General features: G+C 33.9%; 4 protein-coding genes and 3 non-coding genes across 20 annotated transcripts; 6 read left to right on the top strand and 1 right to left on the bottom strand.

The window, feature by feature from the left end:
- The first annotated feature begins 8,348 nt into the window (after nucleotides 1-8,348).
- LOC129249637 (U2 spliceosomal RNA) lies at nucleotides 8,349-8,542 on the top strand. The gene has a single exon (XR_008582687.1). It is a non-coding gene; the product is annotated as a U2 spliceosomal RNA (small nuclear RNA).
- Nucleotides 8,543-20,492: 11,950 nt separating this feature from the next.
- LOC129247482 (annulin) lies at nucleotides 20,493-42,609 on the top strand. Its single transcript, XM_054886618.1, has 4 exons — nucleotides 20,493-20,905; nucleotides 34,151-35,877; nucleotides 36,407-36,640; nucleotides 41,262-42,609. The coding sequence occupies exons 1-4, from the start codon at nucleotides 20,803-20,805 to the stop codon at nucleotides 41,481-41,483; spliced, it is 2,286 nt and encodes a 761-aa protein (XP_054742593.1). The 5' UTR covers nucleotides 20,493-20,802; the 3' UTR covers nucleotides 41,484-42,609.
- A 4,534-nt stretch (nucleotides 42,610-47,143) lies between these two features.
- On the bottom strand, nucleotides 47,144-49,775 carry LOC129248868 (pancreatic triacylglycerol lipase). The gene is made up of 5 exons (XM_054888481.1): nucleotides 49,733-49,775; nucleotides 49,506-49,671; nucleotides 48,993-49,438; nucleotides 47,729-47,929; nucleotides 47,144-47,364 (listed from the first exon to the last, which is right to left on the bottom strand). The coding sequence occupies exons 1-5, from the start codon at nucleotides 49,773-49,775 to the stop codon at nucleotides 47,144-47,146; spliced, it is 1,077 nt and encodes a 358-aa protein (XP_054744456.1).
- Nucleotides 49,776-55,165: 5,390 nt separating this feature from the next.
- On the top strand, nucleotides 55,166-56,046 carry LOC129247611 (barrier-to-autointegration factor). The gene is made up of 2 exons (XM_054886797.1): nucleotides 55,166-55,451; nucleotides 55,571-56,046. Exons 1-2 carry the CDS (start codon nucleotides 55,326-55,328, stop codon nucleotides 55,715-55,717), a joined length of 273 nt encoding a protein of 90 aa, XP_054742772.1. The 5' UTR covers nucleotides 55,166-55,325; the 3' UTR covers nucleotides 55,718-56,046.
- Nucleotides 56,047-57,188: 1,142 nt separating this feature from the next.
- Nucleotides 57,189-114,171, top strand: LOC129246970 (striatin-3). 14 transcript variants are annotated; one of them, XM_054885746.1, is made up of 6 exons: nucleotides 57,189-57,242; nucleotides 60,580-61,165; nucleotides 103,194-103,623; nucleotides 103,690-103,905; nucleotides 108,422-108,478; nucleotides 112,347-114,171. In XM_054885746.1, the coding sequence occupies exons 2-6, from the start codon at nucleotides 60,764-60,766 to the stop codon at nucleotides 113,510-113,512; spliced, it is 2,271 nt and encodes a 756-aa protein (XP_054741721.1). In that variant the 5' UTR covers nucleotides 57,189-57,242; nucleotides 60,580-60,763; the 3' UTR covers nucleotides 113,513-114,171. The 14 variants fall into 14 exon arrangements, with proteins under 14 accessions (XP_054741721.1, XP_054741713.1, XP_054741720.1 ...); XM_054885738.1 differs by having other exon boundaries at nucleotides 57,204-57,242; nucleotides 60,286-61,165; XM_054885745.1 differs by having other exon boundaries at nucleotides 57,225-57,242; nucleotides 60,406-61,165.
- LOC129249650 (U2 spliceosomal RNA) lies at nucleotides 61,733-61,928 on the top strand. The gene has a single exon (XR_008582693.1). It is a non-coding gene; the product is annotated as a U2 spliceosomal RNA (small nuclear RNA).
- LOC129249666 (U2 spliceosomal RNA) lies at nucleotides 62,157-62,352 on the top strand. The gene has a single exon (XR_008582704.1). It is a non-coding gene; the product is annotated as a U2 spliceosomal RNA (small nuclear RNA).
- Nucleotides 114,172-130,143: the final 15,972 nt, after the last annotated feature.

Below are 130,143 nucleotides of genomic sequence, written 5' to 3'. Positions count from 1 at the left end.
TCATTGGTTATTTTTTTTGTGTATCACCAGCACAACTTCAGTTTTTTTCGTAAACAAACCAGTACCATGACCCCGGTGACTTCAGCCAATCAGCTAATTCTTTCGAATTCGATTAGAGCCGGTTAACGGACCGATATTGAATTTTTTCAAGAGAATCGCTGCAAGCGTGCTCGCGATAATTATATGAGCAATTTCGAATTCCATGCTTAAATATTTCAATTATATTTTCATTAAGATACCTTGCAATTTGTGCATAATTTAAATAATTTGATTATAAATTTTAACATGCAACGTAAAGTGAATACGCAACCCCTTGGTGAATATTGAGATTTATCTGCTCCGGTAGTTCTGTAAATTACAGACTTTGTCATACGTACAAACATAGTGAGTGTATTATGTGCCTCAAGTAAATTCATTTTAAATTTATTAACATATTATATAACGAGCCCCATAAGACGGACGAGGCTCATTAAAACGAAGAGGTTGCAGAGCAAATCCGACCAAGTTGCGTTGAGCTCTTTCGACTCTATAAGAATAAACAGTATAAATTTAATTTCAAATTATTGAGGTGCACTCCAACTTTGATCTTGCTAGAGAATTACCTATAAAGCGTTGTCCTAATATAGGTTAGGTTAAGTATATCTACCAGATCGGAATAGATCTCACATATACCACAAGGGTCCGTAGTGTTACCAGTGTTGTTGGAGTCGTATTAAATATAGTTCGTGAAACATGTCTTGGCAAGTTTTAATAATCAGTTTAAATTTTTGTCACCAATGCCCTTCAGATATGAAAAGTATAGTGACCCCAGGCAGTTGTAACGAGTTCTGCTTAGAGCAGAATAGTGGCAAAGGAGGTGTTCTAATGTACTACTCTCTTCTTCGCCTGAGTTACATGCGTCTTTCTGCTCCAATCCCATTTTAGCTGCGTGATATGGAGTAAGACAATTTCCCGTCAATAATCCAACTAATATTTTAGATTCCTTCCTTGGTGATAAAATAAAGTTGGCTGTTTTCGTGTTGCAAGTTCGTAACATAAAATTTGCGATTCTGCGGGAGGTCGAGGCTTCCCAAATAGACGGTACTTCCAGAGTTAGTTCCTCGTTTAGTTCCGGCTTCAAAACTGAGAGTGAGGTTCGCATCTGAACTCAGAATACCACCAGCATATTTTATAAACTGCTTAAGAAAAGAAATAAAGACATCTTTAGAACCTACGTTTCAGTTTTTTTTTTTTTTACTTTTTGGCTCATGACACTTTACTAGAATTGACGAATCTTACAAATCACAAATATGAATCATATATTTTCTACACCCACACATAATAATTACTCTAGTTTAAGATGACAAACGTTAGAGTATTGGTTTTAGATGTAAACAACAACAATAACAACAAAATTAAAGTTAAATAACGAAATACTTAATGGATTTGATATTTATGCGTTAAATTACTCTTATAACGGGTTCCTCATTAGAATCATCCATTTTTTATTTAAAAACAAACGTACCCTTCATTTTTATTATTATTTTTTTGATCTGGATATAACGAAAATTTGTATAGGACTCTCGTCCAATCAGTCGTTGCTCAGACGGCAACGAAGTGTCATTAGTTGTTTTTTGTGTATATCACCAACACAATTTCAGTTTTTTTCGTAAACAAACCAGTACCATGACCCCGGTGACTTCAGCCAATCAGCTAATTCTTTCGAATTCGATGAGAGCCGGTTAACGGTCCGATATTGAATTTTTTCAAGAGAATCGCTGCAAGCGTGCTCGCGATAATTATATGAGCAATTTCGAATTCCATGCTTAAATATTTCAATTATAAAAGGTGGCGCAAAATTAATAATCTAATTTTGTTTTGAATAACTTTTTTATTCAATAAAAAACAAAAATTATTTTGAGAGACCGAAATCTTTATTTTGACTTTTACGCGCGCCTTTGCTTGTCGATTTGTATACTGCAGCTGTCCGGGTTACAAGTACTAAATGACGTACGACGCCATTTGCAAAAAATATAAGTCTTCCGATAAGATGATTAATATTGTGCCACCTGTATGTGTCGAGTGTTTTCTTAAAAAATTGAGAACTTAAAATGATAATACAAAACAGAAATATTGTTGGAATGCATTTTTTTATTATAATCCAGGACGCATGGAGATCCACGGCAGTCATAACTGGTTTTTGGTCTGTCAGAGAATAAACAGTTAGAATGGGCATCCTTCACAACACACACTGCCATAGTTGTAAACAATCAGAGAAAAAGGAAATGATTTCCCATTTCCTCTATGAATGTTCTACTTTATCGAAGCAGCCATTGTCAACCTTGGGCAAACAATTGTTCAAGAAACTCGAAGAACTTGCTGGCTTAGACGTCAACATTATTAGGTTGTTCTTAAACAGCGCAGACTGGATATATTCATGTTGTAAATAACATTAAACAAGGCAATGGTAACGAGGATGTGGCAACAAAATAGTGCGGATTCTAGAAGAATCACCACTTCAATCAACCAACCATGATCCGACATATATCAGCCGTGGCTACGAGTTACATGGTCTATTCAAATAGTCCAACTTTTTACTACTTTTTTCAATAAATATGGCCGTATGGCGTCAATGGTGACTTGAATATTGCAAGAAATCGAATCACGAACCGATTAATTTTTCTCAAAGTAAATTTCCACGATTTTGGCTGCGTTGTTCTGGGCTCAAATCATTCATGATGACTTGTCAAACCTTACTGAACAGAAATATCAAAATACCTAGTATTATTGCTTTTTTTTCAAGTATAAAATGGTGTGTCCCTATTGAAAACCCCACTGCGTACCTGCATGCATTTAAGTAATTATGTAAATGTGTAAAAAGTAAAGCGCTATTTACAGCTCAGACAAATATGAAAATTTATTGGGTCGATTTAGCTTGATTATAACGCCTCCACAAAATTTTTAAAGCAAAAAATTGTATCAAATGCAGTCACTTTTGCATTAAAATTCAACAAAAACTATTTGCATCGAAATGCATGCAGTGACCGTGTACATACATATATTTATCTAAGTAAGTATGTATGCATATATTGTACAAATTTTTCCTTCAAATTTACAATGTTTGCCGATTGACTCAATCTCAAAGTTTTGGCACGTTAATTTTTTTTTTATTTATGGGAATGAAGTAACTTTTATGCGGATGCAAGGCTTGTCACACTCATACCACACACAATTATGTACAAACACATATACCTATGTAACTACATACACTTCCACGTAAGGTTGCGGAATATCCCGCGGCGAATCGTGAACAGCTGTGCACACACACACATACAGGCATGTTTCATCCAAAATATGCAATTCACATATGGTATTAATTGTTTACTCATCAAAATTTCGTTGAACGAGAAGGCAAAGAAGAAAGCAGCAATTACGAGTTGTCAAATTATTCCAACAGTTGTTGCTATCTTAATGAATGAGGTGTTAGAAAATTACATGTGCTCGTATATCTTAGTTTTAGAAAATTCAATGGTGATGCAAGTGTTTTTTTTTTTTTTTTTGGAAAATAATACACATTAACGCTCATAATACAGAAATGCATAGACCGAAGTAAATTATTTCAGAATTATGCAACTAAGTAACAGCCCAGTGCAGCAGTTTGCCAAAGCGTGGTATTTTCAAAATTTATCATGCATGAATATATTTCTATTTACAGATTGTAAATATTCACAAAATGGAACATTTGCAATATGCAATTATAACAAAATTAAATTCTAATTTGAAAGCAACGAAAATGCATATTAATAATTGATGATTTCGATTTGTTTACTTAAGCGTAAAATTATTTATTTAATTCGCTTTGAAATACAAATTTGAGTTTCACTGGTAAGCAATTTTGCTGAAAGGGGTGATTTTTTAGCTATTATCTTTTTAAACAGTTGGTTTAAACAGCTGACGCACGTTTCGTGTTTTGTTTCACTGTCACATCTTCAGTTTGGTCTATAATTTAACCATGAATCGTCTTACAAACGAACAACGCTTCCAAATCAGTGAATTTTATTATAAACTAGCAAACCCGGCCCCCTTCGCTGGGCACACTAAAATAGAATAGATATGGTTTAGAACAGAAAATATATGGTTTTCATATTATTTATTTCTTTATTCAAGCGCTTTGGCATAAACAATATTTTTTGTTTTTCTATTTGTTTTTGAATAAATATAAAATATAAAATGAAAATTAGGAAAAAAGAAGATTGTTTTTAAATTTCAAATCAACGCATATGAATAAACAATCGTCTTTTTTCCTGATCATTCATGAATTTTTCGTTTCAATTTATATGTTTTATTAAGCATTGGAGCTTTTTTAACCATTATCCATTTATATTTTTCAAAAAAAAAAACGAAAAAAAATTTTTTTCCACGAACACATAATTTCATTCGGATTTCACATTAAATTCTCAAATTTCGTAAGAAATTATTCACTGTTCCAAAATCCACTCCAAAAAAATTCACAAAATATTTTTACATGTTGCACTTACGTTTTTTCCTTATGGCATCCAAATCAGAAAGAAATATTGACACATTGTAACTCACACTGTCAATTTGACAGTTCAGTTCCGCCCCAAGCGTTAAAAAAGTAAGCGACATTATGGCTGGCTCAAAAGAACGCTGTACGCGTTGCCGGTGTTCCGAATTACAACCAAACTTTACGAAACCCATTTTCAATACTTACTTAACAATGTGCGTAAGTTTGGTTTAATTCGGTGCAAAGACACGGCGGGTCCACGTTTTGGCATATATTTCGAGACCCTAGTCATCAATAGGTATGAAAATTATCCCGTATTAAAGCACTTATCAACAGCTTTCATTTGATATCCATATCGTACAAACACATTCTAGGGTCCACGTTTTGGTCTCTATCTCGAGACCCTAGTCACGGAGCGGATGGAAATACTCTGAACTAAAGCATTCACCAAGAGCTTCCATTTGATACCCATATTGTACATACACATCCGAAGGTTCCACGTTTTGACCTATATCTTGAGCCCTATTTCCAAAATAAAATATAATCCATGTTACTCGTGGATGATGTAGCTTTCGAATAGTGAAAGAATTTTTTAAATCGCTCCAGTAGTTTTTGAGCCTATTCATTACAACCAAACAAACAAAGTTTTCCTCTTTATAATATTAGTGTAGAAATGCGTCTGTTAAGAAAGTTTAAGATCCACTTTTTTATCGAAAAATTGTGTTCAGCGACGAAGCTTATTTTTGGATCAATGGGTACGTAAATAAGCAGAATTGTCGATTTTGGAGTGAAAATCAGCCAGAAGAATTGCAAGAGCTACCAATGTATCCAGAAAAGGTCACAATTTGGTGCGATTTATGGGCTGGAGGTATCATTGGACCGTACTTCTTCAAAGATGCTGCGAATCGTAGCGTAACTGTGAATGGTGAGCGCTACCGTGAAATGATATCCAACTTTTTTTTGCCCAAAATGCAAGAGCTTAACTTGCATGACATGTGGTTTCAGCAAGACGGTGCCACATGCCACACAGCACTCGTAACAATGGACTTGTTGAGAGGCGAGTTCGACGAACATTTTATTTCACGTTCGGGACCTGTCAATTGGCCACCCAGATCGTGCGATATAACGCCTTTAGATTATTGTTTGTGGGGCTATGTTAAAAGCTAATGTCTATTCAGACAAACCTGCTTCAATTAACGCATTGGAAGACAACATTAAAGCATTTATATGTGAGATACCGGTCGAAACATTGGAAAAAGTATGCCAAAAATGTGTACTATCGATTTAAATAAAAATTTCATGAATTTTTCTGAATTTTACGTGTGTTTTTTTGAAAAACTTTCCTATAGCTCTTAAAAAATCATTTAGTACACATATGTACAATAAACAAGTATGATCAGGATTTCAAAATCACGACGATTTAATTTAAAGCAAAAATATTCGTGATCTTTAGAAAATCTTCATAAGACATAATTTGAAGTAATTATTTTGTTATTTTCTGTTAAATTTAGTGTAGAAAGTAAATAGAAATGAAGTAGTATAAGACATCATCTAAAAATCTTCCAGGCAGAAATGCATGCCATCGTCATTTGTGTGAGAGAATGTCTCCGTAGGAAAATGAGAGCAACCCACATTTACATACTCTCAGATAGTCAGACGACTTTGAAAGCCATTCTACCAACAACAATCAGCTCAAAAATGGTAAATGACTGCCCTAACCTTCACGTTAGGAAACATCAACAGTGTATTATTTGGTTGAATTCCTGGACAAAGGAGATATGAGGGGAAATGAAATGGCCGATCATCTAGCTAAAAAAGAAGCAAGCATACCTCTAATTGGTCCTGAGTCTTTCTGTGCACTTACAAAAGGTCACATTAACGAATTTCTCAATAAGTGGGAGAAGAAGAAATTCGTTGCACACTGGCGAAATTTTTTTGATCAGCAATAAAGAGAAACAATTCCTAACGACGGACAGAGGAATTTCTGATAAGCTACAATACTTTCGCTCAGCAGAGTAGACTTAAGACTTCTAGCTGGTTACTTTACAGGCTCCTGTAGCATGAGATATCACTTAAAATTCGTCTCTCTGAGAAGATCAACTGTCGATTCTGTGAAATGGACACTGAAAATACAGAACACATTCGTTGAGAATGCCTTGCACTATGCCGAAAAGGGCTACACCAATTTCGTGGTATTGCCGTGCATTCATATACTAATAAATTATAGAACAATAAACCCAGCTTGGCGGCCGCCGTAGCCGAATGGGTTGGTGCGTGATTACCATTCGGAATTCACAGAGAGATCGTTGGTTCGAATCTCGGTGAAAGCAAAATTAATAAAAACATTTTTCTAATAGCGGTCGCCCCTCGGCAGGCAATGGCAAAACTCCTCATAAAAATATCTGCCGTTCGGAGTCGGCTTGAAACTGTAGGTCCCTCCATTTCTGGAACAACATCAACACGCACACCACAAATAGGAGGAGGAGCTCGGCTAAGCACCTAACAGAAGTGTACGCGCCAATTATTTATTTTATTTTTTTTTTAACCCAGCTTGGCAATTGTAAATAATTTTTACCCTTTGGCATTTTGGATATTCAGAGAAATTAATTCAAATATAAGTAATATTAATAATAATATACAATAGTAGCTTCAGCTAAACATAAATAAACGATCGAAACTGGTTAGCGTAACGGTTTCAAAAACCCAAAAAAAAAAAAACAAAAAACAAAAAAAAAAATAATAATAATAATAATTTGTCACATACGTTTTTTGTTTGTTTGTTATAATTCCTTAACAATATTTCTGTTTGGTGGCTAACCAAATTCTTTAGGAAGCACACAACAATTAGAATGCGCATTTGATAAATTAAAAATTTTTAATACATAAGAAAATCAAAATTGGTACAAACAAGGGACCATAATAAAAATATTTCTGTTAGCCACTGTATGCAAAAAAAAAACAAATTAATCTTTAAAAAAAATTATCGCTTGGTTTAGTCTAAAAACATTCAATAATGCAGCGTCAATAAAATGTGCGAGTCGCTTCTTTTTAGTGAGGCGTGCACCCGCGCACGAAAAGCATAATAGATGTTAATTATTTTCAAAATGTTAAGAGCTCTTTTTGGTACTTTTATGCTTAGTGCAAATTTTGCTGCCGGTTTAAAACTAATAGAATGTTCCGGCATGCACTTTAATTCATGCAATTAAGTTTTAAATTGAGTTTTGGTACTTGGTGTGCACACACAAAATGCCGTTAAGCGTACTCAGTTGCCATGTCGCAGCTGAAAATGTTTTTAAAAGAAAGTTTATAATTTTACTTACACCTATGTACCTCGCCGCGTCCGCATCTGCCGCCTCTCACTCTCTCTAAGAGATTAAGTAAGGAGAGTGACTAACGATATTCTACCCCTCCCTTTTTCAGTTTTAAGAGGTATTCGTGATTGTTTCAAATTTTTAACGAATTTGGCTGTCATTTGTTTTTGAAGTGAAAACTTCTTTAGAATCGTTGGGAGTGATTTGAGAAAAAGTGAAACGAAAAAGCGACCTTCTTGGCTACGAATATTACATATAAACGTAGCGACGAACTAAATAACTTTTAGGCCAGCACCGACAGCATGTCGCGATAGCCGAGCGGCTAGCAATGTGAGCTTCCGATTCAAAATTCTTGGTTCGAATCACAAGAAAATTTTTTTTTTTGAAATTTGCATTGTAGGGCATTTCTGATTATTTATTGAAAACAGTTTTTTGGCTTTTCTATTTTTGGTTTAGATACTGAAAGTCAGTTTAAGTGAATCGGTATAAATATTTCGTACATTAATTTTTGTGAGCGTGTAATTCTCGAAAGGTTTATTAGAAAATCTATTGACTAGGTAGTGTGGTATCTGTTCTTATCAGCTTAACATCTGATAGATCCTCCATCGGAGGACAACAAATGTTAAACTGATTTTTGGAAATGGGCGGTGTGTTTTAAGGGCTTGCTCCACCTCTGCCACGGGTTGGCCCGGTATTGCAGTACCGCCGGGATTTCGGCCCAAATTATTGAATAAATACAAGAAGAAATATACTAATACATTTAGCTTTGGTGGGAAGAGACATAAATTTTTATATGAATACAAGTAGACGAAAATGGAAGAAATTTGTAAGTCTGTTTCTTCGGCCCGTTTGGGTATTTTTTTTTTTGACAACATCGAAACCAAAGCATTTGTATCATATTTTATCTATCATAAGCCACTCGTATCATTTGTTGAAATTGAAAACATTGAGGATGAATAATAATAAAATGAAGAAAATAAAATATGAACTTTATAGCAATATTATAATGAACCTATAATTATCCCGCTCCTAATGCTGCTTTCGTCTTATTCTCTCTCAGTTTGTTTTACGGAAGGTTTCACTTCTATCGCGTCTAACCGTTAGACTGGTATTTTTATTAGATTTCACATTTTCGTTTTTATAACATTACGGGTATCTCATTGCCAAAAATTCAAAGGGTTGCGTAGAGTATTCGATTTAATTTTGTGCTCAATTTAAATACCAGTCAATATCAAGTCAAATTCTTGATCTCCTAGTGTTGATTGTACTTGATTTTTAAGATATTAAATAAAACCACTTTTTTTAATTTTTTTATTTTTCTTTATTTTTCTAAACTATTATTTTTTTGGTATACTTATGTACATATACATAATTACAGAATTTATTAATTGAGTTCTTGTATGTCAATTTGTGCCCGATTATGGCCTTAATTGCTTAGAGTCCGTAATGGAATTATTTGCTTGATCTAATACTAGAGCTCTCTTTCGGAGATTTGGTTAAATTCACAGATTATAATCATTTTCCTGTTGATATTGGTACTGCAATTTGGGGAGTCGCACATAAAAATTTCCACCCTTTCAACCATGAGTCTTGTGACCACCGTTCCCTCTACGACAGTCGGTTCTAGGTTGCCGGAACGACCCGGCTTTACATATGCACAAAAAATTATGGTGCATATCTGAGCATAGTTGAAACTTTCAAATGAGCTAACTTTCCCACAAGAATATATAATAATGATTATTTTTAGTGGATGACCTAGTAAAACACTTATTATTTTTGCACAAATGTATCCTTTTATTTCAGTATTATCAAAAAACGAAAACTAAATAACAATAAAATATCTACAATTATAAGGAGTTCGAAAAATCAGAATATTTCGCATTTTGAACTGGACTTTTTTCAAATACAGAAATTAATTATTTCAAATTAGTAAAGTTTATTTATTAATTTCTTACCTGATTAGTATTTTCTTGAATATCATAAAATTTAAAAATGCTTCGCACCTGTGAAATAAACCTTCAATAAACTGTTGGCATCTTTCCAAAGGAATAGAGTTCCACGCTTCCTGTATTCCTTACCATAATTCACTGGTTTTTTCCCCCAAAATAAACCTTAATAACGTTCCACAGATGTTCTATGAGGTTAATGAGGGACTTTGTGCCGGCCAATCCAGAAATGCATTTTTTTCTTTGAAAGGCAAATTTTTGAATACTTTATGTGTATGTTGTATGTATGATATGCTGTATGTTTCGGGTAGTTATCATCTATTCATTATCCAGCTAAGTAGGATCGACTCGAAAGAATATGGTTCCATCGCATTTGTGAGGCTATCAAGATAAGCAAATCATACTGCTATTTATTCTCACTATTGGTCCAAGTCTACTCCAAAAAAATAATCCGAAAACTTTCAAGTTACCACTAACGTGCTTTAAGGTCTTTGTTGTTTACCAGAAATTGAATTCTCGCCTTTTTCACGATGAACAAAAGTCTTCCCATCAGAATCTTCCAATAATATTAGTTTTAATTTCCTCCAAATGCCTTGATATTTTTTTTGGACAGTAACGTTTTTTTTTCTGCTGGCCCGCCTATACAATTTTCATTGAGGCGTTTTCGCACAAGTCTGCTTGAGATATTTAGGCAATATTCCTCATTCATTTCTTAATTTTTTTTTTTGCCGGGACATACTAGCAAGTACAGCACTCAGATATAATTAAGCCCATCGTACTGCACTTGGGTTCCTCTTTTAATTTTCCTTAGGTGGGTTTGAAAATTTCAAAAAATCGATTTTTTTTTTGTCTTATTAAATAGTATAATATGTTTAAAATATTTTCCTAAAATTTCAAATTGATCCGAGTAAAATTCTACGAGATAGACCCTTCAGAAGTTCCGCCCATCAGGCCATGTCAGTGCAGCGTTTCGTTTTTAAACGCGTTTATCTCAAAACTCGATTTTTTAAGTCGGTGGACACGATTTCTCGAAAAGTTATGAAGCGATTTTGTTCAAATTTTGCACACATCTTTGGAATAACATTATCAAGTTATTGAACGAAGGATTTTTTGTTTTTGTTATTACAACTAATTTTTTCGAGCCAACACATGACGAAAATTTGACCAAAAAATATGTTTTTTTGTTCAAAGTCTGTCAAAAATTCAAATTAAATTTGTTTTTTTTTTCCTTCGTCCAGTAACGAGATTGATCCATGTACTAACGAAATATTTTCGGTTTTTTGATTTTAGATGAACCAATAATGAGTTATGCTGTCCACGGCAAGAGCATTTTTTTGTGAGACGTTAAGGGAGATGAGGTACCAACGGCTGAGTTTTCGGAATTTTTAAATAAAAATTTCATAAAATACTGTTTAAATATGTATCTTTGATATGCTGAATTGTTTAAATAAAATATATGATTGTATATATTAAAAAAAAAATAGTAAAAATACCCTTTTTTTGAACCTCTGTAACCCACCTAACCCCTTAAGTCTACCCGACCTTCAAGGAAATTTGAGCAGATCTTGTGGAGCCAAAGAGTCAAGGTGGCCGCTTCTTAACACATCAGTGCCAAAGACCTCAAGCCTGATTCGAGTGAAGGCGGGGCAGACACACAGAAAGTGGTCCGCCGTCTCATCCTCCTCTCCACATGCTGGGCAGAGTGCACTGTCTGAGATGTCCATATTTTCCATGAGCTTTGCCCATAGAAAGTGCCCCGTCATCAGCCCAACCAGCCTCCTACAGTCCCCTCTGCTTAGTGACAGGAGGAACAGCGACAGTCAGGCGGACATGATTTCTTACTTATTTTAGCATTAAAATAGTTAACGGAACTTATTTTCCGTTATTAAAGAGAAGTGATTCACGTCATAACATTGATATAAAAATATGTACGAATATCAGTTAATCTTCTAAGAATTAACAATTTGTATAGAAGAGGAATAAGTGCACTATTTCTCTGTCCATAACAGAACAATGTATACTATGTACATATATATGTAAGTAGAGTGGTGTGTGAAAAAGTGTGAAAGATTGGCTTGACTTGAACATATATTCGGAAATTTGGAAGTTTTGTGCTTGAAGATCCATTTCACAAATAATTGAATATTCAACTGCTAAAATTTACCACTTAATGATATTCAATTTTAACGCATTTCCATGAAAATACGATCATGAGAATACCTAAACATAGTTCATAGCAAATAGATTTCGGTCGAAGAGCAAGCGAGTGATTATATAATACCCAGAGTGCGTCAAACAAAGAGAGAGAGAAAACAAATAATAAATCAACTTACTGATAACGACCAACTTAAATGATATATAGTAATAAATGGCCATATTTTGTATCCAATAGTTGCGAATACGTTGGAATTACGTATAGTTATTAATAGTCGAAAGAATAAAAATGAAATGGTTATTCCTCTAAATTCCGCAAAACCGCATCTTACTCATGGTGTGATTAGTAATTGTGACAGACGTCTCAACGACATTGAATATGGTCCCATAACATGATTGAATAACTAAAACAGAAAAAACAATCAAATTTAATAAAAAGTGACAAATCATAATGCCTTTGGCGCCAGTATCGTCCACTTCCAACTAGGAAATACAAAGTTCACAAATACACTCGCAAACCAAGTCCGCATTTAAATGGTACGTCAGAATGAATGAATGTCAACATGCATAAATCAAACTTATTCACATAATAATACACGCAAGTACATACATATGTATAAGTCAGATGTTTAACGCATTTCCATGAGAATAGGAACCTTAAACTTTATAATTAGTATTCAGACTGCATACATAAGAAGATGAATCAGTAGTTCCTAACAGAGGCCACATTTGTTACTCTTTGTATTTTTTTTAAAGAGTCAATAAATAATTATAATATTTTCGCTAATATGCTTTCATTCAACAAAAAATTAATACAAAAATAAAAATTAAGTTCAAATTTGACTTTTATATTTTGTATAAGAAGTAAAAATAAAAATTTTACTTTTATTTCTTGGCCAAAAATCATATATTTTGTATATTTAACTGAAAAAATAAAAGTAATATTTTAATTTATATTTAAAATAAGTTGAAATGGGACTTTTGTTTTTTGGTAAAAATATAAGCACTATTTTAACTTTTTTGGTCAATAAAAGTTAAAATTTTACATTTAAATTTTTTCAGCAAAATTACTAAAACTTTTCTGGCGTTACAATCCTTTTTTCGGAAAATTTTGGGACGACTTTACGCATCAATCTTTTAACTTTTATTTTTAATTGATAAATACATATTTAAACATTTTTGCTGAAAAAAAATTGAAAAAAAATAACTGAGTCAGATTTTAACATTTAACATTTTTGCTGAAAAATAAATAAATGTTACAGTCTGCCTCTTATTTTTTCTTTCAAAAATAATTCATCGATTTGTTAAAAATAAAAGTAAAATTTCATTTATATTTCTTTAGTTAAAAAAAAAGTGAAAAGAATGATGCGTAAAGTCATCCCAAAATTGGCCCAAAAAAAGGATTGTAACACCAGAAAAGTTTTTAATAGTTTTTTTTTTACAAATAGGAGGAGGAGCTCGGCCAAATATCTAACTAAAGTGTTCGCGCCAATTATTTATTTATTTATTTTAAGCATCTCACTGAAATTTCGAATTAATTATTTTTGATTTTCAATTCGTTTTTTTTTTTAATTTTTTTTTCTCAAAATAAAAATATTTCTCAAGATAATCAAATTATTCATTTGTCAGGGTGGTCATTTTTGCTTCAAATCAATGTAAAATTAATTCGATAGCTATTCACAATATATGCGAGCCATCGCCTTGGCCTTCCCAAGGCAATCCATGTCGCCATGACCTTGCGGCCCGACAAATTCACTTGAGTTTCTTCGTTTGCGATTCAACTCGATAAGTCTATTAATTCGACTCTCATTTATCTCTGATGAAATCATATCTTGTCCACAGCTGCTAAATGGAGCTTATCTCGATTGTGATACTTTGATTGCGTTTGTTGTTAATTCTAAGCAAACTCGACACTCATCTTGTGGATAGTTTTTTTATATCCCAACATTTATACGAAACTGAAGCCTTTCAAAGCCTTTGTTCAGAGCTGCGTCGCTGGGAGTAGTACTGCACGAAACTTGTTTCAATATTTATTCAAGTTTCAATGCGGAGTATTCCACTAAAATACTTGTTTCTTCCCCATAAGCGACTGATATATTTTATCTGGCGTTGCCCTAGGTAGTGGCGCTTGTCACTCTCTCTCTCTCTCTCTCTCTCTCGATAGCTCGGAGCTACTATTAAATTTTCACAGCTGAGGGCAAGTTTGCTCTGCATTCCTTCAATCGTATCATTGTACTACGGTAGGTCGCGATGTGTAAGAAAATTATTGTTTACATTTAATTTCGGTACCGTTATACTCTAAAAATATGACTTACCATAAATAGCAACGTAATTGGCAGAGTCATAAAAGTTATGTGCCAGAATTTTGTTTGACTATTTTAAGTTTTCCCTGACCTACAGTTAATGCGTGTGGGATCGATGACGTCATGTTTGAACACGCATTTTTGTGGACTTTTGCTTTTAAATACCACACATGTACTTAAACCCGTAGACATAAATCCATACAGACATGTGAGTATGCTGTGAAACACGCTTTCAGAGCAAGTACTGAGCGCATACTCGTACATACATATTAGAGTTTGTGCGTTGTTCTCCCGTTTAAGCAAAGGTATATAGATACATACGTACACACATGTACACTCATTCATCAAACGTGCGGGCGCGTCTGCTTCATTAGGGGAGTTCATGATTTATTGTATTTCTGGTAGTAAAAGAATTCATGTAGAGGTTTGGGCGCGAGTAATAATATTCATATTTATATTTATTTATAATAATTTTTAATATTTATAATAATTAATATTTATATAGAAATAAGTTTTTAATATTATACGTTTGCTGCATAATTCAATCATTAAAGGTTTGCTCACTTATAGTATACATAGAGCTTTGACACTCTCCATTTAAAAAGGGTGAAGAAATCGCAGAAAATTAAGTCCCTTCTGATAAAAATGGTAGCACAATCGAACGATTAAAAAAAAAATTTAAATTAATATTTGAACATAAATAAAAAATTTTATGGATTATGAAGTAGAACAAATAGAAGTTAGTAGCGGAAATTGCCAAGTGCGATATTAAAACAAAAAATTTTTTAACTGTATACAATAATTATTTTTTTATTTTTTACGAATTAATTTTTAAATTTAAAACCGATCGCCATGCTGTGAAGTTTCGTCAATAAGAAGCTATTATTTTATCTAAGCAAAAAATAAATTGTTTCATAAAAAAAGCGAATTCATCATAAATTTAATTGACTAAAAGCAAATTTTGAATAAACTTACACCTTACTTAACACTACTAATTACTTGGCAAACTGCCCGCACTTATTTTAAATAATTGTTGTATTTCAAGGCCTTTACATTTTTTATTTTTTTATTTCGAATTGATTTGCGTAAATTTTTAATTAAATGATATATTCCGGAGCAATAGATGCAGGTTTTTACTCAAAAAAAAAATTATCTGTGTTGTCCTGATTTAAGCAGTCTGTAAGGATAATTTCCATTTCATACCGATACAAACCCCTGAGCGAGTTTAGCTCATGAGCGCACTATTTCGAAAACGAAGTGTTCTTCCTTTTCCCCTACTTTTACTCAACATTTCTAGAGCTAGCAACCCAATGTCTTGCTTAGGGAGCAGATTTGTCAAGAGGAAACGAGAGAGCTGCTTACCGAGCAAACCTTTTATTATTGAATGATGCGTTTGCTGTATGAAAGTTGAATAAATATTTTTTTTTTTTTTTTTTTTGAAGCATACATTTTCTTTTTCAATTTCTACACATATGATTACAAGTTTTTTAACATACCCAAGGAAGTAAACAGTGTAGTTTTTGAGCAGTAGTAATTACCTTCACAAGTATAATAACTAACAATTTAAATAGTAATAAATATTTATTCTAATGTATGCATATATGTATGTATCATATATATGCGCATAACAACAACTAATGGTTGCTTTGGAAGTCCTCTTCCTATGGATTGAAATTATTTATGCTCAAATACCATAGGTGGGCACACTGCATTATAAATTTACTGCATTACAAATAGCAGTAATCAGTAAAATTTTACTGATAATGATGTTTAATTTGCATTACCAGTAAACTTTTACTGATTACTGAAAAAAAATTGCAGTAAAAATATTTTTTTACTGATTACTGAAAAAAATTGCAGTAAAAATATTTTTTTACTGATTACTGAAAAAAATTGCAGTAAAAATATTTTTTTTACTGATTACTGAAAAAAAATTGCAGTAAAAATATTTTTTTTACTGATTACTGAAAAAAATTGCAGTAAAAATATTTTTTTACTGATTACTGAAAAAAATTGCAGTAAAAATATTTTTTTACTGATTACTGAAAAAAAAAATTGCAGTAAAATTACTGATAATATAATTTGATTTGCATTATCAGTATAATATTTACTGTTTATGGGAAGTCAAAATGTATCACACTCTCATCACGAAATTCAATCATTTATGTACTCAATAATTCTTTCTTTTTTTTTTGGTTTCTCTTATTTTCCTAAATAACAAAATAATAACCCCATAACTGTAACTGTCGTACAATCCAAACAAAAGAATTGGATGAAGATGCAAAGAAAAAAACAGGCCAATAAATATTTATTGCACGCTACACATATCTATACAACATAGAAAGATTAGAGGTTATAAGATGTATTATTTTTACATAAATTATCAGCTTCTTTGTCAGAATAATAGCAAATCAAATTATATTAACAGTATTTTTACTGCAATTTTTTTCAGTAATCAGTAAAAAAATATTTTTACTGCAATTTTTTTCAGTAATCAGTAAAAAAATATTTTTACTGCAAATTTGTTTCAGTAATCGGTAAAAGTTTACTGGTAATGAAAATTAAATTGCAATATCAGTAAAATATTATATTTACTGCATTTTTACTGTTACTGCAAAGTGCCCACCTATGTCAAATACTATATACATATCTCGACATTAAGAATGCTAGAATACAAGATTACGCAGGTAGAAGTGGAAAAATCGTTTAACAATAATGTCAACAACAATGTAAGATAATAGAAAATAATATAAAATAATTGTTTGTGCACTGAAACTGTAAACAAACCTCTACAATTATAGGTCTGTTCATGTAGCAAATAATTTGTAAAAATTGTTACAAATTCTCAAGTTTGGTGTCCACGTATCCAGAAACCTGCAAAGTAGGCGAAAATGAGAGAGCAAAATGACATTTCATTTTAAGGGGAAGTTGCAAGTTTTTACTGGATACATTTTTACATGTAAAAACTTACTAGTGAGAAAAATAGCTGATCGCAAAGAAAAAATAAACAGGATATAATAAATTGAAATAAAATACCAAATTAGTAAAAAAAAATAAAATCTTAAAACTCACACAACTCTATTAATTTTAATTCAATTACAGTTAAATATAGCTCATTCGACGCAAAATTAAATTTACTATAACAGTAGTGTACTAAAAAAGATCCTCAATATCGGATAATATCGTAAAAATTATGTCAAAGTTGAAAAAATAGAGAAAAAATAAAAAAAATCCAAATAATTCCGCCTACAGTCTCGTCGGTTGTCATTTCAGAAAAATTGTCAACACACTGTCAAAAATGCTTGTTTTTGCTCTTTCGAACTAAAAAAACAAATTCGAAATCGGATGGAAATTGGCGAAGTTAAGAGTGATTGTTCACATCAACCTACTGAAAAACGGTTTTATGGCCATAAAATGAGATTTTGGGGGTGTATTAGAAATTTCTCCTATACCATGTTTCTTAGTTTTACTATACCTACAAGTTGTGCTAGGTCTCCATAAAAGTATATTTAATTTTTTTTTTTGTCACACCGTGTTATTGTTGACAAAATAAAATCAAGCTCATTATTTTGGATTTATTTACTTTATTTATTTATTTTTTTAATTTAGTACGAAATAGCTTAACTGTAAATTGTAAATATTTGTGATTTTCACGCCAACAATTTAATGAACTGTTCGCAAAACTTACAAATTTTTATTGGCTTTGAGTTCATGTACTTTTTTAACAATTTTCTCTTTGAGAGTGAATTCTCGGAAATTAAGTTACTAGATAATTTTTACATGAACAGACCTTATGCCAGCTTCACAGCTGATTCCGTCAAATTCACTGAAAACTGAGTAGCGGTTTGATGTTTGCAACTTTCTGTATTCTCTTAAATTTTTTTCCTTCTTCACTCCTCTCGGGAGTATGGGGCCTCTACAAGACTCTTCCATCGTACATGGTTTTGCGCTGTTGTTTTTGCACCGTCCCATGAGATGTCGGAATCTGCTAGTTCGCGCAGCATCGACCTTCGCCAAGTGTTTTTTGGTCGGCCGCGACCTTTGCTCCCTTGCGGGTTCCAGTCCAGAGCCATTCTCGTGATGCTATCTGGCGGTTTTTTCAATGTGTGACCTATCCATCGCCACTTTCTGCGTTTGCTTTGCCTAAGAATGGGTTCCTCTTTCGTTCATCTCCACAGTGCGTCGTTACTGATGGTGTTTGGCCAGAATATTCTGCAGATGATGAGGAGGCATTTGTTGATGAAGGATATTTTCTTAAATTGCCTCACTTATAATATCGATAACGAGTTATTTTTCAAATTTTGAATTTGTTTATTAAATTATAATACAAATTGCTAAAGAATCTTACAAATATTTGAATTTTGTCTGGGCGCCAAACTACAAACCAGTGAACAGTTTGAGACAACAATAATTGAATTCAATATTAACGGGTAGCAAGTAAATATTGGGTAATTTTTAAGAGCTTGAAAACATAAAATGATACTACAAAACAGAAATATTGTTGTAATGAATTTTTTTTATTATAATCTTTTAAATAATTCATGGCATTTTTTTTTTTGTTTGGAATTTCATATTCGGCATATGCCCGCTTTGGCTACGAGTTGGTCTAGAATTTTCAAAAAAATCGATTTTTATTTTTTGATATTTCGAAAGAATAGGTTTTTAAGAATATGCTGTCAAATTTTTTGAAAGATATTCACAGTATTTTCGATTCTACAACCGTTTTAGCAGGTAGAGTCAGATTGCGGCCACTCTCAAAACTTTAAACTCAATTATCTCAAAACTACAATACTTTTTTCGGCCTGGTTGCCAAAAAAAGAACTATTAAACTGAATAGGCTGAAATTTTAATATGTTGTTCACAACATCAATGGCTATCGCCTGTGCTAGAATCGTATTATTATTTAAATTTTTTCGTATTATTTTTATTAAAAAAATTGAAAAAAAAACGATTTTTAAAGTGTCAAATTTAAAACCGCGTCAATTGTCTATCTTTTTTTTCTTATTGTAGCAGCGGGATATAGCTACAGTCATGCTGATGAATCATTTTTTTGGTTTTTGTGTTTTAGATAAATAGAAGAGCCGAAATAGACAACACTGTTCAGGTCCAATTTTTTTCGGGAGGGTCAACTTCAGCGCCATTTTTGAAATTATTAAAATTAAAATTTTTTTTTTTAATTTTTGTGTGTAAATGAAGTTTCCTTTACTTTTCCGATGTTTTCGTCGTTTACTGATGTTGCTGGACGACGTTTTCAACCGATGTACGGCCCTCTTTGAACGATTTGTACCACTGGAAAACACGTGCACGCGATAGAGCAGAGTCCCCATAGGTTGTCTGCAACATTTTTAAGGCGTCTGAAGCCGAAATTTTGTTGGAATAACAAAATTTCAAACAAATTCTTTGTTCAACTTGAATTTCCATCGTTAAATTCGAAGAACACACTCGAGCTTGACTTGTTTACAGTAGCACAGAAAACAAACTATGTGACATATCACGCTAAAATTTGTCATGTAAGCTTATAACAGTCCTACCAAAAAACAAAAAATTTATTTTTGCCATATGTCATCCGCGAACCGTTTTATTGATAACGTCTCGTTCATATTTGAGCAGAAGTTATGTAAAAGAAGCTTAAAAAAAGCCTAAACAATTTAAACATCGTTTTTCGTTTTTTTTTTTATTGTAAAAAAATTCCTGAAAATACCCTAAATTTTCGAGCTCAACACCACCGGGATTGGCTGATTAATTTTTCGAAAGAAAAATTTAGCCACCATGACTCGATAGCGCTCGGCATTTACCCTAATGAAAGAAATTAGGGCCGATGATGGCGCCAGTTCTCTATGAATTTCCCGAATATATTTTAAAAAATTTTTTTTTTCAAAGTAAATTTCCACAATTTAGAAGCGTTATTCGGGCGTTAAACGATTTATGATGGCTTGGCAAACCTTACTGAATAGATGTCAACACAATTTGCCATTCTCAGCTGTCTAACCATAGTTTCGATATTGATAGTTCTCAGGCAGCAACAAAAATGCTGTGATACAATTCTGCATAGCCGATTTATAATGCATTTTTTGTAACGTAATTTTATTAAGCACTGTACTTGAAATTGCATATATAATATTTTGTTTTTGTAATTTACAATATAAACAAACTTGACCATATTTATTGTACTTATACAATTTACAAGACCAAATGCAATAAGTCGCGAAGTACCCTATCGCCCCTATTGTATGCTGATCGCGATCGCGAAGTTCGCACTGTTGTATTGATGAATGAGTAGCGTAGCGCCGCGCCGGTGTTCGTCTCAAGCAAAATTATTCTTCAGTTTATTGATGTTTGCCAACGAGTTAACAAGTTGATTTCGAACGTAAGACGAAAGTAAAAGTCTTGGGTGACAAATACAAACGTAATTTTACGGTTCCGGTTTACTTTGCAAGTAATAAGTAACGCTTTTGATTGTGAAAAAAAAGAGTTTGCAAAAATAGTTAAAGCTACTTAGTGCCAAAAAACAATAAAAAAAATTTCAAAAAATATAAAATATAAAATTTTCTTCTGTGAATTCTTCAACAAAAGCCATTTTGAAAATGAGCACTTGGTATTCAAATATTATGCCCGCCTGGATGAATCGCTGGATAAGTCCATCACGCCCAGTGAATCCTTATCGCGCAATACGCCCGGCGAATGAAAGTAATTTAAAACATTAAACAAATCTCCATAAATTTTGTTATTTTTATTTTGCTTAAAACACATGTGCCATTTTATTATTATAATTTGATTGTTTTGCCAACGAAGAAATTTACCAAGTATGATGACTTCATAGCAACGCTTTGACTTTTCGTTGATTAACCAGATTTACTTGTTTTTTGTTCTGTTTTTTTAATACTCATAGTTTTTGTTTTTGTGTTTTTTAGTGTTCTCTATTCATTTTTTGGCAAACAACAAATGTGCTATCTATTCAATTTGAGTGTTCTTCGTTGGTGCTGGTCGCTCGAGAGATCTATTTTGTTTTTATGAGCTAATTAAATGTGTAGAAGTGTGTGGATTGTGTTTGTGGCTATAATTGAGTGGGTGAATTTGAAAGCCGTACAAGTCCGGAATTTGGCATTTTTAAGTGAGATGACGATTTTGTTTAAAATGTGTCTCTTCATCGATTGAGCTTAAAACCGTATTAGATACTCGTTCAATAATGAAGCACAGCTGATTTCAACAGTGAAATGAGCAGAAAAACCATACACGTCCCCTCACTTGTACGGTTTTTGGCAAGGATGATAGATACCAAGTTTGCTCGTTAGGTATGGTGAAAAAAAATTTGTTTGAAATGAAATGAAAAAAAAAAAAAGCAATAAATGAAATGAAATGAAAAAAAAATTGTTTGAAGGGAACTTTGGATTCTAAGTCATTCGTTTTGTGTTTCACTAAGCTAAAGCTAAAGTTTGTGAAACACAAAGCGAATGACGACGGCGTATCTGTCAAATTCGTTCAGAACCGAATAACGGTCTGCTAGGTAGGACACCTGTAGAAATCTTTTCACATAAGATTTTTGGTATCTTCAACAACAAAATAGTAATTTTGGGAATGTACGATTTTCGAACCCACCGATTCAATTTAAAGGCTATGCTTTTTCTTCATCATGCACTCAGCACTTTTAATGTTTGAGGTCACAGTTAGAAGCTTAAAATCTTGTAAAAATGTTTGTTTTTGTACACACTCCGCAGATTGCCGACTGACTGTTTATTAAAAACACAATTTCGAGTAGTTTTTGTTTTTTCATGGCATCTTTCCCGTTCAACAGCCGTGTAATTTTTCTGAAGTAAAGTGAATAACATTTTTTAATTATCGTAATTTTTCTTATTCATATTAAGCAGCAACGCCAATAAACTGTATGTATTATTCATGGTCTGTAAAGAAAAAAGCAAATATAGTTAACAAATATATTGTCCTCTGAATTAAATTACTCGTACCTTCACGAAAACCGGCAAACCGATTTCGAAAAATTTTCCTGCTCGCACTTTCACCGGCTGCTGCAGCATTTCCATGTAGATTATTAGGTATTTACGCACTTTAGGGGAACACTGTACCCATTCGGCATTGTAAATGGCATTGTTCAAGGCTCCAGTACTCAAGATTATTTCGTTGCCACAATAACACGGGATGAATATTTGCAAAATCATCACAATCACTGCCAAAATTAGTGTGCAAAATTGTGAGGGATTCTCGAAAACGCTAACCTGAAGTAATCCAAAGAAAAAGTTAACAGAAAGCATTTCTCTATAAAGGTTGGATATCCTTAACGACAAATTCACATACCGGAATAGGGTGTAATTTCTTTATTGGGTAAATACTAATCATAAATGTTTAAAATCAGAATTTTGCGCTTTCCTGGTGCAAAAATTGTACAAAACTTTCAATACCTACAGTTTCATTTGAGAAAAAATAGCCATAATTAGAGGTTTGAAAGCTTAGTGAGCCTTGCTTGTGTAAAAATTAAATTTAATGAACAATGTATGAAACTGTAAAATGTGTGAAGCCTTCTATAGTTTGCTACGGGGTGACCCATTAAAATCGCAAATTTGGAAATTTGGCAAAAAATAATGCAATGGTTATTTACAAAGTTCAAGCCTTTTTATTATAATAAAGAGCATAGGCAGCGTAGACTTATTGTGTAGTACTCAAATGACCATCTCGTGACGTAAGTAAAAAAATTTACAATAATATGAAGCCCCACTGCAGTCAAAGCCGTAGACGAATGGGTTGGTGCGTGACTACCATTCGGAATTCACAGAGAGAACGTTGGTTCGAATCTCGGTGAAACACCAAAAAAATTAAGAAAAACATTTGATTGCTGCTACAACAACAACAACAGAAAAACATTTTTCTAATAGCAGCCGCCCCTCGGCAGGCAATGGCAAACCTCCGAGTGTATTTCTGCCATGAAAAACTCCTCATAAAAATATCTGCCGTTCGGAGTCGGCTTGAAACTGTAGGTCCCTCCATTTTGTGGAATAACATCAAGACGCACACCACAAATAGGAGGAGGAGCTCGTCCAAACACCCAAAACGGGTGTATGTGCCAATTACATATATATATATATATACACTGCAGCCAAAATTTAATCATTCAGGCAAAAGGTCATTAATAGTTTACTTTTTTCACAAAACCTTAAAAAAATATACGATGGCATCAAAGCTCATAATCATAGTGGCCATTTAACGTGCATAATTTTAGCAGCCAAATTTTTTTCAAATTCTTAACATTTTGGTAATAAAGGCTCACGATTTTGATGGGTTATTCTTCCGTGTAATTCTTCATGACTTAAACTCTACAGTGAATACACAGATATGTAAGCTACTTCACCTACAGAATCGCCCATCACTTGCGGCTAACTCTCAATGCTAAACTCACAGAAGTCTGCCAAGTCAAAATAAGCACAGTCTTAGCGCACTGAATTCCGTTATAATGCGTACCAGAGGATGAGCGTACACAGACATGTCTTCTGCAGAAGCTGTCTAGATGAAGAACAGGAAGAGACGATTTTGCATATTCTGTCTGCTACTGTTCTACTGTATCCACACGAAAATTTACTCTTTTAGATAAACAATTTATCCACGCAAGATCTTAGCTGGGTAGAAATTAGAGACCTTCTAAATTCTAAACGATTCACATTGGTTTTAAAAGAGATAAGGGCAAGTTCCTTACATGGCATTGCAATGGGCCATGAGCCTGAGTCTGTCCTTAGTGGACCACCGCTACAACCTAACCTAACCTGAATGCAGCAAGTCTGGTGCAAAGAAAACTAGCGTTACACTTCTTCTTCAGGTTCTTGACTCACAATTAGCTTCAGTGTTGCTGTTAACGCTTTTGTGAGTCTTTCAATCAATCGCATTCTATTCTATTCTATTCTATTCTATTCAATATTCTAGGAAGAATAATACTTTGTCCATTCATAACTGAAGGTGGGCGTATTTGAAATAAGCTACATATGTAAGCTCTTAAATCATTTCATTTTATATATTCGAATTTACATCCAGAAAGAATAATAATTTAGGAAGAATAATATTCTCTGTCCGTTCATTACCGAAAATATTTATATGCAAAATACAGGGTGGCTGATGAATTTTGCTACATTAAGAAACTCAAATAACTTTTTTTTTAGTGTATGGAATTCATTTATTTTTTTTTTTTCAAGTTGAAGGTCATTAAATTTTATTAAATGTAGCTTAACTAGTTTTAAAAATAATTGAATTTAAATGCCCCCCATGCTCGTTGACACAAGTGCGGCATCTTAGTAAAAAGTTGTTCATTGCTGCTTTGAGAGTTGCGACAGGAATAGCCGCAATTGTTGCCCGAATGGATTGTTTTAGTTCATCCAAATTTGTTGGCTTTGTTTTATAAACTTCTTGTTTACATAAACCCCACAAGAAAAAGTCAGGTGCAGTAAGGTCAGGCGACCTGGGGGGCCAACGAAATTCGGAGTTTCTTGAAATCAGTTTATTGGGAAATTTTCGTCGCAACTCTGTCATAACAGTCTGGGCTATGTGAGACGTTGCCCCATCTTGTTGAAACCACACAGAGTTGAAAGGAATTCTCTTTCGGCGTAGTTCTGGATAGAAAAATTCTTTCAGCATTTTCAAATAACGGTCTCCAGTAACCGTAACGGTGTGACCATTTTCTTCAAAAAAATAAGGCCCGACAATACAGCGTGAAGAAACCGCACACCACACTGTCACACGAAGAGGATGCAATTCCGTCTCGTGGAGTATCTGTGGGTTAGAAGTACTCCATATTCGACAATTTTGTTTGTTCACATTGCCGTTTAAATCGAAATGGGCCTCATCAGACAGGAAAAGGCAGTTTAAAATGTTTTGGTCTTCTTCCACCATTTGCAGGATCTTCTGGCAAAATTCCAAGCGAATCGGCAAGTCTGCTGCATTCAGTTTGTTAACCATTTGAATTTTGTAGGGAAATAAGTCTAAATCTTTGTGCATTATTGTTTGCAAAGACTGTCGGCTGACACCAAGTTGAGCAGATAAGCTTCTTGTTGAAACCCTTGGATTGCTTTGTATAGCTGCAGCTACAGCAGCGATCGTTTCCTCCGTCCGAACTGGTTACTGGTGGGTTTCGATGATAAGGCCTTCTTGCGACTGTTCCTTGCTCAGCAAAATTATTCACCAGTCTCATTATAGTCCATCTGCTCGGGGGATCGCCGCCAAACATCCGCCTGTACTCTCTCTGTACCAAAACTACGGACTCCAGTGCGTGATAGCGGCGGACTATCCAAATTCTTGTTTGCGTGTCCCAGTTATCCATTTTAATAAATTTTAAAGATCAATCTGCAAATTAAAACAAAAATGGAACAGATAACTTAAAAAGAAAAAAAGTTATTCAATTTTTTTTGGTAGGGGCTTTCATCAGCCACCCTGTACTTAAGCTATCCGGCCGCCCTTAAATCAATTCATTTTATTTATTTGCATTTACATGCATTGACATCCGTGTAATTCATTTCATGCATTCATTTAATTTCATATGACTGGTACTCACTAGTACCCAGAAGCATAGAATAACTGCATGTAGTAGCTATATACCTTCTGAGTGATACTTTACACCCATTTTTTGTTTATATTTCTCAAAGAAATTTTTTTATAAGCCAGTTTAAATGAGCTAAATTTTCAAACTGAAATTATCCCTACTATATTTGACATTTAAAACAACTAAGTTTAGGTGGAAGGATCAAATTGAAGATGGCTGGGCTTCTCTTGGTTTAAGCAACTGGAAAAGGCGTGCGAAAAGCAGAGACACCTGGCATGACATTATTCGGAAGGCTGTAACTGAGTAAGGGGTTATTACACCCAATTAAGGAAGGAAGTTTAGCTGCAGCTGGGCATGGTCTAGAAGCAACTTACGATTCAATTTGTGCTTTTTCTTTTGTTGGCTCCTCAAATACCAAATCATCTGCAGAAGAAAACTTGCAATAGTATATCTCCAACTGTGGTGAAGATAGATTCTAAAGTAGGAAACCAAATCAAAACTCTCCAGTAAAAGTCGTTCAGTCTTTATGAACATTATGGTCAATCATGCAATAAATTTATGAGTACTATTTTTTCGTTTTCGTTTTTCTAATAGTGTGGGTATTTCTGCCATGAAAAAGCTCTTTATAAAAAATAGCTGCTGTTCGGAGTGGGCTTAAAACTGTAGGTCCCTCCATTTGTGGTACAACATCAAGACGTACAACAGAAATAGCAAGAGGAGCTTGGCCAAACACCCAAACTACTTTATTTTGCCTCCGTAATTCTCAAAACACTTAGGAAATTTTGTCCGCTTAATGGTATGCTCATGCAGATTTTAAGAGAACTCTCACTACAGCCCAGGATCCATGTTTTGCACCCCAATAAATAAATGAGGCGTTAGAAGTGTCATGGTTTAAAATAATTATCAAGATTCGCAGCCAATTTGCGAGTCATGAAGCTAAAAAAAATACACAAAAAAATACATTTTGGAGCTAACTATCCCCACACTAAATTCAATTGCGATTTGATTTTTTTTTTTGTTTTTTTTTTATGAGTATTTACCTTTTGCAATCGGTAGGCGCTAAAACATAACACAAATGAGGAGCACATTATCTGTATAAGAAACGGGTAGGAGACAAAAGTCTCACAATCTGCTGAAAGCCTTGCAAATGAGAAATAGATCCGTAAAACATTAATAACATTATACAAAACTAAATTTCCAAAAAGTTGTTTTTCAAAGTCTTCCAAACTTACTTCTTCATTTTATCATGTAATTTTGCTATGCCCACAAATTCTTCCAGGAATCTGGTTTCATTGAATTCACTTAATTGATGCAGCGTTTGTTTTTGTTTTCCCATTTCCACCAACCGTCCACCAATCATTTTATAGCACAACGACAAATGCAAAAGCATATAACATTGAATCATGTCCAGTCCACAATTTGAGAAGCAAGTCAACGGCATTGCCAGTAATTCATAAAAGTATGCATACCAATAGCCGTGCGGATTACGCCACTCAAATGGTGGCGCATAAGGAAATGGCAATTCATAATTCTTAGAGAAGAGTACCCCAATGAAGGCGATTGTGACCAGTGTAATACTCATAGCAAAATACATGAAAGCGATCCAACGATAATATCCATGTATGCGGGACCAAAGATGACGTTCCTCATCCGTGCGCAAACGGAATAGTTCATCATTGGCCAGTGTGTGAAAAAAGTTCACAAACAATTTCGAATTGATCCAAACATTGGCCACCTTAGCCAACAGCGCCAATTCCGTTAACGACATATACATTATGTAAGTGAACTTCTCCAAGTCGGATGCCTGTACCACATCCACCCACATCATCACCGTGTACGAAAAGGTGAATGAGAAATGTAAAACATATGAATATGCAGCATAAAACGATTGCCACGGAGAGTTCAAACGCCACAAGCCTATAAATTGTAAAACGGTTATGACGCGTCGTGCGCCTTTTATGTTGTCAAACTCCATTTTTTGTTCGTGCCTGATTTTGTTGTTGCTGATGTAATTGTTTATGTGTACAAATTTTTCTCTTTGCGGGGAATTTATTCTGCTAAGTCTGCGCTCAAGTGTTAAACAGTCGGCTGTGCTGATTGGTTCACTCTGCACGAGGGATTTCCTTTGCGTCTCTTTTATAATTGATTAGGCGGCTTGCGTATATTTTTTAAGGTGCTTTGTGAAATAGCACATAAAATTGCATTGTGTGTATTTGCATTTGTGGGATGGGAATGTGTATAAGTATGTGTATGTAATTAGTTCCAAAATTGTTAACAAAACTTTTCGTAAGAAAGTTTTTAATTTAATTAGCTGCTTAATATTAACGGAACGCCTTCTTAATAAGACTTTGCATGTAAATTGCAACTGCTAGCAAATCCAGGGCGTAATCGATTAACAAATAATAAGAACCCAATAATTTTAAACGCATGTTTGCGTGCAGGTGTCTTTAAATAATATTCAGACTCACTTGAAATAGGTGAGCGCCAAATATTTTTTAATAATTAAAGTAGGCATGCAATCGATAAGAAGGGTATTCAACGCCTCTTTTGCGAATATTATACTGTAAATAAAAGGTGGGACATTAACTGGTTTCCTTCTAAATCAAAAGTTTTTTCTGAAACTAATCGCTATTTTGCGCTCTAAAAGTGGGAGAAAGTAAGTAACATAGAAATATTGAAGGCATAAAATAATATCAAAGCTAAAATCAGTGAATTCAGTAAAATTCTAAAACGTACGTAATAAATACAATGGTACGCTGTATTATAAAATATAAAAAAAAACCCTCTAGCTTTTTTATTGAACTCTTTGCAAATACTAGGTAGCTTGCAGCTAAACGCCAAACCCTTATTTATGTTTGTCAAACTTTTAAATATATTTTATTTTATTTCTAAGCCTAAGTCTAAAAAATTTAAAATTATAGCCTAGGTAAAAGCTATGGCTGCTTTGACCTAAACCTTCAGGTTGGTATATTTCCCCAATTAAATTACATGTTTTTTGACAGGCATTTCTGGTGTTGTTTGTGGTAACCAAAACGAAAATTTGAGCCGACTTGCAGCGTTTATTTATTTGTTTGAGTGTCGCATCCGATGTCGTGTATGCAAAATGTTAATTTGCACATATGTTTACAGTTTTATGTTGGCACCCGAGTTACCTTCTGTTACTCTAACAGCTATGTTATTTCTCTTTACCAGTTCAGCTCTCCTTTAGTTTTAAACTAATATTGTAATTTAGTCTTAAGATTCTCGAAAAATAAACCAAGACCTGCATTCTCTATTCACATTTCCGGGCTGTTAAATGTGAAGTAGCGAGTATAACACAAATAAACGAATTGCCATTCAGTGGCACTTGCTTATAATTCGATTTAGTACAAATACCAGAAACGAAATGTTATCCTGATTGTAAGGTTCATACAGCACTTTTGTTACCACTCGTATCAATCAATTCTAAAAAATACCAAAAGTAAATATTTTATCATTTATGATTAAAAATTATAATAGCAGATCGAATTTACATTAAGCGTGTTAAAAACACAGCGTATATTGGTATAAAATAGTGCCTGATGTGAAATGGTAGCAACTCTGTAACTTTTGTCAAAAATACCTCCATTTTCGCGCAGAATATCTCAAAAGTCTTCTTTCTTAGTATGCCAATGTTACAAAAAAACCTAGTTTGATCGATTTTTTGAATTTAGGCCCATTGATTCCTGCCCCTGTTCTACCATTTTCCAATTTGGATCCATCAGTAAACCATAGCTGAGAGCCAGGTTTGAAAGTGATAGAATTAGTTCTCCAGTATGTGCGTTCATTAATTACAACTTGGAAGTTCCTGAAGAGTATTGGTTTGGGTGATAGTATATCATCCCTATGAAGAATGGGACTATGTAGGAAATCTTCTAAGATCTTTAAATGTCCTTTCATATCCCCACTTTTAAGTTCAGATATACCTTTTAATCTTAAGGCACTCGAGCGAGCTTCCCTTTCAATCAAGATTGGAAGCGGTGGTATGTTCAGGAGCACACCCAATGCATCAGTAGGACATGTTTTCATAGCCCCTGTATTACCAACACATATCAGGCGATGCAGTTTATTTAATTCGTTTACTGCTTTTCTTTGCTTGACCTTGGGCCACCATGCTAAGGATGCATAAGTGGCTATGGGTTTCACAACTGTGGTGAATGTCCAGAAGGTCATTCCAGGGCTTAGTTCTCATGTCTTTCCAAAAAGCCTTGTGCAGGCAAAGAATGCCCTTGTGGCGTTTAAGGTAAGCGTTTTGTCACGACTGACGCCAAGATAGTTCGCTTTTGTCGAGAGTTGAAGTGTTGTTCCATTAAGGATCGGACATTTGAGATTTATGCTCCTTCTCCTAGTAAACGGTACAAGTGCTGTTTTGGATGGGTTAATGGAGAGCCCTTTTTCCGTGCACCATTTGTTTATTATTGTAAGGGCTTGCTGCATGCGATCCGAAATGGTTTCCTCATGCCAGCCTAATACATAAACTACTAGCGTAACCCTGAGTGTGTAATCCTAGTTTATTCAGTTTGTGGAGAAGTTCATCTATGACTAGAGTCCACAAAAGAGGAGAAAGCACGCCAACTTGAGGGCAACCTCTTGTGGCCTTAATAGATCTGATTGTTCCTCCAAGTTCGGTGCTGATCGTCCTAGATTTCAGCATGAATATTATCCATCTAGTGATGGGTTCAGGTACCTCCTTTAGATATAGCCCATTACAGATTGCCTCATAGAAAGTGTTATCAAAAGCTCCTGATATGTCAATAAATGCACATAGAGCTATCTGTTTGGACTCAATAACCTTTTCAACAACTGTTACCAGGCTGTGTATTGCAGTCTCAGTGGATTTTCCCTGTTGATAGACAAATTGAAGTCGATGCAGTGGGAAGTTAGCTAAATTGTTTTCCCTAATATACTGATCAACTATCTTTTCCATTATTTTAAGGAAAAATGAGCTGAGACTAATTGGTCTGTATGATTTAGGCAATTGTTCGGGTTTTTTCCCTACCTTTGGAATAAATACAACCTTAACCTCAGCCCATTTTGTAGGTAAATATCCTAGCAGTAAGCTTGCTTTGTATAGTCTGGTCCAATTAAGGATAATATGGTGTGCACCCTGCTATAAAAGACAGGGGAATATCCCAACAGGTCCAGGAAATTTGTATGGGCTGAATGTTGATATCGCCCATTGTACCCGCTTTTCATGGAATAGCTTGTTTGCTAGTTTTAAGTTCTCAGCACTCGCAGATGTAGTAGTTTCTGCCAGCACAGAGATCTCGTCTAGCACAAGTGATCCAAGGAAGTGAGTGCCCAGCAAAAGTTAACTGGTTTCCTCTGGATTCCTTGTGTAGCTTCCGTCTGGCTTTTTCAGGGTACTAATAACATTTGAGTGATGTTTAAGTAGGGCTTTTTGGATACAAATAGCATTCGGAAGACTACAAATCTTTTCACAATGATTCCTCCAAGTAGCCCTTTTAGATTTCCTCAATTCTTTGTTGTATATAGTTGGTTAGGGCTGTTGAGTAGGAGGACCAATCCCCCTTTACTTTAGTTCTATTCCATAAAGTTCTTGTTTCTTTACGCAGGTCGGAAAGTGTACTATTCCACCAAGGAACATTTCTTTGTGGCTTTTTCTATCTATAAATCTATATCTATAATTCAACATCTAAACACTGTTTGTAGCTATGCAACAAAATCAGGGATACATCTACTGATTCCTTCGTTCCCACAACAGCCATTTATTGGTATTTTACACTCGTATAGATTATTATCACTTTCCAGTTGGACATTTCGATTAATAGTGAAAGTAATTTTCACGGCCTCATAAGCGACATAAAAATCCAAGTCAAAAGTTAAATTAATTACATTTCGAATAGTACAATAAACAACAACAAATATGTATGTATGCACCATATATACTTATTTAAACATATTTAAGTATTTTCATATTTGCATGCGTTTCAGGGCGAAGCGCCTACGTTTGCACACTTTAAGTAATTGATTTATGAGATCATCTCTAAGCACAAAGTAAACTTAGAAACTATGAATAGCAGGAAAATATTCAATTTGTTTTTCGCGATCGTCACTGTGTTTATTTGAGTTTTTATATATTTGCTCAGTATTTTATTTTTACACCCTACATGTTTTCTATCATTTCCTTATGAGGATAGACATATTTGCATAGGTATGTGTAAACAGACAGAATACACCAGCTGCATGTGTTGCTCTTTAGTAAACAGTCAAGTTAATTGCAGTCATTGCACTATAAATACTCTACTTTCATGGCATTAAACTACTACGAAACTACTACTATAAATTTCGAATAACAATTATCGGTAGGTGTCTAAGCTAGAAGTTCGATTCGAATAGTCGATTTCCACTAAAAACTCAACTGCAGTTAGCAGATCTGTTAAGTTTATCAAATATCAAACATTTCCCCTGTGATAGAATTTAATTAAACGAGCTGTTTTTTTTTTTTTTAATTTGAGGCTGTTTTCAACTTTATATACAATGTAAAGATTCATATTTTTGGTTTGCAATTCGCTATGAAAATTTTAAAAATAAAAACAGATGTTCTTATATCGTGTCCGTAACTTTTTCCAATTTTATATATGTAAAGATTCATATTTTTGGTTTGCAATTCGCTTTGAAAATTTTAAAAATTAAAACAGATGTTCTTATATCGTGGCCGTAACTTTCTCCAATTTTCGAATGTAAAAGTCGTCCAAACACACTCCTATGCGTACCATAATGGATAAATCCGAGTCAACATAGGCACTATTGAATGTTCGTTCCAGCGACAATGAGACCAAGCACCGATCAAAGTATCGAATTGCAGCCGTTAGCGCTTCAATCGAAATTAGCCATATCTATCAATAACACAGAAATTGGCAATCTGTCTGTTCACATTGTGATGAATTCTGCTTTCAAATATTGGCCTACACCCTTACAAAATCAAATTAATTTAAGAACTGAATCTTTTGTAAAGCACTTTGCCAATTTTAGACTTGGCTCAATTCAGGCAGGTCGTTTTCCTGCTACTAGAAGTGACTTCAGAGTTACTTGACTTGCACTCCCCAAGTAGCACTAAAGCGCTGTTTTGATACCATTATGAGACCTGCAACAGGCATAGGTATATCTACAGCCAACCAGAGCCGTTGAAGTAATGGAGAAGATTGTTGGCGTTAATGCAGGCGCACTTCCCCAGGCTGTCGAAAAAGGAGCACCCAGTGTAGCACCCAATCTAGCTGCCTATCACGGACATTTACAGAGAAAGTACTCAACAGTCTCCTTCTCTACTCTACAAAAATTACCAGTTCAGTGCCAATCTGTAAACCGTTCTAAGTTATCAGCCAATCAGAAGATAGCAAACAATGAACCGATGTCAGAGAACGGCTTGCAGAGAAAAACTTGCATAATTCACCGAAAGCTTTAAGGATTTCCCCACGCGGCATTGCAATGGGGTATATGTAAGCCTCAGGGTGTTCCACCGGACAACCGCTTCAACCAAGGCGGATTTATTACAAGTGATGGCATCCGCACAACTGATTTTTTTGCCGTAGATATGAATAATGTCGAAATTATTTGCTTTTTTTTACATCTGTGTGTTTACTTTGCCATTTGTGTACATTGAGAATGTAAAGTGATGATTTAAATAATATCTAAAGTGAAATATTACAAAAAATCATGAAAGCGTATTGCGTTTGAAAAAAGTTAAGCGGGGTAAAGGGCCTTTTTTGGCGTTCCCGGAGGGGAACCGAAGTAGTAACAGTGGAGAAGAGCAGGCTGATTTTGATTTTGAGGGGAACTCACTAAGCTAAAGCTAAATTTTGTGACGCACAAAATGAATGATGTCGGCATATCTGTCAAATTCGCTCAGAGCCGAGTAACGGTCTGCTAGGTAGTACACCTCTAAAAATCTTTTCACCATGGATTTTAACGTGATGGAGGTCATGTGAAATGCACGTATGGTTTTACTTCTATGCGGATGCAAATAAATTCACCTTGGCTTCAACGTAACCTAACCAAGAGGGTCGAAAAAAATTTCCGAAACAAAAAAAATTGAACTTGAAAAATTAAAATTAAAAAATTAGTATAAGGTTGTGTAGGGTATAAAAGTTTCAGCTAGAAACGACTGCTTGGCGCCATTTTGATGCTTTAATACAAAATAAATTTTACTTGAAATTTGTGCGTTAAATAGTTTTGCAGCACAAGCGAACCAATATAAATTAAAATATTTATGAACATCTGTATGTAAAAAAGCAATAACATCAAATGACAGATTATTTCATTAAGCTTGTGGTTATTAATTATATATTTTTTTTATGTTTCGCTTTTACTTTCGTATTTTCGTATATTTCACTAAAAGCTCACTCAACACACACTTTCGATTTCAGACGCTCCCGAAGCTGATGCCATACTCACAGTACAGAATGCCGACCTCTGCCTGGCAGAGAACAATGACGAACACAAAACAGATCATTTCTTTGCCGCCAAAGAATCTTTAATTGTGCGACGCGGTGATCCATTTCGTTTGCGCATTCAATTCAATCGGTCATTCAATCCTACACGCGATGCAATCAGTTTCATATTCACGGTTGCTGATGAGCAAAAACCCACTCCTGGCCACGGCACATTGGTGGGACTGGTGCCACGCGATGGTATTGATTACCTCGGTGATCCGCTTGAGTGGGCTGCGGGCATTGAGTCGCACGAAGACACCGTACTTACGGTGCTCATCAAACCTGCCGTCACTTGTCCGGTAACCGAATGGAAATTGGATATCGATACGAAAATGCTAAACAATGGCTCAAAGACCTTCTCCATACCAGTACCCATCTATATACTCTTCAATCCGTGGTGCCCGGATGATCAGGTCTATATGGCCGATCACGATCAACGCAAAGAATATGTCATGCACGACACGACACTCATCTGGCGCGGCTCGTATAATCGTATGCGTCCTTCAGTATGGAAATTGGGCCAATTCGAACGTCACGTGTTGGAGTGTTCGATAAAATTGATTGGCACAGTTGGACGCATACCTGCAGCCTTTCGCGGTGATCCGGTGCGTGTGGCACGTGCGCTCTCGGCTGCCGTTAATTCAGTGGACGATGATGGTCTGATACTTGGCAATTGGAGTGAAGACTTTTCGGGCGGCACTGCGCCGACGAAATGGATTGGTTCCACTGAAATATTGCAACAGTTCTATAAAACGCAGAAACCGGTGAAATATGGGCAATGTTGGAATTTCTCAGGAGCCCTCACAACCATTGCACGCACACTCGGCATACCATCGCGTATTGTTACTTGTTACTCGGCGGCACACGATACACAGGGTTCGCTTACGGTGGACATATTTATTGATCAGTCCAATAAGAAGTTGGATGCGGAAACCACGGACTCAATATGGAATTATCACGTTTGGAATGAAGTGTGGATGCAACGTCCAGATTTAGGTATTGGACCATATGGCGCATACGGCGGTTGGCAGGCAGTGGATGCTACGCCGCAAGAGCCTTCCGACAGTATGTACCGCGTGGGGCCAGCGTCTGTGGTGGCGGTGAAGAATGGTGAAATACTGCGGCCGTTCGACTGCGGATTCGTCTATTCGGAAGTGAATGCAGACAAAGTATATTGGCGTTACAACGGACCATATCAGCCCATTAAGTTGTTGCGTAAGGACACATTGGCAATTGGACATTTGATCAGCACAAAGGCGGTGCTGAAATGGGAACGCGAAGACATTACACATACATACAAATATGAGGAGAAGACTGACGAAGAGCGGAATACTATGTTGAAGGCCTTGAAACAATCGCGTAACGCATTCAGTCGGTACTACTTGAACGACAGTTTCAATGAGGTGGAATTTGAGATGTCGTTGAAGGATGACATCAAGATCGGCGAGAGCTTTGCGGTAATTGTTAGAATTACCAACAAATCCAAGAAAAATACGCATGTAGCAAGTGGACAATTGAATTGCGACTCAGTGTTGTACACGGGCGTCAATGGCGAGGAGGTTAAGTCGATGCCGTTCGAGGTAGAATTGAAGCCAGAATTATCTGAATTTGTGCGCATGGAAGTGCAATTTGAAGAATACTTTAAGAAACTAGCTTCGCAGGTGAGTCAATTGAATATACAGAAATGAGAGATTCAAAGTGGGTACCCCTACGTTAGGGCAACTACTGCGAATCTGCATTCAATTTTTTTAGAAATTTAAGGTCTTCATAACATAACATAGCATAACTAATTTTTTTTAATAATATAAGAAAATTTTTTTTTTAAATGCCCATAACTTAATGCCATTTTTGACTAAGTTATGGGCATTTAAAAAAAAAAATTTCTTATATTATTAAAAAAAAATCGATTTTGAACCGAAAAACAAAATTGCCGATAAAGCTTGAAAAAAAATTTTTTCGGGCGAACAAAAAAATACGTGTCTCATTATTTTGACCAGAGAGCAACATATTTGAGTAACATCGAAATCGAAGAACATGTCCCGAATAGCCCGGTTGAATTGAAATGGAAAGCATCTACTATTTTTAAAGCTCGATACCATAAAAAACCTTCACTTAAAAATCAACTGTCATTCTGAGATATCATAAAAATGTTGATACCTCCATTTGAATTCTGTATTATGCTCATTTCAGGCAGCCTTCAACATTTCCTGTGCCGCTAAGGTAAGGGGTACCGAATATGAATACTACGCACAAGATGACTTCCGAGTACGCAAACCGGATATTAAATTTACATTCCAAGGAAAAATTGTGTCGCAACAGCCAGTTGATGTGATTGTGAGGCTAACAAATCCTCTGCCCATACCACTTAGAAAGGGTATGTTCTACATCGAAGGACCCGGTATTGAGAAGGCATTGAGATTTAAGGTGAGTAACAAAACCAAAGTGTTTATAGTTGTAATATGTAATTCCCCTATAAAACGGTGGATTGGTTCCGCGTTGTATAAAAACGTACGCCTTGTTGGAGTATTCTCGCATAACTCCCCTATTTGGCCCCATATAACGCGTTATAGAAATGATTTACATTATTTACATTTGCTGTTGATTTCTTAACGTTATTTAGCTGATTCAAAATATGATTTTTTTGTTGCAGAGAAAAATCTATAATAAATTTCCCTTTTAACTTAGGTCGTATTTTCTTTTCACTCGTAATGACTGAAAAATAAATATTTTATTTAAAAGAAATATTTATAAAAATAAGAATTTTTTACCTCTCAGTACTTGTATTATATTTACATACATATACATATGTATAATCAATACTCTTACACTTCAAAAACTATGAGCACAATATAAATTGAATTATGAGCTCTGCATATAATTCACAGTACAGAAATATGGGAGAAATACCGCTTAATACTATATGAGGGGAAATACCACGTTATACGGGGGACATAAAATTGTGTAATACGAAATCGCTTTATAAAAGTACCGCGTTATGGAGGGGATTACTGTGACATATAGTGACATTACAAAATGGACCTCATACGCTTAATCCAGCTACCCTGGAGCTTCTACCCCGTTAATAGTTTTTATAAGACTTGTTGTTAATACTTTATTGCCTCCATGGACAAAAAACATATTGAGAGAGATGGGTATGGGAGATATTCAATTTCCTCTCATGATATTAGTGCGAAAATGGCTGAAGCCACCATTTTCTAACATTCAGAATTCATTGATGTATAACCCAGCTCCCTAATAAGACGGTCGTCATTGTGTCTACGCCACCGTAAATAACTGAATTTATACAAGGAGGAGCAAAATTAATCACCCTATCTTCGTCTTCTTAATTCGCGCTCATCGTTCCATCGTCTGCGATATTCGCCATTGCCAAACACTCCAAATGCTGTTTCATCGGATGTTGTCATCGTCCAAGCTTCTGCGCCATACGTTAGGACGGGCATGATGAGAACCTTGTAGAGTGTTAGTTTTGTTCGTCGAGAGAGGACTTTACTACTCAGTCACCTACTTAGTGCAAAGTAGCACTTGTTGAGATTCTCCGTTGGATTTCAAGGGTGACATTTTTATCGGTGCTGGTTCCTAGATAAACGCGAAAGGCTTCCAATCGGCAGCCATACTTTCATCCGCTCTTTGCCGCCATTTTTGAATCTCAAAATTCTTCTTTCTAAGTTTAACAATGTTAAGAAAATGTAGTTTGCTTTAAAATGTTTAGCTAGCACAATAGACCCGGCGGCGCAAAATCAAACACCCTATCGGATGATCTATAATTTTAGGTAATGGCGTGGTACATCAAACATATTTGACACTCGTAAACTAGACAGCTACAGTAGTATACAAGTACAATCAGACAAGAAATGGAGCGCGTAACTTAACGTTTCGACACTAAATTTTTGATGACTCTCAATGGTCAATTTCAATGAAAGAGACTGCAAATTGAACGAAGCTGACAATTCACGCTATGAAATACACCAGTGTGTTGGTTTTAACTGATACGGCGGGGACTTGTATGATTTTCGGCACTGTAATCATTTTCCCCGTCTTTGTTCGTTGACAATGCATTCAATCTGCAGATTGAGAATTTTTATCCAGAGTTAATTTGTATTTTTTGTTGATCCATTTTTAAGTTTCTTTAAGGGGTTACATACGTCCAGCAGCGCCTAAAATGCGTTAAAAGAAAAGCTGTATTTAGAATGGATAACAATAGAAATAAACATAAAAATTGTATTCATTGTTTATTAGTACTTATACTTCATAAAAAATGTATTTTAATTTTTCTTTACAAAAATTAATATATAAAAAATCACGTGACAATGAAGAAAAACGTTGCTCCACGGTCTGCATCATTTCTCTTTGAAATGTTGATGGATCTGTAAAAAGTAAAAAATTCTTGTAAAATAAAACTGTAGTTATAGTCTGTCGAGCCAAATTTTTGAATTTCAAAAAATTTTGCAATTTACGGCATTTTAAAGTAAAGTATGCGTTTCACGTCATAAATCTCACACTTTAATTATGTTTATAAAATTCTTTAATAAAAATATTAAAAATCCGGCTCGACATACTATAGAGAAAACACTTTCGAATCGAGTTATCATGCAAACCGTGCCGGAAAAAGAAGTTTCGAGAAAAACGAGTTTAAACTTTCAAGTGCAAACGAAGTACAGCTACCTGTGCGAATCAAACTCTTATCGGCCAGTTCCATTTTCAACTATAACTAAGGGGATTTTGTACGGTATCCGGTCATTTTCCCGAATCGAATTTCCCGAATGCCGCTGGCCCGAATATCTAAAATTCCGAATAACAAAAATCCCGAATGCCATTTTCCCGAATGCCAGTTTCCCGAATGGCTATGTCCCCGAAAAATAAAATTTTTTTTTTATTAGTAACTAGCAAACCCGGCCCGCTTCGCTGGGCAAATACACGGCGGGTCCACGTTTTGGCATATATTTCCAGACCCTAGTCATCAATAGGTATGAAAATTACCCCCTATTAAAGCACTTATCAACAGCTTTCATTTGATATCCATATTATACATACACATTCTAGGGTCCACGTTTTGGTCTCTATCTCGAGATCCTAGTCAGGGAGCGGATGGAAATACTCTGAACTAAAGCCTTCACCAACAGCTTCCATTTGATACCCATATTGTACATACACATCCGAAGGTTACCCGGGTCAACGTTTTGACCTATATCTCGAGACCGTATCTACCAATAGGTATCCAAACTATACGGAAACCATCTTCAATACCTCCTTAACAATGTGTGTAAGTTTGGTTTAATTCGGTGCAAAGACACGGCGGGTCCACGTTTTGGCATATATTTCGAGACCTTAGTGATCAATAGGTATGAAAATGACCCCGTATTAAAGTACTTATCAACAGCTTTCATTTGATACCCATATCGTACATACACATCCGAAGGTTACCCGGGTCAACGTTTTGACCTATATCTCGAGACCGTATCTACCAATAGGTATCCAAATTATACGGAAACCATCTTCAATACCTCCTTAACAATGTGTGTAAGTTTGGTTTAATTCGGTGCAAAGACACGGCGGGTCCACGTTTTGGCATATATTTCGAGACCTTAGTGATCAATAGGTATGAAAATGACCCCGTATTAAAGTACTTATCAACAGCTTTCATTTGATACCCATATTGTACATACACATCCGAAGGTTACCCGGGTCAACGTTTTGACCTATATCTCGAGACCGTATCTACCAATAGGTATCCAAACTATACGGAAACAATCTTCAATACCTCCTTAACAATGTGTGTAAGTTTGGTTTAATTCGGTGCAAAGACACGGCGGGTCCACGTTTTGGCATATATTTCGAGACCTTAGTGATCAATAGGTATGAAAATGACCCCGTATTAAAGTACTTATCAACAGCTTTCATTTGATACCCATATTGTACATACACAACCAAAGGTTACCCGGGTCCACGTTTTGACCATTTTCCCGGCAATTATTCGAATTTTTCTCACCTTTTAAACCTTCCCTAGACCTCCACGAATAATTCAAGACCAAGATAAGATAAATCCGTTCAGCCGTTCTCGAGTTTTAAGCGAATATAGGGACAGATTTTCACATTTACTATATATATATAGATAAAGGATTTACTGCAATAAATTTTTGTAAAAGTGAACATATACATACATATTTGTAAACCAATTAGACCACAATATTATAAGAAATTGCTTTTAAATAGTCCAATACTCTGTTTTCTCTTCTATAATTATCGTAGGAAGCTGTGATCGCTTGGATTCTGCTTTGAAGCTGATACCATTTCTTCTTTGGTGCAGCTCTTACCGATCTCCCTAAACTTAACTCCGCAATAGCACACTCTGTATCGGCTTGCTCTTTTTGTATTTCTGTCAGAAGGGAGTACAAATCTGGGTGGTGTTTTCCCACTACTATCGCGAATCGGTTATGCCACCCCTCGCTGACGTTGTTCGTTCTGCAAGCTCCTTGGAGAGCAGCTTCATGTTGATTCCACAATTCGATTGGATATTGAGGCAAAATCTGTCTTCTACGGCCTCTTGCTGGTCGTCCTAGAACGTAATTTTCAGCAAAATAATCGAGGACAGGACGAAGTTCATCTGGTGAATTAATTAAAAGCAACTGAAAACTAGGCTTAACGTCATCTGGGGGAACATAAGCCAAAGACAACATCATGTGCACACTTTACCATACCATTTATGCGTCAATTATTTAAAAATATTCGGTAAATTAGTTATTCGGGAAATTGGTTTTCGGGAAAATGGATTCGGGAAACTGGCATTCGGGAAAATGGCATTCGGGATTTTGGTTAATCGGAATTTTAGACATTCGGGCCAGCGGCATTCGGGAAATTAGATTCGGGAAAATGACCGGGAATCAATCTGTAAAAAAAAATCGATTTTTTGAAAATTCTGGACGTATGTAACCCCTTAAATGCCAGCGAAAAAAAAATCTGCTTTTTAATTTAATTCAATCAACTTTGTACTTACATATAATTTTAATTTTTTTTTATTCCATTCCAGATCGCCGAGATCCCAGTCGGTGGCACAGCTGCCTCGACTTTCAAATATGTTCCCCCCTATGCGGGACGTGGTACACTTCTTGCCAAGTTCAATTGCAAGGAACTCGATGATGTGGACGGGTACATGCATTATGAGATTGAGCCAAGACCGGAGGATATTATTAACAATGGCACAAATCGATCGCACAACATCATACGACGCAGAACCGATGTTATAGCATGAAAAGGGTTTTATCGGGAAACATTTAGCCACATTAAATATAGAAATGTATCAATATATATGTAAATAAGGACATAGGAAAACACACATTAGTTTTTTACAAAGATACAGAAATCTCTCAAGTTGCTCATAACAAATATTTTTAAAGTCCACTTTGTGTGAAGGGGTTAGGTGGGTTTGAAAATTTCAAAAAATCGAATTTTGTTTTTTTGTCTGATTAAATAGTACAGTATGTTTAAAATACTCTCCTAAAATTTTAAGTCAATCCGAGTAAAATTCTAAGAGATAGACCCTTCAGAAGTTCCGCCCATTAGGCCACGTCAGTTGAGCGCTTCGCTCGTATACGTGTTTATCTCAAAACTCCACTCGAAAAGCTATGAAGCGATTTAGTTCAAATTTTGTACAAATCTTTGAAATAACATTATCTAGTTATTGAACGAAGGATTTTTTTTTTGTTAATTACAACAATTTTTTTTTAGCCAATGTATGTCGAAAATTTCACTAAAAAATGTGTTTTTTGGTTCAAAGCCTGTCATAAATTCAAATTTTGATTTTTTTTCCTTCGTACAACAACGAGATTTATCCATGTACTAACGAAATCCGTTTGGTTTTCTGATTTTAGATGAACCAATAATGAGCTATGCTGTCCACGGCAAGAGCATTTTTTTTTTGAGACGTCAAGGAAGATGAGGTACCAACGGCTGAGTTTTCGAAATTTTTAAATAAAAATTTCACAAAATACTGTTTATATATGTATCTTAGATACAGTGAATTGCTTAAATAAAATATATGATTTTATATACTAAAAAAAAATAGTCAAAATCTTCTTTTTTTCAACCTCTGAAACCCACCTAACCCCTGAAGTTTCATATGTACTTTACAGTAACTCCATTTTCTATAGCAACAAAAACAAACGCCAAACATACTTGCTGAAATATTATGCCAATACATACATATGTACATGTAATCTTCTCGATGGTGTGCTGATTATATATCATATTTATTATAGTAATTTATATTCAAAGTAATCAAAGTGCCTTTTGTATAATTTTAGTTGTATTTTTAATATATAAGCATAAAAATTATAGAAAAAAAAATAACGTAGCTAATAAAATATAAACGAATCGATCGAATTGCGTTGAAATTTTCATGTTATAGGTATGTCAAGGATAGCTTATCAGTTTATTTGGACTCGATAGATGGCGCTGGAGTCGAAATATATATAAAAGTCGTAATTATATTCCGATATGGCGCAGCCCTCGACAAAACACCTCAACATTTTTGCCAGTTTTGACTATTTCTCTTCTTTCTTTTTTGACTATTAGCTATTTTTCCATAAAAATAGAGGGTCTTTCGAAAGTGACGCCTAGATGTCAGTATTAAATAATTCCTGGATGGTAACTTTTTTATGTCATCTTTAACATTTTTTAGGTGCACAGATGTAAAATTTTGCACAATAGAAAAACGCATTAAAAATATAGAAACTTATTATGAAAATGGTCGGTCTTTAAGAACAACCTATCGAAAAAAAACGGGTTTTTTTTTTGGTGGAAATAATGATCAGAATGAGTCGACGATTCAAAGGTTGGTGAGAAGATTTCAAGTAACTGATTCTGTCGATGATAATATAGAAAAAGGAGGTAGACCAGAAAACGAGAGGTTCTGCTGAGAATATTGCTGCAGTAGCGGAAAACGTTCAACATCGATAGCTTGACGTTATCAACAATTAGGCATTCATGAAGTGAATGTTTGACGGATTTTACCTAGAGACGTGCTTGTGGTGGACATTTAAATGATGAAATTTTTCACATATAATTGTTAAGAGTCATATTTTGAAAAAAATTAGGGAAACCGGAAAGAATCAAATTTTTACATGTGTCATTAAGGGGTTAGGGGTAGTCAGAATTTTAAAAGATTGGATTTTTTTGCATTTTCTTAAAGTATAATGTCTTAAAAATATTGTGTGAAAATTTGAAGTGAATCCAACAAATACTTTTCGAGTTATTCAACAATTAATGAAGGGCGCTCGGACAAAAACACACAAAAACAAAATCTTTAAATGCGTTTTTCTCAAACCTATTTTTTTTTTAATTGTTGAGATCACTATAACTTAAAAACCGCTTGATAGATTTCAATAACATTTATACTGATTTTGAAAAACATAAAAAACTCGAGAGTGATCAAAGGATTTTGTTGTTCTTTTTTTTTTCAAAAATATCAATTTGTTTCAAACAATTAATAGTCGGTTTTTTTCGAAAATCTGAAAAATATTTCCTGAGGCCGCCATATTGTTAACTTTGAAAGAAATAGCTTCGATCAGGCTCAAGATTATCTATTAATAAAACAAATTTCTCTTGCCCGATCGAGTTTAGATGAATCTCCAAGGACTTGTGATGATCACCGCAAGCGTCTTCTGGAGAAACGGGCTTCACACAAATAGCGATAACTTTTACAATTATTAATTTGTTTTCTGAAATTTTGCTAAAGTCGAGTCGAAACACGATGTATTAATGCTATGTTTTTATTTTTATAAAAAAAAATTATTGAAAACCATCATTTTTTCTGGCCCCTGACTACCCCTAACCCCTTAAAACAACATCTGGTGCGTCTTTTGAAATACCCTTTTTCTCCCATTGTCTATTAAAAGCCATACAAATCGTAATCTCAAATTTTATACTAGAATTATAAAAATTCAATGAATTTTCCCCAAAATTTTAAGCTTTTTCTTCAGAATTTTTGGAAAAACATTTCGTACGCAATTTCATATCCCATTAAATTCTAGTACAACAAAGTGTCAATTTAACCTTCAGTTGGGCACCCGGGTCTTGCCAGACTGGCTTTTTCATTTCTAACATATTTCCATTATAGCTAACTACTTAAGCATCCAGGTAGCTTCCCAAAATTTAATTTTCTATCGATTTATGGGCGCCGGTAACGCTTTAAAATAGATCCTCATACAGGACGAAAAAGGCGCCAAACCGGGGAGCCCAACTGAAGGTTTTAAAAAAGGTGTCCAACGAAGTTGCTAAAAAGTCCCATTGATTTTTTTCTATTTTTTTCCTTGCTAGTGCTGGGCATTTTCTTCAATTAAGAAAAATCTGCATTTATTGGACTAGAATGGAAATATTTCTAAAAATTGTATTTATGGTTCGATTTAGTTCGGGATTTGAGTTGGGTGTCTATGAAATAATGTTTTGCAGAAAATTAACTAACTAATTGGCAATCGAGTCCAGAAATTAAAATAAATATTTGAACCACTGCGATCGCCAGAAAGCCATAAATTAATGCATTTCTATGAAAACTCCGCGTTATAAAAAACTTTCCTTTCATCGTTCTTTATATGGCGACTGCTCGCGAGTGGAAATCTTAAAAATTTATTTATTTTTACAGAAGATTGAAAAACAATCAAAATCATGTTTTATTTTAAGCACATGGATATACAGAAAATACCACAAAAAGAACAGCACTAGCTCATGGCCATCAGCCGAGGTGGAAAAAGAAGAAATATAGTGTATCTGGCATTCCATGCCGGGTATTTCTTATTATTGAATTTTTATTTTTATTTTTTATTTAATTTACTTTTAAGTGGGTTTATTTTTTTACAGTAGTCAGATACCTTTTTTATTTTATTCCATTTTATGGGTCTATTCATGAATCAAATAATGGTAACAATTGTTACAATTGGTGGTCATTATCCAAAAACCTTGCAATGTAGGGGAAAGTAAGAGAGCAAAATGGCATTTCATTTTGAGGGGAAGTTGCAAGTTTTTACTGGATACATTTTTAACTGCAAAAATTGCAAGTGAGAAAAACAAGTGATTGCGAATTGAGAAAAGTTCTAAAATGGTGATTAAAATAGAGATTGTAAGTAAATATATTATTAGATAAAATTTATAAAGTTTATTTGAAGTCATACATATAAATAGGAAGAAAGCTGTGAAATGTACTCCAATGAAAAGCTAACGGAATGTACTCCAGCTGACAGCGATGATGAAATGGAACAAATTATTGTGGACAGAATAATATCATGTGATGCTAAGCTCGTTACTTTGCTGTTCTTTTTTATACGAGTAACTCAACGGAACAAATTTTTAAGTTTTGTGATTTGTCCAGCCAACAATTTTATTAGCTGTTAGACGTTCATGCACTTTTTTGGTATTTTTCGCTTTGAGAGCGAATTTTTGGAACTGGCAAGTTACTGAATAATTTTTACATGAACAGACCTTATTTCTTTTAATTTAATTTAGTTTAATTTAATTTAATTTAATTTAATTTAATTTAATTTAATTTAATTTAATTTAATTTAATTTAATTTAATTTAATTTAATTTAATTTAATTTAATTTAATTTAATTTAATTTAATTTAATTTAATTTAATTTAATTTAATTTAATTTAATTTAATTTAATTTAATTTAATTTAATTTATTTATTTATTTTTTATTTTTTAAAAGCTTAAATAACAATAGAATTGCTAGATTAATTTAATTTATTTTAATTTATTTCATTTCATTTTATTTTATATATGAATATACAATATTTTGTGTCCATGAATGTATACAAGTAAAGGGTTTTTAATAAAAGGTGTTATTTTGATATTCAAAGAAAAATGCTATTTTTTAATATAAATGATCGGATGTTTATTTCATTATAAAGAGGAAGGTATGCCGTTAATAGTGGAAAATAACATCAGGCAAATGACCACCAGGACCACGCTTACAGGACAATATCCTTTTCATGAAATTTTCCATAACCGAATTGCAAAGTGGCTGGCCTATGTCGTCGATATCCCATCTTTGAGGTCTTGAATCGACCCTGGACTGTTGGCGTAGACCTTCTCTTTCACGTGGCCCCTAAGAAAAAAGTCACAAGGTGTTAAATCACAAGCTCTTGGTGGCCAATTGTAATCACCTCTTCGAGAGCTAACATGGTCCAGAAACTTCTCCCGTAAAAGATCAATGGTTTCGTTGCTTGTGTAGCACGTAGCGCCGTCTTGTTGAAAATAAACGTTGTCCAGATCAATACCATCCAATTCCGGCCAAAAAAATCGTTAATCATCTCTCGATAGCGCAATCCATTCACCTGGAACACCTGTTATTGGAAAACCCTTTATACCCAGTAGAATTCGGAAACATCATTCGAATATTCGGATATAATTTTGTTTTAATATTATGTTTTCTTAATAAATTTTTAATATTTTGTTTATTACTTTATTTTTTTTTAATTTTTTCACTTTATTTCATTTTATTTTTCTTCATGTGTGAATGGACAATATTTTGTATGTATGAAATATAGTACTTTAACACATCATTCGAATAGATATTTGAATATTATTTAATTTGATAATTTGTTTTTTTTTTTGCTTTTATATTTTTACCTTTTTTTTATTTATTTTTTTTTCTTCACTTTATTTTATGTATGAATATACAATATTTTGTATGCGTGAATGTTTACAAGTATATCCAGTAGAACCTGAAAACATCATTCCAATATTATTGTACTTGATTTTGTTTTATTTTATATATTATTTATTTTATTTTTATTTTTTTTATATTTGTTTTTAATTTTTATTTTTTTTTTTTATTACTATTTTTTTATCTTTTATTTTATTTTCATTTGCATAGTTTGTATGTATTTGCCCCCTTTATTTTAAAATCATACTTTTTTATCCATCAATGCCAAGTGCAAAATATGGTTTATCAGCCGTTTTCACCGAATATATGCCTCGCGCATTTTTCAAAACCGGATCTCCCATTAAAATTCGTTGTCCAGTACAATTCATTGCATTAGCATCCACAATGGAATTGCAAGCGCTGGCCAAGAATCCCTTTTCGCTGTTAACTGACTCGGCGAAATATTCACAAGAGCGGCCATGACTGCACCCAGCTGTTAAGAAAATAATTGATAGGAAATGAAAATTGAGAGAATGGAAGAAAACTAAGTGAAATCAAAAGGATTGAAGAAATAAATAATAATTAAGTAATTATTATCAAATAATAATAGAAAATATATATATTTAATCGAATTATTTAAAATGATGAGAAAAATTTAATACTGGAGAAGTCAGCCCAGATATGGCATGCCGCAGCAACATGACGAAAGCAAGCAGTCCCAATTCATTTTGCTTTGCTTACTTTCTTTAAAATTACTAAAAAGGACTCTAATCTGGCATCGCTATGGACCAAAATGGTCTCTGCGTGGCTTCAGCCAGCCAGTATAACCTAACCTAACCTAACCTAAATTTACTTACTAAATATTTGCGCCGGTTGATTACAGCCCGGCTGAAAGGCGCCACCTCCATTTGGATAGAAATCGACCGCACCTATTGGTTGTTTGTAGCCCAAAATACCAGCGCAAGTGTGAATGACATCAACGAATTCTGCGTCGGTTACATCGAGGTGATTCTCTGGACCAGTATTTCCTTCAAAAGCGGGACGCGCAGGGTCCAAACCTGCATGGATAATTAAAATTAAAAAAAAAAAAAAAAAATTTTAATATTTTTCATTCAATTTTTTTTTGTTTTTTTAATTTTTTAACTCATTTTTTAATTCATGCATAAATAAAATTGAAAAAAGAATATTAATTTTTTTAATTAAATTTTTTTTTTAAATTTTTTTTTTAAATTTTTTAATTCATGTATAATTAAAATTTTTAATTAAATTTTTTTTTTCATTTTTTTAGAATTTTTTTTTTAATTTTAAATTTTCTTAAATATTTTTTTTGTTTTAATTATTTAATTCATGCATATAAAATAGAAAAAAATCTTTTTCAATTGAATTTTTTTTTAATTTTTAATTTTTTTTTAAGTTTTTAATTAATTTTTGTTTTTTTCAATTAATTTTTGTTTTTAATTAATTTTTATTTTTAATTTTAATTTTCTTAATTCATGCGTAATTAAAAAAAAATTGTATTAAAAAAATAATTGTAACTTTTTTAAATACTTTTTTTTTTAATTTTGAATTTTTTCCTTTTTAATAATTTTTTTTTTTAATTTTTAATTTTTTTAAATATTTTTTTTTTATTATTAAATTCATGTATAATTAAAATTTTTTTTTCATTTTTTTAGAATTTTTTTTTTTAATTTTAAATTTTCTTAAATATTTTTTTTTTGTTTTAATTATTTAATTCATGCATATAAAATATATTAGAAAAAAAAAATCTTTTTCAATTGAATTTTTTTTAATTTTTAATTTTTTTTTAATTTTTGTTTTTTTCAATTAATTTTTGTTTTTAATTAATTTTTATTTTTAATTTTAATTTTCTTAATTCATGCGTAATTAAAAAAAAATTTTATTAAAAAAATAATTGTAACTTTTTTAAATACTTTTTTTTTAATTTTGAATTTTTTCTTTTTTAATAATTTTTTTTTTAATTTTTAATTTTTTTAAATATTTTTTTTTTTATTATTAAATTCATGTGTAATTAAAATTTAAAAAAAAAGTTAATTTTTTTAATTTAATTTTTTTTTTTTGTAATTTTCTTAACTCATTTTTTTAATCTCTTTACACACTTACCTGTAATGCGTCCCACCCGATACTTAGAATATGACCCTGCGTAACCCATTATATGCGCACCCAGGCTATGCCCTATCAAATGGATAGTCTGTGGATCGGCACCTTTCTCTTCCACCAACAAATCAATTAATTTCGCCACCGCCCTACCCACTTGCACTGTATAGCGCGCTGGCTCAAGGTAGTAAATATTCGCCGCCTGATCGCTCCAATTTATAGCGAACACATTCACATTGCCACGTTCGGTATACGCCATGCGTATGGCTTGTATGGAATTGCTGCGTGAGCTCGATTTCCAACCATGTACCAGTATTTTCGTATTTATATCAGCCTTGAATCTATCGGCAAGCTCCTCCCAGGTCTCACGCTTACGTCGTCGGTGATGAGCTGTAGTACTGGGCTTTTCAACAAGCGAAATCGCAGCAGCTAACGGTTTATTTGGGCTGGAGCTGATAAGTAAGAATGGTTAATATCTGTATATGCGCAAAATCAATATATTTCTTGAGGAGAAGATACCTGTCGTAATACTCAAATTGTATGAATTCGGAGATTTCACTACGATCGTGCTCGGCTGGTGGTTCAACTAGATAAGCCACTACCATATCTCCGTCACCATTGGGCATATACATCCAAGTCTTATTGTAGTCCTCATCCTTAAGCTCCACTTGGGCGAAGGCAACCACTATAATTTTGAGAATTATTACAAATAAAAAACTTTCTAACGTTTCTTACAACTTACTTACCAAAAGAAGTTAGGCGCAGAAAAATTCCTAGAATCCAAGCCATACTTTATATACAAATAAGTACCATATTTAACCATTCAAAGTGATTTCTAACTGTTTCGAGTACGAGTTTTACAAGCCCTTAAATATATCTTGGTCGGTCTGCATTTTCTATTCATTCATTCTGATTTTATTTCAAAACGGAACTTATCACTAAGAATGAAGGTTCAAAGCGTTAATTTTTGTGATGATTATTTAGCATTTAAATGTTCGTGCATGATTTTGGATAGCAAACATCAATCAATTGTCAACTTAATGCATTACAAAAATGCAAGCACTAAACTTAGTTAAAAAGAAGAAAATGCATTGAACAACTAAAACGGCGGGTGTCCAAAACCAAAATAGTTAATTGCCAACTTCAGCAGATAAAAAGTTTAATAGCACTGGAGTTGTTTAAAAAAGAGGTTGTCTGTAAAGTCGGTTTACTGACGATAGTTTAACGTGATAACGTCATACTGATTGAATGGTTGCGTTTTTTAAAAGAAAATTTTAATTTTATTTGTTTGATAGATATTTTGTATGGATATAGAGAATGAGTTAACATTAACATAACATAACATAACATAACATAACATATCATAACATAACATAACATAACATAACATAACATAACATAACATAACATAACATAACATAACATAACATAACATAACATAACATAACATAACATAACACAACATAACATAACATAACATAACATAACATAACATAACATAACATAACATAACATAACATAACATAACATAACATAACATAACATAACATAACATAACATAACATAACATAACATAACATAACATAACATAACATAACATAACATAACATAACATAACATAACATAACATAACATAACATAACATAACATAACATAACATAACATAACATAACATAACATAACATAACATAACATAACATAACATAACATAACATAACATAACATAACATAACATAACATAACATAACATAACATAACATAACATAACATAACATAACATAACATAACATAACAAAACTTAACATAATATAACATAACATAACAAAACTTAACATAACATAACATAACATTACAAAACTTAACATAACATAACATAACATAACATAACATAACATAACATAACATAACATAACATAACATAACATAACATAACATAACATAACATAAAATGACTTATCATAACATAACATAACATGCTGTTCAAGCAAGGTAACGACGCATGAGCAAGATAACGACGCATTTTTTGGTGCGTGCAGCCGGCTACATAGAATTATAAGACGTTATCACGTCAAAAAATAATAATAACACACAATAACAACAGGTATTATTAACAAACTTGGTTTTATTTTAAATTCTTCAAGTAAATCAAATTAATAATAATCAATAAGAAGGCATATGCAAATACAAATACGTGAATTTATATATGTACATATGCGCATATACATACACATATACGCTCACTTAAGTAGGAGAGAGCAATATGTCGAACGTTGCCGTTCGTTTGCTTTGTTTGCTTTGTCGTTCGTTCCGCGCTTTCGCTTGCAGTTCATTCAATGCAATGAGCAAGGTAACGACAAATGAGCAAGGTAACGGCAATGAGCAAGGTAACGACAAATGAGCAAGGTAGCGGCAATGAGCAAGGTAACGACATATGAGCAAGGTAACGACACATTTTTTCGTGCGTGCAGCCTGTTAAATCGAATTATAAGACGTTATCACGTCAAAAAAAAAAAAAAAGAAGTAAAAACCCATTGATGTACATTGGTATAAAAATGGGACCAATGAGCACCTGCCCAGATGCAAATGCATTTACGTCTCTAGTAGAAATACTCCATGAAGCGAGAGCTGACCAAGGCGAATGAATTCGAGGTGACCTTAAATGCATTAGGTTAGGTCAGGTTAGCATAAATGCTGTTAGAGTGCTCAAGCGAGAGCCCACTTGGACAAAGAATCAAATTGGACCATTGCGATACCATACAGAGTAAACTCAGAGTGACCAGAACCGCACAGGCGGAAAAAGGAAGGAGGGCCTTTGGATTACAGGAGGATAACGAACGAATGACGGCTAATTAGAAATATATTAACCGCTTTAAGTCTAGAATTTCAAAATAATCGATTTTTTTCATGTTACTATAGTTCATACTTCCAAAAATATACTTGCAAACTTTATATTGAAATTCGTTGTAGTTTAAACGTTACAGTCCTTCAAAACGCGACCAATTTGCAGTACGACCCACGGTAATAAGCGCGTTAACCGTGTTTTTCTCGAAACTTTTTTTTTCGAATTAGCGTTGGTAGTTTCTCAAAAAGTACTGAACCGATTGATTTGAATTTTTAATATGTCATTGAGTACACTTATGGCTCTCGTGGGTAGCAGAATTATAATTTTTTAATTTAAGAGCGAGAACGTGAAAAAAATCCTCTTGTTTTTGTTTTTTCAATAAACAGATAAAATATCTAGAATTTTTTTTTGTTTTTTTTTTTTGTAAATCTGCTACCCACCGAATTTTTTTGTTTTTTTCATACGTACCTGAGCAGCCCAATCAGTTACGTCAGTGGCATGTGTTACGTCAAGGAAACACTTTTTTTTATTATTGTCATTGAAAAAAATATTTTTTTTGCAAATAAAGAATTCATCTTATGAATAAAAACGATTTTCAATTGATACCGATTATTTTTCTTCAATTTTCAACGCCTTCAATTTTCACGTCTCTAGACCAGAAAGGTGACTTAAGTTGATGATGAAATTTACCAGATGTGTGATAATTAAACCTACTATATCCGCAGTCGCCATAGCCGAATAGTTGATGCGTTCAAATGCTGGTAGCCCCTGGTCAGGCAATGGCAAAACCTCCTCATAAAAAACCATGTACCGGAAGTGTAGCTCGGCCAAACACCCGCAACAGGGTGTACACGCCAATTATACATAAATGTACATATCTATCCGCTGGTATAGCAAAAAAGTGAGAGCCAAGATACCTTGTACTCTTAGTCCGGCGAGAGTAGGACAGCTGAGGAGAAGGTGCTGAGTCGATTCCACCTCATCTTCTTCAGGCAGCTTTGAAACTTTGAAACAACGTTCGAATATTATTTTATTTTTTTATATTTTTGTATTTTTGGTTTTTTTGTTTTGCTTATTTAATTATTTCTTTTATGAGAATTTTTCTCACTTCATTTCATGTCATTTTATTTTATTTTATGATGAATATACAATATTTTGTATACATGAATGTATACAAGCATACCTAGTAGAATTCGGAAACATCATTCGAATATAATTTTATTTTATTATTTTTTTTTTTAATATATATAAATTTTTTTTATAATTTTTTTTATTTTTTATTTTTTTCACTTCATTTCATTTTATTTTTCTTCATGTGTACAATATTTTGAATGTATGAAATGTAAAACTTTGAAATAACATTGAAATAAAAATAACAAATATCTATTTGGATATTATTTAATTTGATATTTTTTTTATATTTTTTTATTTTTTTAATTTTTTTCACATCATTTTATTTTATGTATGAATATATTATATAATATTTTGTATGTGTGAATATTTACAAGCATACCCAGTAGAATTCGGAAACATCATTCGAATATTCGAATATAATTTTATTTTATTTTATTTTTTTAATATATATAAATTTTTTTTATAATTTTTTTTATTTTTTTCACTTCATTTCATTTTATTTTTCTTCATGTGTACAATATTTTGAATGTATGAAATGTAAAACTTTGAAATAACATTGAAATAAAAATAACAAATATCTATTTGGATATTATTTAATTTGATATTTTTTTTATATTTTTTTATTTTTTTAATTTTTTTCACATCATTTTATTTTATGTATGAATATATTATATAATATTTTGTATGTGTGAATATTTACAAGCATACCCAGTAGAATTCGGAAACATCATTCGAATATTCGAATATAATTTTATTTTATTTTATTTTTTTAATATATATAAATTTTTTTTATAATTTTTTTTATTTTTTTCACTTCATTTCATTTTATTTTTCTTCATGTGTACAATATTTTGAATGTATGAAATGTAAAACTTTGAAATAACATTGAAATAAAAATAACAAATATCTATTTGGATATTATTTAATTTGATATTTTTTTATTTTTTTAATTTTTTTTCACATCATTTTATTTTATGTATGAATATATTATATAACATTTTGTATGTGTGAATATTTACAAATATGTCCAGTAGAACTTGAAAACATCATTCGAGTATTCGAATATTATTGTACTTGATTTTGTATTTATAATTTATTTATTTTATTTGTTTTTAATATTTGTTTTTTTTTTATTATTTTTTTATTACTATTATTTAGATTCCACGATTTCACCTCATCTTTCAGACAGCTTCTGCAGAAAGGACTTGAAGCAATGTCAAATCTCACCGTATGGATACCTCACGATATCCGGTGACGATATCCATTAAGGTTCTTGTAATCATAGACTTAAATTATTAAATTAATAAATAAATCAATAAATAAATATCGAGCTTTGTTAGCCTTAAAAGTTCCCACGAGCGCCCCGATCTTCACACTAACCCAGCGCTCGCTGAGTTGACTTGGGACCCATTGAAAGTATGAATGAAAAAGATCTGAAAGAAATCTATAACTAATCCTCCATTGCGATTATCTCTTGCAATAATTTCATGACTCAAAATCTTAAGAAACATTTGAGTATCTGTTGTGGATCGAGTTGTCAGAAAGCTTAGTTCTGATGTCTGGTATACTGGTGGATTAAAGTTTGAAGACTGAAAATCTGGAGCTGTTATATTTTAAGTGAATTTCGAGGATTTCGGTATATATTCATGCAAGCAAACTATTACTGCAGAAGTGCAGTTTACCTCACGTATTCTTGTTATTCGCCATAAAAATCAATTACTTATTTTTATACATTAATATTTTACAAACATTTATTATTTACTTACGCTTTGGTGCTACTCTTTCAAATATATTTTTGTAAAAATTAAATACTCGTAGCATTAAATTTTTTTTTTGCATATGAATGACCCTGTTTTGAGTGTTCTTTTGACTAAAATCTACTATAAATTTAACAATTCGTTTAAACTAGAAGCTGTTTTAACTTAGAACTATGACCATGGCCCAATGTTTTTAACACCACTTTATTGTTATTTGTTTATTGTTAAAAGTTATGCTTTATCATTTAAAGGCTTCGAAATTTGTATTGTGATTACTTAAATTTTACAGTTTAGTAAAAACAATAAATTAAAAACCTGTATGTAAAAAAACGTGTACTTTAAATAATGGAGTTTGGCAACCCATAATTCACTAATATTACTTTCTGAACACTTCCTATGAATTGAAAACGTATAACAACAATCCTTTCCATTTTGCTCCACAACAGCAACACTGGTTTGAAGTTTTTTTGTGTTCTGCGTCATTACTAGTTTGCTTTGTGAATTCTGCGTGCTTTTTGATTGCTTTTATCTACTTTTCGCGGCATAATTTCATCACCGACAAAAATAAGTTACATACATTCCAAAACGCAAAAGCGCTAACTCGAAATGGCTGGAACATCTCAGAAATACAGAAATTTTGTTGCTGAGCCTATGGGCAACAAATCAGTGACGGAGTTGGCTGGTATTGGTGAGACGCTAGGCGGACGCCTCATTGAGGCTGGATTCGATAAGGTTTGTGATGCTGTTGCTGAACTCTTGACTCAATTGGATAATTGTTCAAACCAAGTTTCATTTACAATAAATGAACAATGTTTTAATGCACGTTTTGATGTGATGCACATTATTTGCAGGCTTATACAGTGCTGGGCCAGTATTTGATATTGAAAAAGGATGAGGAACTGTTCAAAGATTGGATGAAGGAAGTATGCAATGCGAGCTCGAAACAGGCGTCTGATTGTTACAACTGTTTGAACGATTGGTGTGAAGAATTCCTGTAAAAGCATTTTAATTACTTTGTCACTCACGTATTGTTGGCGTGAAACTCGAAGCAGTGCACATAAAAAATGTTTCGTATTTTATGAAAATTTGTATGAAAACTTTCTTATATAAGTAATATCTAAATGTAATTTTTAATGCATAATTAAATGTCTGTTAACATAAAAGTAACTAAAAATGTAGCGAACTTAAATATTTGCACAAACTTAAATTCTTAAATAGAAGCAATCATAAATACTCACTTCAATTCCAACTAGTGCAATTGGCGTTTTCCTACAAGGGAAACGTTAGTTCAGAAGAAACAAATAAACTAATGGATATCAAAATACTATACATTCCTTTTATTACTCTAGTCTTCCGGTGGGTTTAAACAATAAAAGTTGATTCCAACATTAAAGTTCTTACAATAACACAAATGTTGTGGCAAACTCCACTTAAACTGATTAAATGTCAAATTTAAATATTCCGTTTTTTAACATCATAATTAAATTTAAAAATGCATAGAGAAGATAAGATCCAGAAAATAAGAAATGTTTGTCTCACAAAATAGCCAATTTTGTAATACTCGTAAAAGTATAGTAATACTTGGATTCGAGATGATAAACGATGTTATCAATCTGATTCGAGTTTTTTTACCTCAATCTTTATACGGGCAAGTTGTCTGGCAATTTGTCTCTAAATTTGCCATCTATACAAATTGAACGTCAGGTTGTCCGATATAGAGAAAACAAATGCGGCGCTATCCGCAAACTGCTACTTTGTTTTTGGCGAATTTGATCGAATCGGCTATAACGTCAGCACAGCAAATAAGCAAACCTTTGTGCGCAAAGTAACTTGTCTGTGAATTAATCAATTAATTTTCAAATTAAACAAAATAAAAATTAAATTGTGAAATTGCGCATAATTATAAGTCTCCAATTGCATTGGTTTTCCTTTCTTTCGCTTATTCTTCGTTTCTGACGTCACAGCCTGTGTAACTTGTGTATAGTTTTTCTTCCAAGCACCGCTCAGCGATGTTAATATATTTTGTTGTTTCCTTGGCAATTAGATACCTATCAAAAAATTTGCAGCCCAACGTCATATTCAAGTCATTTCTGACAACCCGCACATGTGAGCTAATTGGAATAGAAATTTTGAACTTGTAATGTACAGCAACTGACTCTCGCAACAAATGTAATTTACCAATAAGAAGAAAAATCAACTCTGTGCCTATCCATTTTACTATATACTGCCGCTCCATTCAAAATAACTTTTCCTTCAAACATTTAAGTACAAACCATTTTTCAAATATTCTCTGGTAGCTATTATCAAATTGGCAATTCTTTTTTAATTCGTCCACTACTTTAATTAAAAATATATTTCTTTCTATTTTCTTGGTATTTACTGTAAGTATTATGACTACCATAAATTGCATATATTACTTTTGATATCAACCCTGTCATCTAGGCTTTTAATATACTATCATGGGTAACCCTGATGACAAGTTTCCATAACACGGGCGAGAAAGTGTACAATTTTCTGCTCTCGGTAATTTTCACATAAAAACTTATTTATCAAATAAATAAACACAAAATATATAGAGAAATTTTGATTAAATCACTTAAAAATACAAGAGATAACTTTTTTTATACTGCTCATCGCAGCACTGAAAACTTATTTGAAAAGAAACCTTTCGAAGTCACCGAAGCTGGGGAAAAAGTGCATAGACAGTGCGTATAAAAACGAACGAGTATTTTTTCGGTAAAAGAGAAAGAAAAAAAAGAAAAGAACGGAATTGGAGATTTCCTCTTCGGTACCTCGGAAATTTTCTGATAGTGACGGGATATTTATAAATTAACTTAGTGAATATCTCAACTGGATGTGAATTATAAAAAATAAAAATTTTAATATTAAGCCAAGCAGAGTAAATAAGCGAATTGTATTTGTTTAAAACAACAGTTATGTTGAAGTAACTATTCGTTCATTAAAGTATATGGAGAATTCTTACATATGACCATTACCTACTACTATTGTGTAATTTGTGGTCAATATGGGCCTATATTGAAAATTTAAGTGTCTGAAACATAAATAATTTGTGTATGTGTACAGATAAGACAAGCCTTGGTGTACAATTGTTTCAAATTGTTTTAAAATTTGTGCAGACGCAAGTTCTCTTTTGGATAAAAATTAAGTGGTTTCAAAAAGTTCATTGCCTTCCATTGTTGACCTGCAAAGACGAACAGAAGTATCAATGAATGACCGAGGGGGAACGAAATTCGCAAACGATATAAAATTGATTTCTTTTAGACGTTAAAACAATCAACAAAACATTATACACCGTTTCATACTCGAAATAGGTGTAGTGCACTGTCCACACGCGATTTGCAACGGCATCAGTTCGGCGCTAGTCGTATTTTTCGTCGTTGCGTAGCTGCGCTGTTGTTCCTTTGTCTATAACTTTTTGTCTATGGCTGGCAACACCCTTCGTTCAGTTCTGTCATTCATAGAATGAAGAGCCAAGGTGTGCGAAAGAAATATAGTGGTCACTTTAAGTTGTCAAATAGTTTGCGTTAAAAAGAGTGAGAGGGAGAGAGAGATTGTCAGACATTTCAAAAAGCAGAGAGCCCTTGGTTTACCTCGAAAAGATTGCCAAACCTTTTTAATTTTAATGGAATAGTTCTTATTAGAACCATTTCTTGTTTACAGGCGTCATTTGTAAAATATAATTTGCGAGGCATACATATTTTTCGTAACTTGATTATCAAACTAAAACTTAGGTATGTCTAATAACACAATTGTGGGTGATATTTTGATGTTTTTTGCAGAGTTTAAATGTCTACAAATATCTTTAAGCAATTCGAAAATTACTTTACGAGCCGTATGAATCTTCGTAATTAATTTGATATAGATTTTTCCAATTGCATATGAATTTTCACAATTACAAGTGGCTGCATGCCCTCTTAAGGGGGGGGGGGTAGGGTCACAAAATCGAAATTTTTTTTCTTCACTCATCTTATAGTAAATCATTCCAAGAATGTTGTGTCAAAATTTTAAGTGGATCGGAGCAGAACTCTCAAAGTTATAGCCTTTGTAGGCACTCTACCTCGAATGCGGAGCATCGATAATTTCTCAGAGTCATTTTTTCAAACGCGTTTTTCCCGAAACGACTTCTTAAAAGTCGGTGCCAATCACAACTCCGAAACTATTCAACCGATTCTTTTCAAATTTGGCACACGTTTTCTAAATCAAAAATATCTCCCCCCTATACTGTTTTTTTTTTCATTTTTTTTTTTTAAGGTTGTTTTTCACTTACAAATGCTCGTTTTACGTTTTTTTTGCCACCAAAACTACAAAAATGAAAAAAAAAAATTTTATTAATGTAGGGGGGAGCATTACGTCATACTTTAACTGAAAAATTCGACTTTTTTAGTTTCAGATGATTCTACGACGAATGGCGATTGGCACCGCAGAGCACCTCTCGAAAAACCTATCCCCAAAAAAACTCTGTCATGGGCTTATTTGTCAATATTTTATTATTAATATTTTTTAAAAACTTATTGAAAAGATGTACAATAACATGCAACTGATTTTATTAAAGTATCTTAAGCCATATTTCTGTAAAAAATTAAAAAAAAAAGTGTTTTTTTTTTAGCGCTAAACCCTACCCCCCCTTAATCATTTACTTAGCCGTGTAAAACTTTACGTCATAAGACAATACGAAATCTTGTGAGCCACGCAAATCTTATAAGTATTTAAGAGATATGGTACCATTGTGATTCCTCTTTTGGCATTTTTTTTGTTTTTTTGTTTTTTTTTTTATTTGGCAGGGACTTCTCGTTTTTCTTCGTCAATTTTTCTTGCGGCAGTTTTTCGCTCTTTATTGTTCATTTAGTTTTTTTTTTTTTCTTATCTGCTTTCACACTCTTCTAGTTGGGAGAATACTAGAGAATAGGGTTTTTGCGTAAAGAATTTTTCAACTTAGAGAAATGGAAAAAATTGCAAAATCGGTTTAAATTGTTACACTTTAGTGAAAAATAATGGTGAATGGTGTGAAATTATTTTAAAAAGGAAATGTGCATATAAAAGAAAAAATAAAAGAGTGAAAGCAGGTTAAAGTCATAAATTTCTCTCCAGACTCTCGTCCTACCCACGGTTGTGTCTTGGTTAGTGTGTAGGGGTTGGGAGTATACAACGGCGGCCCATGAAGTCAATGTTCAACTGGATTAAATGACTAAATACATTGGTTATTAAATAAGTTTTACCATCGTCTGGTTGGCGTTTTAGCAGACTAAATTGGCTATCGAGGCTGACCAGTCCAGTTTGTATGATGATGTACATCAAACATTTACATACATAAAAACTTGATTTACATTGATGATTTGGCCACCAATGCGTGCGCGACGTTGATTGCTTTACAAATCCTACAGCAACGTATTTTTTCTTTTCTTTTTTTTGCATCTGCTTTCGTCTGGGAATGCATTCCCGAACGAGAGCAGAAAAGGAGACGTGCGATTCCAAACTCGAACTGCCGAGTAGACAGCACCTAACGTCCAAATGTGCGAAACATTTATTGACCTCATTTGAAAAATAGAAGTAGTGCAGTGTAGTATTAAATCAAAAAATTTGGCATGAAATACTTATTTATATTTTGAGAGAAACAAAATTTTTTGAAAACATACGAGACGTGCATACAATTAGTATATTTTCGAAGGGACGCGTGCCTCGTCCTTAAGACAGTGTAAAACAGTTATTTGCACGAAATATAAAAAGAACAACTGCAACAACAAAGCAATATCAATTAATTATAATTCGACAAACGCCATCGGATATCTTCGCATATAATTGTATTAAATTGAATCTCACAACACCTTAATTCTTCAAACAGCAAAATACGCAAAATTTATATATAACCGTCGCTCATAAACTCTGTTCTTTGCAACGACGGTAACAATTGTAAAACAAAAAAAAAACAAAAAACCAATACTTCGCATAAATTCGATAAAAGCTAATAACTAATTATAATTAAAAACAGCAAAAATCGAAAATCACCAGCATAAAAATTCATTCCGATGGGCACTAATTCAGGAGCGACCACTGGTATAAATAATAAACCCGTCGGTGCGGGTGGTGCAAGCGGTAGTAGCGTTGTGGGTGGCGGTGGTGGTGGCGGTAGCGGTGTGGGTGGTGTTGGCGGTGTTGGTGGTGTCGGAACCAACAGTTTGAGCGGTGTTGCCGGTGTTGGCGGCCTAGCCGGTGGTAATGCTAATAGCGCTGTGGGTGCTGGAGGCATTGGTACGGGCAGCAACGGAAGCGACGACAGCGCCAATAGTGGCGGCGGCCCAAGTGGACAAAACAATCAACAAACTACACCACAATATACCATACCAGGTATACTGCACTTTATACAGCACGAATGGTCTCGCTTTGAGTTGGAACGCTCACAATGGGATGTGGATAGAGCTGAATTACAGGTAAATGATAATGAGCGCAGTATTTTGAAACTGTAACTTATAGCGCAATGACTTATTATTATTATTATTATGTATTTTTGTAAGCATGCACGTTTGTAAATTTTTTTATTCTTTTTTTTTTTACTCTCTCTTAAGCTGTAATATCAAAGATGTCTGAGGTAAGCGGCCGCCGTAGCCAACTACTATTAGGGAGTGCTTAGGTTCAAATCTGCGTGCATGAAAAAGCAAAATGATAGAAAAAGTTTTTGAAGTGAAAACTTCTTTAGAATCGTTGGGGGTGATTTGAGGAAAAGTGAAACGAAAAAGAGACCCTCTTGGCTACGAAGCGTTATATTATATGTTGATATAAACGTAGCGACGAACTAAATAAAAATAACTTTTATTTTTTCTTGTGATTCGAACCAAGGATTTTGGATCGGAAGCTCACATTGCTAGTCGCTCGGCTACCGCGCCATGCTGTCGTCGCTGGCCTGAAAGTTATTTAGTTACGAAGCGTTATATTATATGTTGATATAAATATTATATGTTTATATAAATAATTTTTGTGAGCGTGTAATTCTCAAAAGGTTTATTAGAAAATCTATTGACTAGGTAGTGTGGTATCTGTTCTTATCAGCTTAACATCTGATAGATCCTCCATCGGAGGACAACAAATGTTAAACTGATTTTTGGAAATGGGCGGAGTGTTTTAGGGACTTGCTCTCCACCTCTGCCACGGGTTGGCCCGGTATTGCAGTACCGCCGGGATTTCGGCCTTGAATAAATACAAGAAGAAATATACTAATACATTTAGCTTTGGTGGGAAGAGGCATAAATTTACAAGTAGACGAAAATGGATTTTTTTTTTTTTTTTTTTTGAAATTTGCATTGTAGGACATTTCTGATTATTTATTGAAAACAGTTTTTTGGTTTAGATACTGAAAGTCAGTTTAAGTGAATCGGTATAAATATTTCGTACATTAATTTTTGTGAGCGTGTAATTCTCAAAAGGTTTATTAGAAAATCTATTGACTAGGTAGTGTGGTATCTGTTCTTATCAGCTTAACATCTGATAGATCCTCCATCGGAGGACAACAAATGTTAAACTGATTTTTGGAAATGGGCGGAGTGTTTTAGGGACTTGCTCTCCACCTCTGCCACGGGTTGGCGCGGTATTGCAGTACCGCTGGGATTTCGGCCTTGAATAAATACAAGAAGAAATATACAAATACATTTAGCTTTGGTGGGAAGAGACATAAATTTTTATATGAATACAAGTAGACGAAAATGGAGGAAATTTGTAAGTCTGTTTCTTCGGTCCGTTTGGGTATCTTTTTTGACAACATCGAAACCAAAGCATTTGTATCATATTTTATCTATCATAAGCCACTCGTACATTTATTGAAATTGAAAACATTGAGGATGAATAATGATAAAATGAAGAAAATAAAATATGAACTTTATAGCAATATTATAATGAACCTATAATTATCCCGCTCCTAATGCTGCTTTCGTCTTATTCTCTCTCAGTTTGTTTTACGGAAGGTTTCACTTCTATCGAGTCTAACCGTTAGACGGTATTTTTTTTTTCTAATAGCGGTCGCCCCTCGGCAGGCAATGTAAAACCCTCGAGTTTATTTTTGTCATGAAAAAGCATCTTATAAAAACCATTTCACTTTCGGAGTCGGCTTTCCCGGCCAAGCACCCAACCATATCTACATATGTATGTGTACGGGATAATTATTTTTTTCCTGCAGTAAGCTGTCGATTTGGTCAGCTGGGCTTCACATTGTTATTGTTGTAGCAGCAGCATAAACATTCCCCACAAATGTTTTTGGAACGCTGCTGGAGCGACAGTCCTTGATCGAATATATATAAAGGGTGTTTTTTTTAGAGGTTAGGTTTTCAAGTTGGCACTACTTTTTTCGTAGATGGTCTTTTTGACAGCCGTCACTTGATTTATGCTCAGTTTGGTTTGCCATTTCATAATGAATAGACTTACACCTGATCAAGCGCGTCGCACGTTCGGTGAATGGGCCCAAAACGAGATGGCCACCGATCCCGATTTTCACAAGAAAATTTTGTTCAGCGAAGAAGTTCACTTTTTGTTGAATGGGTATGTCAATAAGCAAAATTGTCGCATTTGGAGTGAACATAATCCACAAGCCATTGCTGAGACGCCGTTACATCCTCAAAAAGTCACTGTTTGGTGTGCTCTATGGGCGGAGGGAATCATTGGTCCATATTTCTTTAAAAATGAAGCCGGCCATAATGTATTGCAGTCAATGGAGAGCGCTATAGAGCCATGATTAATGACTTTTTCGTGCCTGAATTGGACGATGTTGATGTGGACGAACTTTGGTTCCAACAAGACGGCGCTACATGCCATACAGCCAACGTAACAATCGATTTATTGAAGGAAACTTTTGGTGAGCGCATTATCTCGCGCCGTGGACCTATGGCGTGGCCTCCAAGATCGTGCGATATAACACCGCTGGACTACATATTTCTTGTGGGGCTATGTGAAGTCGCTTATCTACGCAGATAAGCCCGAGACGATTGACGTCTTGGAAGAGAATATTCGGCGCGTTATTGCTGACATACGGCCCCAATTGCTGCAAAAAGTGGTCGAAAATTGGGCCTCTCGGCTGGAATTTATTCGAGCCAGCCGCGGCGGCCACTTGCCCGAAATCATTTTTAAAACATAATGGCAAACCCTTATCTTTATAATAAATTCTTGGCCATAACATTAAATTATATACGTTTTATTTCATCTTGAAAACCTAACCTCTAAAAAAACACCCTATACATTCGAGCCGTTCGGGAACTTAGAAATGTGCGAGTTTTTCGGCACGTGATATATAGGGTTTTCCAATAAGAGGTGTTATTTTGATATTCAAAGAAGAATGCTATTTTTTAATATAAATGATCGGATGTTTATTTCATTATAAAGAGGAAGGTATGCCGTTAATAGTGGCAAATGACAACCACGACAGGATAATATCCTTTTCATGAAATTTTCCATAACCGAATTGCAAAGTGGCTGCCCTATGTCGTCGATAGCCTCACGATGTCCATCTTTGAGGTCTTGAATCGACCCTGGACTGTTGGCGTAGACCATCTCTTTCACGTGGCCCCAAAGAAAAAAGTCACAAGGTGTTAAATAACGAGATATCGGTGGCCAATTGTGATCACCTATTCGAGAGATAACATGGTCCGGAGACTTTTCCTGTGAAAGATCAAGGGTGTCGTTGCTTGTGTGCAACGTAGCGCCATCTTATTGAAAATAAATGTTGTCTAGATCAATACCATCCAATTCCGGCCATAAAAATCGTTAATCATCTGTCGAAATAGCACCTGTTATTGGAAAACTCTTTATTTTAAATGGTGCTATGGGAGGTTGAATTAGTTTTAAAGGTGACACACAGATGGCGCTATTTATCACTTTATCGCGTTGGCAATACTGAATATATATTCATGACAAAGCCTCATCCCTAGGCTTTGTTTATCAGTATCTGTCATTTCGCTGAAGTATAAACAACGCAGTGTTTTCGTGCTCCGAGTATGTCAACTTTCGTGCCGTCGAAACGCAATTTGCGGGAAGCTTTGCTTTTCTGCTTCAATTTGAAAAAAAAAATACAGCCCAAGCCCGTGAATTGCTGCAGGAGGCCTACCCAGACCATACTCCGTCGATTTCAACATGTGAGTACTGGTTTCGACGATTCAAAAGTGGTGATTTTCACACCGAAGACAAGGAGCGTCTTGGCCAGTCCAAAAAGTTCGAGGACGCGGAATTGGGGGAATTGGTAAACGAGGACTCGTGCCAAACCCAAGAAGAGCTTGCTGAATCATTGGGCGTTGATAAATCAACCGTTTGCAATCGTCTAAAAGCGATGGGAATGATCCAAAAGCAAGGACATTGGGTCCCGTACGAGTTGAAGCTGCGCGACGTCGAACGGCGATTTTTTGCGTGCGAATTGCTGATCGAGCGACAAAATCGGAAGGGTTTTTTGCATCGGGTGGTGACTGGCGACGAAAAATGGATCCACTACGATAACCCAAAACGCAAAAAATCATGGGGTTTGCCCGGCCACGCATCAACGTCGACGGCCAAGCAGAATATTCACGGCAAGAAAATCATGCTCTGCATTTGGTGGGATCAGGTCGGCGTCGTATATTTTGAGCTGCTCCAACCGGGCGAAACAATCACGGGGGATCGTTACCGACTGCAATTGATGCATTGAAAGAAAAACGACCGGAAACGGTAAAAAGGCACGACAAGGTTATTTTGCAACATGACAACGCTCGGCCGCATGTTGTTCAACCTGTCAAAAAATACCTTGGAACGCTTGGCTGGGAAGTGTTACCCCACCCGCCGTATAGTCCAGACATAGCTCCCTCCGATTATCATTTGTTCCGGCATATGAGTCTCGATTTGGCGGACCAGCGATTCTCCTCGTACGAGGCTACCAAAATATGGGTTGAGTCATAGATAGCCAAGCAGCGGCCAGAATTTTGGAGAAACGGCATCCGGAAATTGCCCGAAATATGGGCGAAAGTTGTAGCTAGCGATGGCCAATACTTCAAATAAAATATTTTGTACCGTTTTTTCACAATAAAGCCCCAAATCTTTGAAAAAAAACCTTTAAAACTAATTCAACCTCCAATATTTTGTATTTTAATAGCAAAAACATTCAAGGAAAACTTTTGAAGGATGCTGCAAAAATGACAGTCTTTGGTGGGATTTGAATACATAAATGTTTGTGCGCACTGTCCACTCGACATTTCGCTGACCTAAGACACCCAAAAGGGCTATTGATGTGTGGGTCTTGTGCGTATTCATGCCTCTGAACGGAACTGAATTCTGACTGTATGATGAGATGGAGTTTCACCAGTCGTCTTTCCCCACTAATATTTGGTTTCGCTTATAATCCTACCTTTGTTGTTGTTGTAGCATCATAAACATTCCCCATATTTACATACCGGGAATGCTGCTGGAGTGACAGTCCTTGGCCGGATATAAATCCGGGTCGTTTCGGTAACGTAGAACCGACTGTCGTGGAAACGTATAAGATATAATCCTACCTCGTGCATTGCAGCCTTACACAATGAAGTATTCTAGCGGATCTGCAGGTGCCTCAACTGCGCTTTTTTGTATTGATTGCTTTTAGTTAAGGATAATTCGCGGAAAGGTGTTTCCAACAAGATGAAATGCCTTTAGTATAGATGGGACAGTTTGGCCACCCACGGCAATTTGACAGTATTGACACTAAAGCAACTTCCCATATTGACATTTTTAGGCATCTGTGAATACTAATAAATATGAAAACAAACTATTATCTTCAATTAATAGTTTTATATACTTGTGTATTAAATATATGTACGTATATAGGCGATGAATCTATGCTGTATTTCCGCATTACTTTCGTTTGAATAACTAAATGTTTACAGTTTTGATGGCATTCAACCTTCACTAATTACTATGTCTTCATTTTGTTTAGAGGTATCCATTGGTTGCCTTTCCACTCGCCATTAAACACAAGAAAGAGATAGGTAGCCGATCATTGAGTTTTCCATGCCAGTAGTTTTTATTCACCATCAGCTCTGTTGTTACATTCACAAATAAGTATACTCAAAACACACATCTTTAGTAAAAGCTTAAACATTTTATTTGGTTTTATAAACATTTTAATTGAATTGCTTATTATGGCTACTGATTATGAACCTTATGGTGATAGTTTCTTGATACGGATTTCAATGCGAAATTCTAGTAAAATCCAATTCAAAGCACAGACGAATATTGATTTTAGTCGTTGTTGTAAGTTTTGTGAGCTACTACAACAACATTAATTTTAGTCGAATTTTGTTAATAAGTACAGAACTATCTAGGCAAGGCATACCAATTTTTCAAGAAAAAGGAACACGGTTGGGAAAGGCAAGAGAATGATATATGTAGTATTTTTACTTAGGTAAGGTGATGACTCATGATTCAAAATTCTAATATTCCTGTTATTGCGAATCTAATTTTCTGCATTGGAGGCATGATTGACATGGATACCCATTGATATTGCCACGAGTTATTATTACTTTGCTATCGCGTTGGTTGGGGACGCAAAAGTGCCGATACAAATAAATGCCATTGGGGTCGATTTGCAGATTACTACCTTATCTCCGGCCAAACGAGCGAATAGCCAGATGTGGTTTTGTTGTTGTTGTTGTTGCAGCAGTAACTTTGCCCTGTCAGAGTAGTGTAATCACCGGTCGCCTTCGTCTAGCTCACCTAACGGTAGGCCCAGGAACTTTCTGTTTCGACAGGTTGGGTCCAGAGGGAGAGGAGTGTTAGATGAATGGGTTTGATGGGGTATGTGAAAAGGTGGTTAGTGTCGTGCGGGGTGCCTTCACATGCCGGACATATGTATGTTTAGTATATCGGGGTCGATTCTGGAAAGGTAGGAGTTTATCCTGCTACACTATCCACAACGCAATTGTGCCAAAGTTATGCGAGAGTCTCCCGATGAATGTCGTTAATTGTCTGTCTGTACACTGTTCGTTCCAGTAGTTGTCGGTCTGTTTTATCCTGGATCTCGTCCGCGTGGTTGAGGAGGTGCCTCCTGTCATGCCTGGGAGGCGGCTCAGGCTCAAAGAGGTGTCTGCATGGGTGGGACCTGCGGTAATACCCTAACAGGAACTGCCTGCTGAGCAGTTTATTATGCACCTTTGGAGGCTTCGTCTCCATGTTTTTTTCGGCCGTCCTCTTGGGGGGGAGCCTTGCGGATTCCAGTTTAGCGACATTCTGCTGATGTCAGTCGAGGGTTTACGGATGGTATGGCCTATCCATTTCCACTTTCGTTCGCATATGTATTTCAATCTCAACCTTTGTTCGCTTCGTGTAAGGAGCACGTCATTAGAAATCCAGGTATCTGACCTCCATGTGCGCAGTGTAGCTGTGGTTGTTGTATCAGCATGCTGGGGAATGCTGCTGGAGTGACAGTCCTTAGCCGGATAGAAATCCGGATAGTTCCGGTTACGTAGAACCGACTGTCATGGGCGGTTTACAAAAGTTATACACCCTTTATGGAGTGTTTGGCAGAGGTTCTCCTCCTATTTGTGGCGTGCGTCTTGATATTGGTCCTCAAATGGAGGGACCTACAATCTCCGAACTTTAGACATTTTTTATGAGGAGCTTTTCCATGGCAGAAATACACTCGGAAGTTTGCCATTGCCTGCCGAGGGGTGATCGATATAAGAAAAATGTTTTTCTTAATTTTTGTGTTTCACCGAGATTCGAACCTACGTTCTCTCTGAATTCCGAATGGTAGTCATGCACCACCCATTCGGCCACGGCGGCCGCTGGGGATTTACGTTCCATAAATATCGATTTAAATTATTTGAAATACAGTGCACTCGCGGTAACTCGAATAGCCGCTAAGTCGAACGACGTGCTAACTCGAACACATTTTTTCCCCTATTGACTTCTTTGTAACTCGAACAATAAAAAAGCGCTATAACTCGAACAAAAAAACATTTTTATTTGTACACACATTCTTTTCAAACATATACATTTTGTACATAGATACATATGTAATAGTATATGTATATAAATTATATGTATACTAGTGTATTGTCCATATGAATATTTCGGCGTTAATATCCCGTTAGTTTTCTGGGAACAACATCTTGCATTGACCAAATTGCTTTAAATTTGTCATTTGTAGTGTATCAGTGCACGTGAGTAGTGGATCGTAAAAGGTTGAAGTGTTTAACATTAAAAGAGAGGGCTGAAGACCTTAACAAAATTAAACGTGGACGTAGTGTTACTTCTCTAGCGAAGGAATATGGGGTAGCCAAGTCCACCATAAGTCTTATAAAAAAGAAAGATAAGGCAATTTAGGCTTGCACTAACGCTACCGGCAACCATAAGCTTAAACTTCTCGTTATTGACAAAGCAAGAAATCCTCGTGTTTTCAAAAATTTTAACTGTCCGGTGGAGTACAAAAATTCCAAATCAGCCTGGATGACTTCGGCGATTTTCAAAGACTGGTTTCATAATTCGTTCGTGCCGCAGGTAAAATCCAGATTCATTAAAACAATTTTTTTAACCAAGTTAAATGACTTTAATATTTAGGTAAGAAAATATTTGAAAGATGGGGGACTACCTGAGAAGGCTCTTCTTCTAATTGATAATGCCCAATCACATCCCAACGAAATCGAATTAAAGTCCGAGGATGGTTTAATTTTAACTATGTTTATGTCGCCGAATGCGACACCATTGATCCAGCCAATGGACCAAAATGTAATTCGTATAACGAAACTATACTACAGAAATTTTCTACTGGCTTCCATTTTCAACAATCGATCGAAAAATCGATATCGATGACTGTTTTTTTAACATAGCACACTCAATTGGTAAGTCGAACAAATTCGATAAATCGAACAGCGCCTGTTTTAATTAGTTCGAGTTATCGCGAGTGCACTGTATATGTTTAAAAAATATTTTCTTAAGTACCCCTTCTTCAACAAAATGGTGCGAAAGCGCTAGTTGGATTGGATTAATCACCACTTCAACCAATCCCTTGTTCAACTCTAATATTGATGTTCTATTTGAGATATCTAGTCAATAATAATTTTTTTCTTAAAAAAAATTAAGTGACAACTCTATTCAAAAATGTCCTATTAAAAAAATAGGATAATAACTTTTTTCTTAAACAAAAAAAAAATTAAGTGACAACTCTATTCAAAAATGTCCTATTAAAAAAATAGGATAATAACTTTTTTCTTAAACAAAAAAAATTAAGTGGCAACTCTGTTCAAAAATGTCCTATTAAAAAAAACCACGTAACGGGCAATTTCTTGTATCCACTTCCGAGTGAACTTCAATGTAATTGCCAGAAAATTTCTGGAAGTGAATTACACAACCTTTCCGATTGTCATACATAATATTCTGCTTTAAACACATATTTCGTACAGACAATCATTTATCCTTATGCAAGTTTACTACAAACAATACTAAAGCTAGCTTTAACATTTCTATTTTCTGCAGAGCCAACTGTTGATTCTGCAATTTGTTATTGCATTCGAAATTTGTTAGTCATGCTCTGTTTAAATTACATACATACATACGTTTGCGATTAACTCCATTATAAACTTATTATAAGCCCACAATTATAAATTCCAACCGTAAATCCCATTATTTGTTTCGTCTTTCTATTTCTTCAAGTTTGTTTTGTTGTTTGCTCTATTTTGTAGTTGCATTCAAAAGTAATTATCTAGCGGTTGAAATTATAAATACGTTCCGCTGGTCAAAACATTTGCGAACAATAACTATTGTTAAAAATTCTCTTGTGCCCTTTTTTATGTAGTGTAGATCTTTATAACTTCGATTATTTTCTTTATTTTATTGGCTGCAAACAATTTCGTTCATACTTTACATGCCAAGTTTTATTTGCAATTCACTACTTATTCAGTTGGTGTAGTAGCACAAAGCAAATGACAAAGTAAAAAAATGTAAATAACAGTTTTTCAAATTTTTCTACTTTAGCAGATAAATGAATAGGGAACAATGCAAACAGCGAATAATTCTTTGTGTAAACCACCTAATTATGTGGACATGTTGCTGATTGCTTGCTCTAACACCTATTAATTATTAATACTGGTAAATAAGTGTTTGAGATTGCAGTTAATAAAATTCATTACAAAAAAGAGTGGCGTTGCACACAGTCACGCACCGCCAATGGTCACATAATTGCCTATAAGTTGCTGAAAGTATACAGAGTTAGTGAAATGTAACATAAAGCGCGTCACGTGAATATACATATAAAATTTAATATTTCATATTCAGAAAATAGCCGATTTGAAAAACTATTCAGGATACATGAACTATTTGAAACAGGGTAGCCAGAGGCCCGAAAAAATGATGATTTTCAATAATTTTTTTTGCTAGTCAATTGCTTTATTTTACAAATATAAGGTTGTCAAAAAAGTCTTGCGGTATTTCCGCAAGCTTGTCTTTGCAACCGCGTAGTTCTAGTTGTATTCGTCGCATCGGTTCACGCTAGAGCTTTTTGGAAAGCTTTTTTCACGTGCTAACACGTGTTTGATTAATTGTTGTTTGCTTTTAGTCGTTCGTGAGTTATAGCGTCGCAAACATAAAGCAAAATAAAGAGAAAATACGGCATATTTTACAGTACTACTACGATAAAGGCAAAAATGCATCTCATGCTGCCAATAAAATTTGTGCAGTTTATGGACCCGATACAGTTTCCATTTCCACCGCACAACGATGGTTTCAACGTTTTCGTTCTGGTGCAGAGGTGATCGAAGATGCGCCACGGTCCAGAAGGTCTGTCGTCGAAAATTGCGATAAAATCGCTGAATTGATCGAAAGAGACCGGCATAGTAGCAGCCGTAGCATCGGCCAAGAGCTGGGCATGAGTCATCAAACCGTTATAAACCATTTGAAGAAGCTTGGATTCAAAAAGAAGCTCGATGTATGGGTGCCACACGACTTGACGCAAAAAAACATTTTTGCCCGTATGGATGCAAGCGAATCGCTTCTGAATCGCAACAAAATCGACCCGTTTTTGAAGCGGATGGTGACTGGCGATGAAAAGTGGGTCACTTACGACAATGTGAAGCGCAAACGGTCGTGGTCGAAAAGCGGTGAAGCTGCTCAGACGGTGGCCAAGCCTGGATTGACGGCCAGGAAGGTTCTTCTGTGTGTTTGGTGGGATTGGCAGGGAATCATCCGCTATGAGCTGTTACTCTATGGCCAAACGCTCAAATCGGACCTGTACTGCCAACAACTGGACCGCTTGAATGCAGCACTCATGCAGAAGAGGCCATCTTTGATCAACAGAGGCCGAATTGTCTTCCATAAGGACAACGCCAGGTCACACACATCTTTGGTGACGCGCCAGAAGCTCCGGGAGCTCGGATGGGAGGTTCTTTTGCATCCACCGTATAGTCCGGATCTCGCATCAAGTGATTACCACCTATTTCTGTCCATGGCGAACAAGCTTGGTAGTCGGAAGTTGTCCACAAGAGAGTCCTGTGAAAATTGGCTCTCCGAGTTTTTTGACAATAGGGAAGCGAGCTTCTATAAGAGGAGTATTATGAAGTTGGCATCTCGTTGGGAACTCGTCATCGAACAAAACGGCGCATATTTGACTTAAATCGCATTATTTTAACCAATTTTATGACCAATTGAAAATTCAATAAAAATACCGCAAGACTTTTTTGACAACCTTATATAAAAACATAGCAATAATGCATCATGTTTCGACTTAACTTTAGCAAAATTTCAAAAAAAAAATTAATAATTGTAAAAGTTATCGCTGTTTGTGTGGATCTCGTTTCTCCAGAATTCGCTGGCGGTGATCATTTCAAGTCCTTGGAGATTCATCTAAAATCAATCGGACAAGAGAAATTAGTTTTATTAATAGATAATCTTGTGCCCGATCGAAGCTTTTTTATCAAAATTAACAATATGGCGTCTAAGGAAATATTTTTCAGATTTTCGAGAAAAAAACTGACAATTAATTAAAAAAAGAAAATCCAAATTTTTGAAAAAAAAAACTTCGTTCAGGCACGAGTCTTTATGTTTTTCAAAAGCAGTATAAATTTTATTGAAATCTACCAAGTGACTTTTTAGTTACAGTGATCACCAGTTCCAAAATAATAGTTTTGAGAAAAACGCATTTAAAGTTTTTCTATCGATTCCGGGTCGCCCGAACGCCCTTTGTTAATTGTTGAATAACTCGAAAACTATTTGTCGGATTCACATCAAATTTTCACACAATATTTTTAAGATATTATACTTTAAGAAAATGAAAAAAAAATCCAATTTTTTTTTAAATTCTGACTACCCCTAACCCCTTAAGAATTTTAATATTGCTAATAAATCTCTTTAAACATTGTGAACAACTTCAGCACTAATGAAGAGAACCAGAAAATTAAAAGGGGGCCCAGGTGCAGTGCAATGGACTTAATGTTGTCTGAGTGATTCACTTGCTAGTCTGTCCCGACAAAAACAAAAAAAAAAAAAACAAAAAAAAAAGATAATCTCAATTCCTAAGGCCCGAAAACTCGAAATAAATGCACAAGATTTATTGCCGACAAACACCAATCGTTTTATTTTTTTTTTTATTTTTGTTTATGAATACACTCACCAACATTTTAGAACATACGTACAATTTCGCTACCTAAATACAAGTTTTGTGTACAAACAGCAAGCATTTAATTCATACATACATTTAATTCATACATACAAAAAATTTTGTATCACATTCAAATTAAGTATAAATCAATAAACGTTCTATCGTAAGCGCCAAGCCGACCCCAGCACGTGGCACGAGCAACTTCTTTGCACGAGTACTTCTTAGCTATATGACCATATATGTATATGTACAAGGTGAAGTCCAAAATAAACAAGACTGGCGTCATAAAAATGGTTTTGATGACGCCATCTTTTTAATAAGTTGGAAGTTACATCCCCAGCTGACTTCCTGTGAAAGCTTGGTGACATTCGGTTCAGTGGAAACGATGTTATTGCGTCTAAAGTGTCAGTATGTTTGTGTCATCGGTACAAAAATGAGTTTCGAACAAAGAGCTAATATTAAATTTTGTTTTAAAATCAGTAAAACGTTTTCCGATACCTTTGAATTGATGAAAAAAGGTTATGGCGATGTTTGTCTATCTTGTGCCACAGTTCATGAATGGTTTACACGTTTCACGAGATGGTTGTGAGGACATAAATGACAATGAACATACGGGCCGCCGAAAATCAGTAATCACTGAGAACTCCATCGAAATTGTTCGTAAATTTATCAAAAATAAACAGAAATCATCGCTGAAATTCACGCAATCGGAGTTGAATATCTACACAAAACATCGATTTATCGCATTTTAACTAATTATTTGGGCTTACGAAAAGTCTGTGCACAAGTAAACTGAGGACCAAAAATTGCTCAGAATTCAACATTCGAAAGACCTCATTAAAGAGGCGAGAAAAAACGAGAACTTCCTTTACAACATGAACCTGAAACTGAGCGTCACAGTGCCAAATGGAAGGCCTCAGACGAGTCACCACTCAAAAAATCGCGTTTGGAGAAGTCAAAAAAGTCGATGCTCATTTTTTTTTAGGATTCCAAGAGATTGTCCACAAGCAGTTCGTGCCAACGGGCCAAACCGTCAATGCAATTTTCTATCTGGGCGTTTTGAAGCATTTTTTTGCATCGCATTCGTTGAATTCGCCCTGAATACCGTGAAGGAGGTGCGTGTTAATGTACCATCTCTTCGATCTACTCTTGTGACTGATTTTTTGACTAGAAATCGCATTTTTATTCGGAAAATTGCATTTGGCCATGAAAGGAAAACGTTTTGCGTCCGTAGAGGCCATCCAGAAGGCTTGTACCGATATCTTGAACGACATTCCGGATTCCGGTCAATAACCCGAAACACTCTTTCGAAATGATTTAGATCGCGAAAAACAGTAGATCGATGCCAGGAAGGGAGTATTTCGAATAAATAAACTCGGATGTTATTAGAAAAAAGCTCCTGTCGTTTCTGTTTTGGCGCAGTCTTGTTTATTTTGGGCTTTACCTTTTTTATATTTCGTGCGTTTTTTCAGCATCACAATCTTAAAATCCAAAATATCGCGCAATAAGGTTCCAATAAGGCGAATCCATGCAAGGTGAAATCAGTAGTACAACAACAAAATTTACGTATATTTTGTTTTTGCCATTTCTTGGTTTGGATGTAAAACTTTCAATCAGAATGCAAATAGACAAAAAAACCAACAACACAAAAAAAAAAGTACAATAATAAAAAAAAATTAAAAAAAAAGAAATAAAAAAAAAATATTAAAAAATAAGAAAATTAAAAAAATGTATTAAAAGAGCACATCACTTTAATTCATTTTACAGATCCATTAGTAAAAAGACTCTTAGCAGGTCGTCAAAAAATGTCCACAGCTGAGATCACCTGATTCCACAACGCTCTTTTATATAACATGGTTGCCTAAAAAGTGATTAAATTTCATAGAAAAACGTATCAAAAAGTCTAAAAAGTTTCGTACTAATTTGGATTTTTCTCAATAAGAAAACATTACTAAGAAATATATTAAAAATATGGTTATTGTAAGTCAAAGTCAAAGTCAAAAATTATTCAAAGATATTACAATATTTTGTATTATGATTTGTCATAGTGACCCCGCCAATGGGCTCAAGAAAAAGACCAAGCACTCAAACTATTACACACTTAGGAGCCTATTAAGCTCACACCTAGGGTGCCTGTCAAAGAATAGGAAATGAAAAGTGTTTTTACTTGCATTTCTGTACAATGCGTTGATTAGAAATAAACCGGACATCGAATTTTAAGTCGAACAGAACCGAGCTTCTGCCAATTTCGGCGAACCGAACGGACCCTTTTGAAGCGATCAAATAATAAACAAATAATGACTTTTAAAAATCAGAGATTTTTATTACACATAAATTTTTATCACACATAAAATCATTACATACTTATGTTTGTAAAACTAACAAAAACATTTTTTTAATGTGCACCTGTAATAATTATTGAATAATTTTATATTGTAATATAAAGCCCATAGCTTGCCAGCATTTCACTTTGCAAGCGTCGTCGTTTATCAGTATAGGGCTGGTTCCCTCGACAGTCGTTTCTACGTAACCCGGATTTATAACCGGCCAAGAACTGTCACTTCAGCAGCATCCCCCTTATATGTGTGGGGAATGTTTATGCTACTACAAAACAATCAGCATAGGGGGCTGGCCTGTAACATTGAACATTTGCTTACCAGCTACGCTTGAGGAAGCAATTTTTTTCATCAAAAAATGTGAATTTGTTACAGTATTCAAAAATGTTACAATTTCTGACGGTTAATATCTATTGTGAAAGAAAAATAATGAAACTTTTAAAGAGAAGAAAAAGAAAGACTGGATGCAATATAGTTTGCACTAACATGTTTGAAATTACGTGGGTTGTTTTGATATTTCGGAGCAGTTTGAGAAATTGCCATTTTTTTTCTCAATAAATAGTTATTTTTATTATCAGTGCAGCTTATTTATTTATACCCGTATATGTTGCCTGCGGTCCATCTTTTACTGACAAAACTTTCAAATAAACAAATCAGCTGTTCACTAATTTGCGTAACAACCATCTGTCACACTACAATTTTGATCAGCATTAAGGGGGAGCACCACTTTGAACGCGTGAAAATTAAGAGATTTTCATGAATTTTTTTTATAAGTAGGGATAATTATTTGCGGATCGGACAAGTTATAATTTGTTTAATGGCTTATTATTTCATAAGAAAATATATATATATTTTTTTTTTTTTCAATATTATTACTGCAAATCATATTGCTATCATATAAATCTAAAATACTGTTTTAAATTTTTTCTAAAGGAAAAAAAATTATGAATAGTTCCGTCCAAGAACGGCCGTGTTGTTTTTTCGCCGAAACCGGACTGTTTTTTGGGGCCAAAGCCGAAGTCGGAGTTCAGCCGTTTTCCAACTTTTACAATCAAACTGCCATTTTGCAAAAATACAAAACAAATCAGCTTTTCTAATGATATCACCTACACGCCTGATTTCCAATTTACTATTCCTAACCGAGCCCGCAAGCAAAAGTTTATTTCTTGATTTTTACATCAGACGGAATATACGCATTGCCATTGGAGACCAGTCACTGCTCGGGAAGAGCAATAAACATCAGGATAAATATCTTGATAAGTATTGTCTGTCATGAACTGGCAGTTTGGCAGTTTGACATCCAATTTTTCATTTCGATAAAATGTGCATCGAGGTAACGTCATTGAAATGAGCGCAAGATTTTGATTTGGTGCATTTTGTTTTTCGCCCTGTTTACTGTGTGAATTATATTTGTTTCCAAATCGTGGAGTGCAATAGAAACTTTTTTTATTTATTTATTTTTTTTTTTTTTTGCTTGCCACGTACGTAGGTAAGCGCATATTTTCGGGTATCCATTAATATTTAAGCGCTTCATATTTGAGAGTCCACACGTCACTGAATAATTTTCGTTATACGTGAGTACTAACATATATAAGTGAATATATGCCGCTACATTTCACAAAACAAGCAACGTCACGCAAACGCCGCAAATGTTTCTACAAATACAACTGCAATGTAAGTTTGATTCTGTTGTACTTACTTTCGTTATGCGTATTTTCATTTCTTGCTTTGTTCTTTTAACATTTCATCGATTGCACGTATGTACGTGTTTGCGGTTTATACAGTTATCATACATTTTATGCTAAATAGGTATTACATCATGGCGACGGCTAACTGAGGTTGCCGTTTTTTGTAGGATTTTCCCCACTTTGTAATTGTAATGATATTTTTTCTTATACGATTTTTGTTTCTCAATTTATTTTGTTATGCAAGGAAGTTATTTATTAAAATAATGAATGAGCTTCTGAACCTTATTTGAATGATTCTTGACCTTCAAAGAGAAATTGTTAATCTCCAACAAATGGTTGTACCCAAGAATGATAGAAACAAGATTGCGCCCATCAGAGCGTACGTGACGTCACGTTTGCTGAGTTGTGCAGTATTGCCAACCATTTGCTCTTCGCAATAAATTTAGTGCTTTTTTATACCGAAAATGCGAAAATTTTGAAGTTTCGTGTTTGTTTCTTTTTGAGTTTAATTTAAAGCTACCGAAACTGTAAGTTAAAAAAAACTGTATTATTAAAGAAAGAATGTTATAAAAGGTCACTCTGAGAAGATTTTAGTGCTAATGAAAATTTTTTTACTCTTATAAAATTTGATGATTTGAAAGTGCAAATTTAATTTTGGGCTCCATTTAAGGTTATGCAAAAATATTAAATGCCCCTCTCTCAACTCTTCTTAAGATTGAAAACCTTTTTACACATTTTAAAAAGCCTTTGAATTTATTGAATGCGAATTAAAACCATAGAGGTGTAATCGTTTCTTCCGGTCATCAATCCTTAGTGAGACATAGGACATTAAGAGTTATATTCATTGTAAAAATAAACAACAAAATACCAGAAAATACTAAAGAAACCGTACTGACATTTTTACAAAAAGAGTACCTTATCTAGTTACATAACTTCAAATATAGCAAAAAAGTCGTTCCCTTAACAAAAGAGTCTCGCTTAAAAAAACCTCATAAATTAAATTGTACATAAGCATGACACATTTATTTAAAAAAAACGCACATTTTAAAGACAATTTGTCGCGCATACAAAGTTCTTTAAGTAACACAATAAAAATTTCGTGTTTTATTTTCTTTAAATTGGCATTTCAATGCGTTTTTATATCCAAAGCTAGGCAACACTGCAGTAGCGAGAGAGAGATTTGACTGCCGAAATCAGAAGAACACCAACAACACCTGCACTCGCGGGCAATGCCACCAGATGTTAAAAAAAAGTAAAGCTAAATAAAACTAAGTGAATTATTTAAATAATTATTAAAAAATGTATATTTTACAAAATTATAAACATGACATTTTAATTAGAACAACTAGAAAAATGTCATGAAGAAAGAACTAAAACTCCGATACACAAAATAATAAAAATAACAAAAAACAAATGCTGAATCAAGTTACGAAAATGGTAATCTGGCCATACTGGAGCTAAAATCACGTAACTAGTTGTCAAATTCGCTGAGCGCAAAGTAACGGGACCACGATGGGCGCCATCTCATTATTCTTTGCATCATGGGTTGTACCTAATACAATTGCCCCTTCGAATCTCTCACTTTCCCCATGCGCCATGTAATATTCATAATTTTTGAGTGCCTATGCTTAGGAAGAACTGTCATCTCAGCAGCATTCACAACAATAACTACTACTGCATTATAACCAATTACAAGTGTATCTCGTTCAGCCTAAGTAAATTTGCTAGTTTTTATGTAAATAGTTTAGTTTATGTATATGTAAATACAATTTAAATATAAATATGTTTGAGGCCGGCGTAGCCGAATGGGTTGGTGTGTGACTACCATTCGGAAATCGGAGAGAATTCGAATCTACATGAACCACCAAAATGAAGAAAAAGTTTTTTCTAATAGCGGTTGCCCCTCGGCAGACAATGGGAAATCACCGAGTGTATTTCTGCCACGAAAAAACTCCTTAAAAAGGCATTTCCTGTTCGGAGTCGGCCTTATACCGTAGGTCCCTCCATTTTGTGAAACAACATCAAGACGCACGCCACAAATAGGAGGAGGAGCTCGGCCAAACACTCAAAAAGGTTGTAAGCGCCAATTATATATGTTTATGTTTGAGAAGTTATTTAACATTATATTATTCTGTTAAGATGTTCAGTAAAATTTATTTCGTGAAATATGGGTAATTTTTATAGCTGATCCTTTGACATTTTTAAATTTCAATTGGAAATCCTGAATTTTTTTGAGGGGAAATCTATTTCAAGCTCATTTTGCAGAACTCTATTGCGTTGAATTTTACTTCGATACGTTCTACAGGGGCGGAAATACATTTTATTCTTAGATTGTAAGTTATTTTTTAAATGCGTCAAAGTTTTCTAACAAAACTCGAGATTGTTTGCCGATGAATCATTGAACGAAGCAGCTTTGCGTTGTAATGATGGATAGTGTCGCAAACGATAGTTTAACAAGGTATGTAATGACACGATTACATGGGTAATTTTCTTGCATTACCCGAAGTACGACATCCTTTCTATTGCTAAATTCTGGTCGCTTCAGTTTCGTCGTTTGCTCAATCAGTTGCTTGGTTCGACGCTATTTACTTATAATCTAGTATTCACTTCGAATCGTAACGCATTATCTTTCTGCAACGTTTCTCCCCGACAGTCGGTTCTACGTTACTGAAACGACCCGCATTGACTACACGAGTGTATTCGGCCAAGGACTGCCATTCTAGCAGCATTCACCGGACATGGATGTAGAATGTTTTTGCTGCTACACTAACAACAACAACCTTTCTGCAACAATAACAAACTTTGAGAAGATTTAACTCGCTTCTTTCACGATCTTCTTCGTTCCATTTTTCATCACCAGTTATCATTTTAAAAATTACTAAATTTGGATCTTTTTCAGCAAAATATCGCAGTTGAAGCATCCCCATTAAAGCTTTCACTGTTAATTCATGTAACACCTACACATCGAATCCCCATTACTATTAAGCTTTTTTGAAATAGTTCGAAATTCAGCATCCTAGCAATCACAGGACAACTCCTGTGCTGGTTTTCCTAAGTTTATTCCATGATTTGATTGATTTTTTCATTAATTGCTCGACCATTTTTAATATCGAAGTTTTCTGAGGGAATACGAGTATACCATTTCGCGACTGTAAATACCAAGTTTTTTCTATCAGCCTCCATCGCATCTTTAATTTTAGATACACAGTAAAAAATATAAAATTTAATAAAAATTTTCCAAATTTTCTGTCATATTAAATTAAAAATAACTTTTCGTTAAATAATGCCGTTTTTTTATTTGAACCCACACAATAACACTTCAAAAGTGTGCCGTAGTGTTACCAATCGCACTTATCATAAGAGGCTTTCGATTTAAAGCCGTGTATCGGTAATTTGTTACCGAGTTTGACAGACAACCCAATAAAACAACAAAAGAAGAAACATGGAAAACTTTCTTGATCCTAAGCATAGCAAAGTTACTACTAACTTTCCTTTTTGCTTGCACGCTCGCACAATGTACATATCTCAATTTACTACTCGTGATTTCAATTTACATCAATATTTGCTCATTGACAAATTTGATCGCATCTGGTCGAAGCATGCAAAACCAAATCTCTTTCTGACTACATATACCAACTGCACACAATGGGTCGTCCACAGTAAAAATTGTTAAATACACTAGTTTATGGCCCACCACTAAATAACAGACAACGGCTTTTCGATGCGTAACCGGCCGGTCGCTGCTATTGGCGATTGTCCGACTTTAAACAAGTTGATGTGGCGCCCACTACATACACCCATCAAACCGGGCCAAATGTTCGTAAAGTAAACGGCCTTTGCTTGTTGTCGTTTTACAGACAACATTTTCGCAATAAAGCGCTCAACGAAGTGACCAACAAACAGCAATCTCACGACGACGACCAACGAATAAGAGCAAATCGTTTGCGTACTCGTTGTAATCGCACTTGCTGTACACTTGTTCTTGGTCTTCACCTTGCATACTGATATCGTATGTGTATGTATGCGGTAGTTGTCATGCCTACATATGTACATTTATTGTAATTGGAAAGAGATACATAGGTACATATACACAAACGTACTCAACAGACGTAACTACCCTGCAGTCAATTTTACAGCTTGAAGATTAAAAGTTATTACACTTTTTGGCCCAGTCCAGTACCAGTGTCGGCAAATTCCAAACTCCAAAAAAAAAAAAAATGTATACAGTAGATTCTGTTTTTATGCGGTTTTGAAATAGTGCGGTTTTTTGAAGTGAAAACTTCTTTAGAATCGTTGGGAGTGATTTGAGAAAAAGTGAAACGAAAAAGCGACCCTCTTGGCTAGGAAGCGTTATATTATATGTTGATATAAACGTAGCGACGAACTAAATAACTTTTATTTTTTCTTGTGATTCGAACCAAGGATTTTGGATCGGAAGCTCACATTGCTAGTCGCTCGGCTACCGCGCCATGCTGTCGGCGCTGGCCTAAAAGTTATTTAGTTACGAAGCGTTATATTATATGTTGATATAAACGTAGCGACGAACTAAATAACTTTTAGGCCAGCGCCGACAGCATGACGCGGTAGCCGAGCGACTAGCAATGTGAGCTTCCGATCCAAAATCCTTGGTTCGAATCACAAGAAAAAAAATTTTTTTATACAGTTATTTTATTTTATTTTATTTTATGATATGTTTATGAGGAGCTTTTTTTCATGGCAGAAATACACTCGGTGTTTTGCCATTGCCTGCTGAGGGGTGAGCGCTATTAGAAAAATAGTTTTCCTTAATTTTGGTGTTTTCACCGAGATTCGAACTGACGTTCTCTCTGTGAATTCTGAATAGTAGTCACGCACCAACCCATTCGGCTACGGCGTTTGCTTAATTTTACTGATGCAAAAATGAGGGAAAATATTTGAATAAAGTTTGCTTACTGTTTACACATTTTCCAAAGGTGACGGAGAACCAAAAAAAAAAGTCTATTTTCAAACAAATACGAGTGCATATGTGTAATTGTATTAGAGTTTCGGTCACGCCCCAGCAAAACCTGCGTGCATATGTGTTTGTAACATTCAAAAAAATGTAATTGTGTTAGAGTTTCGGTCACGCAGGTTTTGCTGGGGACGCTCATAATAGCAACCGCGTGTGTATTTTTATATTCGTAAATATTTTCATTTTTAAATATTTACCGCAATTATGCCGAAAAATAATGCAGAAAAGTGTCGTGAATATCGACAGAAAAAAAATCAATAAATAGCATCACGGAATTCATTCACGAAAATTTAATAAAGTATACACCAGAAGTATCGCGGATACTTAGAAAAGATTACGATAAAGTTCCAATGATTTTAAGTGGCGATTTTAACGTAAATTTTGCATTGGACACAGCGGTTCCTTCAATTGACTTTCTCAATACAACATTCAATTTAAAAATATGTAACAATCGCACTGAATTGACAACACGATCAAAAACAAAACGGTATTTCAAAGATATGTTGACAACATCGAAACCAAAGCATTTGTATCATATTTTAGCTATCATAAGCCACTCGTATCATTTGTTGAAATTGAAAATATTGAAGATGAATAATAATAAAATGAAGAAAATAAAATATGAACTTTATAGCAATATTATAATGAACCTATAATTATCCCGCCCCTAATGCTGCTTTCGTCTCATTCTCTCTCAGTTTGTTTTACGGAAGGTTTCACTTCTATCGCGTCTAACCGTTAGACTGGTATTTTTTTTTTTATTAAAAAATGCATGTCGACCTTTCGGGAATTGTACATATAAACAAGATTCTAAATATCAAAAATGCTAGCCCTACAAGTATGGAACCATCTGCATCACCATCCAGATCAGACGTGTACATTTCCTCAAGTGACGGAAGTGATTTTACGCCAAATCCTAAACGAATGCGCAACATGCGGGTATTGTCTGATTCTATTTCTGACTTAAATTTATTTTTCGGTTCTGACGTTTCTTAAATAAAGATATAATTTTAAAAAATACAATTTTTTGTTTATGAGATTTTATTTAATTATTTCAGATTCATGCGATCTATGGAACGTATCTATAGTTATAATATGGGACTGTTACCCTTTTTTATGCGATTTTATTACATTATTTCAGATTTATGCGGTTCTTAGCACTTTTGAAACGTATCTATAGTTTTACTATAGAACTGGTAGCTTTTTTTGTGCTGTTTTTTTTTATGCTGTTTCCTGCGGAACGTATATACCGCATAAAAACAGAATCTACTGTACATTGAATAGAGTAGCATATATGTAAATCTAAATAAAATGGCATATAATCTTTGGATTTTCGGATAGTACAATAATAAACTTGAAAGAAGAATAAGGGAAGCTAGTGGGATACAGTGAACGATATTGAAAGTTATAAGAAATGTTTTTTCTGTTACAACAACAACAATGAAACTGCGCACTAAACATGATGTTAAGGGGGCAGATACCTGTAAAATTTCAAAAAATAATTTTTTTTTTTCATAAAATGTTAATATTATATAATCCTTTAAGAATATGTCAAACAATTTTTAGAACGTAAATTTAAGTATTTCTTATATTATAGATCGTGCGCTGGGAGAGGTATAGTTACGTTGTATTCAAACTTTAGACGTGTTTTTCTCAAAACTATCTTTTTCGAATTGGCGTACACGATAACTCGTGTAATATAAAAAAAAAGTATATTATTTTAATGTATAAATAAACTGTATGCCAATTTTGAAAAAAAAATATATTGACTTCTTCATTTTAAATAATTTTAATGAAAATCAGGGAAAATATGACCATTTACAGGTATCTGTCCCCTTTATTTATTTTTTTTTTGCGAATTTGACAATTAAATGACGTCAGTACAGTTCGGAAACTACAGCAAAGGTGCCTGGAGGCTGTGGTTCAGAAGTGCATACCTCTATATTATTGGCTGATTCCTATTTAATATATGACTTCAAATAGCCTATAAATTTTATCTAAAATATATTTACTTACATTCTCTTGTTATTCACCATTTTTATTTAAATTTAGAAGTTTAACTCAATTGGCAAATTTTATATTGCTTATTTTTACTTTGCGAGCAGCTGTTTTTATCACTTTCAAATTCTTACAAGTGAAAATTTATCCAGTAAAAATCTACAACTTCCCCTCAATGAAATGCCATTTTCTTCTCTCACTTTCCCTTACTTTGCAAGTTTTTTGGATACATGAACACCAAATGGTTACAAATTATTTGCTTCGCGAACTGACTTATTATGTTATTCCTACACAACAACTACAACCTCGCAGACTATAATTTTTACAGGAAAGTACCTACATACATAAAATTGTTTAATTACGGAGACTATCTTAGAAATTTGACTTTTAAAAGACATCTTATGAGCTATGATGGATTACCGTCCAGCTTTAAACGCCATTTTTTAATAAATATTCCATTGCTTTGTAGCTTCCATCCATTAAGGTTACGCCATCCACTGCAGCGCTCGGAATAAGCATTTCAAATATCCATAGTAATTTTATGAATAATCTGCAGAACTAACAAAACAAATAAATAAAAAATGGCGGAAATGCAAGCCAAAAAGAAAAGGCTTCTTTTGAAAATCTTTGCTGTGGGTGCACTTGATTTTCCTGATACATAATTTTGATTTTTGTTTAAAAGTATAAATAAATTAATTGAAGCGTACACTTCTTTTAAGTTGTTGCTCGAGTTCCTTCTCCTAGTTGAGGTGTATGCTTTGATGTTGATCCAGAAATGGATGGACCTACACTTTTAGACGACATCGACACCGAACGGAGAAAATAACGACAGACAATCAGCTATGGCGGCCGAAGTATAATGGCTAAAATTTGTCGTTATAGTTATAATTGTTGTTGTAGCAGCATAAACATTCCTCATAGATGTAATGAAGAACCGACTGTCGTGGGATGGTGATGCACTAATGCTTCAATGAATGAGATGCTTCTTTTGGAAGAAATGGTTAAATGCCGAAAAACAAAAAATCTCAACTTTGTGTTACCCCTTCAATGCCGTATCTGTTGCATACGAACTAGATGAGCGACCTTGTGAGACTCGCATAAGTACTATACGTACGTTTGCTGTATCAAATTGAACCCCGAAACAACCACTCTTCTTTTACTCTCCCTCAGACCAATTTGATGAATGCAGTCCTGACCCGCCGGCAGGTATGGAACTATTTCTTATTTGAGACTTTCCTATTTTCACTACAGGGTGCATATTTCTATACGTATATTTGGTTTTGTGGTTTGTCTTTTACTATGACGCTTTGCTAATCGTTTGAAACCGGTGATTTTCAACTCTCTCCGTACACTTTGAAGCTATCGAGTGTCGCCGGTTGTAAAGAATTGTCACTCTATGCTTGTTTATTAGCTCGCTGGTGTTGTCTATTCATATCTCTAGTCGCTGGCTGTGTGTATTGTTAGTAGCAGACGTCATTTATTTGCGCTTGCAAACTCATCGAACAAGTTTATTTTTGGTTTTTCTTTTCTTTGAATTGGATTTTTATTTGAAATGTGGTTGTGGGTACTTACACTCCAAGTTTTGATGTATAGTAAATCAAAATGACTTCATTTCTTAGTTCAATATTTGGCTATGTTGCTCTCTCTTATTTTGCTTCTTATTTACTGTAAAAAAAAAATACTATTATTTATTCCTAGCATGAATTTATTGCTTAACTGTTTACAGCCAGGATTTGCGAAACACTTTCCTTGGTGGATTTTTTTCTTTATTCGCCAGTGAGCTATTGAATAAGTTATATATGTGTGTGTGTGTCTGTAAGGTTAGTTATTTCAATTGTAAATACTAGGTATACTCCTCCTCAGTCGTTTCGTCGCTCTAACTGTAATCTGCAGATGCGATGCAAAATATTATTGAGTTTGCGAGAGAGAATGTCTGTAAATCATTGAACGTCACAACATAGACAGAAACACTTACCGTATTCTAAGCGCGTAATGGCTGTTGTTGTTGTAGCAGCATAAACATTCCCCATAGATTGGAATGGGGAAAGCTGCTGAGGGGACAGTCCTTGGCCGGTCGTGCCTATTGCGAAGAACCGACTGTCGTGGGCGTTACGAATTCATGTCCGATTATTTTAATGTAAATATAGGTAGAAAAAAAAATTACATATGGAGGGCTCGTTTTTATTTTATATGAAAGTTCATTTCATTACATTGATGATGGTGCACTTTGGGTTCGGTATGCAATTAAAAAGCAGCGTATGCTTGCAGTTGGTGTAGGAAATTTTGCAAAGGAGAAAGAAACTGGCGAGGTTTTTTGATCCCGGATGAATCCCACAAATGATTGTAGAGCCACATAAAAAGAGAAGTGGGATTTGTACAAACAATAGCATGTAATAAAATTAGAGACTCAAAAAACTGTATAAAGAGTCATAAAATACAAAAAGAAATACAGTGTTTTGCGTCAAAATGAAATGGGTGGCAACACAATGGCCACTTGAACTTTCATTAAAAGACGCCAAAGTAATTGCAAAACTAAAAATCATGCAAAACGCTAATAAAAAAGAAATAGAACAAAAAGAGCTGCAAAAGTCGTTGTAGTTGGAATGTGCAAACAATACGTTGCAGCTGATGATGCTAATAATGAGTAGAATGGCTTGTGTTAGTGATGAAGAGGGCGTTGCATTCATAATTTTATTCAATGCTAAACAATTTAACAAATTATTGTGTGAACTGGAAAATACATGCATACATACATATGCATGTACATGTGTGTGTGGTGGACGAATGCTGTTGCATAGCACCTGTGCATTACTTTGGCATGTGGCATGTAACACGGGCTACCAAATTAAAATGGGAAAAAACCATGCAAAGGCAGGCAAGAAGGTGAGAACTGCACGGAATATCTACAATTTCGAAATGCATCGAAACTCAAGAGCTAGTGAATTGGGCTACCGCAATGCCACATAAATAGTAGTTGCAGCAACAACAAAAAATAGTGAAAGAACATGCAACATGAACATATTACAAACCACGGAGACTACATTGGCAATTAGGCATTCGCGATTTGTTTTTTTTTTTTTCGAAACGAAGAAAAACGAAAACAATTTAAAGAGAAAGAGAGTGAATGAAAGTTGAAATAAATTAGCTCTAAAATCTCATTACAAGTAATTTGCGAAAGTAAAAATCATTTCTTCGCTTTTTTAATAAATAAATCAAATTTCGCGTTGCGCTTTCATGTTTTTTTTCCATGCAAAACCATAAATGCATTTCGTTCGGTTCCTTTTTCAGTGGTTTATCATCAATTAATGGCTACTTAACGAGCTTTGGTAGTCACAAATTCACAGGTATTTGCTATTGGTGTGGATGTGTATGTGCGTGTGCGTGTGCGCATGCTTCCAGCAGCTCGGCCAACGCAATTATGCTAATGAAATTTTAATTTAATTTACGCCACTCCCTTTCCATGTCCCTTTATGCGCGTTATTGTTTATTTATTCCCCTTTTTTGTGTTTTTTTTTGCTTCTGCTGCGTAGTGTGTTGAGCACGCACGCATACACCTAAGTTCAAAGAGATACGCGCAGCACTCACATACAGGCGTGTTAGCCTAGCCACACGAATGAGCTCATTCGGCTTGAAAACTCATTTAAAAGGTATGTAATAATTTAACAACTTCCATTGATGTTGGCCATTATTCAAGACTCAACGCTTATTTGTAAATATGTGGCCCACCCACACGCCCATTGGCATTGGCAGGCTATCCTGGCAGTTTCTGTTTTTTCACCGTTTAACTACTCTAATAATCGGAGAATGTGTGTATGTGTATGTGTTAGTGTACATACACATATATTTGCTGCAAAAGTTATCAGCCAGTAACAGCTGTTAAATCGTTTGTCCGGCAACGTCAAACGTCAGCATTATCTCAGCACGAGTATCTTTCGTGGTATCTTCTGTTTTTTTCATTTCTCCTTTGCCATCCGTTTCCTTCTCTTTAACATACATGCGATACCTACACGTTCATATACATACATGCGCACATATTTATCGACACATATATATTAAATATATTTGACAGAAGTAACGAGACAGTGAGGCGCTCAATGAATTAGTAGGTTGCTGTGAATTATGGTACGTTTCTCAAGCGCTAACACGCTAATTACCACACCCTTGATGGTTCGAGTTAAAACGGTACTTTGGTATCGTTTATTTTTTCAGGTTTTTATACAATACAAGTAAATATTAATTGCACATTTATTATAATTTTATATCCACAAATGGAGCATCACAATTTTCTGCCGCCTCCGAGTAGTCAATTTCCCCTTATCGAAATAAAACCCTTCTACATAACTCGAATATACCTACAGGGTGAACGATATGAAGTGTTACCAACTTCACACTGCTTGTATCTGTAAAACAGCTCATGACATCAACGTCAAAATTGTTCTAACGACAGTTTAATATATTATAAGCCATCAAAAGCATTTGCGTCTCAGTTTTGTTGAATGTTTTTTTTCTGTGATGGAATTCAAACGTAATTGTGTGATTGCGTTATATTTGGCTGGAAAATCACAACCAGCCATTGTTCGTGGGCTCAGTCACCTCAAAGTGAATAAAATGTTTGTGTATCGCACTATAAAACGTTACAATGATACTGGTAGCATTGCAAAACGCTATGGAGGTGGACCAAAAAAAACCGCAACAACGCCAGAAATGGTTCGGAAAGTGAAGCCTCGACTTGAAGAAAATCCACGTCGAAGTGGAAGAAAAATAGCCAAAGAACTGAAAATATCGCAAGACAGCATTCGACGCATATTGAAAAATGAGCTCAAGGTCGAGGCTTACAAGTTCAAAAAAAACACACGATCTTTCACTCCAGCAAAAAAAGTTCGGTGCGAAAAAGCAAAAGAGTTGTTGCGCTTGCACGAACGTGGCGAATTTCCCAACATTGTGGTTTTCTGTTCTTTTCACTCAAAACGATCGTGTTTACTTGACCTAACGCTCATACGACAATTTGAGCCTACGTATGGCCACTCGAAGCAATTTCCCATCGCAAGTAATGGTTTGGGCCGCAGTGACCGCTGATGAACGCTCTCCAATTGTTTTTATCGAGCCTGGTGTCAAAGTGAATGCGACTTATTATCGGGAAAATGTTTTAGAAGCTGCTTTAGAGCGTGGACACGCAAACATTTCGGTCGTAGACCATGGACGTTCCAACAGAACTCGGCACCGTCTCATAAAGCTCGTGTGAACCAAGAATGGTTTAAAAATCATGTTCCACACTTCATTTTGTCCACACAATGGCTTTCGAATTCGCCAGATGCAAATCCGATGGAATGTAATGGTGAAAAATTGTGTTTTATTTACATGAATCATATGCAAAAATCATATTTAAAAAGGAACAAAATTATAGCTTTTTATATTCATCATCACCATCAAGTAGCGATTACAGCTCAGGGTTAACTTTAGCTTCATCCACAATCTTCTTCCAATCTGCACGGCTCATAGCAGCAGATCTCCAGCTCCTAACTCGTAGCTTTTTCAGGTCGGCTATGGCTTGGTCAAGCCAGGTTAACCTTGGACGTCCTCGGGCTCGGGGCATTAGAGAATTCGTTGATAAAAAAGATTTTTGGGGGCGGCTGTCTTCCATGCGCACAGTGTGCCCTAACCATCGAAGCCTTTGGGATTTAATGTGTTTAACAACATCTTCTCACCGGCATAAGTTTAGCAACTCATCGTTGTAGCGTATTCGGTACGTTCCATCATTGCAGCGGATGGGGCCAAACACCCTTCGGAGTACTTTTCGTTCGAAAACTCTTAAGCTACTTTCGTCTTTGCTTTTCAATGTCCAGCACTCGCAGCCGTAGGACAGCACCGGTAGTATTATTGACTGGCTTTTTATATTAAGCTTTATAAAAATTAAAAAGGCGGCCGCTGTAGCCGAATGGGTTGGTGCGTGATTACCATTCGTGATGCGTGATCACAGAGAGGTCGTTGGTTCGAATCTCGGTGAAAGCAAAATTAATTAAGCATTTTTCTAATAGCGGTCGCCCCTCGGCAGGCAATGGCAAACCTCCGAGTGTATTTCTGCCATGAAAAAGCTCCTCATAAAAATATCTGCCGTTCGGAGTCGGCTTAAAACTGTAGGTCCCTCCATTTGTGGAACAACATCAAGATGCACACCACAAATAGGAGGAGGAGCTCGGCCAAACACCTAACAGAAGTGTACGCGCCAATTATTTATTTATTTATTTTATAAAAATTCATGTCTCAAAAGTAAGTATACAGTTCATCATATTATTAATTTGCGAAATCAAAAACATAATTAAAATCAAATCCTAGTATTTGGTAGGATAACCATTAGACTTTACAATCGCTTTAAGTCGTGATGGCATTGATTTCACCAAGTTTTCAGTTACAGCTGGTGGTATTTTATTTCATTCTTCTAGAAAGCATACTTTAGAGTTTCAGCATATTTTATGTACTTTCGAGTTTTATAATGATGACCGTTTACGTCCGTTTTACAAAAATAACAATCATTGGTTTATGATAAGGCTGATGATGCCACATCATCGGAGAATATTGAGAAATTCGACTTTTCTGGCAACGTTTTGATTTATATCTCTTGAATTTCAATGAAACAAACAATAAAACTTTGACGTTTTAATAAGGTTAAATTATAGTAACAAACTTCTTTTGTTAATCAATGTACAGTGTGAACTTTGGTACACTTGGGAGCTTTTTCATATTTCTATTGAAAAAAAATGTGTGATAATATGTCAGATATTTTCGTAAGTTTTAACCAGTTCTGTTGTATACAGTACAGTATATACATATATACTCCAATAAATATTACGTATCTATAATAACGCATCAAAACACGTCCTTATTCCCATTTAGCGTAAGTTATACCTACATACCAAATTAGTAAACAAAAAAAAAAAAAATCTTAAAACTCACACAACTCTATTAATTATAATTCAATTACAGTCAAATATAGCTCATTCGACGAAAAAATTTTATTTTCTATAACAGTAGTGCACTAAAAAAAATCCTCAATATCGGATAATATCGTAAAAATTATGTCAAAGTTAAAAAAATAAAAAAATTCCAAATACTTCCGTCTACAGTCTCGTCAGTTGTCATTTCAGAAAAATTGTCAACACACCGTCAAAAAGGCTTGTTTTTGTTCTTTCGAACTAAAAAAACAAATTCGAGATCGGATAGAAATTGGCGAAGTTAGGAGAGATTGTTCACATCAACCCACTGAAAAACGGTTTAATGGCCATTAAATGAGATTTTGGGGGTGTATTGGAAATTTCTCCTATACCATTTTTTTTTAGTTTTTCTATACCCACAAGTTGTGCTAGGTCTCCATGAAAGTATATTTAATTTTTTTTTTTGTCACACTGTTATTTTTCAAAATATTTCAATAACCATATCGGTCCATAAATATTTTCGACTTGGTTCCAAAACTTTGGTCATATTTTTCATGATCTTTTGCGAATGAAATCCGTTTACTCCGATTGACACTACTCAAGAAGGGCTTTTTCCTAACATTGCGCCCATGATAACCAGCGCTATGCAAAACCCGGCGAATAGTTTGGGTGCTAAATTGTTTTCCAGTCTCATTTTCAACTTCAGATTTCAATTTGGGGGCACTTATTTTGGGGTTTGTCCTGATTTTTCGTACGACTAAGCTTTTTTCTCTGGGACTTAAGAGCGGCGGACGCCCACAACGCTCTTTATTAATGGTGCTTCCCGCACTTGTATATTTATCCACAATCTTTTGAACAGTAGCAAAACTCCTATCTATCAAACGATGTTCCTGTGATATTTTATAATCAGTTTTTTTAAATCATCAGAAAGCTCTTTTCCTCTTGGTGCCATTACTAAAAATGTCGCAAAAATTAATACAAAACGTACTTCCCTAAATTTTTATACTGACTTTAATTATTTCCTTTTAATAGCTTTAACTTTTAGCGCTTTAGCTTTAACACAAAAATAAATTTTATGCTAACTAAACAATCGTTTGCTACTAACTTTTGTGACATAAATTTCGCTGGCATCAAAGACAAAGCAAAGCGTGGATAACGGTACCTAAAATTTACAGCTAAATTGAGGCGCATATGAAAGCTTAACCCAGTACACAATTACCATGTGTAAAATATTTGGGAAGCGTTAGCGTCAAACAAATCCATAAATCAGGCTCCTGTATACTTATTTATGTTACTAACTGTGTGTTAAAATTGTAATCATTTTTGAACAATTTTGTCCTTGAAATCAATAAAAACTAATTTCACACAAAAAAGTTATGGTGTTTTGAATAGGCAACACTTCATATCGTTCACCCTGTATATTCAAAATAATTGGAGCGCGATGAATCATCAAATTTTAAGTTTTTTTTTTTTTTGTATATATACATACATATATATTTTTTATGTTTATATAAAATTATAGTCATTCTACAATAAAAACCATAAAGCTCGAAACTCCAACCTTTACAAAATTCACAAAAATTTCCAAAAATTGTCAACTTTTGAACTTTAGAAAACTTCAAGGCGTGCAGTTTTGTATACAGGGTTGCCAATATTCGACCATAAAGCTCGAAACTCCAACCTTTACAAAATTCACAAAAATTTCCAAAAATTGTCAACTTTTGAACTTTAGAAAACTTCAAGGCGTGCAGTTTTGTATACAGGGTTGCCAATATTCGACGGACCCATCTGGCAATCCTGTATCTTTTGACACAGACGTCATATTTTAACCATGGAACAGTACACGCCACGCGCGCGCTCCCAAATTCTTGAAATTTACATTCAACAAAAGAAGTCAATTGTGAAAACTCAACGCGCGTATAAAAAATTAAATAATGTGAAAAGTGCGCCTTCTAAGGACACCATTAAACGTTTGTACGAAAGGTTTTCGACTGGTGATGCTCTTTCTAATCCAAGGAGGCCAAATTGCTCTTGTACGGGCCAGTGTTGAGACGTCGCCAAGGACATCCCAAAATCGCCATTCTCAGCAGTTGGGCATTGCTCGGACCACTTTACAACGAATTATCCGCATTGATTTGCATTTATTCCCGTATAAGATTCAATTGACGCAAAGATTGTTGCCTACGGACAAGCCTCGTCGATTGGAATGGACCCAATAAACACATGGGTCCGTCGAATGTGGGCAACCCTGTATATATACCTATATACAGTGTACTCTCTCTTAAGTGGACACCTAAGGGACTGCAATATTTTTCCTTTATGGGAGGTCCCGCTTATGAGAAAAGTGTAAAAAAAAGTTAAAATAATTTGTGACTGATCTTTAATATTTAATCAGTTTTATTTCCAAAACCAGAACAGATATACACATAAATATTTCACAAAATAAACCGAATTTGTAAACAAACGCCAAATGTAAAAATAAATTTTGTTATGCAATGTATTCAAATTCATTTAAAAAAGTCAGATATTTTAGTTTCGCGAGTTCTTCATTTAATTTCAATACCTTGGTGGTATTTATGAAGATCAGTAAGCAATTCAACGCCTTTGAGGTCGCTGTGATATAAAGAAAGAGCGTTTAGTTTTCTCGTTTCTAAATAAGCCTTTTTATAAGCAGTGAATTAGTCGTCAATTTTCTAGTTCATCTTCAGGAGAGTTGACCAGTGAGAGTTGCCACTTGAAGATTTGATTACCAAAATTAAAATATAGTTTCGACGTCAACTTGAATTTCTTTCTGAGCTGTAATAATAATGTTGGTGAGATGAGCAATTGCCGATAGTGAAAGCTCATCCTCTATCCGTCCTATCGCCATTAGGGAAATTTGTTTTCTCTAAGTCAGCTTTGCCTTAACAATTTTTCACTGTCTATGGACTAACTTGCTTCCACGCTTTTTGAATGAAATAAACAACATATAACAAATTTTTTGATTTTGATAACTCCAAGGCAGAGTTTTAAGTTGTCCGCTTATAAGAGAACTAAAATATTTTTGGTGAGGGGAAAAGTGTCCGCATTCTGTTATGGGTGGAAGGGTTGTCCGCTCAAAAGAGACAACTTTTAAAAATCGGTAAGGATTTTTGCGGTACTGTTCGCTTATGGGATGTGTCCGTTTAAGAGAGATGTACGTTAGGAGAGAGTGCACTGTATAAAATTGGCGCTTACACCCTTTTTGGGTGTTTGGCCGAGCTCCTTCTCCTATTCGTGTCGTTCGTCTTGATGGAGGAGACCTACAGTTTGAAGCCGCAGATATTTTTTAAGAGAAACTTTTTCATGGCAGAAACATACTCGGAGCTTTGCCATTGCCTGCCGAGAGGCAACCGCTATTAGAAAAAACTTTTTCTTCATTTTGCTGTTTCACAAAGACTCGAACCTAATTTCCAATGGTAGTCACGCACCAACCCATTCGGCTACGGCGGCTGCCAGTATATGAAATTTTAGTATAATAAAGTGTTGATTTAAAAAATATTTTTTTGCACAAGATGTTAAGAATTTACTTTCACACAAAGCACATGTTCGGAAGTTTCTTATATGGAATAAAATGCTCAGCTACTTATCTAAAATCGATCATTCAAAAATTAAAGTGCCACTTATGCAAATTCTGAATAAAATGTTGGAAATTTGTATTTTTTTGTTTTTTATGAAAGTTGTTAAATTTTAGTGAATTTTAACCAAGGTTTGGAGCTTTGAGTTTTATCGTTTTTATTGTGGAACGCATTATAATTTCATGAAAACATACAAAAATGAAAATTAAAAAAAATTGTTAAAACTTAGTAAATCGTCGAGCTCGTTTCCTATTATTTTGAACGCAAGCGTATATGCATACATATTTGGTGCTAACACCCATCAATAGGGTGTTTGGTCGAGTTTCTCCTCAATGAAGGGGACCTCCCGTTTTATGCCCCCTCCGACGGCAGATGGTTTTTTATGAAGAGCTTTTTTCATGGCTTTGCCATTACTAGCCGAGGGGGGGCCACTGCATTTACAAAAAAAATGTTTACTATCATTTGGTGTTTCTTGACCGGAGTTTCGAACACCGGCACAACCCGGGCACCCATTCCGCTACGGTGGCTGAAATAAAGTAACGTTAAAATTCAAGCCAGATCCGTCGAAACCAATTAAGGGGGGACTCTACTGTAAAACTTAAAAAAAATCGATTTTTTACTTTTTGTTGAAACATACTCAGAAACAACTCCAGAATGTTCCATGAAAATCTTAAAAAGAAATCTTGAATAGTTTTCAAGTTATAAAAGTTTTAGCAAAGCAGGTATAAACTGAGCGCTCGAGAGGTTTACGGTCATATGCGTGTTTTTCTCGAAACCACGTTTTCAAAATTGCCCACATCACAGCTCCGTGAAAAATTAACATATCAAGCTCAAACTTTGATAGTATATTTTTAACAATATTTACTAGTTTTTAAAGCTATGGTGGGGAACAATTTATTATTTATAACCCCTTTTTTAATAACAAAATGACAACAAAAAAATGTCGATTTTTTAAAAAACTTCAAAAATTTTACAAAAAAATTTTTTTTTTGCAAGTAATAGGCTTAACAACTAAAAATAATGATATATAATAAAAAAAATTTGGGTTTTTTGATTTCAGATTTTTTTTAAATGCGCGACAGTGTGGGCAGATTTCAAAAGGCGTTTCGGGGGAGCGGCTGTACAGCTGCCATTTTGAAATGAAAATAAATTTAAAAATTTTTTTTGTACCCTCAAGACCTGTGTTTATGTAACCCTAAACTTTTTTTTACTAATTAAATTAATACAAGTATGAAAACAAAATCCATGAAAATTTGATTTTTACAGTAGAATCCCCCCTTAATTTCGTTGCAGTGTAAATCAATCAAAAATTCATAAATATTAAGGGTGTCGCAGCGTAAAATAATCGTGATGATTCGTTAAACTCACCTACTCCACATTGTTTTCATTCTTCCAACTATGACGCATTCATTGCGACGTGGTGACGCCTGCTGGCTGCCACTACAAACATCACCACTAAATAACCTAAGATATTCTATAAGTATGGATGTATGTATGTATGTATATGTACATGGGACCAACTGCCGCAGCTGACTAACTAACTGAATGACCGGGCAATTGGTCGGTCTGTTGTTATGGCAACAAAATAATTCCATCAATTAACAATTAAATTAGCACTAACCGCCGCCGATGATATTGACGCAAATTTTAATGTTTGCAGAGGGTGGCGACGCATATACACATGCACACTCATGCGTATGTGTGTATATGTATATGCATTTAGGCATTTACATTGCTGTAAACTGTTGCTCTCTTGCTTTCTTTTACTCTGCAATTCATTCTTTTGGTGTAAGCAATATTCTTGTTTTTCCAACTACATATTTGGAAATGCTAAAGAATGTCAGCAATGTTTAACTCACATTTTCTCGCAATCATCCCACGTTCCTTCCACCAACCCCACTAATTCTATTTTCGCTTTAGTATCGATAACTCAACAAATTTTTCAGTGCCATTGCCATTGGCAATTTCAAGTAAAAATAAACTACCTCGAATGTTATGCTGCCGCATATGAATGAGTATTTCCAATTACTCAGCTTCTTTCAGTGCTATAGTGCTGCCATCAACCTTATATTCTTCACACTTCATGCCTTTGCGTCTGCACCGCTATACTCTTCGCTTAGCACTTTTCGTTTTAGATGCTGAAGAACAACAAAACGAAAAATGAAGGAAATTATGTAAATTTTCCCAAATTTCCAAGGCATCATTACACGCCACTATTGTTTACTTGTATACAATCGCTATTTGAGGAAAAAATGCATACTTAACCTCTAGTAACTTGAACTGTCTTTTGATTAGTACGGAACTAGCCCGTTTCTGAGTGAATTATTGTTCACTTTCACACCCTGAACAAATTATTTACCATAATTGTTTAGGTTAACTTTGCTCTGGCTTTGACATCAATCATATTCCACAACCTGTGCTGTAATGACATACTTATACATATATATGTATGTATAGTCTCCATACTGGTTGTGAGCACAGATTGATTCCCCTATCCGTTTTGTACCAGCCGAACTGTCCAATAATTCGTGCAATGATTATTAACGAACTAGTCCTCTTATGTGACATTCTCCATTTTTGTTGCAGGGCTTAAGAAAGAAAACTGTTAAGACATATGTATGTACATAAGTAAATGTTTACCGTGTAGGAAGAGAAACTTCTTTAAGTAAAATAAATAAAGCTTTAATGTTTTAGTAATATGCTCACACCAGTTTCAAAAAGTTAAGTTTTGAGCCAAAACAAACAACCAGCTGAATGGAATGAGAGCTAATTCAATTTGTTTACGTTTATTTTACATGGAATATTACAAAAGCGCTTAAAACTTTTGCTTTCGTATTTTAGGAAATATAAATTAAGCATTATTATTTAAAATTGAATAAGAAAACAACTTAAGATGAGCATAATTTGGACTTTATATTGGGTATTAAATTTAGTAGTTTTTTTTTTTCGAAAAATAAATTTGCCAACCGTACGTGGGCTCTTTTCGACAATTAGTCATTTGCTTCAATCGATGGCACATGCTCTGGCTAATCAGCATTTTTCCTCATACTCGCATGAAGAAGTAAAAAAAAAAGATCGATTGATGAATCGCCATAAAAGACAAGTAATCCTTCCGATGCCGAATTAGTGCGCTACCCTAAAGGTGGGGAAAAAGTAGTGAAACAACAAAGGAGAGATTTGTTGTATATGCTCCTGTATTCTGTATTTGTATATTTATGGTGTTTGTAGGAAGTGTAGTAAAATTCTATCAACAACATACGAGTACATGCGCTCTCGAAATATAACGCAACAACTCCGTTGTATTCGTGGTTTTTTGTTGTATTCTTCTCTTCGCCGATCGTAAAATAATTTGCGAATCGCTGTAGTGCAATGTAGATGAGGAAATATTATAATAAATAAAGTGATATTTGCAGAGTTTAATTAAGAAAAAGAAACACATAAATCAACTGTTCGGGAAACTTTATAGTAGGGCGTTGGCGATGTGCATGTACAAACTTAAATAGATTGAAAAATCGCAAGCAAATATTGCGAATACAAAAAAATTTCGATCTCTTATACCCCTGCTATAAAAATATGTTGTTCAAACTCTGATTTATATCGCCAGATTGGTCAAAGGCGTTAATTGGACTAAAATTAGTACTGTACATATAATCTCTGGCTTTATTACCCAACATTTCGACCTATTTTGTACTTTAAAATTATAATTTTTTTTGTGTGTTTGCAGTCATTTGGTTTGTCGTTGCTCTGTATGAATTGTGTGATAAGTAAATATATAATTTGCTCCTTTTTTCACACCCTCAATGATTTTTTTCAAGCTACATTGTTAGTGTTGATGGCGTATGTGCGGATTTGGAAAAATTGTGTACTTTTTAGAGGTTAATTCAAAAATAAATTTTAGTTTGCATACAAGTTTTCAGTTCCAGGTGATAAAGTTTTCATCACTAATTGCAAAATTCATCACTAATTATAGTATTTGCCAAAAAAAATTTCGTTTTCTGAAAGTTGTCATTCCTTTTCTTTTCGTGTGCGCGCATGATTTGAAGCTATTTTTTTACTTCGAAAGTTATTTTTTTATTTGTTTAATATGTTCCTAAATATTTAAATTTTTGTTTGTTGGGAAAAATTTTTAAGCGCATTTTTTGGCTATGCATGCCGATATAGTTGGGGTGTGGTGTAAGTTGGAGAAACATTGTTTTAATTTTTATAAACTTTGAATAGTAAATGTTGCGTACTTTTACGGTATATGCATTTTCTTATGTGAACTAAATTTTCAATTATACTCGAATTTCTCAAGGGGGAATTAGAACAAGCATAAAAAGTACGAAAAAGTAAAAAATGAATAATAAAAATGTACTTTTATTGGCTGGCGTTGTCACAGCCCAAACATTCCGCATTCATGTTTGGGGAAAATATTTTTTTTTGTTGTGTCCTACATTTAAAAATGTTGATAACGTAGGCGAAGGCGAAAGCAAACACAGGCGGTTCTACGTAATCGGAACAACTCGGATTTATATCCGGCCACGGACTGTCCCCATATGCATATGTATGTTTGGGGAATGGTTATGATGGAACAACAACAACATGATGGTTTTGATAAAGAAGAAAGAGAACATATTGTTCAAGCGATATTCTAAGCTTAATTAAATGAAGAAATGTTATTTAACCCTGAACCCATTTCTAACAAATTTTGAAAAGGGCTTACAACTTTTTACACTCTTTAAATCTATTCTGATGATTTTATTTTTTACATTTTATGCATAATTAACCTCAACAAAAATATTATATTACTTGCCAGTCTACGCGCATTAATCTCCTCTTTTAGTACAGTTTTGCCCCACTGTCTACCCGACTTTTAACAATAAAATATGTATGCACATCGGAATTAATAATAAACGTTTGTATAATCAATTAAAAATGCGAAATATTTAAAACGTCGCACTTATTATGTGGCTACTGGTATTGCTTTTATTTTACTTGGTATTGGTGTTTTCATATTTGTACTCAAATACATGCGATGTTTGCATTTCATAGAATTATCAGACAAGGGCGTCATTTGATTACTTGTTTTTCTTCGCAAAACAATAACTATAATCGCTTTATCAAAAAACATTGTGGACTTAACAGTAGATTTGTTTATGTATTCTCTTCAGGAATGTCGTATTATATTCGCAATCGTGCCGATAGTGAAAAAAAACAAGATTTTTACTTAGCTTTAGCATTCTTTCAAGTACATTTACGGAGATTCACAAGCTGTAGTAAAATCATTTAAGAAATTTTTTTATTGGCTTACACAGAAAAAGAAAGTAAAAAAACAACAACTCTGAGTGGTATATGTACACATGGTGAAAGATTACAGATGCGGCCAATATCAGACCGTTAACCGGCTCTCAGCGAATTTAACAGAATTTGCTGATTGGCTGGCGTAACAGGGGACTCAAAGCGGTTTGTTTACAAAAAAAAATAGAGTGCTAGTCAAATATGGAAAATCGACACAACCTCACTTAGTTGCCATCTGAGCAACGACTGATTGGATGAGTGATTATCGAAAATGATCGTGCATAATTCGGCTGCCGAATACTCTGTAAAGTGGCATATGCCCGCAGTCGCGCGCATAATTTTGTTTTTCACCATACCTAATGGACAGACCTGGTAAATCTATCATCCTTGATATATACGAGGGGTTATATAATATGTAAGTGCTCAGCTGGTTTCTGTCACTTCAAATGAGCTTCTTGGCTACGTTATGCAAGAATTTCTTAGGCTGGTATAGTTTTTAGAAGTTGGACCTGTTCACAACTATGCTAGTTTTTTAAGATTTTGGTTTATGATTTATGACTATGTGACTATGTGAGTCCCCTAATTAAATAAATGTGTTACTTTTAACAGTATTAGTATGTCGTATGACCAGGTATTATTTCATGTTGATAATTATTATATTAAAATTCAAAATTTATTATATCAAAATTAAAAAAAAACTGGTATTGGTAAAATTGAAGGACTTCGATTTTTTTATTTAACTTTAAACATAAATATTATTTTAATATTTATTATACGATTCACATATGTAGTTACGATTATCCGAAGTACTTAGATCAAATATATGGCATTTTGTTCGATAATTTTTGTCGATTTTGAAAACCATAACATAATTCCGTGATTGAAAAATCCTTGTTGTATCAGTATAAAACATTTCTTCACATCTCATACTTTTTGGCGTATGTCGATGAAATGGCAATCTCTGGCCGGATATAAATCCGGATTCTTCCGGTAACGTAGAATTGTTGTGTGGAACGATGAGTAAAAAACTTAGCTCGTTTCTGAAATGGGTCTGAACCTCATTGCCTAATAACCCAATTAAGTATAATATTTTAATATAATACCTTCTACTCAAATATGAACGAGACGTTATCAATAAAACGGTCCGCGGATGACATATGGCAAAAATAAATTTTTTGTTTTTTGGTAGGACTGTTATAAGCTTACATGGCAAATTTCAGCATGATATGTCACATAGTTTGTTTTCTGTGCTACTGTAAACAAGTCAAGCTCGAGTGTGTTCTTCGAATTCTCGTTCGAAGTCTCGTTCATCTTTGAGTAGAAGATATAATTATTTATAAAGGGTCTTTAAAAAAACGTCCCTAGATATTGTTTTAAAATGAAACATGTACAAATTTAGAATCTGAAAGCTTTCACTATTTTTATTAAAATTAATTAAATGTCCATCACAAGCACGTCTACAGTTAAAATCCGCCAAACAGTCGATTCATGAATGCCTAATTGTTGAGACTGTCGAGATATCGACAACACTTTGCGCTACATCAGCAATCTTCTTAACAGAACGTCCAGTTTTTGGTCTGCCAGTACTTTTTCTATCCGCTACAGAATCAATTTCTTGAAATTTTTTCACCAATCTGAATTGTTCTTAAAGATCGACTATTTTTCATAATATTGCTCTCGAACATACCCCCAATTCCAATCTTGATTGAAAGGGAAGCTCGCTCGAGTGCCTTAAGATTAAAAGGTATATCTGAACTTAAAAGTGGGGATATGAAAGGACATTTAAAGATCTTAGAAGACTTCCTACATAGTCCCATTCCTCATAGGGATGATATACTATCATCCAAACCAATACTCTTCAGTAACTTCCAAGTTATAATTAATGAACGCACAGACTAGAGAACTAATTCTATCACTTTCAAACCCAGCTCTCAGCTATGGTTTACTGATGGGTCCAAATTGGAAAATGGTAGAACAGGCACAGGAATCAATGGGTCTAAATTCAAAAAATCGATTCCGATGGGACTCTACCCAACAATATTCCTTAGCAGGAAAATGAGAGGTACTCACATCTACATACTTTCAGATAGCCAAGCGGCTCTAAAAGCCCTTCTATTCACAACTATCACCTCTAAATTGCTAAATGATTACCTAAACCTTCTCAACACGTTAGGAAACCTCGACAGAGTAACAATAGGCTGGATTTCGGGGCATGAAGGACATGAGGGAAATAAAATGGCTGATGACCATGCAACACAAGGAGCAAATATGCAACTTACTGTTCCTGAGCCTTTCTGTGGGCTCACAAAAGGCCACATTAATGAATTCCTTAGGAAATGGGAAGAAAGGAAATTTGCTGCACATTGGCTAAACTGTGCCGGTCAGCGACAAGCCAAACTATTCCTAAGTCCCAACAAAGGAATATCTGACAAGCTTCTCTCACTAAGCAGAGTAGATCTGCGTCTTTTAACAGGATATCTTACAGGTCACTGCAGCCTGAGGTATCATCTAACTAATATTGGTCTATCTGAGACCAATGTCTGCCGCTTTTGCGAAATGGACATAGAAAGCTCAGAACCTGTGCTTTGTGGATGTCCTGCGTTGGGCAGATAGAGACTTCATCACCTTGGTGGTATCGTAGTATCTCCATGCAATCTTTGCAACAACAAACCCAAAATTGTGCTAAAATTTTTAAAAAGCCTAAAACTCTAGAGTTAAAAAAATTGGCCTTTCACAATAGATCAGCTCTGGTCGCAGTGCGTAATGGCCTTCTAATAATAATAATAATAAGTTTCAATATTTTTAATGCATTTTTTATCGTGCAAAATTTTACATCTATCTACTTGAAAAAATTCAAAGATGGCATAAAAAAAGGTACAGTCTGGGAATTATTCACTACTAACATCTAAGCGTCACTTTTGAAATATCCGATATTTATTAATATTTGTATAGTAAATATAATTTTATTATATGTAATTTTATTAAAAAAGTTTTAAAAATTTATATTTGAATATATTTATGTACGGCCTAATAAAATAAAATATTAATTTCCCCTTTTTTTCTGAATCTGTTGTTAACAGGCACGCATAGCCATGCTATTGGGCGAACGAAAATGTCTCGAGAGCCTCAAGTCCGATCTAACACGACGCATTAAAATGTTAGAGTACGCTTTGCGCCAAGAGCGTGCCAAATTCTATCGACTAAAATATGGTACTGATCCGCCTCAATTGAACGAATTGAAACCGCCAACAGATGATGCCGGTCTCGGCAGTGAGGTTGCGCCCGATTCCGAAGTACCCTACAGTTCAGTATCGAATACAACTTGGCGACAGGGCAGACAAATGCTGCGGCAGTATTTGGCCGAAATCGGTTACACAGATAATATAATCGACGTGCGTTCGAATCGGGTGCGCTCCATACTTGGTCTCAATAATAACTCCGAACAGGAGGAGAATGTCAGTCCAAACATCAATGGCAATGAGAATAATAAGCGTGCTGCGGAATCCGAGGGTTAGTAATGAATTTAATGAATTTAAAATTATTGAGCATTTTCAATTACATAATTGTGTTTGTTAGGTCGTCGCACACCAGCTAAGAAAGCACAACAAAACGATGCCATAATTTTAGATACTGAAGCAGCGGTAATGGCTAATTTTGAATTTCTTGGCACTACTGAAATGTCCGATGATGATGAGATTTCCGATGATCTCGAAATGGTATCTGGTGAGAATGATGATGCCGATGTGAAGACTACAAAGCGTAACAAGTGTAGCAAGGATATGATTAGCGAAGGTAGGACATAAAGTTACGAATTTGACAGAAATTAAAAAAAAAAAGAAAAAATAAAAAAAACTATACACGCATACTTACATACATACGCGTGAATGTATGCAAATACTTGAATTTATGTACTAATATTGCAACTATTGTCTAATACATACTTACTAAAATGCGTACTCTTGCCATTTGCTTCTTCACTATTAATTTTATTCTATCGCGCATCTATGTATCTACTTATCTACCTAACGCCAATTTGGTACGATTTTCATTTCTCTTGCTTTGCACTTTTGTAATGGCTGGTAATGAAAGAAAGTTCTTATCAAGAATAAACGCTTAATGCCTTTTTGTAAGCTTGAAAATAGAAAGAAATAGGGTTTGGTCAAAAAAAAAAAAAAATACCTAAATTAATATTCATAGTAAGAACGAGTGAAATGGAAAGTTTTTGAAGAAAAATTTTAATAAATTAATAAATTTTAATAATTGTAAATATAATAATCACACTTTTGGCGGCAAACATGGATACATTTTACTTTCTTTTGCGAGAGAGTTAAGGGGTTAGGGGTAGTCAGAGGTCCGAAAAAATGATGATTTTCAATAATTTTTTTTTGCGACTATTTACAAATATTTTACAAAAATAAAAACATAGCATTAATATATCATGTTTTGACTTGACTTTTATCAAAATTTCAAACAAAAAAATTAATAATTGTAAAAGTTATCGCTGTTTGTATGGAGCCCGTTTCTCCAGAAGTCGCTTGCGGTGATCATCACAAGTTCTTGGAGATTCATCTAAAATCAATCGGACAAGAGAAATTAGTTTTATTAATAAATAATCTTGTGCCTGATTGAAGCTTTTTTTCAAAATTAACAATATGGCGGCCTCAGGAAATATTTTTCAGATTTTCGAGAAAAAAACCGACAATTCATTTAAAAAAAAAAATCGAAATTAAAAAAAAAAAATTCTTCGATCAGGCACGAGTTTTTTATGTTTTTCCAAAACAGTATACATTTTATTGAAATATACAAGCGGTTTTTAAGTTATAGTGATCTCAACAGTTCAAAAAACATAGTTTTGAGAAAAACGCATTTAAAGTTTTTCTATCGAGCTCCGGAGCGCCCGAACGCCCTTTGTTAATTGTTTAATAACTCGAAAAGTATTTGTCGGATTCACTTCAAATTTTCACAGAAAATGCAAAAAAAAAAATAAAATTTTTGAAAATTCTGACTACCCCTAACCCCTAACTAGAGAATGTTTTCGTTCATCAACTTGATTTTACCATTGCAAATTTCACTTATTCGCTGTGCAAATTCTATACATTCAATTTGATTTTTTGATTTTTGCTATTCGTATCAAGGCGCATTCATTAAAGATGGTGGTGGGCACTAGACCAACAACAATGTTTTGTGCATTTGATTGGCAGGGCAAAGTGTTGGCAAAGTAGAAAACAAAGAATAAATTCGCCTTGTTTCATTCAGTGCTGACAGCTACATGGACGCGCCGAAAGAAAAACCAAAAAAACAGCTGATTTACCGATACTACCCAAGGCGAATCAAGTACTCTATCATCCTTGGATACCACTTTTAATAAATTCGCCTTGTTTCGTAACTTTTAAATAAACACTTGAGTGAGCTAAAAATTAAACTACCACAATTTTCAATTTTTAAATTTCATTTCTTAAATATAATTTGTATAATAATATAATAAATATTTATTAAATTTATTGTTCTCATGCCATATAACAAACTGTTCGGTAAAAAAAAATGTTTGACAAAAGAATTTTAAATTTTTCATGCATTAATAAGAGAGACTTTTTGTTGCAAGTAGCTGAAGCAATACTTGACTTGCAAAGAAATTTTATACTTTGAATAAGTAAAATCCATTAATAAAAAATTATATATAACTCGGTTTGCGGCCGGCCATTCGGTTACGACGGCTGGCAATTAAAAAAATTAGTTTGAGTAATTATGACAGTCCGCCGAAGCCGAATGATTTGTTGCGTGACTACCATTCGGAAGTGCGCAGGTTCGAATGTTCGTACATGAAACACCAAAGTGATAGAAAAAGTTTTTTTTCTATCAGCGGCCGCTCCTCGGCCAGCAATGGCAAATCTCTGAGTGTATTTTTGACATGAAAAAGCTCCTCATAAAAAATATCTGCCGTTCGGAGTCGGCTTGAAACTGTACGTTCCTCCATTTGTGGAACAACAGCAAGACGCACATCTCAAATAGGAAGAGGAGCTCGGCCAAACACCCAAAAATGGTGTAAACGCCAATTATATTATATATAAAGGGTGATCAATTTATAGTTATCGTATTTCAAATTGGAATAAAACAACGAAAATTCAAATTGATTGTACAACTTTAATTATTTTTGTATAGAACCGTTCTTTTCAAATGTTGGCCGCAACTGCGTCGTAATTCGGCCATCCGTAAACACCAATATTGAATGACTCGCTGGATGACTTCTGTCGGTATCTCGTGAACAACTTTAGTAATGTTGGTTTCCTATGCCTCAATCGAAGCTGGTTTGTCCACGAAGCATTTAGACTTTACATATCCCTACAAATAATAGTTCAAAGGCGTGATATCACATGATCTTGGTGGCCAATCCACTGGTCCCAGACGAGAGATAAACTGCTCACCGAAACGATGACGCAGCAAATTCATTGTTTCACAAACTCTATGGCAGGTAGTGCCGTCTTGCTGGAATTAATGTTGTGGATATCACGAGCTTCAATTTCCAGCATCAAAAAACCGTTTATCATGGCGCGATAGATTTCATCATTCACTGTTACATTGGCAGCAGCCTCGTCTTTGAATAAATATGGGCGGATAATTCCTCCAGCTCATAGGCCGCACTAAACTGTTGTTTTTTGTGGATGTAATGGCTGTTCCTGAATGACTTCGGGTTGCTCTTCAGGACAAATATGGCAATTTTGCTTATTGACGTATCCATTAAGCTGAAAACGAACCTCATCGCTGAACAAAATTCTGGTCCCTCTCGGATTTTCGGCGAGTTTTTCAAGAGCCCAACGACCGAAATTATGACGCTTTGGAAGATCGGCCGTTTCCAAATATTGATGAAGATCTTTGCGTAAAATCGCCCAAGTAGTATTATAAGATAGGCCAATTTGTTGTTGTTGTAGCAGTAAGAAAAGCACCGTCAGTGTAAAGTATTTCACCGGTCGTCTTCGTCAGGCTCATCTAAAGGTAGACCCAGAAAACATGCTGTTTCGACAGGTTGGGCCCAGAGGGAGAGGGGTGTTAGTTGAGTGGGTTTTCCATGGCAGCCGGTTCTACGTCACCGGAATGACTCGGATTTTTCCCGACCAAGAGCTGCCGTCCCAGTAAGCTAGCCCTGTCTAGTGAACAGTCTATAGGCCAAGTTGTTGAGATCGCCGCCGAATCCATTCTTCCGGATCTTCGGCAAAGCTCTCATTTACTGCTGCAATATTCGCTTCAAATCCGGCTGTGCGTGGTCTAATCGGTCGAGTATCATTCAGTAATGTAAAATTATTCTCTATTGATTATTGTTATTCTCTATCGATGGTTTGCTTTGTTAAGTTTGCCTAAGCGCGCCACGAACTCTTTTCACAGAGCGTCGATTTTCCTAATACAATTAATTGGGCGATTTTCAAACGTTGTGAAAGCGTGAGTTTTTCTATGTTGAAATGTCAATGAATGTTTAAAAAAATTATGTATGTCGTTTGACAGTAGTTACGCGTGATCTGTCAAAAACCACCCATTGGAAAAATTGCCGCCGATCTGATCACCCTTTATATATAAAGTATAAATTTATGACAGTTTTGATAAAAAAATTTCAACTTACACAATTTTAAAATGATTAGATAAAATATAACTTTTTTCTTCCTATAAATAAAAGCACTCAAACTATGCTTAGCTTATCTATCCTTTACATTTCTCACTACCAAATAAGTATGCAAATGTCGTTATCGTTGCGCTTTTCTTTATCGCTTTCCAATATTCAAAACCTTTAGTTTTCATTGAGGGAAACACATATTTAGCAAAAATTTGTTTTTAGCTTATTTTTAGATAAAACACATTTTTAAGGTTATTCGTATACAAATATTAACTAACATTTTTTGTAGCGGATTTTTTAAACTAATCCGACTTTCCAAAGATAACTCAAGTTCCAAGGCTACTATTTTTTTATGATAGTTTCTCCACCTCTAAGCTTCAAAGTCAGTCATTAAGCGAAGTTTAAAAAAAAAAACCTTCGTCCCTCATCCAATTTTCCACTTTTTCTTCACACCACTTGTTTACATTACTTTAGTTCGTTTTCGAGTATTCTCTCATTTTCCGCCCTCACTTATGTATTTAAATATAATCGAATTCAATTCATTTTCATTGCAATAAAATCACGCAGCTGTTGCGCAGTCGCACTGAGCGAACCAAAGAAATAAAATCAGCTACAACAAGTACAAGACATTTTCTTCGCTTCTTTCTATTTCAACAATTATTTTGTATTTTTTGTGTTCTTTTTTTCATTTTTTTTTATATTTAAAAGATCTTGATGCCGAGGTTGGGGAGCAGCTTCTGAATGATATAAATCTAATAACCGAAGGTGCTTATTATTCTTATAAATAGTTGTTCCTTTTCAAAAGTATAATTAAGCATTTTGGCTTTTTTTTACTCCTGCCTCTTATTGTGAATGCATTTCGGGCGAGTGGCAAACAGCAAAGTTTCGAAAATGTACTAACAAAAATTTTTTCGCGGTAAATTTTGCGCTGTGCAATATAAAATGAAAACTAAAAGTAGTACGAAGTTAAATAATGAATTACGACAATAAAAATGCCAATTTGTATTTTTTATTTATTTAATTTTTTCCAATTTGAATATCCCTACTAATTTTTATTTATTATTTATTTTATTTTTTCCCCTACTAATTTGTATTTTTTCCCCCAAATTTGAATATCCCCACTAATTTGTATTATTTTTTTTTTTTTAATTTTTTCTCAACTAATTTGTATTTTTTATTTATTTTATTTTTTCCCTACTAATTTGTATTTTTTATTTATTTTATTTGTTCCCCACTAATTTGTAATTTTTATTTATTTGATTTTTTCCCTACTAATTTGTATTTTTTATTTATTTAATTTTTTCTAATTTGAATATCCCCACTAATTTGTATTTTTTATTTATTTTATTTGTTCCCCACTAATTTGTAATATATTTTATTTTTTCCCCTACTAATTTGTATTTTTCCCCCCAAATTTGAATATCCCCACTAATTTGTATTATTTCCCCCCCCCCCCCCCCCAACTAATTTGTATTTTTTATTTATTTTATTTTTTCCCTACTAATTTGTATTTTTTATTTATTTAATTTTTTCTAATTTGAATATTCCCACTAATTTGTATTTTTTATTTATTTTATTTGTTCCCCACTAATTTGTAATTTTTAATTATTTCATTTTTCCCTACTAATTTGTATTTTTTATTTATTTAATTTTTTCTAATTTGAATATTCCCACTAATTTGAATTTTTTATTTATTTTTTTCCCCTACTAATTTGTATTTTTTATTTATTTTATTTGTTCCCCACTAATTTGTATTTTTTATTTATTTTATTTTTTCCCTATTAATTTGTATTTTTTATTTATTTAATTTTTTCTAATTTGAATATTCCCACTAATTTGTATTTTTTATTTATTTTATTTGTTCCCCACTAATTTGCAATTTTTAATTATTTCATTTTTCCCTACTAATTTGTATTTTTTATTAATTTAATTTTTTCTAATTTGAATATCCCCACTAATTTGAATTTTTTATTTATTTTATTTGTTCCCCACTAATTTGTATTTTTTATTTATTTTATTTTTTCCCTACTAGTTTGTATTTTTTATTTATTTAATTTTTTCTAATTTGAATATTCCCACTAATTTGTATTTTTTATTTATTTGATTTTTTCCCCATTAATTTGTATTTTTTATTTATTTTACGTTTCCCAATTTGAATATCCCTACTAATTTCTATTATTATTATTTTTTTTTTAATTTTTCCCCAAATAATTTGTATTTTTTATTTATTTTACGTTTCCCAATTTGAATATCCCCACTAATTTGAATTTTTTATTTATTTGATTTTTTCCCTACTAATTTGTATTTTTTATTGTATTAATTTAATTTTTTCTAATTTGAATATCCCCACTAATTTGCATTTTTTATTTATTTTATTTGTTCCCCACTAATTTGTATTTTTTATTTATTTAATTATTTCTAATTTGAATATCCCCACTAATTTGTATTTTTTCTTTATTTTATTTTTTCCCCATTAATTTGTATTTTTTATTTATTTTACGTTTCCCAATTTGAATATCCCTACTAATTTGTATTATTATATTTTTTTTTTAATTTTTCCCCAAATAATTTGTATTTTTTATTTATTTTACGTTTCCCAATTTGAATATCCCTACTAATTTGTATTATTATTTTTTTTTTTAATTTTTTCCCCAAATAATTTGTATTTTTTATTTATTTTATGGTGACATTCGGGACATGTTCTTCGATTTCGATGTTACTCAAATATGTTGCTCTCTGGTCAAAATAATGAGACACGTATTTTTTTGTTCGCCCGAAAAAATTTTTTTTTCAAGATTTATCGGCAATTTTCTTTTTCGGCTCAAAATCGATTTTTTTATTTAATTATGTAAGAAAAAATTTTTTTTAATTGCTCATAACTTAGTCAAAAATGAACGATTTTAATGATTCTGGGTTCAAAATGATCGTCATTACTTGTACGGGCGACTTCATGTACAAACAATAGTAAAAAAGTAGTTGACATTTTTTTATTTTGCAAAAAACAAAAAGTGCGAATTTTTTTCGAAATTCAATATTTCAAAAAGTGTATTTTTTTAACTTTTTCCATATCAAGAGGACACCTCAAACTTCAATTGAGCTGAATGCCCAGTTGCTAAAATCAGTTGTTTTTGAGTAATGAATTTTTTAGTAAAAAACCTGTTTTTCGGCACAACCGTGAACTGCTCAGTAAATATTGACAAAAATAGTATCCACACTACAAAAAAAAAAAAAAATGACAGAAATTGATGATCTTAATGATTTTATTGTTAACATTCAAATATTGTGATATCAACTTCAATTGTTCAAGCGCGACAATCCAGAATTTAAAATCGGATTTTACACTCTCCGACTGAAATGGATTGTCCTTTCACCTATGAAGCAAGTTTGTTTGTGCATTCATTGCACTAATTTTGAATTACTATTAGTGGGCCTGAAGTATTGCTTAAATAGGTATGGTGTCGAAGTTTTGAATTTGTGTAATATCGTCCTTTCTGTCGGAGTCTGTTCAGTAAACAGCGATGCATGCGTATTTAAAGAAGGGGAGTCAATGGAATAGTCGAAAAAATCACCGATTATTTTCAAGACGAAGTCCAGGAAGACCGAACTTTCGCTGTGTGGGAAGGTAATGATCCCCTATGCCAACGCACACCCCTTTGCCGTGTCTTGTCGCAGAAAACAACCATTTCATTTGAAGCTTCGATGTTTTGAATTCATGAAATTGGAATCGATTCTTAAAATGACTAGCCGCTCCATTTTGAACCCAGAATCATTAAAATCGGTTCATTTATGACTAAGTTATGAGAAATTAACAAAAATGTTTTCTTATATAATTAAAAAATCGATTTTAAGCCGAAAAAAAATTGCCGATAAAAGTTGGAAAATTTTTTTTCGTGCGAACAAAGAAATACGTGTCACATTATTTTGACCAGAGAGCAACATATTTGAGTTACATCGAAATCGAAGAACATGTCCCGAATAGCCCGGTTGAATTGAAATGCAAAGCATCTATTTTATTTTTCGAATTTGAATATACCTACTAATTTGTATTTTTTATAGTATTTATTTTATTTTTTGTAATCATAATCGAAAAAATATAAAAACATATTTGTTTTAAAAATATGTTCACAAATTTAAATAAAAAAAGTGTTGTTGTTGTAGCAGCATAAACATTCCCCATACATTTATATGGGGAATGCTGCTAAAGTGACAGTCCTTGGCCGGAATAAATAAAATAAAATAATCTTCTCCTTTGCTGTTTGCTGTTTGCTCTCGCCATCGCTTTCTGTCTATCAGCAACCTTTCAATATGAACCTCTCATAATTTAGATACAATATTGCTTTTTCATAGAAAATATACAAATATATATTTGCTTGAAACTAATTAATTTCTTTTTTACTCTTCCTTTCTATGAAATATTTATCAAAATTTCCATCACATCTATTACAAAACCTGGTTTAACCTTGCTCATCACAACTCTCTCTCAAAAAAAAATGTGTAAATGGACCCATCCCACCGCCGTTATCCACTCTTCTTCCCACACCACACATCCAATCCCTGACATATATCTCCCCCCTCTAAGGATACTCATCATCGAATACCACGGAACAATTGAACAACACTGCTAACAACGTAGCTGCCTCAGCCGCGGCTCGGCGCAATCTCATCACCGCCGTCACAGCCGGTGGCGACGAAGAGGTTGATGCTTCGCTTGGCCTAGGCGAGCTTGCTCAACTAACGGTGAATAACGAGGCGGAGAGTTCGTACGATGCAAACGCCAAGGACGGCACTGGCGGCGGTACTGGTAGCTACCGCAAAACCTGGAACGCCAAATATACGCTGCGTTCGCATTTCGATGGTGTACGCGCATTGATTTTCCACCCGGAAGAGCCGGTGCTGATCACCGCTTCTGAAGATCACACACTCAAATTGTGGAATCTACAGAAAACGGTACAAGCCAAAAAGTCAGCTAGTCTCGATGTGGAGCCATTGTACACGTTCCGTGCGCACACCGGCCCCGTACTGTGTCTCGGCATGTCCACTACCGGTGAATTTTGCTATTCGGGCGGTTTGGATGGTAACATTGAATGTTGGCAACTACCATCGCCCAATATCGATCCTTACGATTGCTATGATCCGAGCGTACACTCTGGCACATTGGAGGGCCACACAGACGCCGTGTGGGGTCTGACTACGATGCATAGCAATATTGTGTCATGCTCAGCCGATGGCACCGTGAAACTCTGGTCGCCGTACACCAAGGAACCGCTGTTGCGCACCTACACTGCTTCCGAGGCTGAAGGTACACCATCATCGGTTGATTTTGTGCGCAACGAGGTGGATCACATTGTCGTGGCATATAATAGTGCACATTGTATTGTGTATGACACAGAGACCGGCAAGCAGGTGGTCAAATTGGAGGCTGCTCAGGAGATGTCTGGCAATACGGGGAAATTTATTAACAAAGTGGTATCGCATCCGACGCTGCCTATAACGATCACTGCACATGAGGATCGTCACATACGCTTCTGGGATAACGTATCGGGGACGTTGATACATTCGATGGTGGCACATTTGGAGCCTGTCACGTCGCTCGCCGTGGACGCGCATGGGCTGTACTTGCTGTCGGGCTCACATGACTGCTCGATACGACTTTGGAATTTGGACAATAAGACATGTGTGCAAGAGATTACAGCGCATCGCAAGAAGTTCGATGAAAGTATATTCGATGTGGCGTTCCATGCTACCAAACCATACATCGCTAGCGCCGGAGCAGATGGCTTGGCCAAGGTGTTTGTTTAAGTATAAATTTTGGATAAAGCGCAATCTATAGCAGCACCAACACCATCACCAAAACCACAACAACAACAACAACATGTTAGATGATACAAAAGAAGCTTGACGGTAGTGATGTTAAAATTGATCATAATGACTAAGCGAAGTTGACGAAGCCGGCAGAGGAATAGAAACGCGTGCAGTAGAACTCCGGACACCGTGGGGAGAAGGAAGTCGAATAGCAAGCAATTGAGCGGTTAAACAGTAGTGCAAGTAGAGCTGTAGTTGGTTTAAATTAACAAAGCAGAAGTAACAGAAACAAAATATATACAAATATGATACATTTATTATTATGAAAATATGGATTAAGAAGCATTTCTACTACATACATACAACAACAAAAAGAAAATTGCTATATATATATATGCATAATAAATAAATAATAAAACTTTTCTAAAAAAAAAACAAAAAACAAAAAGAAAATAAAAAATAAAACAAAAATTAAAACTAAATTAAAGAGCATTCATGAATCTGATGAATGTTTCCCATGTCTTAGAAGTAGCGCTAGAGAGTACATATTTGCGAACGCAAGCGGCAAACGAATGATATACTCAACCACAATTGAATACGTGTATATTAAGTGTATGAATAAATTTAAAATATATGTAGCTTACAAATACAAACGATTGAATTGGTTTTTGTTTTTCAACAGAGGTTTTTCAAACAGCCTCGTTTTGGCAAGCCACGTTTATGCAGCATTTTTCATTTTGTACATTTTGGAAGCAACGCGGATTTGCAATCGTAAGGCAAATACAATCCATAGGCTTCATTAAAAAAATTTTAAAAAAGCTTTACCTCTTCAAAAAATATTTAAACTCTAAAGCGAAGCTTTGAAATTATTAGCAAATTTGTGAGAGGCTTAAGAGACTTCAACGCCATGTCCTTTAAGGGGTTAGGTGGGTTTCAAAAGCTCAAAATAGGTACATTTTTATTAATTTTTTTTTATTTAATCAACAGAATATTTCATTCCATCAATTTAACACATAAAAGATACATATTTTATAAGTAGTTTGTGAAATTTTCATTGAAAAATTTTGAAAATTAAGGCGTGGACACGTCGTCTCCTATGACCCCTAAAAAAAGTTCTCTCGGCGTAGTCAGGATAACTCATGACAGATTCATCTGAAATTCAAAAACAAAAAATTTTCTGTTAGTAGATGTTTCAAACTCGTGCTTGGACGAAGGAAAAAAAAAAACAAAAATTAAATTTTTGGCGGCGTTGAAAACAAAAAACCCTTATTTTGAGTAGAATTTGCACCCTTCATGCCCTTGAAAAATTACTTGGAATAGAAAAAAAAATTCCTTCGTTCAAGCACGAGATAATGTTATTTTGAAGAAGTGTGCAAAATTTGAAAGGGATCGGTTCATAAGTTTTCGAGAAATCGTGACTACCGACTTAAAAAATCGAGTTTTGAGATAAACGCGTTTAAAAACGAAACGCTGCACTGACATGGCCTGATGGGCGGAACTTCTGAAGGGTCTATCTCGTAGAATTTTACTCGGATCAATTTGAAATTTTAGGAGAATATTTTAAACATATTATACTATTTAATAAGACAAAAAAAATCGATTTTTTGAAATTTTGAAACCCACCTAACCCATTAAGGTACATATACAGATAGCCGGCGTCAAAATAAAGTGTAAACCATATAAGTTTTGACTATTTATTTTGTAATTTCAAATATATTTTTTTTTTAAATACAGTTCATACTACAACAAAAACCATATAAAGCAAAGTTATATAAGCAAAATACTAAGTTCGCGTATAAAATTTGTAAAAATTCGGCAAATTTTCAGCAAGATTTCAAACTTTTTATTTGGAATTAAAAAAAAAAATCGTGTATGCAGCTGTACAGACCATTGAATTTCAGTTTAATAAACCGCGAGGCGTATTTTTTTATAAAAATAAATAAATAATAATTTTTATAAAAATAATAAATAAAAACAACAAAAACCATATAAAACAAGTATTCGAATAAAATTTGTTAAAGGCAAATTTTCAGCAATATTTCAAACTTTTTACTAAAATTATTTTTTTTTTTTAATTTCGGGTATGCGGTTTTATAAATCATTGAATTTCGGTATAAAAAAGTGCGAGTCGTATTTTTTTATAAAAATATAGTTCATACTACAACAAAAACCACGTAAAGCATTGTTTCGAACTATGTATAAAATTTGTCGATTTTCATCAAAATTTCAAACTTTTTACTCAGAATTTTTAGAAACATTTTGAAAATTGCGTTGATTTTTTACAATTTTACTTTTTTTGTCGTCCTATGAACTCATGAAATAATAAAAGGTTTTGCTCAGTAAGCAAAATTCTCGTTTCCTCTTGACAAATCGGCTCCCTTAGCAAGACACTGGGTTGCTAACTCTAGAAATTTAGAGTAAAAGTGGAGGAAAAGTAAAATATGTAGGAAAAACATTTCGCTTTCAGAAGGATGTGCTTATGAGCAAGAACTTGCTCGGTGCGCTCAGGACGATATGGAGCACATCCGGACATACCGCTTAAATCAGGATATCATAAATGGGACAATGAGCGTGAAAGATGGACATTTTGACAATCTGAGCCCGATGCCTTTCAAATATAGGTTGCGGAAGTACTCACTAGATTGTTTTAAGGGGGGGGTAAGGGATAAACGCTAAAAAAACACTTTTTTCATGAATTTATTGTAGCGAAACGGTTCAAGTCAGTTTATTAAAAGTTGTTGCATATTATAAAGTAACATTTCAAGAATATTTGATCAAATTTTCATGTAAAAATATTGCAAAATGAGCGAATGAGAGCACATTTACGTAGACGTCTTTTCAAAAATACATTTTGCAGTAGTCAGCATATCTCAGCGTAGAATCATCTGAAATCAAAAAAATCTAATAATTTAGTTAAAGTATGAGTTAAACTTCCCCCCAACGTTTATTTTGACGATTTATTTTCATTTTCAGCCATTTGGTAGTCGTTTGAAGTAAAAAGTGATTTTTGACGAAAAAATGCCACCATTTTGTAGGTGTAAAACCACCACCACGAAAAAAAACGTTGGGGGGAGGTTTTTTATATGTAAAATATGTGTGCAAAATTTCAAAAGGATCGGTTGAGTAGTTTTCAAATGCCAATGACTACGCACTTTAAAAAAAAAGGTTCGAGAAAACCGCGTTTAAAGTTTGTAACGGACTACGCGCGCAACTGCTGCGTCTCGGCAGATGTTTGAGGCGGCTCGGCTTTATGCTCTATAGCTTAAAAAGTTTTGCTCGGATTGACTTAAAATTTTAACACGGTATTTTTGAAATGTTTTACTACAATAACATGCAAAAAAAAAAAAATCGATTTTTATCCCTTACCTTAAAAATTAATTCATAAAATATAATTCTAGGATTATATTTATAATTTAAGTAATTTGGACCAAAAAGATATTTAATTTTCCACTTTCCTCGCTCTTCTTAAATGCGACCTTTTGTAAGGGAGTGTCAGAATTCTAATGTCACATGTGAGCAAACCTTTAATAATTGAATCATACTATGAACTGTGTTTTTATAAACAAATAAGTGGAATTAAAAAGTAAATACACCTAATTCTCTGTTTACACGTTAGATATGTTCCCAAAAATTTCGTGTAGAAAGTGAAGTAGGTGAAAACAGTATAAAAAAAAAACAATATTAAATTAATTATTAAACAATTAAAAAAAAAAACTTAAATTTTAAATAATTTTAAAAAATTCATTTTAGAGTTCACTTAAGAATTTATTTTGTGTTTATACATTTTAATTCATTAAATCAATATAAGAAATAAATTATTAAACGGCGACAGCAAAATCTACCGAGTCTCAGTTAATTTTCCTGAGACTGAGTTAAACGCTTCGTACATGTGTCGAAAAATCCCACTCTATTTGCTCTATGAGATTCAAGAAAAATTCATAAAATTTGCAAATTGTGTTAAAACAAAACAATTCATGTAAAATAAAATTTTTTGCTTATTAACTTGTGTGAAATTAAATTCGTGTACAATTTTTTTTGTTTTTATTAACTCGTGTTAAATCGAATTCGTGTAAAAAGAGAGACAAGAAAAATTCGTAAAATAATTCAATATCGCATCATAAAATATTTCAATAAAATCGTGTTAAAACAAAAAAAAATCGTGTCAAAAAAAAAAAAATATATATATATATATACATATATATATTTTTAACTCGTGCTAAATCAAATTCTAGTAAAAACCGATTTTTCTTTTTAAAAGAGAGTCAAGAAAAACTCATAAAATATTTCAATGAAATCGTGTTAAAACAAAACAATTCGTGTAAAAAAAGAGTTTTTTCTTTTTAACTTTAAATAGTCAAAACTTGTCCATATATGGCGTACACTTTCTTTTGTCGTTGACTGTATGTGCATGTAATTTTAGTATACGACATTTTGAGGTCCAAGATTTGCACTGCTTGCTGTGTACTAATTTTGCTTTGTGCTAATTTTAACCATTAGAAACATTTATGCGTAAACTTTCAGGCAGTGCCTGTACATTATTTTATGCTCTCTTATATAAAACTGCCCACTAACTCTAAATTATTAATTATCGTCCCCTTTCTGTGTTAACCTCGTAATTTCATTTTTTTTCGAAATTGAGATTTTTAGTGAAAAACACTCCTTAGCACTCCTGTTACGTAAAACAAAACATACAATGTTCATAATGATTATACATAGAATTTTTTTCAGAGCGTTTCGATTTTTCTCGTATCTACTTGTTCGAATTCAAAAACCTCGTATCTACTATGAGTATCGTTTAAAAAAAGTTATAACTTTTCGTAGAAGTTAAGTAACTCTAAACATTTTTATCGATTTACTGAAAATTATGATTTTGTAGATACTAGGTAACACAGAAAGGGGATGTTATGTTGGAGTAAAAAATGTTTTTTATATTTTTTTTTATTATTTTTTTTTACATAATTTTATTTTTTTTTTATATATAATTTTATTTTTTTTTTATATAATTTTTTTATATTATTTTTTCTTATATAGAATTTTTTTATATTATTTATTTTTTTTTTTATTTTTTTATTTATTTTTTTTTTGCTTTGAGCGGGTAGTTTTTTAGATTTTTTTCATATTTAAACGGCTGCATACGCATTTTTTAAATAAAAAATTTTTTTTGCAACTTTAAAATTACCATGAAAAAAGTCTTAATAATTTTTTAAGTTACTTTTTTTTGCAACTTTAAAATTACCATGAAAAACGTCTTAATAATTTTTTAAGTTACTTTTTTTTTTGCAACTTTAAAATTACCATGAAAGAAGTCTTAATAATTTTTTAAGTTACTTTTTTTTTACAACTTTAAAATTACCATGAAAAAAGTCTTAATAATTTTTTAACTTACTTTTTTTTTGCAACTTTAAAATTACCATGAAAAAAGTCTTAATCTTCAAATGCACCCCATTTATGTGTATGGAAACTACAGTTTATTTTTCGCATTTACAAAAGCTCTCATTAGTGTTGTAAAATGCCGCCGCACTAGCTTGCGCCCACAACTTAAAACGCTTATGAATTATAAAAAATACTTTATCGATAAGTTTTAGCAGCCTCCCACATTCGTTTGAGTATATCATTCGTATTTTTTTTTTCTTTTAATTTGCATACAACAATAAAAGAGCGAATAGCATAAGAGACGACAGCTGGGAGAAAGGTGAAAAGAAATCAAGTGAACTACATAAAAATACATACAACTTAAACTAATAAAAAATAACTAGCGTGTAAAGCTCAATTTCATTTGTGTAATTAATTTCCGCTAACTCCCCGTCCTATTCAAATACTCGGTGAGCGCAGCTCATCGTTTAAATAAACCCCGTAACGACAATTCCTCGTCTCTTGTTTTGAAACAAGAAAAAACATTATCGAAAAAATTAAAGTTTTTGCATGCCAAAAACAAAGGAAACAAAACAAAAACAAAAACATGAGTAGAATAAAAACTATTGTTTTCAATTTTTGTATGTAGGTGCAGTTATGTTTATGACAATAGCAGTATTTACAAAGAAGTGTGTGCACATTAAATGTATGAACACAAAAACAAGAAAACCTTTACACATTTAACACTAAGAAAGGTATTTAATTTAGCGAATATTTTTCTAAACGCGAAACTTTTTGCAGTTTTAGTTAAATGTGCTGCTATTTTTACAAACCTAACTGTGTAGATTTATAGGCAGTGTATAAAAAATTAGCAACCATTTGAAGTAGACAAAAAAAAAAAACAATATAAAAATAAAAATAAAATGTATGTATATACAATCCATTGCAATCAGAACACTTAAAAAATAAACACAATCCATAAATCATAATATTAATATTTTAAGTAGTCCGTATGAAAAGACGTGCATATAAATAAAATTATTGGATTTTCAAAAGACAGAAAATTCACTAAGCTGTAACAAGATTTAAGCAGATTTAATTGAAATGCATAGGCATAGGCCGCGTGGCATGCTTGTGTGGCAGCATAGTCGCTCACCGGAACTTTCTCATACATGCTCGCATCTGTATACAATTTCATAACTTAGATACAACTACTACAAAATTATTAATTAGCGCATGTCGAACCACACTACTTTGACTTCCGAGGGATCGAGCTTTGGCCAAAAGAATTTACAGCAGCGGGGAAACAAAGTTGATAAAGTAAAGTAAATGATTCGCAGAATTTCTCTTCTCCTTTGGAATTCGTGAAACCTTATTTCCCCTTACGCGCAACCAAAATGCAAGCGCTATACGTAAATAATTATAATTATTTAAGGGGTTAGGGGTAGTCAGAGGCCCGAAAAAATGATGATTTTCAATAATTTTTTTTCGCTAGTCAATTGCTTTATTTTACAAACTTAAACACATTGCATTAATACATCATGTTTTGACTTGACTTTAGCAGAATTAAAAAAAAAATAATAATTGTAAAAGTTATCGCTGTTTGTGTGGAGCCCGTTTCTCCAGAAGTCGCTTGCGGTGATCATCACAAGTCCTTTGAGATTCATCAAGCGGACAAGAGAAATTAATTTTATTAATAGATAATCTTGTTTATGATCGAAGCTTTTTTTTCAAAATTAACAATATGGCGGCCTTAGGAAATATTTTTCAGATTTTCGAGAAAAAAACCGTCCATTAATTGTTTAAAAAAAATTTAAATTTTTGGAAAAAAAATGCTTCGATCAGCCACGAGTTTTTTATGTTTTTCAAAAACACTATAAATTTTATTGAAATCTATCAAGTGGTTTTTAAGTTACAGTGATCTCAACAGGTCAAAAAAACATAGATTTGAGAAAAACGCATTTAAAGATTTTGTTTTTTTGTGTTTTTTTCCGAGCGGCCTTTGTTAAGGGGGGGGGCGGGGGGTAGGGTCACAAAATCGAAATTTTTTTTCTTCACTCATCTTATAGTAAATCATTTCAAGAATGTTGTGTCAAAATTTTAAGTGGATCGGAGCAGAACTCTCAAAGTTATAGCCTTTGTAGGCACTCTACCTCGAATGCGGAGCATCGATAATTTTTCAGTCATTTTTTCAAACGCGTTTTTCCCGAAACGACTTCTTAAAAGTCGGTGCCAATCACAACTCCGAAACTATTCCACCGATTCTTTTCAAATTTGGCACACATTTTCTACATCAAAAATACCTCCCCCCCCCCCCCACTGTTTTTTTTTTAATTTTTTTTTTTTTTTAAGGTTGTTTTTCACTTACAAATATGGCGAAATTTTTCGCCAAAAATGCTCGTTTTACGTTTTTTGCCACCAAAACTACAAAAATGAAAAAAACAAATTTTATTAATGTAGGGGGGAGCATTACGTCATACTTTAACTGAAAAATTCGACTTTTTTAGTTTCAGATGATTCTACGACGAATGCCGATTGGCACCGCAGAGCACCTCTCGAAAAACATATCTCCAAAAAAACTCTGTCATGGGCTTATTTGTCAATATTTTATTATTAATATTTTTTAAAAACTTATTGAAAAGATGTACATTAACATGCAACTGATTTTATTAAAGTATCTTAAGTATCAAAAAAAAGTGTTTTTTTTAGCGCTAAACCCTACCATCCCTTTAATTGTTAAATAACTCCGAAAAGTATTTGTCGGATTCACTTGAAATTTTCACACAATATTTTTAAGATATTCTACTTTAAGAAAATACAAAAAAAAACAATTTTTTGAGAATCCTGACTACCCCTAACCCCTTAATAGGCTTATTCGTTCATTTTTTTAAGAAAGCTTTTCCAGAACCTACGCTTCGCCTTTTAGTACTTTTTCATTCATTTAAGCTTTGGCTACACATTTGGAAAGCTGAGCGAGCTTAAAGAGAGCAAAAAATATCAGTTGGTCTAAGAACAAAAGAAAAAAAGAAGAAGAATTAATGAATTTGCACAAATATTAAAAACGTTAAAAAAATTAAGCATTCAACCGAAACAAAATAAAAAAAAACGTTTTAAAAACAAGTAAATGACAACTTAAAAACAAAAAACATAGACGAAAAGTAAAGGCAAAATAGATATGTATGTATATCCAACAACTCAATAATCCTAAGAAATTAAGTGAAACAAAAAAAATTATATACATACATACATACAGTAAACCAATACCGTTATAAATGCACTTGTATAAATATTGGCCAAGTGAATGCAATGCGTAAGAAACAAGTTATTCATTACGTTTGCCTTTTTATTGCGATTTCTTATCCACTTTTCTTTTTATTTATTTATCCTCGCGTTCGAATTGAGTGCAACTTAAATGAAGTAGAATGAGATCTAGCGAGTATTTTTTTAAATATTCAGATTTTGAAATGAATCCTAAACGAACGCTGGCGTTCGAACAGGATATAAATTGAAGTCGCCTTTAATGGCATTGATTGGCTATATTAATTATTTTTTTTTATAATTTTGTTTTTTTGTTTTTAATTATCTTTACGTTTTATGAATTTGTTAAAATGTTAGCGACTCGTATATTCCGTGTAGCATTTTTGAATTTTAGACGCGCGTATGGAATATGGAAAATAAGAAAGAGAGAAAAAAAAAACTTGCACAGCAATAGTTGGTAGTTCGGCTTAGACTTGTTCGATGATATGAAATAATGAAAAAAAAAAAAAAAATTTCACTCTTTCGATCTTATATTTTTAATTTATTTTATGAGTGCTGATGAAAGTTTTTTCCATATATTATATACTCCCCTCCCTGTTAAGTTTTAAATCATTGAACTTAATTTTCGCTCATTTCCCCTCCCCCATCACTTGTGGTCTTATTTCATTTGTAACACAAATATAATTGCGTTTCAATGCTTTTATTATAGAAACCAGCTAACGGTTAAATTGTTGTTGTAGCAGCATAGGCATTTCCTATACATGTACGCGACATGCTGCTGCCCTTGGCCGAATATAAGTCGGGTCGTTCCAATCGCACCGTCCGGTAGTGTTTTGACTATAATACAGCCACAGAAAATATTCCATTGTTCTGACAATCACTAATTAAAAGCGCGAAGTGCTTTATAAGTTCGATGAGCGAATTGATGTGCGATTTGCGTAATAAGTTTCTACGAAACGTTGTTGGTATCTCTGAAGATTTGATTCGATAATACCTATTCTGGTATTCAACAAATGCTATTCACATTCGCATCTATTATTAATATGACCCACCCTAATTTTTCGCTATTACGGCATCCGTCGGTTGATTACCTTATCTACTCTCTCGGAGGAATTTGTCAAAAGGTGGTGAAGATAGTTCGCCCTGTTGTGTGTTGCGCTTAATTTACGATTTTAACAAACTGAGGAAAAATGTATACAACCGCTTTTTGCTTGAATTTGAATGAAATGGAAAGTGACACAGCAAACGTTGGAGAGTTGGGTAATTTCTCCGTTAACCTTCGAATATGATTCTGCCATGGCAAAGCGCTTAATGTCGCTGCCGTTCTATGGTCGCTGCATTAACTATGGAAAATAAGAAAAAAAGAGGGAATTGGGTAATTTCTCCGTAAATCTTCATTTTTTCAACTAATAAAGATAATTGTACACTGTTTATGGTCGAACTATTACATTTAAGTCGTTTTTAACCAAAAAGACACAAATTCACTAATATTCTGAACAATTTTTAAAGTGCAATTTATATCCGCATTTAAATCGGCGGCTGCCCTCAGCAAATGGGTCGGTGCGTAACTATCATTCAGAAACACCAAATGATACGAAAGGTGTTTTTTATTGCCGCAGAAGGCAATGGCAAACGTCCGAATGTCCTTCTGCCACGGAGAAGCGCTTAATGTCGCTGTCGTTCGGTGGCATTGAATATATAATAGAAAAGAAGAAAAAAAGAAAAGGAGAAAAAAACTGGCACAGCTAGTTCGGCTTAGACCGGTTCGTTGTAATGAAATAATTGAAATAATGAAAAAATAAATTTCAGAGACTTTCTTCAATATGTCGATCTTATCATTTTTATCTATTTTGTGAGTAATAATGAACGTTTTGTCATTGACATTAAAAATTATGGTATATGGCTGCTTTCCAACGCACTTCCCTCCCGGCTAAGCTTTAAGACATTGAACTTGATTTTCGCTCATTTGAATATGCAAACATTTTTTATCCACCAACAACTTTGTGGATTGGTAAAGAGAATACCAAAAATTCTCAATACGATTTGCATTCACTCCGAAAGGCATTCGTCGTTTACCAGTTAATGCTACCATATGTAGTTTAAGCAGCATTAAACGTTGTTCATATTTTTTCTTTTGTCCATGGAGCTGAAGTGACAGTGCTTGGGCGGATATAAATGTGGGTGTTTGTCGGTTGCAAACGTCGATTTCGATTGACTACTTAAAATTGCAGGGCCACTCTTGTGTAGAAGAAAAATCAAGGGGCAATGTTCTGTTTGGAAGCGCGTAGGGTCACTCTGTTGAGATAATATGCGTCAAGCTGTTAGAGTATTCCTAATAAACAAAAAATCGTATATGTATCCTCTCAACTGACTTTTGTTGAAATAATCAAAATATAATGCAATTGTTCATGAATAAATTATAATTAGTATCTCATTTAGTGGGTTCTCTTTCCTAACCAAACTTTAGTTGATATACTTTATTTAATCAAAAGTTTTTAGTTTGAAGCAAAAAATTGTAATCTCTTAAAATAAATACTATATATGCATTTTAGTCTAATTTGCTACAATTTTTGTTTATTGATAAAAGGATTTTTTTCATATGCTCTATACATATGTATATATATACATATGTGTATGTGCACCTGTGTTTGAAGAACTAGAAAGCAAATCGATGGTAATTCTTCTTGAAAGAAACTCCCTCGGTCAAAAAAAAACAGCCGTTATAAATGTGTATGAATATGTGCATACGTTAGTTTAAGAATTTTAACAATATCGGATTATTTCTATTTCGACATAAACTAATGCGTTTAACTTTGAAGCATTTAGCCGATTTGTTGGAACTTCTTTTGAAAATTGAAATGAAACGATCACACCAAAATACAGCAGCGGTCGAAATAACGGCATTACTAACAAAAATGTTGCAAAGAAAAAGCATGCGACATTTTTTTTCTAATTCTAATATTATTTGTTTCTAATTCAAATTTTTTTTTTCTAATTTTTTTTTTCTAATTAATTTTTTTTTTCTAATTTTTTTTTTTTTTCTAATTCTAATATAATTTTTTTTTTCTTATTTTTAATCACATATACATATATGTATGTACATACCTGCGGAATTTTCGCTAAGCACATAAATATAAACTTTCCGCCTGGTAATAATTAAATTGCCAAATTTCAATGTAACATTTAAACAAAAATTTTTGCCTAACAGTAGCTTGGGAATCCACGTTAATATGCTGAAATAAATGTTGAATATATGTAAATATGTAAGATTAGATCAAAGCGACGCTTTAGTGCTACTTGGGGAGTACCGCTAATGTCACATAACTGCTAAGTCACATGAAAAGTTCGCAGATATGTACATACCTATGTGTGTGTTCCTTCAATTTAGCTGTCAACATAATTGCGCTCTGCATGACTTTTGATTTGCGTATTTTTCACATATTTGTGAAATACACGAAGTCTCCAGCCTTGTTAACTATAATAAACGAATTCTACTGCAACTTTAAGTATGTCGAGTGTTTTCATATTCTCTGTATGAGATTCAAGTTGTTTACATATTTTGCTCTCACCCATCCCTAACGCTCAACTCTTTTACCCATTGCTAATAATTTCGGCCGCCTCTGCCTTACAGTTATGAGCAATTTACCAATAAACATACAAACGCATACAGGTATTATGTGAAATTTTTGTTTGCCGTTTACTCGAAACGAAATGTTGCGACAAAAACAAAAATGTATTGGAAGCAAAATTTTGTATTAATAAATTTTAAATACTAAAAAAATAAAATGTGCAAAATGCAAAAAAAAAAAAAAAATAAATCATAAATAAAATAACAAAAAAAAAAAAACGTACAGCAAAAAACTTGAAAGCAGAGAATGGCTTGCAATATTAACTTTAAACATGAAGTCTTAAGTAAGATAAAAAAAAATAAATTAAGAAGTGAAAAAAAAGAAGAAATGAAAAAACATGAATGAGTTACAATTAACATAGCGCGAAGCTATAAAAATCAGTAAACAAATACACACCATATATTAAGTAGCTATAAACAAATTACAATTAACAAAACAAGTAAATAAAAAAATGCTGTCATAATTATATAAATAATAATAAAAACAAACCCAATACATGCATGAATGGAAAAGCATAAGCAAAAGCAGCAGTAGTAAAAATAAGATTGACAAAAAAATATTGATAAAAATAAAAAATAAATGCATTAATAAACAAATAAATATTCCGGGAATTGTCTACACAGCGCCATTTAATGAATTGGCGTGCTCAGCTGCGCTAAAAATACGAAAGATTTAATATAAAAAACAAAAACAACACTAAGAAGTGAAAGTGAATGGAGGAAGCAAAAACTAAGTGCAAGGAAAAGCAAATCTAGGATAAATGCTTGTTTTAGTTTTTATAACTCACAGTCTATGGTATATTTTTATTTTATAATTTAATTGCGTTTTACTTCAGTATAATTAATTTGTTTAAACGTATACGTTGACGCTCTATACTTATACAAATACATACATATACATATACAAACATGCTCATGTAGATGTCATACTCATTTTCTATGATTATATACATACATACATGCCTACACACATACATACATAAATACTTATACATACAAAATACTTGCATTATTATATAAATATATATACATACATATATATATATAATGACACACATACTTATACATACATAATTATATACATATATAAAAAATTATATGCTATATACAATATTATAAATTATGAGAATTTTTAAATTGTAAAGAAAACAAAAAACAAATTGAAGATTATGATAAGTATAATTGACTTAAGATTAAAAAACGAAAACAAAAAAAAACTGTTGTATTCACTGGTTTGTTTTCCATTTTAGGCTTTTTACTAATGTCTTGTGGTGTTTTGTGTAAAGAAATTCTGTTTTTTCTTTGGCTAAGCGTCAGATTTTCAATGCAAGTTCAGTTCTGCTTTCCAGCTTAAGGGTACCCGGTGGTCTAGAGCACGAAAATTTCACCTATTTTCACGATTTTTTTTTTGCCATTAAAAATTTTAGAAAACGATATTTCAACTTTTCGGGCTTATTAGTACGTTTATTGAGCATACAAAATTTTTTTTTTTTACTTTTGAAACAATATTTATTATTATAAAAATGCCGCTGAAGATGACCCTCTCGAAAAATCGAACCCGGACGGCGTGGATGATTTCGAGACTTCTACTCATCTGAAACACAAAATTCAAGAATATTTTTAATCAGAAAGAGTGCAGTTATGGTCGGAACTAGAATAAATCGAAAAAATGAAAAATTGACAAAATCGCGCACTTTTGAAAAAAAGTTCGTAAAATCGGGTTTTTTCACTAGTTTTTTAGTTAAAAAAATAGGAAATTATTTAAATAAAATTATGATTCTAGTTCCGACGATAGCGATACATGCTGTGAATAACATATACAAATTCCAAGTGATTCGGTTGAATAGTTTTTTTGTTTTCATCCCCGCCGTGCCGAAAAAAGTCGTTTCGAGATAAATGAGTTTAAAGTTTGAGGTACAGGAGCGCGCGGATCACTCTCTACCTAGTTAATGTGCTGTAGGAGCTGTAATATTGATAATTTCGGCATGAAAAGTTAACTGTATATTCTTAAGACACTATACTTTCGAAATATCGAAAATACAAAAAAATCGATTTTTCGAAATTTCTAGACCACTAGGTCCGCTTAAGCTTAACTAAGTTTAAACGCTCAATTTCGCAGGGTTAAATTTAGTTTAAAATCTCACCAGGGTGAAACTAGCAGTGAAAAACTGCAACTAACAGTCTTACATTTGAAATTTCAGAAGTGTTATAACTACAGGGTGCGTACGGTATTTGGGGACAAGAAGAGAGTAAAACTAATTAGTTTGTATTTTAAACAAAATGTAGTGAGACTTCACGATTTTTTTTATATTACTATATATTATTATTTTACTACATATCTATAAAATCATTCGATAAAATTTCCATTAGCTGCAATAACCTCCTCGATCCGGGTCCGAAACTGATTGGATGCCCGAATCGAAAATTCCTTATTTATATTGATCACTAGCAAACCCGAAGGGGCCGCTGGGCATACTAAAATAGAATAGATATGGTTTAGAACAGAAAATATATGGTTTTCATATTATTTATTTCTTTATTCAAGCGCTTTGGCATAAACAATATGTTTTGTTTTTCTATTTGTTTTTGAGTAAATATAAAATATAAATTGAAAATGAGGAAAAAAGAAGATTGTTTTTAAATTTCAAATCAACGCATATGAATAACTAAGAAACAATCGTCTTTTTTCCTGATCATCCATGAATTTTTCGTTTCAATTTATATGTTTTATTAAGCATTGGAGCTTTTTTAACCATTATCCATTTATATTTTTCAAAAAAAAAAACGAAAAAAATTGTTTTTTCCACGAACACATAATATTCGGATTTCACATTAAATTCTCAAATTTCGTAAGAAATTATTCACTGTTCCAAATCCACTCCAAAAAAATTCACAAACAATTTTTACATGTTGCACTTACGTTTTTTTCTTATGGCATCCAAATCAGAAAGAAATATTGACACATATCCTTACAACCAAACTTTACGAAACCCATTTTCAATACTTACTTAACAATGTGCGTAAGTTTGGTTTAATTCGGTGCAAAGACACGGCGGGTCCACGTTTTGGCATATATTTCGAGACCCTAGTCATCAATAGGTATGAAAATTACCCCGTATTAAAGCACTTATCAACAGCTTTCATTTGATACCCATATTGTACATACACAACCAAAGGTTACCCGGGTCCACGTTTTGACCTATATCTCGAGACCCCAGTCACGGAGCGGCATGAAAAATACTCTGTACTAAAGCATTCACCAACAGCTTCAATTTGATATCCATATTGTACAAACACATTCTAGGGTCCACGTTTTGGTCTCTATCTCGAGACCCTAGTCACGGAGCGGCATGAAAAATACTCTGAACTAAAGCATTCACCAACAGCTTCCATTTGATACCCATATTGTACATACACATCCGAAGGTTACCCGGGTCCACGTTTTGACCTATATCTCGAGCCCTATCCACCAATAGGTATCCAAACTATACGGAAACCATCTTCAAGACCTTCTTAGCAATGTGTGTAAGTTTGGTTTAATTCGGTGCAGACACGGCCGGTTAGCGAACACACACAAAAAGTTGACTTTATTTTATATATAAGATTTTTTTCAGTTTGTGTCCGAAAAATCCAAATATCTTACGGAACCCTATTTTTTCCAAAATAAAATGTAATCCATATTACTCTTGGATAATGTAGTTTTCGAATGGTGAAAGAATTTTTAAAATCGGTCCAGTAGTTTTTGAGCCTATTCGTTACAAACAAACAAAGTTTTCCTCTTTATAATATTAGTATAGATATAGATAACGGTATTAGTTGCAACCTTCAGAGACAAGAAATTGGTGTTTATTGGTTTCGCGCTCAACAACGCCCCATATGCAGTAATCCAGGTGATTAAGGTCTGGGGAGTTAGACAGCCATAAGTTCAGTGTCATGAAAATTTTCAACCATCCAATCTTGTGCCGACATGACTTTATGTAAAGGAGCAGAATCTTGCTGAAATATGTATGTATGGGCTGTTACCGCATCCACCATCAATCCAGGATTTCAGCAGAAATCACTCGAAATCCTTGAGTAAAGTAAAGAGGGGGCATGACATGTCCTTTGTTACTCACAACATCCAAAACCATAACAGTGGTTGGAAACTTCGTGCGCATGACAGCAGGAGCCACTGTAGGATTAAGGGGATAGTATGGTTAATTCGGTGTAAAACAAGCATATTTTTCGAAATTTTTTTTGTCGACACAGTTGATTTATTCAAAATTTTAAAATTACTTCATTATAAAGTCATATTTAAAGAATATTGTGTGAAATTTTCATTGATTTTTATGAAGAAATGAGTTGGTGGCAGCGAATCTTCGCGGACGTCTCATAAAAAAGTTTTATTGCG

This window comes from Anastrepha obliqua, chromosome 5 (genome assembly GCF_027943255.1).
Source record: "Anastrepha obliqua isolate idAnaObli1 chromosome 5, idAnaObli1_1.0, whole genome shotgun sequence".
NCBI lineage: Eukaryota > Metazoa > Arthropoda > Insecta > Diptera > Tephritidae > Anastrepha > Anastrepha obliqua.
Note: the sequence above shows the minus strand (reverse complement) of the source record. Positions and strands in the feature narration are given on the sequence as shown.

Excerpts from the sequence above, each read along its gene's own strand:
- LOC129247482 (XM_054886618.1), top strand. The coding sequence starts at position 20,803 with ATGAGCACTTGGTATTCAAATATTATGCCCGCCTGGATGAATCGCTGG. Across the intron at positions 20,906-34,150 it reads AATACGCCCGGCGAATGAAA|ACGCTCCCGAAGCTGATGCC; the intron begins GTAATTTAAAAC and ends TTTCGATTTCAG. Across the intron at positions 36,641-41,261 it reads AGAAGGCATTGAGATTTAAG|ATCGCCGAGATCCCAGTCGG; the intron begins GTGAGTAACAAA and ends ATTCCATTCCAG.
- LOC129248868 (XM_054888481.1), bottom strand. The coding sequence starts at position 49,775 with ATGGCTTGGATTCTAGGAATTTTTCTGCGCCTAACTTCTTTTG. Across the intron at positions 49,672-49,732 it reads TCTGCGCCTAACTTCTTTTG|TGGTTGCCTTCGCCCAAGTG; the intron begins GTAAGTAAGTTG and ends TCAAAATTATAG. Across the intron at positions 47,365-47,728 it reads TCAACCGGCGCAAATATTTA|CTGGGTGCAGTCATGGCCGC; the intron begins GTAAGTAAATTT and ends TTTTCTTAACAG.
- LOC129247611 (XM_054886797.1), top strand. The coding sequence starts at position 55,326 with ATGGCTGGAACATCTCAGAAATACAGAAATTTTGTTGCTGAGCCTATG. Across the intron at positions 55,452-55,570 it reads TTGAGGCTGGATTCGATAAG|GCTTATACAGTGCTGGGCCA; the intron begins GTTTGTGATGCT and ends CATTATTTGCAG.
- LOC129246970 (XM_054885752.1), top strand. The coding sequence starts at position 60,764 with ATGGGCACTAATTCAGGAGCGACCACTGGTATAAATAATAAACCCGTC. Across the intron at positions 61,166-103,193 it reads TGGATAGAGCTGAATTACAG|GCACGCATAGCCATGCTATT; the intron begins GTAAATGATAAT and ends TGTTGTTAACAG. Across the intron at positions 103,906-108,421 it reads CAAGGATATGATTAGCGAAG|ATCTTGATGCCGAGGTTGGG; the intron begins GTAGGACATAAA and ends TATATTTAAAAG.